General features: G+C 50.3%; 3 protein-coding genes across 4 annotated transcripts in view; 2 read left to right on the top strand and 1 right to left on the bottom strand.

Moving 5' to 3' along the window:
• Mob1a (MOB kinase activator 1A) overlaps positions 1-14,701 on the top strand; it is a 16,253-nt gene extending 1,552 nt beyond the window's left edge. The window contains exons 2-6 of one of the 2 annotated variants that reach the window (XM_051202941.1): positions 2,813-2,979; positions 5,659-5,752; positions 6,618-6,751; positions 10,376-10,539; positions 11,705-14,701. In XM_051202941.1, the coding sequence (XP_051058898.1) occupies positions 2,813-2,979; positions 5,659-5,752; positions 6,618-6,751; positions 10,376-10,539; positions 11,705-11,782 (637 nt within the window). In that variant the 3' untranslated portion in view covers positions 11,783-14,701. The remainder of the gene's footprint in view (positions 1-2,812; positions 2,980-5,658; positions 5,753-6,617; positions 6,752-10,375; positions 10,540-11,704) is intronic. The other variant, XM_051202942.1, reaches the window with a different exon arrangement.
• A 4,489-nt stretch (positions 14,702-19,190) lies between these two features.
• Positions 19,191-26,141, top strand: Bola3 (bolA family member 3). The gene is made up of 4 exons (XM_051202803.1): positions 19,191-19,279; positions 20,517-20,640; positions 21,696-21,784; positions 25,881-26,141. The coding sequence occupies exons 1-4, from the start codon at positions 19,226-19,228 to the stop codon at positions 25,944-25,946; spliced, it is 333 nt and encodes a 110-aa protein (XP_051058760.1). The 5' UTR covers positions 19,191-19,225; the 3' UTR covers positions 25,947-26,141.
• Positions 26,142-35,844: 9,703 nt separating this feature from the next.
• Tet3 (tet methylcytosine dioxygenase 3) lies at positions 35,845-122,823 on the bottom strand. Its single transcript, XM_051202949.1, has 11 exons — positions 122,428-122,823; positions 108,745-108,801; positions 70,143-72,303; positions 53,506-53,596; positions 47,911-48,004; positions 44,594-44,802; positions 43,560-43,710; positions 41,245-41,334; positions 40,696-40,833; positions 38,613-38,949; positions 35,845-38,036 (listed from the first exon to the last, which is right to left on the bottom strand). The coding sequence occupies exons 1-11, from the start codon at positions 122,734-122,736 to the stop codon at positions 36,295-36,297; spliced, it is 5,379 nt and encodes a 1,792-aa protein (XP_051058906.1). The 5' UTR covers positions 122,737-122,823; the 3' UTR covers positions 35,845-36,294.
• Positions 122,824-143,358: the final 20,535 nt, after the last annotated feature.

Here is a 143,358-nt window from a genome sequence, read left to right as displayed (position 1 = left end):
TACATTTGTTTCTGCTGTGGAACATTTGTTTAATGATGCAAAGCTGTGTCCTTTTATGTTGCATTTAACTCTGTGAAGTTGTGTTACTTTGCCAGTCTAAAACACCTGATTGGTTTAATTAAGAGCTGAATGACCAATTGCTAGGCAGGAGAATGGATAGCTGGGGCTGCCAGGCAGAGAGAATAAATAGGAAGAAAAATCTAGGTTCCAGAGAGGAGGGAGGATTGGGGGGGGGGTTCAGCTAGCCACACAACAGATAGGGAGTAAGAAGTAAAGAAAAGATATACAGAAATACAAAAAGGTAAAAACCAGAAGTAGATGGGCTAACTTAAGAAAACTGGCTAGAAATAAGCCAAGCCAAGGCTGAGCATTCATAAGTAAGAATAAGTCTGTGTATTCATTTGGGAGCTGGGTGGTGCCCCTCACCCCTCAAGAGTAAAGAGTAATAAAATCCAACTTCAAGATCCCTTAGAACTTGAGTTATGACCCGGTGTTGGTGGCCCATGCCTTTAGTTCCACCAGCACTTGGGAGGTAGAGGCAGGTGGATCTCTTTGAGTTCAAGGCCAGCCTGGTCTACAGAGGGAGTTCCAGGACAGGTTCCAAAGCTACACAGAGAAACCCTGTTTTGACCCCCCCCCCAAAAAAAACTTGGAGTTGTGGATGGTTGTAAGCCACCATGTGGGTGCTGGGAACTGTACCCCAGTCATCTGCAAAATCAGTAAGTTTTCTTAATCACTGAGCCATCTCTAGCCTTTGAAACACTAATGTGGTTTGTCAAGATGGGTTTCTCTGTGTAACAGCACTGGCTGACCTGGAACTAATTTTGTAGACCAGCCTGACTTTAAACTCTCGGAGGTCTGCCTGCTTCTGCTTCCCTAGTGCTGGGATTAAAGGTGTGGGCCACCACGTCCCAGCACACAAATCTTAATTTATAATAAGATCATATTGAATCTTAAGAAATCACTTATTCTCCATATTTAGTGTCCTGTCATTCAGTTTCCAATCCATGTGTTCCTGGGCTGTCTTTCTGACTTAATACTTCCCTACTGAATCTTGTTCTTTATAAAGTATGATATTTATTTAATTATTTATTTATTTATTTATTTTGTGTGTGTAGTGCTTTCATAATTCTTTCTTCACTACTTAAAATTCACATTTCTCAGGTGAGGTGTAAATCCACTGGTCTGTTCTTAACTCATCTTAGAAGTTATCATAAATTCTGGAATGTATTCTTTTGATGGTTTTTCTATTTTGTTGTTTTAGTGCTTTCTATGGGCAAAATAGGCTCTGCTCTAATTTGGTTCTGTAATGTGTTCAGCTGTGTTTTGAATCTTTGTGTGAACATATGTGCCTGTTCATTCTTTATTACTAGACCGCATCCCACGATATTTTGTGCTGTCCAAATCTAAGAGTCAGGCCTACAGGAAGATGGAGTGTAGGTTTGTTAAAAGATGCTGCCATTACAAGCACTGGAATCTAGAGTGCGCCCCTGGTTAAAATGCTCTGGAAGATGGGGAATAACAAATTGCCCTGTGTAGCAAATTGTGGTGCTGTTCCTTCACTAAGATTCTGAATATTTCACTTGTTTCATGTATGTAGATGTGTGGCTGGAACGTGCGCACACCTATGTGGGTGTGTCCCTGGTGTGCAACGTGTGTGTGTCACTGGTGCGCACACGGGTGTGGGTGTGTCACTGGTGCACGTGTGTGGGTGTGTCCCTGGTGCACACGTGTGGGTGTGTCCCTGGTGCACACGTGTGTGTGTGTGTGTGTGTGTGTGTGTGTGTGTGTCCCTGGTGCACAGAGGCTGGAAGAGGGCACTAGGGGCCCTGTTGTCACTCTTTGCCTCTTTCTTTGAGGCAAGGTCTCTGAACTTGGAACTCTTTCTCCCTGTTCTGGCCAGCAAGCCCCAAATATCCTCCTTATCTTAGTGTTCCGTTGCTGTGAAGAGACATTAAGACCATGGCAGCTGTTGTAAAGGAAAGCATTTAAGTGGGGCTTGCTTAACAGTTTCAGAGGTTTAGTCCACTGTGGTCACAGCAGGGAGCGTGGCAGGCGGCACACAGGCGGGCATGGTGCTAAGGAAGTGACTGGGGTTCCACACCAGGGGTGCAGGCGGGAGGGGGGGCAGGCGGCAGGGAGAGGCGGGCCCCGGAGGCCACCTCATGATACACTTTCTCCAACAAGGCCACACCTAATCCTTTCAAATGGTGCATTTAAATGTGTGAGCCTATGGGCGCCTTTTTTTTTTTTTTTTTTTTTTTTTTGAGATTTATTGTTTATACAGTGTTCTGCCTGCAGGCCAGAAGAGGGCACCAGATCTCATTATAGATAGTTGTGAGCCACTATGTGGTCACTGGAAATTGAACTCAGGACCTCTGGAAGAGAAGCTAGAATTCTTAACCATTGAACCATCCATCTCTCCAGCCCTTGAGGGAACAATTTTTATTATCAATATGTTTATTCCAATATTTATTGTGTGTGTGTGTGTGTGTGTGTGTGTGTGTGTGTGTGTGTGTGTGTGTTGGAGGCGCCCACCTTTAATCTCCCAGCACTCAGGAGGCAGAGGCAGGCGGACCTCTGTGAATTTGAAGCCAGCCTCGTCTGTAGACTATAGAGCTAGTTCCAGGACAGGCTCCAAAGCAATACAGAGAAACCCTGTCTCAAAAAAAAGAAAAAAAAATTAGTAATATATGCTCTTAACTGCTTAGCTATGTTTCCAATCCCCTAATAGAGCCATTTATATGCCAAAAATGCCAGTCTGCTTTCATTCCTAAAAAAAAATCATACATTTTTATTTTTAACCCAACAGCAGCAGCCGCTCTTCGAAAACATTCAAACCAAAGAAGAACATTCCTGAAGGTTCCCATCAGTATGAACTCTTAAAACATGCAGAAGCCACTCTGGGAAGTGGCAATCTGAGGCAAGCTGTCATGTTGCCAGAGGGAGAGGACCTCAATGAATGGATTGCTGTTAACAGTAAGTTCTTAAGAACGTTTAACTTGTTGATTTATAGAGTTTGCTAAGATCTTGTTTAATGAATTTTCTTTTATAGATAAAACGTGTAATATATAACAACTGTCTATAAAAACACGAATACAAATACATTTAGACTCTACTTCTGAAAGTACTTGCTTGTGTGGTTGAGGAGAGAGACTTGAAGAGAAGTACTAAGTGCTCTAGGCTGTTTCCTGGGGAAAATATTGTGAAGACATGAGTAAGGTCAACTAAAAATGTACATGCAAAGTAGGAGGCTTGTATGTTGTTTGAGCAAAGAAAAATACTACTTATTTAGGGAAATTCCTGCTTGTAATTTTATTCAATTTTTGGTTTCAAGACAAGGTTCTCAAGCTTTGGCTGTTTTGGAGTTCACTCTGTAGAACAGCCTGACCTTGAACTCTTAGAGATTATCCTGCCTCTGTGTCCCGAGTGCTGGGATTAAAGGCCCATCACTGGCTTTTAATATTATTCAAGTTATTGAGTTTGGTCTGGAAAAATGTGTCAGTGATTAAGAGTGCTTGCTGTTCTTGTAGAGAATTCAGCAATCTCTTCTGACTTCTGTAGGTGCTTGGATGCAAATGTATATACTCACACACAGATAACCAATGCTCATAACTTAAAATATTTTAAAATTAAACCTCAAATTACGTGATTTTGAAGGCATGTGTTGGCCTCCTGCACTTTCAGATTTTTCTTTGAAACTTAACTGCTGTAAATATATATATTATATATTAAAAATATATATATATTATATATAATATTATAATAATAATATAGACCTTTTGGTCTCTGGCCATAAAGATGTTTTAGCTAGTAAAGATGCTTGTTGCCAAGCCTGAGTTCAGTTCCTGGAATCCACATGTTGGAAAGTGAGGATTGTCTTCTGAGCTTCATGTATATGGACATATCTGCATGCTTAAGTGTATGCACACAATAAATAAAATTTAAAATATAGTTAAAAATGTACACTTTTGTTCCCAGAGTCCCTTCGCTCTCTTAAAAATTCCTGAAGGGCTGGAGAGAGATGGCTCAGTGTTTAAGAGCTAATACCGCTCTTATAGAGGACCAGAGTTTAGTTCCCAGCACCAACATCAGGTGTCTCTAACTCTAACTCTTGGAGGACTCAATGTCTCCGGCTTCACCAGCACCTGAACATTCCCCTAGTAAAAATAGGTCTTAAAAACCATTATTGAGCATGTCAAAGAAGTTTTAATTATGTATAGTCTCTCTAATGTTACTGGAAACTTAAACCGAGAAAAAATATGTATATTTAGATTAATTTAAAATGACCCTCTCCCATGCTAACAAATACTTTTATTTAAAAACAATTTTCTAAAATAAGTTTCAGTGAGAAATATGGGTTTATGTCTTTGGGAATCTTTCTCACTGTTTAGCTTACTCATTAGCTAGGTCCTCAATTTGCTTCTCCATCTGCTCTCATGCATGCTGGAGGCCCTGCAGACCATTGCACCCTCCTGAAGATGCGAGAGAGAGAGAAGCAATTGGAACCTGTCTGGGCCTACACGTACCCATGAAATAGCACCGTCTGCCTTACTCTTCTTTAGTGAGAATACAGAAATTAGGCCTAATATTGCTTCTTTAAAATATAACTAAGATTCACGACATAGTAGCACATGCCTTTAATCCCAGTCCTTGGGAGTCAGAGGCAATAGATTTCTGAGTTTCAGGACAACCAGAGATACACAGAGAAACATTGTCTTGAAAATAATCATAAAAACAACAACAGTAATTAAATATAACTAAGAGGAAAGGTTATAAGTTAGGGAGTTTTTATGAGATGTTTAAGTACTCCTTTACACAGGATCATGGCATTTTTGAGTCTTTACACCCAATCAAGTTTACCTCTCATTCCTTCCTCCTCATCCTCCAAATGTAGTGGAAGCTCCTTTGGAATGTCCTCCCTGACTGCGGTCCTTCCCAGGGTTACCTTTTCTTTGAACTTGTAGCACTTACTGTTGGCATGTGAGTCCCGTCTTCTTCTGCCTTGTATTACTCATCTTTTAAACCCTGTGTTAGCACAGCACAGACCCAGACTAGGTACTTGATTCTAAATCCTTTTTTTTTTTTTTTTTTTTTTTTTTTGGTTTTTCGAGACAGGGTTTCTCTGTGGCTTTGGAGCCTATCCTGGAACTAGCTCTTATAGACCAGGCTGGTCTCGAACTCACAGAGATCGGCTGCCTCTGCCTCCCTAGTGATGGGAATAAAGGTGTGGGCCACCACTGCCAGGCTCTCAGTCCTTTTTGAGTGGTCAGATGCTGAAGCAGACGTTTGAAATGTAGCATGCAGCCTCTAACTTCCCATACATTTGTTCTCTAACACCTTTTCCTCTTTCCTACCAAATAATGGTATGTACTTTAGTAAATTGATAAGTTGTGAATCTTCCAACTCCTTGGAGAGAATAATACAGTACAGTGACTTAAATCAGCTCTTGATTTTTGCTTAGTTGGACATGGTAGTGTATTCCAGTAATCCCAGTTGTTTGGGAAGCTTAGGCAGGAACATTGAATGAGCCCAGGAGTTCCAGACTACATTGAGCAACATAGACCCCATTTCAAAAAAGAAAATACTGTCTATTATTCCTTTGGTTTGTCATGGGTTACATAGATGCTTAACATAGTTATGGCATTGTCTTTGCAGCTGTGGATTTCTTCAATCAGATCAACATGTTATATGGAACCATTACAGAATTCTGCACTGAGGCAAGCTGCCCAGTCATGTCTGCAGGTCCCAGGTATGCATCTAGCCTGATATAGAGGCTTTTGAATTACGTTTTTTTGACTGATAAACTAATAATAAAGATTATTCTCACCTATTTCTTCATGTAGAGATAATTCAGTTTGTAAGTTCTTCACTGCATAGTAGTAGCTCTTATCGTTAACTACTTTGGAATATGAATAAGTACTCAGTGTTTAATATTTATATTGTAATTGTATTGCTTTATTATAGGAGTAAACATACATAAATTTGAGTTAGGGACCAGTGAGATGGCTCAAAAGGGTGAAGGCACTTGCTGCCAAGACTGACTCGTGCAGGTTGTTCTTAGCATGTGCTCTGGGTTCATGCCCACACAAATGTAATTTTAAAAGAAGTGGGACTTAGATCCGTCCAAAAGGTCTTTTTAAAAAAATTTAATGATTAGAGTTTAAATTCTTACAAGAACTTTTAGGTGGTCTTTTAATATTTGCTCATTCTTCTGGTACCTATATAGAATTAATGAAAGTAGCTGCACATCTAGAAGTAAGAATCTGTCTTAAAGGTACTGGGTTAAAATTAGGCTCAGAGTTTCCTATATAATTTGTTAAAGTCTCATAGAATTTTTTTTTTTTTTAAACAAAGACTTATTTATTATGTATACACTGTTTGCCTACATGTATACCCTCACACCAGAAGAGGGCACCAGATCTCATTATAGATGGTTGTGAGCCACCATGTGGCTGCTGGGAATTGAACTCAGGACCTCTGGAAGAGCAGCCAGTGCTCTTAAGCTCTGAGCTATCTCTCCAGCCCCCGTCTCATAGAATTTTTGTGGACAAAATGTGAACCTGTTTTGATTACAGACTTAACAGCTGTCAATAACACATTGTCGCTCTCGGCAGGTATGAGTACCATTGGGCAGATGGCACTAATATTAAAAAGCCAATCAAATGTTCTGCACCAAAATATATCGACTATTTGATGACTTGGGTTCAGGATCAGCTTGATGACGAAACCCTTTTCCCTTCGAAGATCGGTAAGTCACTACAGCACTGCCTTTCTTTCTAAATGATGGCTGTAATCTTGAAATGCTGACTTTATATCATTTTAACAGAGGGAGCCACACTCCAAAAGAGCTTGTACCCATGAATATTCCCCTAGCATGCCCACTTCTTCATCTTTCCCAATTTGATTAAATTGGATGTATCTTAAAATAATTACTGTGAGTATGTGATGAGCGTACCATGGCATGTATGTGCAGGTCAGACAACTTCTTGGATTTGGTCCTTACACCTTTATGTGTTTGTTTTGAAACAGGGTCTCACCCTGTAGTCTTAGCTGGCCTGGCACTCATGGAGATCCGCCTGCCTCTGCCTCCCAAGTGCCGGGATTAAAGATGTGTGCTACTGTGTTCAGCCTTTATGTGGATTTTGAGTATTCAAATCAGGTTGTTAGGCTTTCATGGCAAGCACCAGACCCACTGAGCCATCTCTTTGTGTCCGTTTAATATTGATGAAGGGGCCACCAAGATGGCTCAGAAAGTACCAAGCCTGGTGGCTGGAGCTTGATCCCTGAGACCCAGGTGATGGAAGTTGTCTACTGACTCCACATGAGCCTTAAAGTGTGTGCATGTATACACTTGTGCTCGTGTACACACAAATATTAATGAGATTAAATATATTTTGTTCTGTTTATGTCCTTTGTTACAGATAGTTGGTCTTTGCCATGTAAGCTGTGTTCTTCCCCTAGGGCACCTTCGGTCTTATATATAGGGTATTTTGCTCATAAGAAAATGAACATGAGTGGTTTTTTTTTTTTTTTTTTTTTTTTGTGGTGCTGGGATTGTGTGCTGGGTACGTGTTCTGTCCCTGAGCTGCTCACCACCGTAAATTGCATTTTAACAGTGAGAAAGGTTTTCTTTATTTCTAGATAATGACATTGCTTATGTTTATTTTATTCATTCATTTTAAATCTTCAGGCTGTCAGGGTTTTTATTTTGAGCACTGCTTAAATTTTTTTCTGAAATTAGCCAGTTTGTTCTGGTTTGATGTGAGTCTTTCCTGAGTTAAATCATGTATAGAGCAAGCTGCCATGTTTTAGGGCCTTGTAAACCTTGTGGGAATTGTATAGTTTCAGATCACCTTACAGGGTTAGCTCCCTGTGTTCTTCATAAAAATACAGAAACATTTTCCTCAAAGTAAAACTAAATGCTAGCTGGGCATATTTACACCTTTAATCCCAGCACTCTGGGGACTGTCAAAGGATGATCTCTGAGTTCCAGATTAGCCAAGGCTGTGTAGTGTGAGACCCTGCCTAAAAAAAGTAAAAGGTATAGATTTTTAAAATTTTCTTTAAGAATTATGTGTATGTGCCACAGTACATGAGTGGCGGCTAACTTTGAGGAATTAGTTCTCTCCTTTTGCCTTTATGTGGCGTCTGGGGATGGAATTTGTATCTCCAGGCTTGAACAGTAAGTGCCTTTACTTGTTAAGCCATCTCACCCCACCAGCCTGTTTTTATCAGATATTTTCTCATTGCCTATTTAATTTTTTTTCTTTTTAAAGGTTTATTATTTATACATTGTTCTGCCTGCATGTGTCCCTGCAGGCCAGAAGAGGGCACCAGATCTCATTATAGATGTTTGTGAGCCACCATGTGGTCATTGGGAATTGAACCCAGGGGCCTCTGTGCCATCTTTCCAGCCCTCATCTATTTTGATGACTGTCAATTATTCTTTTGGTGCTGGAGGTCAGGCCCAGGGCCCCCTCACATAGTTGAGCACATGCTAGTGTATCACTGAGTTACACCCCAACTTCTCCATTTCTTTCTAAAATGTTCTTCTAGGAGCACATTTCTAACTTGCTACTATTTTGGTTTTGATACTATACTGGAGAATGAAGTTAGCTTGCTTGCAGTTCCTGGGCTCTGAGAGGCTTCTTACCAGATTTTTTCATTCCTTTTCTTTCGAGACAGGGCTCCGGTGTGTAGCTTTGGAGCCTGTCCTGGAACTCACTCTGTATACTATCCTAGCATTAAACTCAGATCTGTCTGCCTGCCTCCCGAGTGCTGGATTAAAGGTGTGAGCCACCGCCTGGTGATCAGATTCTTCTTGTGCTCTTCTTCATAATCTAAACATTTAGACCAGTTTAAAAAACATTTATTTGCCTATTCTCTCCACCCCAGTGTGTCTGGGTGTGAACAAGGTCAGAACAGCTTGGGGGAGTTGGTTCTCACCGTCCACCACGTGAGTCCCAGAGCATGAACTCCTGTCATCAGGCTTGGCAGCGGGCCCTTTGGGATCATACCTGCAGTCCCAACACTCCAGAGGCTGAGGCAGGAGGATTGCTGGGAGTTCAAGGCTAGCCTGTGCTACAGAGTGAGACGTGTTACTAACAGCCTTCTGTTAACCCTTGCATGCCCTTTCTCACTGCTTTATTCTCCACTTGAACATGTTCTATTAAATTCAGTTTGGGAAGTACTTAGACTAAAAACAGCTTACATGTTAACCCAGTTAAGGTTCATTTCATTTTTGAGGCAAGATCTCATTTAGCTCAGTTTGGCCTTGAATTCACTGTGTAGCTAAGGATAACCTTGAATGCTGGGTCCTGTTGCTACCTCCTACTAGCCGAGGTTATAAAATCTCACCATCATGTCCTCAGAATCCTTTTTCCTCAGTTTCTCTTTCTACTGTAATAATTCTAAGTCTAGTCTTAAGTCCCCATTAAGCTATTATTGTTGTAATTTTTGCTAGTATTTTATCTTGTTGGTTAGAACTGTTCTTTTTTCTCTTATCATATCTCAGTCATTAGCAAGATACGACTTTTAAGAGAAAAGATGTTTGACTTTAAAACCTGTTTTGGAATTTCCTATGAAGATCTGTCCAAAGAAATAGCTCATAAGCTCCAGTGTAATATACGACTCGGTTGGGAATACCACAGAAATGAGCACAATTTATTATTAAACAATCAAGCTTTTAAGGGCTGCCTTAAGAAAAAAGATGCACGGGAGGAATGCTGTAAAACGCCTCTGTTTTCTGAGAGGTTGAAAGTTTAGAGTGGTTCAGAGGAACTGGCTTTCGAAGCAGACTTCCTGTCAATCCATAGCCTCTCACAGGTCCACCCTGAATTAGAGACAAGAGCCACGTGTTCAGCGGGTACATACAGCCCTCAGGCTTCCCCTTTCCTTAAGGACTTTGCTCTGCCAGCCAGACTAGTCAGGAGTGTGGCTAGTTAGCCCATGGTACTGCTTCCAGAGGTCTCCACACCTCCAGTTTTTCTCTCAAGGGGTGTTTTTCTCTGAGAAGGAAGGAGGTCCCCGTCTTCTGTTTCAGGAAGGACCACCCCTTTTCAGGCTCTAGGAAAATGAAGACCTACTTTTAACTTTCCAGAATAATGTGGAAGAAGAATGCTCTCTAGCGACTTGAGGACTATCTTCTATTTTGTTTTCCTGTTACTGCATTCCACCTCAGGGAGAGACTGAACTGGGACCGGCAGTCCATGCACTTCCGGCTTCTGTCGTAGGCAATCAGTGTGCAGGGTGAGGAACATGGACAGTGCTCTGAAGTAGACTTGAGTGCTTGAGCTTATGTGCTGTAGTTGCTTGAATAATATCAAGATTGGCTGCTATACCATTTGACTAATAGGTATGCGTTCAATTACAGGTGTCCCATTTCCCAAAAACTTCATGTCTGTGGCTAAGACTATTCTGAAGCGCCTCTTTAGGGTTTACGCCCATATTTACCACCAGCACTTTGACTCCGTGATGCAGTTGCAAGAGGAGGCCCATCTCAACACCTCCTTTAAGCACTTTATTTTCTTTGTTCAGGTAGGTGAGCCATATTGCCTTTTGACTTGGGCCTCGATAATTACTCAGAACACTGTCTTATTCATAGATGTAGACGTCTAAGTACAATGTTTGTTCTGTCCTTAGTGTTCTCTTTGTACCCTTTCACGGATTCATGAAACAGTATAGAAGGGCTGTGTCTCTGGACTGGAGAGATGGCTCAGCAGTTAAGAACATACACAGTTATTGCAGAGGACCTGGGTTCAGTTCCCAGGACCCATATCAGGAGGCTCACAGCTCCCTGTAAGTGACCCAGCTTCCACACGCGTGTGCACACATGTGCACGTAACTCAAGCCTAAAATAGGTAACTAGAGCTTTCAGAAAGAAAGGGGAGAACACAGCATCCTGTTTGGATGCAGCTGCCTGTACTAACTCAGAATTAGAACTTCAACAGCCCAGACTAATTCCCATTATTTAAAAAAGGTACTAAAGAATTATCACACTGAGACCTTGTTTCAGAAAACCAGAAAAGACAGCTGGCCCAGCTGTAAAGAGCACTTCCTGCTCTTCCAGGGACCCACGTCCATTTTCCAGTACTTGCATGAGGGAGCTCACAACCACCTGTAACTGCAGAAAATGAGGGGCTCAGAGGTTAAGAACACTGGCTGCTCTTCCTAAAAGGTCCTGAGTTCAGTTCCTTGTACCCACATGGTGGCTCACATCCATCTGTAAGGAGATCTTGTGCTCTGTTCTGGCCTGCAGGCATACATTAAAAAACAAACAAAACAACAAAAAACTCCTTTTAGAGCTAGGCAATTAATTCTGTATATAAAATGTCATTTTGCAGTAGAGAAACCTGATAGTTTTGTGGTTCTTATGGATTATGGTTCTGTGTTTGGTGCAAAGGCTATATCACACTCACTGTTTCTGTGCCGTGTGTGTGTGTGTAAGTTCTCTAGAGGTCTAGTTTGTGATGTTTAGGTCACTGTATATAAAGTCATGCATTCCATTTTGATGTTTAACACTCACAGCTACTGTTTCTTTCACTCCCCAGAGTTTGGTTAGGAAGGGAGGGAGCTTGATGCCCAGCACTGTAAAGGCCATGATTTGTCTTGGTCTTCCTGGGGCCTGGTCACACCTGGTGATCTTAAGCTCAGACACTGTTGACATGGAAGAGTTTCAATTTTACTTGTCTTCTCTTTCCAGGAGTTCAATCTGATTGATAGGCGTGAGCTGGCACCACTTCAGGAATTAATTGAGAAGCTTGGATCTAAAGACAGATAAATGTTTCTTCTAGAAAAGTTACCCTCTCGCTCTGTCTACTGCTAGCACTCATTGCTGTCTGGTATGGATTAGTGATACTGACTATAAGAAAACAGGATCAGAAAGACCCATTTTGTTGTCTGCAGAGAAAATTGTCCCAAAGGTAGGTTGGCCTGATGGATGGCTTCTGAACAAGACCTATATAGCACACCCAAGTCAGTTGCTGTGTGGCCACCACTGTCCTGTTAGTGTCCTTTGCTGTAACCTTATGACTAATCTCTAGTTTGTTGCCGATCTTTGGTTTAAGAAAACGATTGAGTTTTTCCATGTAACAGCATAATGGACTTTAAGGATTTTCAGCCGTAACGTGAGTTTTGCTTTATGTTACAAATTGAAATTGTGTTCCACTTCTAACTCCAGCATTTAGAGCTGCCGGTTCACCTTAAATAGTCTTCTAGATTCCTGTCTGTGTGCTGGTGTTTATAGATAAATGTATTTTTTTAGCCAGGCATGATGGTGTATGCCGGATAGCTAGCACTTTGGAGGCTAGCCTGGGCTACATGGTGAACTTGCTGCTGAAAAAGTTTGTTTTGCAAAATCCACAAGGCTGAAATCACAGGCATCTATGGCATGAGATTAACCAAAGTTATTTTAAGTGACTTTTTAAACTTTTTTTGCGATTGTGTCCACATCCTCATCTAGACAGACAAGACACAGACACAGTAGGAGTCTGTCATCAGGAGAGAAACCCTTCACCTAGGTTTTGGCAGACATCATGAACTCCAAAAAACTGACAGACTCAGCCTCCAAGCCCCTGTGTTCATTGATGATCCGTGAGGCCTTGCAGTTCTAGAGGGGACAATAGAAAAAAGTATTTAGAATATTTGATCATTTCCTATGTGATTCCATGTTTTTCCTGCAAATTGAAACCTAATGTTTATGTGTAGAAATGCAGACTTTGTGGCAATAAGGAAAAATGTAGCTCGAGGCTGTGTGCCTGCAGAAGGTCTCCTGCTGCCTGTTGGAGGGAGAGCTGGGGACCCGGCGAGGGGAGTGAGGTAATAGCTACTCTGCTTCATGTGTCACTACACAGAGGCGCGTTGAGCTCTTAGGGTTCTCTCCCACTTTGTCTTTGTATCAAAACTTGAAAGTTTCCTCATCCTATCAGGATAAAAGACTTCTTTATTGAGGAAGGCACCTGCTCTTCATTTGGTCCTCAGATCTTCCTCAGTGTCCTGGACACTTGCCCAATGGCCAGCGCTGTAGTTTATCAGCATTCTGTGTGTCAGAGCTGGGACCACCTGCACAGTGCTCACTGGCCACCTGTGGGGCTTTACAAAGGTTACAGTTGATGAGGTTTTTCTATTTTTTTATTCCACTAAACTGTACAAGAAAGAATTTCTTAGAAACTCCAGTTTAGTAACTCATTTTTAATACGTTCTTAAATATGCTTAGAATTTTGCTGAATCTACACATCACAGAGGAATTCAAGGTGGGATAACGGTTTAGGGAAAAAGCCGAGTTTGGAAGCACTTCCTAATGCAAGTGTGTGCAAAGGTTCAGATGTCAGATGTTTTGCAAGTGTATGAAAGTTACCTGCAGACAGAAAGCGGGCTTCTAGATGCCACTGAGAACACATCACCCCTTCAGCCAGATCCCATTTGATTTGCTTATGTGAGATTCTTTCTCAACTGGGCACAATCATTTTTATGATCACAGTTTCAAGTCAAAGATTTCTTTCCTTTGCATATATTTCACTGACAAATTCCTCTCCATGACTGAGCTCCAGCGGGGTAGATGCTAAGACATGGAGGCAGCTCTAATGGGACATAAAACGACCCTTGTTGCTGTTTTGAAACTTGAGTGTCTCTTCTGTGGCCCCCCCCCCCATTTTTCCTTTTTAAATGAAACAGTGCCAGACTCCCAAATTGACCTGCGCAGTGCACACATTGTGATGTTTGCTCACCTGTGAGGCAGAGCATGGCTAGTGGGCACTACACATAACACCGAAGGCATCAGTCTGTCCTGGGTTTATCTGCCCCACCCCCCGCCTCCCCAGGAGTCAGCTGCCCTGTCTGATGTGTTACAGTGGCTTCCAGTTGCCTGGTGAATTCCACCTTAGCCCTGTGGTGCATTAACTTCCAGGACTTCCTTTATTCAGTCAACACAAACTACATCACAGTGAAGTAACTTACCAGCAACCAGTTCCGAAGGTTCTTATACCCTGGTCTGCAGAGCTCTAGTTCCCACGACTGCTCCCTGGACAGCTGCAGGTCTGTGTTCTTCATGACTTGAAGCAAAGGCTTCTCTCTAAGCCCTAAGATCCTATAAGCAGTAGAGCTTCTCAGACATGACGTCATTACCTCAGAAGCATCAACAAATCAGGCCTGAAGACTGTGGTCATGGTGCCAGGGCCCCTCTGCTCTGTGAGCTCTCCCCTGTCAGTGTGGAGGCCTGAACAGTGCCAGCTTGGACACGAGCTGCTGAGCCTTCTGCAGTCATGGTCTTTCCTCCTGAGGTCAGGGAACATCCTAGCAGAGGAAGAGAGGAGGCTAGTGGTCTTCCTGTTTTATATTCAACTTTGACGCTGGGCTCTGAGGGACTTTGGAGTACATGTGCAATTGGTAATTTTACTAAAGCAGCTGCGTTGAGATTCACAGGGTTTTCTCAGAGTAAAGTATCAAACAAGTAAAGCCAAATAAATGGATGGCCAGTGTTCCACAGGCTGGTTATAGAGCAGCATCAGAAACTGTTTGCATAAGGTAGTCTTGGTTACCATCTAAAATAACTTAAAATTCCTCATGGAATGAAATCTATGTTGTATTTTTAAACCTTTAGGGCCTTAGTCTATTTTTCTAAGTCGTTAACTGTACTTTTTTAAAAAGTATTTTGTATCTACTTTTGTAACTTCATCAGAATAAACTATATTGGAAGCAAAAATAGCTTTGAAGTGTGTTAACATGCTTTTCTTTAAATATAGAAATGGGATCTTTGCAGGTTCTGTGGATTTTGATTACAGTTTAAATTTGGATGGTTGTCTTTGCATACCATTTAGTATCTGCTTTCTTAAAGCTTAGGAAGGAGAAGTTCCTAAATGAAACCAATGTAATACCAGAGCCTTATTCCAAAGAACAAATCCCTCTGACTACTGCAGATCCACCCCAGACAGAAATGAGCAGTCTCCATCCTGGGATGCTCATGGGACTCCAGGCCTTACGTACATTCCTGGGAAACAGGATGGAGGCTGTTGGGTTCACTAGTTTTCTTATCTTGAAGTCAAATATTCCTATATCCTGAAAACCTTCTCCAGTCCAAATAGCCACTCATCCGTTGTGGGAGAATTACCAACAAGCTCATTGTACTAGCCAGGACGGTCCTGTAGAACAGGGGTTTTCAACCTGTGGGTCACAACCTCTTTGGAGGTCCAACGGCCTATTGAGAAACACAGACGTTTACATTACATTTAATAACAGCAAAGTTGCGGTTATGCATTATATTTAATAACAGCAAAGTTGCGGTTATGAAGTAGCAACAAAAATAAACTGTAGTTGAGGGAACTATATTAAAGGGTGGTGAGAACCACTGCTTTAGAGGAACAGAATTGATAGAGTGGATATAAATGAGATGATTAAAATGGCTGACAGGCTGTGGTCCAGCTAGTCCAACAGTGTCTGTCTGCCAGTGGAAGGCGGAAGAACTCAGTGGTTCAGGTCACAAGGCTGGATGTCTCTGCTGGTCTTCAGTGTACACCAGAATCTGCAAGTAGGCTCCAATGCCAGTGAAGGAATGTACCTGCCACCAAGAACAAGCTTCCCTCTTCCACGACCTGGATGTGGACAGTCCACAGAAGGTGTGACCCTCATTAAAGGTGGACCCTCCCCCTCAGATGCTGACGAAAAGTGGGAACTTGCTAAGTGATGAAATGTGTGTAATACTCATCTTGTGTAAGATGCAGACGAGCTGCCAGTCAGCATTACTCATGCATTGGCACGGTCTTGCTTTGCAGCCTCAGTTAGCTCAGACTTACTTAGAGCCTGCGCTGTGGCTTCCCCAGGGCTCTGTGCCCGTCTCGTTTGTTGTTTTGGTTTTGTTTCAATAGGCCTGGAAGTGACCACGGAGTTCATCAAGATGGCCCAGTAGGTCAAGGTGTTTGCTTCCAAGCCCGACAACCTGAGTTTGCTTTCCAGAGCCCCGTAGTAGAGGAAGAGAAGCAACTCCAGAAGTCTGTTCTTTTACCTTCACATGTGCACCATGCCACGTGCATGCCCCCACATAACTGAATAGATTTAATGATGATTTTAAACGTAAAATGACTGATAACCTTAAAGAAATTAAGTGATCACCAAAATGCGTGTCAGGGTATCTAATGGCTGAGTCTTTGTAAGGTGTTTGAAATTTTAGAAGAGTAGAAATAACCCAGACAAGAGTCAGGAAGGCAGGAGTTAGGCTTTGGAACATAGCCAGAAAGTATGAGCCACGCAATCCTTTACCTTGGTCCAGGCTTTCCAGTCAAAGGCAACCTGAATGTCCCTTGGTTGGCAGATCCCAGGTCATAGGACTGTTTTGGCTCTGAAGGGCCTGGAAGGATAGTGCAATGCTTTACTCACAAAGTTTAGTACTTGGTACAGGAGGAGTACTTAGAACTTAGTACTGGGGAGGCCGGAGATGCAAGCCAGGTTTTTCAGTCTTTCCTGAAAATATTCAGACAAGGTCAGGAAGCCGATTCACAGCTACTTGGATTGAATCACCCCCACCCCCACCCCTTGGCCCCCCAAGAAAGGGTTCTCCGTGTAATTGTGGCTGCTCTGGAATTCCCTCTGTAGACTAGGCTGGCCTCGAACTCAGATTCACAGGGCTTAAAGGTGTGCACCACCACACCCGGCTGTAGGATTGAATTTTTAAGAAGTGATGTTCCGGGTGCTAGGAGGTTCTATAAAATGACTTACGAAAGATACCTCAGTGAGGTAAAAACAGGAGATGCATCCCAGGAGACCCTCACTGAGGAGTCCCTGTGGTGACATGGTGTAGGCTTGTAAGCCCAGAACAAGAGGGTCAGAAATCCAAGGTCACCTTCAGCTACATGAGTCCCAGGCCAGCTCGGGCTATAGGAGACCGTGCCTCAACAGTCAACAAAACAGTGATTGGGACCCACAGCAAACAAAGGTGAAAGCAGAAGAAGGAAGAGAGCAGAAAGGATCCGCCATTCCCTGGGCGCAAAGGAGATTCAAAACAAGGGCTGGAAAGAGCACTGGCTGTCCCTCAAGAGGGCCAGGGCTCGGTTCCCAGCACCCACGCTGGGGGTCCACACCCATCTGTAACTCAGTTTCACTTTCTTCTGACCTTGGACACTGTATGCACATGTACAAACATACATGCAGGCAAAACAGACACGTAGAATACAAAACTTTCAAGAGAGCTCAAGTTGTAAGGACACTAATATGGGTTGGTTGGAGGTGAGCCTCAAAAAAAGAGATTGTGTGACCAGATGCCTGGCAGAATGGGTGCAGGACAGCTCTGGTGCCGTGCCCTGCATTTGGGGCTCCAGCTGGACAGGTAGGTAACGGGGAGTCTTATGGAGACCATTTCCTCTGTGTGATAGGGAGCATGAGGATTTCAGACTGGACATTTTTCTCTAAATGGGTAGGTAGCCTCTTGGAAACTGAAGGGGTGCATAGTGGAATGCCAACAGTCCCCACAGTTTGTGGGTGATCTGAGGGGCAGGACTGATAAGCAAAAGCTCCCGTGTAAGTGACGGAGTAAGTCTGACCTTACCTAGGGCATTTAGCTTCAGGTGGCAAACTGGTCTGCACTGAAATCACTGCGGCTTTCCAGCAGGGCTGGCTTACAATAAGTCGGGGGAGAGGGGGAGACAGATGTATGCTTACCTCCTCAGAACCTATGTGCGTCATTGCCAAAGCATCTCTACCTATTTGGTCGCAAACCTGGTTGCCAGTGGTGCCAGGCTTTGTATAAAGCGATACACTGGAAAACTGATTTCTTTAGTTCTAGCCAAACCCTTCAGCCGGTCTTAAACCAGTCAACATCTAGTTAGTCCCTGCTCATCTGAACATGTGCTTTGAATAGCGAAAAGGGGCCACTCTACAGCTGGAAACAGTTTAGACAGTTTTAGTTGTGTTGGCATAAAGGAAGAAACTTGAAAGTTAATAAATTACTCCTAATTACACTAACCATAAGTTTTAAGGAATCAGGCAGAAAGACCTGTGTATTAAGTAATGGGGTGAGGGCTAGAACACAGACATCACTCAACACTGAAAAAAACTTTTTGTTTTGAGAGAGGGTCTCTGTGTAGTCCTAACTGTTCCAGAACTTGCTATGTAGGCGAAGCAGGCCTTGAACTAACAGATCCACCTGCCTCTGCCTCCCTAGTGCTGGGATTAAAGGCGCAGCACCATGCCTGGCCTATAAATGAGCCTACTTTTGGCTGACCATTTAAAGAACAAAGCCTGGTGGGGTCCACAGGGAGGTACTGACCACATAGTCACAAGTGCAGTGATGACGAAATCCCGCAGGCCTCGGGCTGCAATTACCAGCGGAGAAACGGGAGTGTTCAGGCCTCAGCCTCGGGCTGCAATTACCAGCGAAGAAACAGGAGTGTTCAGGCCTCAGCCTCGGGCTGCAATTACCAGCAGAGAGACGGGGTGTTAATGGAGCATCGGTTTTTATTCTCTGGCACTATATCAGTTGTTTTGCAGGTGATTACTTACCCTTGCGGTGTGTGCTTCTAAGCCGACTTTGGTGTTTTGTTTTGAGCCGGAGTTTCACTGTGTAGCCCTGCCTGGCAGGCCTCCGACTCTGTATATAGACCAGCATGACCTTGAACTCAAGAGATCTGCCTGGCGCGAGCCACCACACCCCCATCCCAAACTGGCCTGGAACTCACAACGTAGTAGCCCTGGCTGACTTTGAACACAGAACAGCCCTGGGGTTACAGGTTCCATCCTAGGGTGTGTCTCCTGCCATTTGGGGGAAATCCAAAACGAATTTCGTCTTTCGCCCCTCATCTAACACATCCCACCCCCCTTCGCCACCCCTCATCCCCACTCCTGCCCCAGGTTTACCATCCTCACCAGCTCTGCAGCCGCCTGTCCTCTCCAGCTTCAGCCCCTCCCTCATAGGAGCCAGAGCGCTTTCTAAAAAAGCCAGAGACCCCCGTTGCTGGAGAATTCCACAGGCACGAACTCCTTTCTGGAAAGAAGCCGGCTCCCCAGAGGGAGGACCGTCCGGTGCACCGTCCCGGGGATCTGGCTGCTGAGGTCGGGGCCCCTGCGGTGGGAGCTGCTGACCCGGCCTGCAGGGGCGGCCGGTTCCGGGCGGCTGGTTCCACGGGGCGGGCGCGGCCTCCGGGCGGCAGGGGGCGGGCTCGCCCAGGGCTGCGCTCTGCACCGAGTGCCGGTGTCTCTCCGGCTGCACTGTGACCTCGGGCTGCGGGCTGCGTCGCCGGGCATGGCGGCATGGGGCCCGGCGTCCGCTCTGCCTCTGCTCCGCGGAAGCCACGGGGTGAGCCGGCGGGGCCCGGGCGGAGCTGCGGGGGAGTTCGGGTGGCGCTTGTCCGGCCGGGGCTGTGAGGCAAGGCCGGGGTCCCTCCCTGCTCACCGATTCCCTCCTCCTGACCCGATCTCAGTGGGTGAGCTGATGGGCACGGCTCGGTGGATCGGGTTTAGCGGACCCCGTAGCGGAAAGCAGGGCTGCAGCCGTGTGGTCCCCGCGTCGGTTGCGGGGCCCTGCAACTGTTGAGAGCAGGCCCTGACCTTGACCCTTCAGAGCCTGCACTCTGCAGGGAGCCCAGCATCGAGCGAGGGTCTCACACTGTCGCTCTGGCTAGCCTAGAACTTGCGGCGTTCCTCCTGACTCTGGGAATGAAGTCCTAAGCCACGGTGCCTGCCCCCCCCCCCCCCCGTTCTCCCCCTCACACTCATCTGTAGCTCACCTCTCTATACTCACCCGCCTGCTCGGCTTGAATCTGCCTCCCTGCGGAGGACTTGTGTTGACCCCAGGTCTGTCCAGGGCAGGCCCTCTGGGACTTAGTCTGTAGACAGGATGGTGAGTTAGGCTCCCGAGGATTCTGCAGGGCGAGCCACGGTGCCGCCTCCTACCGACTGTACTTTATGCCTGCCCCGCCGTCCGCTTACTCCTCCTCTGTCCGAGGAGGAGTCCCAGTCCCCAAGCCTGCAGTCACAGTCAGTGAGAGCTGGGGAGAGGGGCTCGGATGGTTTGAGCTCGGTCCCCAGGGCCCATGTGAGATGGGTGAGGGCGTTCACTGCGTTTGCGGAGGATCCAGTTCAGTTTCCAGCCCTCATGTCAGTCAGCTCACAGCTGCCTGTAACCCCAGCTCCAGGGGTCGACACCCTCACCCGGCCTCCGAAAACACCACGCTCATGCACACAGACTCTTAAATACACACAATTAAAAGCACAAAGTTAACAAGAGCCAGGTGTGGGCGCACGCACTTTGTGATCCCTGCTGGGGGGGGAGGGGTACACAGGTGGACGCCTGGGACTTGCCCTGCCCAGCCTAACCCACTCAATGAGCTCCAAGCCAGCGAGCAAGCAACTGTCTGGAAAAGCAAGGCGATGCCCCTAGGAGTGACTGCTGTGCTCGTCCTCCAACCCCTAATAGTGCACATCACACACGGGCTGCCGCACACACAAAACCCACGATGCAACTCTGCAACCTAGATTGGCACCCTGCTCTCTGACCCTAATACATCATGCCACCCTCCTCTTCGATGTCACAGCTCCCTCTGCTGCACTGTGTACACCGGATGTTTGCCTCCCAGACCGAGGGGGAGCTCAAAGTGACCCAGGTTCTCAAAGAAAAGTTCCCTCGAGCCACAGCTATCAAAGTCACAGACATCTCAGGTGAGCGTCCCTCCCGCCTGCCTTCTCCGTGGGGCTTTGCCGGGGGAGAGGCTGAAGTCAAAAAGCCGGGAAGGAGGGGACTTGCCATGTGTTGCTTTGGGCCAGCTGGAGATGGGGACTTAATTCTTCTGATACCCTACAATGGTGGAGCCAGAATGGGCCCTAGATAGGTTTGATCAACTATCAGGCTTTATCCAAGAGTCAAGCCCAAAGCGGCCACAGGAAACAGGAGATCCAGGGGCAGAATCAGGGCCCAGGCAGACTCTCCAAGCCCAGGCTGGCCCTGCTCTCAGGCCCCCGCCACACCTCCGAATGTCTGGCTGTTTGTCAGGACGGGGCAGAGGGAAGATGGGGGGGCTTATCCAGACACACCCAGAAAGGGACACAGGTGCAGGCAGCTAGATAAGAGCCAGCCCTGCGTTGCCATGGCAAGGAAGGCTCCTGATGTCCCCGAGAGCACGATTGCACCGGTGGGAGAACAGTCAGAAATAGCTTTTATTGGGCTGGGGGGAGAAAGACAGAGAGAGAGAAAGAGGAAGATGCTGGCATGGAGCTCTCTTCTCCTTCTGCCCAGGTCTCTGGTTTAGGGCTGAGTTACCCCAGTCCAGAAACTCCCTCACACAGAGATGTCTGCCCTAAGTGACACTAGATGCAGCTGAGTGGGCCGTCACTGTCAACCGTCATCGGCAGTGGATGAAACATCAGGCGACTTTTGCACTTTTTCATGGGTCTGTGGAGGGTGGAATACTGAAATTGACCTTCCTGCCATCGCCCATGGCTAAGAATCTACCTCCCAATGCCTCCCAGGCCTTGGGCTTCCCCTTTCCTGCCCACGCTCGACTGTCGTGGGTAGCAGAGAGGCCTTGGAAACACCAGGAGCGCGTTTGGGTCAAGGCTGGCTGCCAGGAGTGAACGGTCGGGTCGGAACTGATCTTACCTACAGCTGTTAGCGGAACGCCGTCAGGGCGCTCCTTTCCTAGGACTGTCTGTCTGGTACTCGAGGGGCGCGAGTCTGCGATCATCTGTTGTAAATGAAATACCTTTGACTGTTTCAGGAGGCTGTGGGGCGATGTACGAGATTAAAATAGAATCGGAAGAGTTTAAGGAGAAGAGGACCGTCCAGCAGCACCAGATGGTCAATCAGGTCAGTGGCTGCCGATGGTCCCCTCTGGCCTTCAGCGTCTGAGGGCACCGCGGAGGGCGTGGCGGATGTCACTGTCAGTCCCAGCAGAGATTGAGCAAGGCCTCCTTTAGAATACCATCAGGAGGTTAGGGCTCCAGACCCTGGAAATACAAAATCAGAGACTCACTAGGTTGATGTTGAGCAAATGTAAATCCGTGAAAAACTGAAAACCATCCAATAGCTACCTTTCAACTCTTCTTAATACTAACACTGTTTACTGTTTCTTTGGTCTGGGTTTTTGTTATTTTAAAGAGGGTCTCACGAAGCCCAGGCCAGCCCCAAACTCATTGTGCAGGCCAGGGTGGTCTTGCATTTCTGATTCCCCTGCCTGCCTCCACCTCCCAAATGCTGGGGGTGTGTACCAACATGCCTGTCTTAGGAAGTCTGGGTACCAAACTCAGGCACACTCGGTAAGAGCTCTGCCTACTGAGCCTCGTTTGGGTACCTTTTTTTTTTTTTTTTAAAGACTTGGTCCAGGCTGGTCTCAAACTTACTATCAGCTGAGGGTGACTTTGAACTTCTGATCTTCCTGCCTCCAACTCCAAGATGCTGGGTTTCTAGGCGTACACCACCCACACATAGTTTATGAGGTGCCGAGGATGGAACCCAGGGCTTTGAGTGTGCTAGCCAAGTGCTCTGCCAGCAGCCGTAAAAGCCGTAAAGCCTCAGCCCTCATTAGGGATTTTTAGGACAGGCGCCCATCTGATGCTGCCTGGTTTGGACCCATCTCTCTAGCCACCGCCTCCTGAGCAGAGGTACAGACATACCCCACTGTGCCTGGCCCAGGCAGTGTTACCTGCTGTTACACACTGACGTATCTGTAGGCGCAGACAGTGCCAAACGACACGTTTGAGGAGATTTTGGTATGTGTTCCTCAGTTGGAACCTGCACCAGCTTGAACTCTGGGCCTCTGTCTCGGAAGCCACTGCTCTGGGCAACTCTGCTTGGTGTCACTGTCAGAGGCCTGTGTGCTATCAGCTGGCTTAGTTTCTGACAACCAGAGTGGTGGCCATAAACCCCTTTATCTCGAGTTCTCACATCTTTTACAGTTGTCGAGGGACTTCCCTCCCAGCTGGCTGTTGCCTGTTGGTGTTTCTCCATCTGATCCTGGCCCTGAATGAACCTCTGGCTTAGGTTCCCTTCCGCACCCAACTCAAAAGCTGCTTCCCATCCTCCTGGGCCCCAAAGCCCCTCCCCTTTTCCCCTTTTTAAAGATTTATTATATATACAGTGTTCTGCCAGCATGTGTGCCTACATGCCAGGAGAGGGCACCAGATCTCATTACAGATGGCTGTGAGCCACCATGTGGGTGCTGGGAATTGAACTCAGGACCTCTGGATCAGCAGCCAGAGCTCTTCACTCTGAGCCGTCTCTCCAGACCCCTCCCCTCCCCAACTCCCTCTTTTTAAAATTGTGTATTCAAAATTCCTATCAGGGAGGGCACACATGTTGCTGTACATATGTGGGTAGAATAGAACTTGCTTTCCTCCATCTGGGTCCTTGGGATTTGAACTTAGGTAGTCAGACTTGCCCAGCACCTTTACCCACTGGGCCGTCCTACCTGCCCTCCAACTCCTTCCAGCTGCTGGCAACTCAACTTGTGTCCTGGATACACGCACCCGACATTCTCACAGCCCCGTCCTTGGCTGGAGGCAGGCTGTGATGGGGCAGCAGCCAGAGCTCCTCCGGATACCGCTCAGCTCTGTGTGGTCTCCAGGCTCAGAGCCCAGGTCGGACAGGACAGGGGAGACCTGGCTGGGAGCTGTCCCCACAGCCTGTGGGACTTGGGTTTTGTTCTCAAAGACAGACACGGCCTGGTGTGACTGGATTCCTGGATGCTATTAACCCACATGCTTCCCTTGGCCTGCGGCTACAGTTGCTACTTTCTGGGCTGTGACCCTGAGTAAGTTATTATTCAACCTCCCTGTGTCCACACAGCCTGAGGACACATTGTAAGCCCTCCTTAAATGTTCTGTGTGCTCTAGGCTAGCTTCCAGGCAATTCTCCTGTCTTCCCCTTCTGTTAGGAATGCCAAGGCCTACAGATGTGTGCCACATCTGGCCTTTTCACATAGGTTCTGGAGTCAGATTCAGATTGTCAGGCTTGCTTGGCAAGTGCTCTTCGTACCCGGTGAGCCATCATCCTGACCCTCACGGTGACACTGTTGCTGGCCTTGAGTTTTGTTTTTATAGTTCTATTCTTTATCATGGTCCCTTTTCCTTTGGTGTCCCCAATACCTAGCGTTAACACTACGTGCACAGTCGTGCTTAGTCATGCTCACCCCAGCTGTAGCTTTCTGTTCTGTGTAGCTCTGGCTGTCCTGGAACTCACAGGCTGGCCTCCAACTCACAGAGATCTGCCTGCCTCTGCCTCCTGAGTGCTGGGATTAAAGGTGTGTGCCACCACCGCCTGGCTTGTTTTGTTTATTTGAGACAGTGACTCCTAGTCCAAGCTGGCCTATGTGCCTGAGGACAACCTTGACCTTCTTTTATTTGTTGAGCACTGGGGACTGGACACAGTGCATTGCCTGCAGCCCCATGACTGGTCCTCCTGTGTCCACTCCCACACTGAGGGTAGGTTGGTAAGTCCTGACCTCTCCACCAGAGCCTCAGTGATTTTTGTCAGTGACTCCTCCGTGGCTGTAACAGGTAGCATGTGACACTGATGTGTGTTGAGGAGCCCTGGGAGATCAGGGGAGGAGCTGGGAAGAGGAAGTGTGCACACTACAAAGTTGCAGAGCCTCAAAGCTTCGGGGGTCCAAGACAGACCTGTCCCTTTGAAGGTGTGCCTAGGCAGTAGCCCAGATGCAGAGACAGAAATAGCCACTAGGGGGCATCGTGGGCCTGCAGCAAGCAGAGGGAAGGGACCCCACTGTGGTAAGGAGGCTTTTTCAGCAGAGTTGAGGCTTCCATTGACTACAGAGTTGGCCTTGGTAGGGCCAGTTAGGGACATGACTGAAACCAGCTGTTAGCCAGGACCACAGAACATCTGGGCCCATATCCTGACCTATTTACTCCCTTACGGACTCTGGGTCAGAGGTCCTCCACACCCCAGGTAGGGGGGTGTGTGTGCCTGTATGTGTGCTGTAGATATTAGTGTGAGTGTGCGTGTGTGCGTGCATGCGTGCATGTGTATGTGCTGTAGGTTCAGGGTCTTCTGTATTGCTGGGCTGGACGTGTACACCTAAGCCCAAGTTACCACCCTGCCTTACCCCAGGGGTTAGGTTATGGGTACATAGCACCACAGCAAGCATAGGTTTGTTTTCTCCAGGCAGGGCTTTTCTGTGTAGCCTCGATTGCCCTGGAACTAGCTCCGTGCACCAGACTGGCCTTGAACCCACAGAGATCCATCTGCCTCTGCCTCCTGAGTGCTGGGATAAAAGCCATATGCCACCGTCACCTGGCTATAAACCTAACTACTATTGACTGAAAACTATAAAGGGAGCTGGGTGTGGGGGGGGCACCTCTAATCCCAGCACTCCAATCCGAATTGGAGGACTCTGGTTTGCAATAGCAAGTCCCAGGCCAGCCAGGGCTATATAGTGAGTCTCTGCCTCAGGCAAACAAAACATTATAAAGGGGGCTGGGGAGAGGCTTAGAGGGTAAAATGCTGTGTGTAAGTGTGAGTACCTGAGTTTGATGAAACCAGATGCTGGCATTGCAGACCTCCCGGACCACACTCGGCGTCAGTCCTGGGTGATCTGGAAGACAGAACGGGGGGGGGGGGGTGTCCCCTGGAGTATGCTGGCTAGATGACTGGCCAAAACAGTAAGCTCCAGGCTCAGGAGCCACCTGATATATAAAGCAGAGAGTGGCCAAGGAGGAGGATACCCAGTGTCAACCTCAGGCCTCCAAACACACGGACACACACGTACACGTGCACCTACACATGTGCAAACATGCACACATACACACACCACACAGGCAGAGGCAAAAAAATATCGTGAAGGGAAAATTGCTTAGACAAAACGTGTGCAAAGATCCTTGAGACAGAGCCATGTAGGACACTCCGCAGCCAATGTAAAGACCAGGAGAACTGACTGATATCTCTTCCTCAGGCACTGAAAGATGAGATCAAGGGTATGCACGGCCTTCGGATATTCACCTCTGTCCCCAAGTCCTGAGGGCACCCGGGCTACGTGACTTCTGATGCTCAAAACCATGAGGGCACTTCACATCAATCTTCCAGAAAAATCCCTGACACCCCCCCCCAAAAAAAAGTACATATTTTGTTCATAGACACTTATGTATTATAATGTGAGAGCTATGTTATCTACTTAGAGTTAATTAAAGAACACAGATACCCACCGCTCATGACAGGCACGAGTCACGCCTCCGGTCAGAAGCTGCGCCTTCGTTCACGCTGGTCATCCCTGCACAGTTCCCCCGCTGCCGCGCACAGAATCAAGGCCGGGTTCTGGTTGATTTTGTTGTTTTGAGACAGGGTCTCACTGTGTAGCCCTGACTGGCCTGGAGCTGTTTAGACCAGGCTGTCGGGAGCTAGCAGATGTGCCTGCCTCCGCCTCCCTGCGGCTCAGATGAAAAGCGTGTGTCACTACACCCAAACCCAGAGTTTTTGGTTCTGTAACGAAGTCCTAAGAACTTTCCCTCCCCTACTTCTCCAAGGGCGACAGGGAACCCCGGTTTCTCATGCCTAGCCTGGGGTTTGTAGGCCCCCACACTCTGCATTTGGCAGGAGAGTTTGCCAGGGGCTGTGCTTTCTCAACCAGCCTTGCCGGCCATACACGCTCACCCTGGGCTCTGGGAGGGAGTGACTGGGAAGCTGGGACATCCATTCTGGATACCAGGGACAGAGTCTGCTGCTCTGTGGAAGTTCTAGCGTTACTGGGTCAGGGTCACCAGTGTTACCTGTGGATCCACGATGGTGAGCAGACGGTGCAGGGTGACTGGCCTCCCCAGCCCCGGGACCTGCCTTGTCTTGTGTTTCCAGAAGCTGGCTCTCCAGTGTTCTTCAGACTCAGTGAAAAACTCCTTACCTTCACTCTAGATTCTGCCTGGTCCATAAAAGTATGGCTAGTGCCTGGTGCGGGCATCGGGGATCCCCACAGCCCTTTCGGTGTGCCTTCTGCCATCGGGTCCAGTCTCCAGACCCCTACTGGACAGCCCTGGTTGTTCTGGAACTTACCGCATATACTAGGCTAGCCTCGAACCCAGATCCACCTGCCTCTGGGGTGATGGGATCAAAGGCATGTGCCACCACACCTGGCAGTAACTTTCTGTGGGTAGCACAGTCACGTGTGGAGATCAGAGGGAACTTACTCGAGTTGAGTTTTCCCTTCTGCTCCCGAGTCCTGGGGACTGACCACAGGCTTGGTGACACTTTTTTTTTTTAACCTGCTGAGCCATTTTCCCAGCTGAGTCTAGAGGTGATTTAGGCATCTGAACTCGAGTTGTTATATGTGTAGCACGTAAGAACTTACCTTTTCAAACTTAGACCGAAGTGTGAGAAATGGCCTGAGCCCCAGCTTTGGAGGGCTCTGCACACCCCTGCCACTCCACTTTAGTCTTAGTCCACAGCCAGTGTCAGGTTCTAATGTGGTCTGACCATACTGTAACAAGAGCAGCTTGAGGACACTCAGGGGGTGGGGTCTGGATCGGTGTCAGGGTATGCCTGGGAAGTTTGACAATACCAAGTCAACTTTGATGTTGTGGTACTTACAACTTCGGCTTGGCCATATAGCCTCGAGGCACCTTGCAGCAGCCCAGAGTCATCATGGGGACTACGGCAAGACAAGGCTCTGTACAGCCTTGGTACTGGTAGTCACACCCAAGGCCAGGCAGCCTTGGGTCTGAGGGTCTGAGGGTCTGAGGGAAGGCCTGCAGGGTGCAGTGTTTGGACACGGATCTATAAAGTTCACACTTGAGAACCGTGTGACTGAGCCATAAGAAAATCACTAGACCCGGGAGGTAGCTCAGCTGGAACATGTACTAGCTGGCCAGCGAGCCTGATGGTCCAAGACCTGAGCTGGATCCCACAACCCACATGGCGGAAGGAGAGAGCTGACTCATGCATGTAGGCCCCTAACCTTTTACACACTCACCATGGCACACATCTCTCCCAGTCTCCCCTCACCACATCAAAGGAAAAAACAGAAAAACGAAAAGAATTTAAAAAGTCTGTCGTGATTCAAATCCATGACTGTGGGTCACAGAGCAATCCTGGGTGCGTGTGGTCCACGGGCTATGGGTTGCACATGTATGGCTGCATTGTGAACTTGACTCTTGGGGTGCTAAGACTGTAAACTCCTGAACACGGAAGGCTACCAGCTATGGACCCTAGGACCGGAGGGTTTGGGGAAGTGTGGTCCTTCAGAGAAATCAGCGAGGACCAAGTCCCCTGGCCTGCCTGAAGATAGCTAGCTCAGATGAGTACAAGATGAAGCCAGAGTCATCTCTACCTGCAGAAGTGTGACGGCACACGGGACAGACAGCAGAACTGGGCCTACGTGGGCCTGAGAGCTCTGGATGGGAAGTTACAGAGGTGGGGTGGGGTGGGGTGAGCCATCATGTACATCCCTGAGCTACTACTCATGGTACAAACCAGGAGTGACACCCGGAGCGGAGACCAGTGCGTGGAGGGTGGACGTGGGGACTCCCAGGTCCGGAGGTGCTGACTGGCACACCACTGGTTGTGAGGGTTGGGCCCGTCTTCTGAAGGGCTCACCTTTGCACAGTACTTCAGGAGAGGTGACCGACAGCTCTCCGCGCTTAAGCAGCCTCAGGGCCGGCAGTAACACTTTTAAAACAACATTTTATCAGTTTTTTGAGAACTTCATTTCCCTTTCCCCCAAACCCCTCCTATAGTCACCTTCTCCATCCTCACTTCCCTACCCACCCAACTCCATTACCTTCTTCCCGTCAGGTCCAGTTTGTGTTGCCTCTCTCCTACCCTCGGGAGTGCGGCCATGGCATTGAAGGAAATGGACTCTCCCTCTCCCAGCAGCCGTCAAATGCCAAAGCTCCCCAGAGTGGTAGGGATTTTGTGCCAACTTGCCCCTGTCCGTGCAGGGGGTTTTGTCCTGCACGCTGTCACAGCCGCCATTGAGCTCTGTGCCCTCCCGTGTCTGGGAAACACCATTCCCTTGGTTACTCACCGCTTCTGCCTCTTAACCTTTCCATCCTCTCTTCCACAAGGATTCTTGATGCACGTTTGCTATGTACATTCCATTCCGGAACAACCCTCTGCAGTTTCTAATTCTCTGCATGCTGACCAGCTTTTTTTTTTTTTTTTTTCCTTCTTTTAAAGTTGGTCAAGGGGGTCCCATAGGCCCCCAAGCATTACAGGCTACTGTCAAACACTCTTGGTTACCCTGTAGCACTACACAGACGGTAATGCCTTTTAGTGCTTAAGATACCACATAATCACACAACATGGAAAAATGAAACTACTCACCTGGAAGCTTCATCCCAACTGGCTAGCTTTCATAGTGATGCCAGGAATGTTCCTGGGGGAAAGTAATCACCCAGCTGTCAGTTGTGAGCCCACCTGGTAAGAGACACAGTCTCTTACTGGTGCGACAGTCGTAACATTATTGTAAGGATATTATGGGGGAAACCAACCACTATCTGATTGGCTCTGAGAGTCAATCCATTAGATAGAACCCATGCCTGGCACTGTTAATGGGGTCAAGAACCTGTAGCTAGATAGGTCACAGGCCCCAGGGGAGAGAACCTTAATTGTTAGTCTGCTAAGCAGACATAGCACTAATGACTGACACACCCATAGATCAGAACATCTCTAAACCCTCATTAGAGGGGCTGCTTCTTGCAGCAAAATAGGGATGGGGGGAGAGGAGATACCCCCGGAGGCCAGAAGACACTAGATCTTTTGGAGCTGGAATTATACACAGTTGTATGCTGCCTGACGTGAGTGCTAGGAACTGAACTCAGGTTCCCTGAATGAATAGCAAGTGTTCTTTAAAGTGCTGAGTCATCTCTCCAGTCCTACCAGCAGGAGAGGAGAACCGTTACTAAGGTCGTTGGTGTGGCTAGATAGGGGTGACGGCAAAAATGAAGATCAGAATCAAGCACAAGGACTAAATGAGACACTTAGCCAAACTGAGATGCAGAGAAACAAAAAAACCCCAAAAAGGTGTGTGGCACTGGAGAGATGATCAGTGGTTCAAAAGCACTGGCTGCTCTTCCGGAGGACCTGGGTTCAATTCCCAGCACCCACACGGCAGCTCACAACTGTAACTCTAGTCCTAGGAGATCCAATACCTTCTTCTGCCCTCTGGGGGCACCACACACATAGACATCCATATACAGGACCTTGGACATTGGGTCAAGGCAGTTCTAGAGGATTCCTCTGCAAAAAAAAAAAAAAAAATCACTGGGCCTCTGACTTGCTGGGTGACTCATTCCTGCTGCTAGATCTGCTTGGTGGGACGTTTCAGGCAGAGGGGATGGGAGAGTAGAGCAGCTTTCTGTCCATTGATCTTTCTCAGCTCAATTCCCCCTAAACCCAGCCACCGCCAGGACTGCAACCTGGACTAAAGACATGCCCCCTGGTCCCAGGGACAGCAGAGCCATCAGAACCCACAGGATGTGGCACTTGTTAGCAGCTGTAAGGTAGGAGTATGGACAGCTGAATTCCAAACCGACTGAGAAGGGGAACAGAGCCGAGGAGAGATGACAAAGGCCACCCAGAGCTCCGAGCTGCACCGGCCAGCCAGCGTGTGAACTCCATCCGCTTAGATGACGGGCAGGGTAAAAGCAGGTCCCTGAGCTGCTCTGAGGCAGGCTTCCGGGTACCTTTACTTTACAATTTAGTTCTGGTTCAAGGTTGAGAGGACGAAAAAAAGAGCCCACACGGAATTTGAGTGCAAAAAATAAATATAAAATTTATTAAAACACCCACAATATTTTAAAGATGCCAGGAGTAATACAGTTCACAAACCCAGTTGTTTGTGTAAATTATAATAAAATACAAATCAAAAAAAAGGATACATACTTGCAATTTCTAGGCACCCTAAATTAAATTTACTGAAACACTGGGGGAGAGAGAAGGAAAGGGAAAGGAAGGCGGTAGCTCAGGAGACAAACCAATAAAGTGGAAGGAAAATATTAACAAAAAGGTAAAAATTATACAAAATAAAATTATCAGCATAAAATTACTGTACTAAGATATCTACAGTTTAATAATACACATCCTATTGCCTTGAGACATTGCAAAAACCTACCATTCATCCATCAACCCCAGATAAACTTCATTTCAAGTAGCCACAGTTTACAAAGTCAAGACGGAATATTCAAGTATGGTTGTTAAGTTCACCTCCATTGGAAGCCAGGTAACCAAACAGGAATTCAAAGAGATAAGAAATAAAACACATCCAAAAGCTACAAGGGTTCTAGATCAAATCTAAAGCGTTAGTATGCTGAGACAGCCAGTCCTTGCTTCTTTAAACACAAGGAAATAAATGACTTCACTCCTGTCTGTCTCCCCGCCCCCAAAAGAAAAACAAACCAGCCATTATTGGACTCAGGAAAATTTGGGATATCCAGACGAGCCAATCAGTATCTGAAGTCCCCATATGAAGAGTGAGGGTTTCCTCTGAATGATGGGTAGTCAGAGCAAGGAGAATATGAATGACAGCCTACAGAAGACATCCCTGATTTCAGAACAGAGCGAATGGGGGGGGGGGGGCAGGGCAAGCAGCTCGCTGACGTGTAGGCACACAGCTCAGAGCCCGGAGTCTGTGGGAAGCCTATGGCTTTGCCCTCTCAGGCAATGCTGCGGGAAGGCCGCACTCCTGGAAGCAACTACGCAAAGATGGCAGGCGGAGTGGAGCTTCCAGCCTGGGTCGGGGAACGCACCTCCAAATGTGTTATTTTGGTCCAGGGTATGTGGTGAAGTAGGGACAGCAGATAAAACCAGGTGTGGGAGTTTTCAAATGACAGCAACCATGACAGAAAGCTTGACGAGATGGGCAAAGGAGATTCACATTTTATTCAAAAGCAAAACTTAGAATAAAATAAAAAAAATAAAAATCCAACCACACTCCTTCCCTTAGGAGCTCTGCCATTAACTGCTGAATGAGCTGAGAGAACGACCCCCAGCTGAGTCAAGGTCAAGGAAGTCATCCAATGGACAACCTTCAGGAATCATACCCTCATGGAATCTTAAGTTGTCACAATGTCCTGTTTTTGAGGTATTTTTTTAAAAGAAAAATTGTGACAGCGAATGATGTGAAAATGGAGCTTCCTGTCGAGTTCTCAAAGACTTACATCAGCTTACATGGACAAGGAGAAGTTTAGCACCAACCAAAAGCGGCCTTGGTGGCATCGAGGGATAATGAAAGCACCTGCCTTTAGTCTCAGCACCAGGAGCTTACCAGTGATCGGCAAGAACCAAAGGCTTGCCCATGCCGTGCCTGCCGGGGCCAGGTGAAGGCCCTCGCACCCTGGACCTCGGCCTGTCCACTCTGGGGTTAGCACCCTGGGCCACATGGGAATACCTGCCATACTGCAAGAGCCAGGGACCCCGACTCTCGTTCCTAAAAGCCACCGCCCCCTTTCTAATATGGCCTGAGAAGATATAGCACAAACCTACAGCACTCACCCAGCCAGGCAAGCCACTGCCGTCTGTCCTTATAAGGAGCAAGCTGCCGTCTCCAAGTGCCTAGCTTTGGCCACCAAGGGGGACAACAATAAAAAAAAAAAAAAAAAAACAAAAAACAAAAAACCAAAACAAAGCGAGAACACACTGCTCGGAGCAGACGCAGCACAGCAAACAGAGGTCTACAAAGACAGCACCAAAGTCAAGGAAAGGGAAGGAAAGGGAAGCTGAGAGACGGAGCCCACCTTGTTTTTGGTTGGTTGTGGTTTCTACCGTAGATAGCACCTCAGGGAAACAAGATCAGGGTCAGTCACATTGAAACACCGTAGCACCGTTTTATTAGACCATTTCAATTCATAAGAATGCTCCCGAGTCCAGAAAACACACTCCAGTAACAAAAGGATGGAGACTGGTTGAGGCAGTCGGGGACAGAGCTATCCGTCTTCCGCCAGCTTGGCCTCGCTGTGACAACTTGAGGCCGCCTCTCCTCGCTCTGACACTGACCCCCTCACTCACACGCTGCCCAACAGCACCCAGGAGGGCTGGGGGGGGGTGGGCACTTAGGCCCTGCTGAAACCCAGACCCCCCCAAACTGAACCCTCCAATCCATGTGACACCCTCAGGGGAGGCGGTTCCTCCAGCTAGCACCAGTTACTTTGTGGGAACCCGCTGCAAAATGATGCTTACCCTAAAGGGAAATCTCTTGGGCTAGAACTTCGGGAGTCCTCGTGCAGACAGCAGGAAGGGGGAGCAAAAAGCAATGTGTGTGTGCGCGTGCGTGCTTGTGTGCGTGCGTGTGTGTGTGGGGGGGGGGGGAGGGGGCACCAAACGCTTGCACCTGCATGTAGACTGTGGCCATGGATGGGCACACTGGGAGCAGACTCCAGTGGCATCATCTCCCTCGCTATAACTCTTAAGACTCGCTCATGCTGTCAGGTTCTTGAGTTGCAATGGCTTTAGTTTTTTTTTTTTTTTTTTTTTTTTTCTTCTCATGATAAAAATGTCTTGTCAATCATCTTCAGGACTTAAAAAATGATAGTGCCAGTAAAAAATAAAAATTTTGATTTTTCTCTTTAAGAAGCCTTCAGCAGCAAGGGGTGGGGGATATAGAACTGTGCATAGTTTCGTCTTACATACACATCTAAAGCATGCTCGTTTCAACGACAGATTTGAGGTAGGTTATACAAGTAGTGTGTGAAAATCAGCTTGGGCTCAAGCACAGCCACAGCACTTGAGCCCTGAAACAGTGCTCGCTAGGCCCTGGAAGGCCAACACGGGACACTTCATGCCTCACCTCACGGCAGCCTGTTTCCTGGCCTCGGGCTGATGAGCCAAGGCTGTGCAGGCCTGGGGGATGGACGTCACATGCTTTTTAGCTTGTACTGGTTTCTCCATCTAATGGCTTTACTACCAAAGGGTGAGGAGGGTTGGAGCATACTGAATACACGTCAGAGATCCACACACTGCCAACATCAGAATCACCTGGACCACGCTAGGGACACCTTGCAAGCCAACAGCCAACCTGGGGCTTCCATGGGCCGTGTACACGGTCACATTCTCCAAATGCTTTGTAAAATATCATTATTTAAGATTATTTAAAATGAAGTTTTTCAAGGCACCCCCGCATCTACCTAAGCACGGAGTCAGATGAGACCTGCGTAAAAGTACTGATGCGATTAAGCAAAATAGCATTTAAAGGACCCAACTTTCCCTCAAAACTAGAAAATTAGCATGCGCCTTCAAAGACTCTGACTCCTTTAGCTTGTCAAACAGGTCAGAGGCTTTCCTTCCTATAAATCTGAATTCTGAATAATTCTAAATCCTGATAAGCTCTTGGGTATTTATTTCAAAAGCAATAATATTTCATTTTTCTGTCCTGTAAAATAATTGCAACTTTACAGAATATGGTAAAGGTGGATTGACAAAGCACATTAAATATTCAGCTACTATTTACAGTATCTCCCACAATTACATGTTAAAATGTACTTTTTATTCTTTTCAAGTTGCTGTTTAAATCTAGGCAAAAGTGCTTAAAAAAATCTCACTATTTACATTTAAAACCAGACCACAAAAATGCTCAGGACACCTTTTAGCCACTCTCTGCCAGCGCTTCCGAAGGGCTTCAGTCAACGCCCAGCCGCTCGGCTCTCAGCTCTGGCACAAGGCACCGCAAAGCTTGGGGACTCGGGACTTGCCTTCAGCATTGTCACGGGATTGCTACGTTCAGTTTATGAAGACCACACCTGGCCAGAACTACTTGGTAACTGCTGTCTCAGGCATTGGCTGCTACTCTGTGTGTGTCCTGACGAAGCCCTCCCCACCCCACACTCACCACACACGTCTGTCCACACGAGCAGCAGAGGAACATCGGGAAAACAAACACTCCATGAATCGTTGCAGACCAGCTCCGCTTCCAGCCATTAAGGGCCCAACCTCTCTCGACAATGTCACAGAAATTAAAGCACCAACACTCAAATTCCAAAGACCTACATGAATGCACCAGGATTTTAGAACGGGTGTGATACATCATGGGAGGTGGAGGAGGAGGGGAGAGAAATATCCAATGGAGAACTGGCCTCCTCGGAGGAGGAAAGCATTAGCAACCTGTTGAAAAAAACGCCTGACGCTTGCACTTTCAATGAAGTGTAGGCCACGCCCTGCGAGGGCCAGGAGGACTGCACCATTGTCCCATGTGAAGATCCAGGCATAAGGACGATGAGTGACCTGCCATCACACTGGCTTGCTGAGCTCTGGCAGGATGCCACCTGCCCTGAGAGTCAGGAACCTCCCAACACAATACTACAGCACCAGGGCTCCAGCACCACACGGCACCACCACACGGCACAGCACCAGGCTCCAGCACCGCACCGCACAGCACGCTGGCTCTTCACAGCTTGGGTTCAACTTCTTGTTTCCAAAGATACAGTAGCCCTTTCTCAGTATCAACAAACTTTGGGGCGATTTAAAAAAAAAAAAAAAATTGCCACTAAGCTTCCTTCAGCCCGGTTACTCACTGGCTTCATCAATGAGATGGGAAGGGCTCCTAGGAGCCTCTCGACTCCTGCTCCAGCGTGAGGTGCTGCCTAGCGAACCAGGACATCGTATGACTTGATAAATAACGGACAGAGGATTCAGTGTGGAGACTAGCAAGCTTGAAGCTGTCTACTTCCAACCTGGTTTCTGGGGACACCTAACACCAGCATCTCCAGGGGGCCCCCAGATGTCTACAGCTTCTCCCATTCCACACAGGGGAACGGGGTGGTCCCAGAGGCTCCCCGGCCTGTGGGAAGGAAGGATAGACCAGGGCTACGTGCTAACCTTGGTTTGTGGTGGGGATGCAGATGGCTGGGACCTGCAGCTCCCAGGAGGCTGGGCTCGCCCGGCAGAAAGCACTGACGGTCTTTCCCGCCCATCTGTAACCATTACTATTGTCGCTTAAAAAAAAAAAAACCCAATAAATATACATTTTAAATGGAATTTAAAACTACGCTCCTTTGTGAAAGGACACTATAAACTCTTTCCATTATTGTGATATACAAGGATAAAGTTTTAAAAACAAAGAGAAAACAAAAGCCCCTCAAAGCAAGGGGAAAAAAAAATAAAGACAATGTGGAGATATAAATATTAAGATCACGAAGGGGAAAAAAAAAAAAAAAAAAAAAAAAAAAATCACCCGACAGCCGTAGTTTCTTCTTCAAAGTGCTGGGGAAGTTGAGAGGGAGGGCGGATCAGTTCTGAGGTTTGGACCATAAATACATATATATGATAGGCATATCCATATATGTAGATATAGAGAGACTTCTGCACCCCCAACCCGCCCCCGGGCACAGGGGCAAAAGCACCAGAGGCAGCTCGGGCCGGGCCCGACGCTGAGGTACGCTGGCTCCTGGCACCTAGATCCAGCGGCTGTAGGGGCCAGTGACCTTTGTGTAGGCGTAAGAGGACACGGTGACGGCGGAGTCTGTGGGCATGGCCAGCGCCTGCCGGGTGGGGACAGCCCCCTTTTCTTTGTGCTGGGGCTCAGCCACCATGGCGCCCCCCCACTTGCGCTTTCTCCCGTAGAGCTTGGCCTCCTGCTGGCCCAGGCCGAGGCGCGCAGCTTCCTCCTGCCGCTGCCGGGCCCGCTCTGCCAGCTGCTTCATCTTGGCCTCCCAGAGCGCCAGCCCGTGGTTGGGCTGGTTGAGGTTCTTATGCTGGTAGAAGACCAGCGAGATGCGGGTGGGGTGGCAGCGGTTGGGTTTCTTGAGTGGCGTGGTGGCGTGCAGCTCTCGCCGGGCACACTCGATGAGGATGGAGCAGTGGGCGGGGGCCACAGCCACCCCACCGATGTTCTCATCCAGGAAGTTGTGCTCACTGTCTGACCACAGCTCTTCCTCATCCTCCTCCACTCCTGGGGCGCCCTTCTCTTCCTTCACCGCCTTGCTGGAGGCCTCCTCAGCCGCCCCCTCCTCCAGGCTGAAGGGATCCCACAGCTTCTCCTCTGACTTCAAGGCTCCGAACAGCTTCTCACCGGAGCCCAGGGGCATGCCGAAGGTCTGCCAGGTCTTGTCCAGCTGGCTGGGCCCTGGCGTGGGAGCCCTCCCCTCCTCCACTTTCACAGGGTTCCACAACTTGTCTTGGAACCCAGGGCCACCCCCCCATGGCTTCTCAGTCAGGCTGGAACCAGTCAAGGCTGAGGTGCTGTTCCCAAACTTGCAGGGGCTCCATGGCTTGCCACGAAGCCGTCCCCCAGGGTGGGGGGCCGACTGCTGGCCTTCACCAGTGAACAGTCCCCACTGGCTATCTGGGAAGTGTGAAGGGGTCAGACAGCTGGCCCCAAAAGAATTGAGCTTGTCTGGAACAATGGTGGTGCTCTCTCCGGAAGGGAACACTCCCCAGTTGCCACCTACACTGTTAGTCCTCTTGGGGGACATGCTCCGCCCTGAGTACTGTCCCCACAGGTGACTGGGTCCTCCATTCTGAGATGCCTCGGGCAAGGGAGCTCTGCCCATCTTACCGGAGTCTCTGGGCGCAGACTCAGCCTGGGTCAGAGGGTCTACCGGCTCTTGCTTGATGGATCTGTTGTAGCAATTGGCGCTCTGAGCAAAGGGAGATGGGTCCCTGGATGCCGGGTGGAGCTGGGGGACCTTGGGTAGCAGATATTCCTTGGGGCCTGGGTAAGCAGGCTGCTGGTGGTGAGGGGCAGGGTGGTGGGTGTCTGTGGAAACAGCCTGGCCTGGCAGCTCGGCAAACTCAGCACCGCCGTAGGCCGGGGTCAGGCTGTTATGTAGAGCATGGATGTCTGGGTTCTTCTCAAAACTGCTTCCGCCGCCCCCATGTCCCCAGGCACCGGGACCCAGGAACTGGGAGGGGAAGACAGGGTTGCTAGATGGAAAGCCGTAGTAGCTGAAGGAGGAAAGTGTGTACTTGGAGTGGAAGCCGTTGACGGAGGCCAGGCCGGGCTGTGCATAGCGAGAGTGATAGGAATATGCGCTGCTCATGCTGTAGGGGTCGGAGGGCCGGCAGCTGCCTAGCACCGAGTAGCTCTCCACCACCGCGTTACCGCTGTACTTGAAGGAGCTGAAGTGGTTCTGTGGCTCCACCTTGAGGGACGGCTTCAGGCTTTGCTGTGACAATCCGCCCTTCAGAGACAGGCCTGGGGAAGGGCAGAAGGCAAGGTAGAAAAGGAGGCAGACACCACAGCCTGGCAATGTCTAGCTGCAGGGGAGATGCGAACCTCCTTCCTTGCCCGAGAGTTGTTCTCTCTGCAGATCAGGAAGGGACGAGGTGCTGAGGTAAGTTCAAGCCCAGCCTGGGCTTGCTCCCTGGGCACCCCACAAGGACCCCAAGGTGAGACGATAGCTCGTGGAGAGGCATGTCCTCGGCCATCACCGTACTGCCCGACCCAGAAAATGCCTTAGTTTTGACTGAAGCTCGTTATCCCAAGCGTGGGCTTAGGAACACAGCAAGGGGAGAATGGGCACTCAAGACACTCAGAGCCCACTTCCTACCTATGGTGGCCCCGAAATAACGGTCTCCCCCCACCCCCCAGACTCAGTGAGAGCACACTGGAGAAGCCAAACGCCGGTCCTCCAAAGAGCATCTTCCTGAGGGACAGAGTGAACCGCCCGCCTCGGGACCTGCCCTCTTCAGTGGCCTGTGTGATGTGAGGTGGGGTGATACCCCTTGAGGACAGGGCCCACACGCCTGTCCTCGTCACCCCCTTGCTTACCCGGGTCAGTGGTGACGCCCGCCAACTCCAGAGCCTCCTGCTTGATCTTCTCTGGTGTGCTTAGTTTCTCCTTCTGTAGCTTCTTCTTCTCGGCTGCTGCCTTCCTGGCTTCTAGCTGCCGTTGGCGGCAAGACTTGGCAGGCTCAGGCAGGCGCCGGACCTCTCTCGGGAAAGCAGTGAGCACCTGGATGGCCCCACTGCTCACCTTGGCGTTCTGGTTCTCCTCGCTGCCAAACTCATCCGTGTTGGCCATCTTGTACAGGGGCAGAACGTGCAGCTGCTCGTCTTCAGGGATCTGGCCCACACAGCGATTGTCTTCCTTGGTCAGGGTACAGACCTGCCCCACACAGGTAGAGAAGGCACTGCATTGGAGCCCGGGCTTGGGGAGAGGGGGCCCGAGCCTCCAAATGTGTGGCAGCCACATGAGTCCTATCACCAGCCATCCACCTGTCCCATCACACTCTCCTGACCACTCAGGTTCTAAAAACTAACACCACAGCAGCCGGGAGGCACTGTCAGAGGCTCCGGTTCTCCATCTCCTATGCCCAGTGGCAGATGCTTTTGCCTTTAGTCCATTGCTGCTGCATGGGGCCACAGCCACCGGCTAATAACGCCTCCCCCCTCCCAAGTCCTGAACACTCATCTCCTTTGCTTCCAAGGTAATGTTTCTTTTTATTAAAAGTGACCTCAGCCAAAATAAGAAAAAAAAAAAAAAAAAAAAAAGTAGCTGGGCAGTAGTTGCACACGCTTTAATCCCAGTACTCAGGAGGTAGAGGTAGGTGATCTCTCGAGTTGGAGGCCAGCTTGCTTTACAGAGCGAGTTCTAGGACAGCCAGGACTGCTACATAGAGAAACCCTGTCTCAAAAATTAAAAATTGTAAACATTACATGCATACGCACGTATATAATACTTTTGGATAACGAAGCAGGACATTATACATAGTTTTTTAAACAACGTATTTGAATATAGTACAAACATTTCTTGCACATAAATCTTCTAATAAAATTTACCCTTTTTTTGGGACAGGGACTTATATAGCCCTGGAACTTGTTATATACACTAGGTTGACCTTGAACTCGCCTCTGCCTCCCAAGCACTGGGACTAAAGGTATACAGCATCATGTCTGCCCTCTGGTTTTTCAGGTAAGACTTCACGCTGTGGCCTCAGGTGGCCATAATCACCCTGCTCCTGCTCCTGCGTGCTGGGATTACAGGCATGTGTGACTATGGAATCCATGCTCTGAGACACCCTACCAGCCACTGCCAGGCGCCCTCCAACTGTCTTCACACTGTGGTTCTGTCTTCCAGATCTACCACATTCATCCCTTTAAGAACACTTCAGTAGTTAAAACTATTCAGTTTTTATAATTCATATAAAGTCATCTTTATATTCAGGCTTCAGTTGGAGCATTATGCACCACTAGCCACTACATGCAATCCAAGGACCACCCAGATGCCTGACTTATGGCATGTATGCCCAACTGCACATGGTTTTACACACACACACACACACACGGACGGACACAGAGACACAGACACACAGACAGAGACACACACACACAGAGACACACACACACAGAGACACACACACACAGAGACACACACACACAGAGACACACACAGACAGAGACACACACAGACAGAGACACACACAGACAGAGACACACACAGACAGAGACACACACAGACAGAGACACAGAGACACACACAGACAGAGACAGAGACACACACAGACAGAGACACAGAGACACACACAGACAGAGACACAGAGACACACACAGACAGAGACACAGAGACACAGAGACACAGAGACACACAAGACACACAGACACACAGACACACAGACACACAGACACACAGACACACAGACACACAGACACACAGACACACAGACACACAGACACACAGACACACAGACACACAGACACACCCCACTGCTGTTCTGGGACCAGCTTTGTTTAGTCAAAGGTAACTCGACTTATCCATCTTGCTCTGCTCTCTGTTTTCATTGTGTCGCTTTGTGTACCGAACAGAAGCTTTACACTACTCAGGCTGTGACTCCACACACGCAGGCTTCCTTACCACAGTGCACCCATTGTAGAGGTTGTGTTGGTCCTTGTGGGCATGGGCACAGAAGTCCATGCACGCCGTGACTCCTGAGAAGGGCCGCCCTTCCTTCAGGCCGAGGCGGCAGTCGATAGCCACTTCCTCGTTGGTCACCTGTGAAGGCCAAGGGCAGCTGTTTGGGAGGCCTGAGTGACTAGCCCTGACGCTGCACCTGCGTCTCCGCCTCAGGGAAGAGCAGGTTAACGGTCACAGCTGTCCTGTGAACCCGGGCCACGAGAGGGAAGGTCTTCCAGGTGAGAAGACCTGAGCTGTAGGACTCGCTCTTCCTAGGTCAGCTCGAGTGTCTGCCTAGGAGGACAGGAACTCAGACCTCTGTGGAGGAAGTCAGGCCAGAGGACAACCAGGGAGAGGGGATGGGTTAGGCTGTGTAAACAAAGCATCTCACACATCTCACAGGAGACGTCTAGGCGGAATCTCCTTCAAAACACAAGGGAGGCCAGGCCGCACGTTCTAACATCAGGGAACCGGAGTAAAAAATGGCGCATGACAGGCAAAGGTACCTACCTGGTTCTGATAGGCCTGTGGGGCAAGCCGCTTGTACAGGGGTGCAACTTCAGTGGCCAGGTCCTGGAAGCTGTTCCGGAGTACTTCTTCCTGCAGAGAACGGTTAGGCACATCAGAGTTGCCCTGCCTGGGAAACTTACCGCCAGAAACGAGCCCCACCGGAACCACTGCTGGGTACCACCGGGAAGGAGGAAGTGTTCCTCTGTTGCGTCCATTTTAAAGCTGGGGAAACTGAGGCTCACCAGGAAAAGTCACCCTGGCTGCTGAGCTGCTATGTCCATCCCGCGCAGCCCTGTTTAGCTGCAGCAGGCCTGCCGCTCTCAGAGCTGAATACCGTGGGTCACAGGTGTGGGTGCCTGTGCCCACGTTAGAGAAAAAGCAAACCGACAGGACCGTACTGGAGACGCACAGCCGGCCCAGAGCCTGTTGCCAGCCCGTATCAGAGAGACAAACCCAATGCTCTGGCTGCTGCAGCCTTCTGAAATGCAAGGTAGGGATGAATTGCAAGGTAGGGCTCCACGTGGCTCCTGTACAAGACAGCAAAAATGTCTCCAGCACAAAGGAAGGCCCGCCCGCAGGGCGGCTGCGTACCTACCCCAGCAGCGGCTCTCACAAGCAGCGCCAGCCTTTCTGTTCCCTCTCGGGCCTTACACTATAGTCATCACAGGGGGCTTGCGGGGGTTCGAGGCCATGATCATGAACACAGAGCCGCTCTCGCGGAGGGAGCAGCCGCTCACACAGAGCATAGCGAGAAGCTGAGGTCACAGCTCAGGCAGGCGACACCACCCATGCGACGCTGTGTCAGGGCCTGGTGACTGCACTGGCTGCTGCTGTCCGGACGCTGCCACCAGCACAGTGGGCGCAAAGCAACACAGCTCCAAGGTGAGGCTCACGAGCCAGGGGAGCACAGGCCTGGGAGGAGCCCCACCTCCTTCCCTGTGAGCCACACTCAGGTCTGAATGACAATGTCTGGGGGTATGGGTGGTCCTGAAGTATGTGCGAACCCAGCAACAGCCAGTGCCCGGGACACGGTGAGTGACAGCACCAGAGATGGCGGCTCTCGGAGAAGCCAAGCCGTACTGTTTCATATCCTGACAAGTCTTAGGCCCTTGGGCTCTTCAACCCACTGATGAAGCAGGCACGTTTGCCCCTTTAGGAGAAGGGGGGTCCTGTCTTACAAATTAGAGTATTTTAAGCTTACAAAATAGTCTAAGTTTTTTGGGGGGAAAGTTCTGAATTTGGAAAAAAGATTTATGTGTGTGTAGTTATGGCGTGTATGTGTGCATGCATGTGTGTTTATGGCACATGTGTGTGCATGCGTGCGCACGTGTGCATGTGCCTGTGGCATGTGTGTGCAGGTGCCCGCAGTTCCCCAGGAGCTGAAGTTACAGATGGGCTGTAAGCCACAATGTGGGTCCTAGGGTATGAACTCAGTCACCTCGAAGACTAGCTGGTACTCTTGACCATTACTCTAATCCGTAAAGACGGTTCATTTTACTTATGAAGAACAAAGCCAGGGAGGTGTTTATATGGGGCACGGAGGTGCCGCCCAGTGGATGTTCCCTGTCCTCAACAGAGAGGGAAGCCCTCCAGGTATGCAGGAGGATGAGGTGGAAAGAGCCTGCTCATCCTGAGACCACCCTGCCGTGGTCATTGCAGCACGGGGCACAGGAAATAGTAAGGCCGTGGAGAAATGGCCTCAGCTGACACGCACAGACCCTCCACCCCGGGGGAAGCTGCAGTAAGACCCAGGCCCCGGAAGGGAGAACGGGATGAGGAGCCATGGAGAGGCCTCACTATAAACCTGTTCCTGTATGTGTGGGCCTCCAGCCAGTGCGCCACGACAGGCCTCCAGCGTGCAGGCAAGGGCCTAGGCATCTGTATGAATGCCTGGGGGGGGGGATGGGATACCTCCCCCAAGCCCAGCAATGACTTAGAGGTCGTCCACAGAGAAGGTCCTTCCTCCCAGGATGACCCTGAAAGATGTCCCACACAGAAATGACCGGGTCACTTTCACACAGGAGAACTGCATTGGCGTCGGAAGTGTTCAGAGGGATTTTTTAAAGCTGCCACGTAAGGACCTGCAGCGAGCAGTCCTCAGTTTTCACGTCACCTGCTAACAAACTTTCTCAGCAGCGTAAGGCTGCTGAAGAATCCCAAGTCAGGCAGCATACATTTCCTACCCATCAGTGTGGTGGCTACCAGCTGTGCAGGTGGGCAAGGGTGAGGAGGGAGGGGCAGGAGGGAGGAGCAGGAGCGGAGGGGTAGGAGGGAGGGAGGGGCGGGGCGGGCCTGGCGCTGCTCCCCTCGCTCACCTCCTTGGGATTGTCCCCCGTGAGCCGGAACTTGCGTGGCGTCTTGCTGCGGGCATACTTGCAGCCGTTGAAGTACATGCTCCAGGAGCAACCGAAGGAGAAGGAGGCACCGCAGGTGTTGGGGTCTTTGCCTTGGCAGGCGCAGGTCCGGCTGCAGCGCACAAGACAAGCCAGGCACACACATGTGACCTCTGCTGACACACACATGTGACCTCTGCTGACACACACATGTGACCTCTGCTGACACGGCCCCGCCCCTGCAGAGCGCCGGGTCCCACCAGCCCGTGCTGACAAGGGCTCCTCCCTCCACCCCACAGCTCTTGCAAGTTCCCTAACACAGGTTATCCTGGGTGGTCACACTCGCTCGGTGAAACACATCTGGTCACGGGGCTACCGGTGACATTCTTGCAGAGGCAAACGCAGGGACAGGAGAGGCACGTGGCTGAGGGCTGAGGGGAGGTCTGCAGGTGGAGGGCACAGGGGAGCTGTGTGCTTGCACTTGCACACATACACGCATGTGTATGTGCAGGCATTGCGGGCACTGACGGACAACCCGCAGGAGCCATTCTCTCCTGGGCTCGGTGGCGATTTCCTTCACCCACTGAGCCACCTCATGGACCCCGATTCTCGGTCTTGACTGGGCTAATTACTATAGATATTTATTAAAATCCTCCAAACCTGCTGGGGGTGGTGGAGCACAATTTTAACCCCAGTACCCTGGAGGTGGAGGCAGGCAGATCTCCCGCAGTTCAAGGCTAGCCTAGTCTACTTAGCTAGTTCTAGGCCAACCAAGGCTATGATAGCAAGACCTTGTCTCGTCAAAAAAAAAAAAAAAAAAAAAACCCTCCAAAATATACACCTAAAGGATAACTTTAATGAAACTAAACACATCCCAATGAAAAGATAGGAAAAATCCAACAGAGATAGGTTAATGTTGGCCTGGGGCTAGAACCCAGGGCCGCCCAGCATTCCAGTGCCTGCTCCCCAGGGTCCTGTAGTCTCACCCACCCCCGCCCCCTCCTTCCGACACATACTCATCATTGAGGCCACATCTCCGGCTGGTAGGGTTCCCGTACTTCCGGAGGGTATCAGTGAGCTCCTGGTAGAGGGTGTCTCCAAGGCTTCGAGGGATGCCCTCCCAGGCCAGGATCAAGATGATAATCACGGCATTCTGACAATGGTGGCCGGCCCGATGCCGCACCAGGCACAGCAGCTTCTCCTCCAGTGTGCCTCTCCGGATCACCTGCAGAGACGTAGGACTGAGCTATTAGCCTGCAGAAGCCACAGAGCTCCGCATGGCATATGCCCCTCACACTACTCCACAGACCTGGGGTTGTGGGTCTTTGGGACACAGTATCAGAGGAAGAACAAGGTTTTTAAACAGCAAAATAAAAACTAATTATGATAAAGTCTAAGACACTCGTGACCACCAAGTGTGCTGGTGCACGCCTTTAATCACAGCACTGCAGAGGCAGGTGGATTTCTGAGTTCAAGACCAGCTTGGTCTTCAGCAAGTTCCAGAACAGCCAGGGCTACACCCAGGGACCCCGTCTTGAAGGCAAAACAAAACAAAAAAGACATTTGTGAACAAGCAAGCAAGCTTAAGAGTAAAAATAAGTAAAATTGTGAGCCAGGGACACAGGGAAGTGTGTCCCCAGAGCATCTGCAGAGAACGTGGTGCATCTGTGTGTGTTTGCACTTGGAGTGGAACACTATCAGAACAGTCTGAGGCGCTACGTGCAGAATCAACACATAACCCACAGTTCTGTGGACGTGAAGTTCAGGGACGAACCCGGGCTGCAGACAGCTGCCACTGACCCCGTGCAGGTTACACGGAAATGAGAGGCTGGGTAGGCCAACAAGGATACGGGCCCCGATGCAGCCAGGGGTTAGTGGGGGCATGTTTCGTCAGCTTTCCCAGCTTGTGAGAAAAAGCAGAAATGATGAGCTTTACAGCCCCATGCTGCCCCTTCTGAGACAGGATACTATGTAACCCTGAACTTAAGATGCAGACTAGGTTGGCCTTGAAAACACAGATCTGCTTGCCTCTGCCTCTCAGATGCTGGGATTAAAGGTGTTCATCGTTGTACTTTGCCAAAAACTTTAAAGAGTTTTCTTCATTTGAATAGTTACATGTATGTATGTGTGTGCACATATTCATGAGTTATACATGAACACAGAGCCACCAGAGGCCAGAAACGGCACTGGATTCTCCTGTATGAGTGGTAAAACTCCTAACCTTTGAGCCATTTCAGCCCTCAGATTCCTATTTTAAAGACGTAAGTACCACACTCTGTTACTTGGTAAATACACACAGTGTTTAGTGTACATTTAGTGACCTTAAGCTCACCCACCATGTTGCACGGCTACCATTTCCTCTAGAACTCCAAATATAAAGATCAAAGTTTGATCATAAAACAGCAATGCTCCAACTCTTCCCTTCTGGTGCTCCCCGACCTGAGATCACCCTCTTACTGAGTTTATTTAGTGTGTCTGTGCACGCCCATGCAGGCCAAAGGATAACCTTTAGGATCCAGTCCTCTCCCATCACCTAGTAAGCCCTAGGGATGGAATTCACGTCACAAGGCCCATGCGAAGAGCCTTTACCCACTGAGCTATCTTGCTGACCTCACAATTTGTCTTTTTTTTTTTTTTTTTTTTTTTTTTTTTTTTTTGGTTGAGGTGCATTCTAGGCAAGCACTTTTATTACTAAGCTATATTCCAAGTCATTCAGCATTGCAGTTCCTGCCTCTTAATCTGACTTTGAAGCTCCTACCTCATGTACGTGAAATCATGTGCGGTCTCAAGGTGTTCTGTTTGTTGTAGCATGTGTCATGACTTCCTGAGAACCTTATAGAGTATTTTGTGTTTTGTATGCTACTACACATGCTGCCCTGATCATGAGGTCTTTGTCTAAGGTGTGCTCTAAGGCCATTCCCCATTTCCCTGCCCACAATCAACTATCCTTTTTTAAACTGTATTGCTAAGGCTAAATACTGCGTCAGGGCTCCTGGTATGTTGCTGGAATCCCGGTGGGCTGTGGGAGGCCAACTGTCAGCACTGACAAGTACCCGCAGGATGCTGGTGCGACAGAGGTCCCCGCAACAGGGTTCTCCAGGCTTCGTGTGTGGTGATGCCTTGCTTGTTCAAATAAAGCCAGCCTGTCTGAAGGTCAGAGAACGGAGCTTGCTGCCAACTAATCATAGAGGTCCAGAGGTCTATACAGACAGACAGGAACTGAAATGGCTGGGTGGAAACAGGATTCCCTCTCTTGTCTGTGTGTTTACTTGGGACTGACTGGCTGCAGGACCTGGCGGGACAGAAACTCCTGTCTACACTTACGGTCGGATCTCCTGACTATCTCTCTATGGCTAACATCGTTTTCAAGCTTGAGTTCTCTGAAGAGGTAGTTACCACCCTAGCACATTAGACCTCCAACTGCAAGAGTCCCCGCCCACGGGGCGGAGGCAACTTGCTTCCTCACACTTTAAGAAGCACCAGGTGAGAAGTCCTACAGCAATGCCCTGGGAGTGCTGCAAACAAGCAGCGTGTGGTAATTTAAGTTCAGTTATTTTCATTAAACTCAGATGCAGAGGCAAGGAGCGATCCCAGGGAAACGTGCAGAGTGTGCAGCTGACATCCACGGCAGCCACACGAACGGGATGCAGCCTTTCTGCCTTTGCACGAGGACCCTCCCTCCCGGAAATGTTTCTACTCACTCCTTGGGCCCCAGTCACGTCCCTGTTCCAGGCTCACCTAGTCTCCGTCCCTCAACTCCTACAACAGTAGCGACCCTGTTAAGCCTAGTGTTCCCAGGTCTGTGACCTTGCCTCCAGGGTGCCTAAGACGCTGAACATGGACACCGTTTTCCACATGGACCAGATACCCAGAGCCCAGGGCAAGGCTGAGCGAGCTGGGGGTCTGAGTCAGTGATGTTCTCCCTGACTAGATGTCCTGGAGCCCTGCTCAGGGGCCTCAGCTTGCCTCACTGAGCTCAGCTTTCAGTGTCTTCCTTGGTAGAGGACACAATTACTGGCCACTCACACAGAAAAGAGGAGTCAAAATCCTTGGGGCGGGGGCGGGGTCCAACGGGCTAGGCCAGCAGCATCTCTAGCTCCTGTCTTCCTATACCCACGGCCCTTACCCAGGTCTCACACAGTGAGAGTAAAGATGAACAGCTCCTGACAGCACAGGATGCCTGGTCCTGGCATGTAAGTGGGACAAAGACAATCAGGGGCCATGAGGGTCGTAGGTTCAGGGCCCCATGATGGTAAATATGTCCATTTCCTCTCACCAGCTCAGGGGACAATAACACCCAGGCACAGCCTGGCTGTTGAGACCCAACACTCACCCACTTGGCAATAGGGCAGCCTCGAGAGCTCTTCCCCTCCTTCCCTGTGTAGATGACCTTCTCGATCCGGATAGCTTTCCCTTTTTCTCCATACCTAGAAAGGAGACAAGCCACAGCAGCACAGTGAATACACGGGCAGTATGCTACGTAACTGTAGCCAGGTCCCCGAGTTTGCAGCCATAGTCTTCACATATGTAAACTGGACATTAAGGCAGCTCTTCCTCCCAGGCTTGACAATGCACATCAAGGATCTTAGTGTGAGGGAAGAAGTCAGTAAATCTCTTAACATAAAAGCCATTTTCTTTTTAATAGGCCTTCAGTATCTTCCGTAGACAAGGGCCACTGGCCGTCCTGACCTGCACACTCTTCCAGTCTGTGACGACAGAGCTCCTGCCATGCTTTGCTCATTGTGGACCTCACCGAGGGTCTTTCCAGACATCCCTCTGCATGAAGTTGGCCGGAGCTGAGGCAAAGGCATCTCTCCTCTGAAGGGAATGCTGAAGGTGTCCCTTGAGGAGCTAAGACTTGTAGCTGGGCATCAATTAACTTAGCAAATGCACTTTTAACACTTAGAGGACTAAAGCATTTTTTTTTTAATCAACATGGGTTTCTAAGAAAGACTGACTTATCCTGTGTGTGTGTGTGTTGTGTGTGTGTGTGTGTGTGTGTGTGTGTGAGTGTGTAATCTGAGAAAACATGGAAGAGGGTGGGGGGGCGTATCAGATCCCTTGGAACTGGAATTATAGGCATTTGCAGGATGGCTGGCTTGCTCTGTAGGTGCTGACAACCAAACTCTGGACCTTGAGACTGCAGTGTAAGCACTCTCTACGTCATCCCTCAGGGGCCAACATGGAGAGGCTTTTAAAGTAAAAATGCACTTGTAGTCCGTAGTGAATTCATTTGATTACAACATTTAAGTATGCCATTTCAGAAGGCATAATGCTGCCCCAATGTGTACAGTTTAAGATACCCCATATTCTTTATCTCCTGGGCTCCATCACTATGCCCTAGGACCAAGTGGACCAGGACACAGGTCTTGGATGCAGCTTGGTGGTGCAAAGGTTGGCGTGATTAGTTCCCCTTGGTCTATGGTCTATGACTTCTCTATGTACTTATGCACATCATGCCTTTAACAAAGTGTCTGGAAAAAAAAAAAAATCAGGGGCCAAGGTGCTTTCTCTACTCTGCACTGATTTTTTTTTTTTTTTTTTTCTTTTTCCTTTTCTGAGATAGAGTCTCACTGTGTAGCCCAGGCTGGTCTAGGAACTCAGTCCTCATGACCTTCCATTCCTAAGGGCTGGGGTTGCAGGCATGTACCATGCCCAGCCAATACTTAAGCTGTCGTTTCCCTCACTGAAAAGGGAGCAGAGTTTCTTTTCAAACACTGAACTAAGCTGTCATCTCACTCAGATCTTAGGGGAGGGGAAAAGCGCTCCTGCCCACGTTAACAGGCAAGGGCTGCACAGCTTTACAGGAGGTGCTTGCAGACCCCACTGAGCATCTGTGCAGCAGGACCCCGCGGTGCTGCTCTTGTTTGCTGCCCGGATGGGTCAGGACAGCCCCCACAGGCAGGCCTGGGACCCAGGTTTGTCTAGGGAGCCCTGTCAGGAACTATCATTTTCTCCACAGGGGGGTGAGCGGAGGTCACAGGCTCTGGTTTTCTAGCCAGCTCCTCCTCCACTGTCCTGTCCTTGTGAGATTGTGCCTCTAAGTTTTCATTGGAGACGACACCACCACCACCCCAAAAAAATTAAAGCCAAGGGGTAGTGGCTCACATCTTTAGTCTTCAAGTCCCTGACTAGTTTGTTCTACAAAGTGAGTTCCAGGACAGCCAGAAGTATTACACACACACACACACACACACACACACACACACACACGAGAGAGAGAGAGAGAGAGAGAGAGAGAGAGAGAGAGAGAGCGCACATACAATACAAACGTGGCACGTGAACTAGCTTGTTGGAGCCCACTCCCCATGGTGGGAGGCCATGCTCAGTCTTAATGCATGGGAGAGGGGCCTGTCCCTGTCCCAACCTATTGTGCAACCTATTGTGCAGACTATGTTGACTCCTCATGGGAGCCCTTACCCCTGAGAAGCGGAATGGGGGGTGGAGAGGGGAGCGGAAGGATGGGTGGGAGGGAGAACTGTGGGTGGAATGTAAAGTGAAATGTGAAAGAATAAACAATTTTTAAAAAGGTCATAAGTGGCTGGAGAGACGGCTCAGCGATTAAGAGCACTGGTTGTTCTAGAGAACCCAGGTTCAATTTCCAGCACCCACATGGTAGCTCACAACTGTCTAACTCCAGTTCCAGGGTCAACAGACACCCTCATACAGGTACACACGCAGGCAAAACATCAATGCATATAAATTAAATTCTCATTTAAACACATTTGGGGGGAGAGGGCATGCCTTGGCGTATGTGTGGGGGTCAGAGGACAATTTCGTGGGAGGAAGCCTGTTTCTCTTTTCCTCCCGAGGGTTTCAAGATGACAGCCCAGGCTTGACACCAAGTGCCTTTACCCACGGAGCCGCTTGCTGGCCCCCCCCGTTCCTCCCTGAACAGAACTTGATAGCCAACTTCGGCTTTGGTTGTTTCTCTTTAAATGTCTCGCTCCCTGGCTTATCATGTCAATTACCAGGCTTAGTCCAAGCGAATCTGCAAGGACCAGCTTAAGCATCACTGAGGATGACGAACATCTTGGCCTATGGTTCTTGAAGGGGCCCCAGGGTCACCAGCAGAGGTCTCCCTGCCTGTGCTTTGCGAGCCCTCAGCAGCTTTGGACTCCTGCTCAAGGGTGAAGGACTTTCCCCAGGGTTTGCTGTCCAGCACTAACGAGATCGGTGTTCGTTAAGCTCTGAGGACTGTGAGCAGTGCATGCTGGCTGCAGAGGACCTTTCCTTGATGGAACTCCAGGCTCTGGGTAGTGGGACCCATCTACAGACCGGAGCTGACAACTGACTCCAGTTATCTACCGACAACAGGACCTGCGTATCCAGTAGCTGTGATACACTGGGCTCCCTCCTTCAGGTCTGTGCCTTACAAAAGCTAAAAGCACCAGCGTCTCCCTGACTTTGGCCTCTCTGACAATACAGTCATCCTACAAAGAAAAAGTGAAGAGAGAGCTAAAGTCAGCCGGGACAAGTCACAAACTCGACACCCTCGTGAGAAATTCTTCACTCACTGGCTTCCCTCCTTGCTCCAGAAATGAAAGCATCTGCAAGATAAGCTCAATGGGAAGAGGGAAAGGCGGGCTGCTGTACAAAATGTGACCACAGGTTTTGTGTTGTTAGGAACCGAGCCTGGAAGAATTCATCCTATGCAGACTCCCAAAGGGGAGCCCTCCCGTCACTCCCAGGGTCCTGGCTCTCAACTCGCTGGGGATGCAAGCACTGCCTGCTCCATGACTCATGGGGTCCTTATGTGGAAACACGCCATTTGCTGAGGCAAACATAAGCACTGCCAGCTCCGAGGGTCCCTCCCTTGGATCACTGCCTGAAGAAATCTATAGCTGGCTGTTATTTTTAAAGCAGGGAGGGAAAAGTACAACCTCAACACTATCGCTCCCTCCAGATTCTTTCTTCAGAACGCACTCTGCTGTAATTAAGGTTACTGAGACTTAGAAAGCTGTCTGGAAATCTTGGAAGACATTAACATCCACCACCACCCCCCACTCCACAGGAGTACTACCAAATCCAACTGAACCACCACTGTACTCTCCCCCTGCAATCCCTTACGGAAGCCCGCGGCCAAGCTCGGTGTGGGGGACCAGACCCCAGCACTTGATAGGGGGCGGCAGGACTAGGACATCAAGGCCGGTGTCAGCCACACAGATACACAGAACGTTTACGGTCTGCCTGGGCTGTCTAAAACTCTGTTTCAACCAACAAAAACCACAACAAAATAATCAACAAAATTAAGTCATTATCCAAACGTGTAGTCTGCAAGATGCGGCGGGCGCTTGAGGAGGCCCATACAAACACACATGGATCTAAGTTTCTTGTTCTGGGCGCAGGCGGGGCTCTTCCAATCAGGACTGCGTTTAGAATGGGTCTCTAAAAACCGGGCTTTTCTGACGGCTATGTTGAGATGCTCCCAGGTGGCACAGGAAACGATGGCTGCAGATCAGTGACCTCCACCCAGCTCAGTTTACAGCAGATCCATCCGCTATCCTATTCCCCGCTGCACTGACTGGCTTAGCCCAGCTCCCACCAACCTATGGAGACTTGGCTCCATGTTTGCAGAAACTAAGACACTAAGCCTTCCATAAAACGGCGTGCGTAAGCAAATGTCGGTCGCCTTTGCTTTTGTTTTATTTAGAATTCTATGATTGATTTTGAGAACGTCAGCGCACGCACGCACGCACACACACACACAGAGCCCACCCTTTTCTGACCACTTGAGACCCACCCTTGAGGTTTTATGTCCATAGCATTCTTACAGGATGTCCTTGTGACATCTGTTTTGTACAAAGGAAACTGAGTCACCCAACTGCTCCAAGTGGACTCGGTTGCAAGTACAGGACCAGAGCTACACCACCACGCACAGACGGCGACACAGTACTATTATCTGCTGTGGCCTGTGCAGCTCTGAAAGCCTCTGTGAGCCAGGCATGGTGGTGCACACCTTTAATCCCAGCACTCAGAGAGCAGAAGCAGATGGATCTCTGAGTTCTAGGACAGCCTGGGCTACACAGAGATCCGGTCTTAAACAAAACAAAGCAACAGACAAAACCCTCAAATAAGTAAATAGTCTTTATGTGAAGGAATAAAGAAAGGAGCCCAGATTCAACACTTTCTCCTAACTCTGGATGTAATGTCCGAAACCTCACAATAAGCCAGTCACAATGCCTCCCTATCATAATAGACTGGACCCCAAATTGTAAACTAGAATAAACCTTTCATCCCTTAAAATAAAAAGAAAAAAGGGGGGTTGCTGTTAAATAACCCCATAGCCTTGGAACATAAACTCACCATGTCTTCAACTACTAAAAGATCAAAAATAAAAATCCATAGACATAGCCCAACTCAAGTCTTTTCCAATAAACTGACCTAAAAACAACAAACCACTTTTGTAGCAATATGCACCCTGCCCCCGAGCACCCCAGAGTCTTTCAAGACCTCCTGGAGAAATGTGCAACATGAAGCCAGAACATCTCATAGGAGAAAAATCAGGACAGACTCCACTTACGAAGTAACTTTGGTGGGGGTAGGAAATCAAAGCAAGAAAAAGCCACCTGACTGGAACTAGAGCCCCAAGTATCCCTTTGCAGGATGTCAAGAACACAGGGAGCGAGGCAATCAACACTGCAGAAGAACTACCCAAGCACACCAGGCTGCAGGAAACTCCACATGGGTAGCATCACACAGCTGTGTTTCGTCAGTGCCCCACCCCCAGGAACAAGAGAAGGGTAGAGGCGCTGGAGGGCGTATGGAGGGCAGCATCTACAGACGAATCAAAGCCAGAACAGGTAGAGAGTCCCACACTGACCCTGCCACCATCCAGTGCCGCCTAGCACAACCCCACGGCCTGAGGCGCTCGGCACCCATACTCCACCCGATAAGCCCCAGTCTCCCGGATGTCAGCGTCACTCACCGCTCCTCCATGAGTTCCCGGATAGAAGCTACTGTGGGGCCAGATCCCAGGTGAGTGTAGTACGGGCCTTCGTCTCTCTCCACTATTTGTTCTGCAGAGATACCAAGAGCAAGCGTTATTTGCAGACACTAATTCAGAAAAGGGTAAGCCAGTAGCAGGAAGGTCATCAGTGTGTTACAAAGCTTCTAAACATGTAAGAAAACTGTCCATCCATCCCTATCAGGAAATACCCAACGAGATTAATCTCACAACACACACACACACACCAGGAAAACTTAGACGCCTGATAGAGTCAAGCCTTGTCAAGACTTATCATTCGCAATTCAGCTCACCCTCAGCCAATAAAGCTGGAGTCGTGTGCTACAGGACAGAGCAGCCCTGCTTCTGCACACACGTTTTAGACCAGGAGTCAGCGAGCTAAAATGCATCGCACACCAGGGTTCACAACAGCAGCATGCCCATACAGGCGTCCATGGACAGACGGAAATAAGTCAAATGTGGTGCATCCACATCCATTCCAAACAGCGTTGCCCCAAGAACAAGTAAGTTCTTTGTTGCAGCACCAGGGGTTGGATGCAGGGTCCTAAGCATACTGTCTGAAAAAGCCCCCCCCCCCCCCCCCGGCCCATAGGGAGTGGCACCATTAGGAGGCTTGGCCTTGTTGAGGTGGGTGTGCCTTTGCTGGAAGAGGTGTGTCACCAGGAGGTGGGCTTTGAGGTCTCACACGCTCAAGCCTGGTCTAGTGTGGCTCTCACTTCCTGCTGCCTTTCCAGCATCTTGTCTGCCTGCACTCAGCCATGCTCCCCGCCATAATGCAAGCCAGTGCCAGCTAGAGATTTCCCTTTGTACGAGCTGCCATGGTCATGGTGCTGTCTCTTCACAGCGCCAAAACAACCTCATGACACATACTATACGAAAACTCTCCCACCGAGGTATTATTCCTGGTCTCCCGCAAAGGAAATTTTAAGGCAGTGTATTGCAAAGTCAACCTGGCTAGGTTTGCAATTGAAAACCCTCTATGTTTCAAGCCCCTAAGTAGGCAGGATTACGGGCCTGAGCACGAGGCCCAGCAGGGATGACATTCTGATACAGCTATCAGAGACAACCTTAGGGAAATACATGAGACACAGCAGGTATGGTGATTCATGCCCATAATCCCAGTATCTGAGAGGATCGGGGATTCAAGGCCAGCCTTGGCTACATAGAAAATTCATGGTCCAGAAGCCTTTTCAGGCAGTTTAGAACTAGCCTGTAACGTCAGCTACAAGGTATCCAATGTCCTCTCTGGACTACTGGCGCCTTCATCCTCATGTGAACACACACACACACTCAGACATACACATACACACACACACACACCCTATAAACTTAAACTACACACATGCTGAAAAAAAAAAAAAACAAGCAAGCAGAAGATTATCCAAATTATCAGTATAGAGAAGGACTCAAAACATGACAGAATCCCACCCTGCTAAAGTTTACTAAAGGGGACCTTAATCACAACCAGAAGCCAAGCAGAAGCCAAGCATCCAGCTGGGGAGGAATACCAACAATTTCCTCAACAATGCAGCGCTGCCACAGCTCAGTGAGGGCAGTCAGGTAAGAGGTAAGAAGGGAGGGAATGACTCGTTTTTCAATGGGTCACTGCTGCGCAGTGTACTGGCGAGGACACAGGCAACAACCATGCGCCAAAAACAAACGCACAATTGGTCTGACCCAACAGTTTTTTACGTTCCAAAGGATTAGCACTTGGGAATTTGGTTGCATCTGCCTGTGTGCACAAGCCAGGTGTGACTGCACGAATCTGCTATCCAAGCACTCAGCAGGCCGAGAAAGTGGTCTGAGTGAGGCTAGCTTGGGCTACACTGGGACAGGAGTCGGGGAAGTGGAGAGATGGGACACAAGAGCTCGTGGTTCATAATGGTAAATCTTCAGAGGTAACCTACAGTCCCGCCACAAAGGGCTGGACATTAGAGCGCGGAATCTTAAGCAGCTGGGATTAGAAATTGCTTCCAGGTATTTTTATCGAGTGGCATATTTCCAGTGTTATGCGTAACATACACACCTGTACACACATACGCATAAAGGCACACATGGACCATTACCATCACTGGTAACACAGTTATAGCAATCATAAGCCAAGTTCAGTCTTACCCTCTGTTCTTGTTTAAAGAAAGAACGATCAGCTATGCTCGAGTGCAGCCTAACAGTTGCCCACTGATGGCTCTCTAGTCTAGGACAACGGTCATCTGTGCTCAAAGCATCTTTCCCCCACCCTAAGGCATCTTTCCACATCAGTTACAGCCCCCAAACGCAAGTGTACTCATGGCTCTTCCTGCCGAGGACTCTAGACAGAAGACATCATCCCAACACGCCGTCCACAGCACCCTGCACTCAACTTTGTAGCACTTACCACCCCCATCACAGCCTCCTACTACACAACTGCACAGGCCCCCAAGTCCTCACACGTGTTCCCATGCACAACAACGCTGCTACCTTCCTTCATTTATCTTTGGTATGTAGTGCGTACATACATGGAACACGTGTGGAAGCCATTTTCCACCATGTATGTGCATGCTCACACACGTGCAGACCCGTGTGTTGTGTGTGCAAGGGCCTGGGGTGGACACCAAGCATCTTCCTTCATCTATCAATCCAGCTAGTCTAGCTAACCAGCTTGCTCCAGGGTCCCTGGTCGCCCTTCAAAGCGTTAGAATTACACATAGGCCATCACACCCACATGGCATTTGCGTGTGTCCTGGGGATCCAAACTGCAGTCCCGGTGCATGGCAAACACTTTACTCACCGAGCCACCCAGCCCCCACCGTCCACATTTTTTTTTTTTTTTTTTTAAAAAAAGACAAGCTCTCTTACTGAACCTGGAGCTTACCATTTTGACTAAACTGACTTAGCCAATGGCCCCCCTAAGACTACCTGTCTCCTTCATCTCAGCACTGGGGCCACAGATTTTCATGTGGGCCCTGGAGACCTAAAGGCTGGCCCTCAAAAGTGCTTACACAGCAAGTACTTTACCCACTGAGCCATTGCCTCAGCTCAAAAGCTCATCTTCAAGGCCTAGTTCAGAGGCAGTTTGTCTCCTGCGGCCCTACCGGGCATCCCCAGGTATCCAGGAGAGGAATTGCCCTGTTACGCAACTGTTAATGGTACAGAGAAGATCAGATATGGATCTTGTGGACAGAAACCTGGGCAACCATGATGGTTATGCTCTGAACCTCTTCCAATCCCTATGCCTGTGTGTGCAAAATAAAAAAAAAAAAAAAGGCTTGGCCTGGGTTTGGTGCATACCATGAACTCAACAGGCTGCTGTTGTTCAGGCTCTGTCAACAACTGTGTTGCTGTGAACAAGTTACACAACCTTCATAAGCCTCAAAGCAATTAGATGGTAGTTACACATTACAGAACAGCTGGGGATTAGACGAGCTGTCAGAGGCCAGGGCCTCAACACTTCACGAACGGCTTACTCCAAACATGCCCTGTTTTGAACCACACGGACAGAAAACGACACAGGTGCGTGGCGGAGGCTGGGAGAGCGCGCGGGGTCGAGAATGTGCCGGCCGGAGTTAGTGGTCTGAACACCGTTTATAGGTGCTGGCAGACGCTATATACCATGGCATACAGAAAACAGGATGTAGAATATGCCAGAACTTCTGGGCTTTGCCCCAGCTTCTGCCATGTAGTGAAAATTCAAAGTAAAGGGCCAACTACAGGGTCTCGCAAGGCAACTGAACACCAGGGAAGCTTTGGTGGCTGGTCTGCGGCAGGGAGAGGAGACATTCAAGGTGAAGCCGCAAACCGAAGCTTGGCAGTTCCATCCCAAACCGAGTCAGTCTGGAAACTGGCTGGTCAGGTTTCTCTGGGAGGAAGGCCGGAAACACAGGGATGACACCCCAAAAGCCAAGAAAAACCCAATCTACCTGTAGCCGCTGACAACACAATGCAGGTTTCTTTCTTTTAAGAGTCTTCCTTTCCTCAGTATGTTTCCTAATGGGGGTGATTCTATGAGAAGAAATCTGACCCAACACATATGCCTAATTATGAAACTTGCGTGCACACACAAACCCTGGCACTGCCTATTTCTTGGTATGTAAATATCCCATTTTATAGTGCCGGCGATTGTTTAATGTGCCCCTCAATCTTCACACCCGAGATTCCAATGACAAAAGCAACTCTGCAACCTGTTGGGCTGCCTGAGGCTGTGCAGTGTGCTGTGGGTTTCCCAGATTCTGTGAGCCGCCACCCATGCTCAGGTGGCGCTTGGATGCAGCTGTCTGAGTCATTTCTTTCCCTGTAGGTGACATCTCAACCCATACTCCTGTAAGTAATCCAAAACAATTCATTGGTGGACTTCGGTGGCATCCAGACTTAGTTTCCATGAGGCCCTTATCTGGGTTGAGTAGATGTGCGTGTTGCGCTTTCCCAGACAAGTTGTCACACAAGCGCATACACAGTGACCTAACTTCCTTCCCATTAGGGCCCACCTCCTAGCGATTCATTTTCTCCCAATAGCGCCACAGGCTAGGAACCCAACCTCCAGGGGCATTGAAGAGTAAAACTACAGCGATCACTATGAATTTAGCATCTACTCACTATCAGTAAAAGCCCTAACCTAGGAGCTGTGATCATTTACAGCTCTTTATTCTGACTTTTATCATCACCCACCAGAGAACCAGGAGGGCTCCGAGAAATGGTCAACCCAAGGGTGCAGTGTACACTCCAAACATCTTGTTTGAAAGCAGAGAATACAGACAGAATGCGTAGGTGGTGGGCAGAGGGCGGGGTGTTCCAGAGAGCGAGCACAGAAGCTGGCCCGAAGGAGCTTCCAGCCAGTCAAATCTGGGAGCAGCTGAGCAAAAAAGTGTAGCAAACACACTGAACACAAACATTGGGAAGGTGCATAACTGGAGAAATGGACACACGCGGATGAAGGGAAACCTTCCCTGACCACCACTGAAAAGCCCTTTCGCTTGCTGGTCTCCGTCCAATGTTTACATGCGCCATGAAAAGGGAAGACTGCTTCGTAAGCCACGGGGGACACCTTTCCATCATTTGAAACTGAGCTTGCTGAAAACGCTTGTAGACTTGTTTAACAGACCCATCTTCCGGGATATGCGTTAGGAACAATACAAGATGAACAACCGCATCATCATTTCTCAAGGTCGTGTACGCCAGGGCCACTTGTGTGTTGTTAAAAATCGTTTCTTTACAGACATTTCATGCTGACGAGTGTATGTGAGACAGGCAGGCAGGCAGGCAAAGAGACAGAGTGAGACAGAGAGGATGGATAGACAGACAGAATAGACAGAATAGATAGATAATGAAAGTTAGGGCGGGGATGCTAGGAGACCAGAAAAGGGCATCGGATCCCCTGGAGCTAGAGTTACAGGCAGTTGGGAGCCAACCAGCAAGAGTGCTGGGGTACAAATTTAGGTCCCCTGAAAGAATAGCAAGTGCTCTTTGTTGCATAAATAACTTCTTGTTTCAATACTGAGCCACAGCACATTTGAGGGCATTTTAATTAAACAGCACTGAAATCCAGCACATGTGAGTGCTTTGCTTGTATATGTGTGTGTGTGTGTGTGCGCGTGCGTGCGTGCGTGTATATACATACACACATACACACATACATACATACTATGCAGGTCTGGTTCTCACATGTAGAAGCCAGAAGAGGGCATCAGATACTTTGGAACTGGGGTTAAACACGGTTGTGAACTACACAGGGATGCTGGGAACTGAACCCGGGCCTTCTGGAAGATCAACAGGTCTCTTAAAAGACTGAGCCATCTCCACAGTCCCAACAGCATTCTCAAAAACAGTGTGAGGGTAGCAGGAAATGTTAAAAATGACAGAAGAGGTGGTGGTGGTGGGGGGAACATAAGGAAACTGACCGGTACGTAAAATAAATGAAAACTTTAAAACAGAAAAAAGCGCAAGTATGGACAGATAACGTAACAGGCTGACACATGATGAAAGCATCACAGATAAAGCTCCACCCTAACTCAGAGACAGTCTTCCGTTGACGAAACATGAATTAAGCCACTGCTTACATTCTGAAAATTTGTCAGAGGAAATTCCAGGTTCTCTTGGCTTTCTGGTAGAAGTAACTAAAGAACTAAGTGCACTTTGGTGGGCTATGTAACACTTCACACAGGATCTACTCTCTTAAGGCTTATTTGCAGTAACAGAATTAGCCACAGGTCCTGTGCTGTACAGTAGCTTCCTAGGATTTAATTATGTTTGAAACTTTATGCCCATCAGACACAACTTCCCACTTTCCACATCCCTGACAACTGTCATCTTGTCTTCCAATCTTGTAAGTTATACTATGTTAGATATGTCTATCACCTAAGTGGAATCATGCAGCATACCTCGTCATGTGATTGGACTATTTCACCCAGAGAATGTTTTATCAATCTACTAACTTTCAAAACAATGCCAGGAACTAAATACAAGGCAGACAGAATGACAAAATCATTTCTCTGTCATTACCAATTAAAAATTAATCCACTCAAGGATCACGGGGACCTAAAAACTGTTGAGGATGCTTCTTGGATGCAAACGGGAAGAAGTAACTTTCCAATAGCAAGGCAGTGGTGGCGCACACCTTTAATGCCAGTGCTGGGGAGGCGGAGGCAGAGGCAGGTAGATCTCCATGAGTTTGAGTTCAGCCTGGTCTACAGTGTTAGTTCCAAGACGGCCAGGGCTATTACACAGAGAAACCCTGTCTCGAAAAACCAAAACCAGACAAACAAAAACCCAACACCTTTACAATAGCATTATCTGCTCCTCACCACCTTAACCTGGCAGTTAACACGGCATCGCTAACAGAGGGAACATTAGAAACCTGTGACCGGGCAGTTTCCCCATTAGCTAAGCAAGTCTTTAGATCCAACTTTCAGTCCACAGGAAATGCAGGCATCCAGAAGGACTCAGTGTGGATTCGGCAACCAAGGGCGGGCTCGTCCTGATCTCTTGACACTTAGATTTGCCTGTCCTGCGGAACTGCACAACATTGCAGCCAGGATTACAGTACCTTGCAAAGAGCTGCTGTCGGTCTTCAGGCACCTGCACTGGGCTGCCCTTGGGGCTCTGACAGGATCCGCCCTCAGCTGCAGCCACTAAGAGCACCACCTGTGCACACTCTCTATGTCCCCTTTTAAAGGGGCCCTGCCCACCTCCCATCTCTCTCCCTCCGTCTCTGTCTCCCCCCCCATCTCTGCCTCTCTCTTCTGCGGCTCCTCTCTCCAGAGGCTGGTCTCCCTCCTCCCCTCCCCCACCCCCTTTTCCCTAATACACCCCTGCACAGGAAGTCTGTCTTTCTCCCAACACTGCTTTTTTTAATGAACTACAACATTGGTTCCCTGACCTGGAATCCAATGCAGGCGTCAGGTACAGTGTTGGCCAGAGCTCCAGAAAAAGGGGGGAGCGTCAGCATGCAGGCACACCCTAGCCTCGCCCCTTGGGGGCCTGGCACAGTGCACCTCGCACAGGAAAGCAGTACCCTGGCTCTACACAGGGGTAGGGGGGGTCCCTTTAGGAGACCGGCTTTGCCTACTGCTCTCTCCCCACTTCTGAGGAGGCAGACAGGTCTCTGTCTCTCTCCTCTCCCTTCCCTGCCCCCAGTAAAGCTTCCTTCCCACGTGGGTTCTGCCTGCACAGCCCATCAGTCACCCGCCATGGTCCCCCTCGCTCCGCATTTCATAGTATCTGCAGCTGGAGCTCTCTCTGCAGGTGGCCAAGCACCACTGGGCAGAAAACGCTCTGCAAAGCTGAGGGCATGTGCTATGACGTGTACTCTGAGCCAGCAAGCAATGCACGGTGCTTCCCCACGCTAAGTAAGGTTTAACAGCCTTCTTGCTGCGAACACCATGGACTTGCAGGTCGCTGGGGAACTGTTTGGTCTTCTGACATGGTTTCCCATGCTTTCTAGTTTTCACTATTTCCTATTTGTTTATTCCCCCACCACACCAGTTCTAACTTGGATAATCTCTATCATGTTTTCTGATAACACTAATAGGACTTTCAGAGAGGAAGGCGTTAGTGCCTATAGAATTTATTCCATCTGCTTTACTATTTCCTTTACCATCTACACGCATGTATACAGTGTTCTGCCTGCAGGCCACATGAGGGCACCAGATCTCATTACAGATGGCTGGGAGCCACAATGTGGTTGCTGGGAATTGAACTCGGGACCTCTGGAAGAGCAGCCAGTGCTGGTAAGCTCTGAGCCATCTCTCCAGCCCCTTTGCTAGTGTTCTTGTGAATAGGCTTCCCTCTCTGGATTATAAGATGTTTAACTTAAGCGGTGAGTGGCCCATGCCTTTGATCCTAGCATTCAGGAGGCAGAGATAGGGGTGGGTAGGGAAAAGTCTGAATTCCAGGCTAGCCAGGGATATGTTAGACCCTGCCCGGAAGGGCGGAAGGGAGGATGGGAGGGAGGGAGGAAAAATGGGAAGGGGAAGAAAAGGACAGGGAGAGAAGGGAAGATGCTAATATGATAAATTCATTTCAAATACGAGTACCTTTTGTATTTTACTTTGATGTTTTGGATTCTGAGGCAGGGTTTCATTTCATATAGACTAAGTTGGCTTCAATCTCAACCTATAATCAACCTAAATGAACCTCAATTTCTGCCTTCATCTCCCTAATGCTGGGATTACAGGCACATGCCAGCATGCTTGGTGAAGCTTCTGTTTATAATGGTTGTGAACCTTCCTAATGCTGCAACCCTTCAACAACAGCTCCTCATGTTGTGGTAACCCCAACCATAATTATTTCCATCGCTACTTCATAACTGTAATTGTGCTGCTGTTATGAATCGTAATAAAAGTATCTATGTCTGCAGGTGGTCTTAGGCAACCCCTGTGAAGGGGCCATTTGATCCCCCAAAGTGGTCACGACCCATGGGTTAGCAGAACTATCATTCTGTACATCTGAACATATTTAGCGTTTGCTGGTAGCCTCTCCCCTCAGCACAGCTTCCCTATCTACCATCCTGTGCGGCCCCTCCAAGTCTGCCTTCGCGAATGTTGGCCATGTCTTAATGAGTCTTTACATGCATGAATGGGGATCTCAGGGCACTGATCTCAAGTTACTCCAGAGCACTTCAATACTCAGAGAACTTCAACCAACAGAAAAACCTTTACTAATCAGTAAGGGGAAAAGGTCAACTAACTTACACGGGCATTCGTAAAGGCACGTAACTCCACTACGCCACTAAGGAACCGTGCATAAAGGCACAATGAGATTCTACCATGCCAACAGTGACAAAGACTGGTACTACTCGCTGGTGGGGACCCAGAGCTGAGCTGGCATGAGTTAAGTCACTACAATCACTCTGCCTAGCACCTACAGCAGAGCAGGGCCTCAGCCCTAGGGATAAACCCAGAGATCCGGCAATACGCCCATCATTCTTAGAGTCAACTCCTACTTCTGAAAATGCCTCTGAAGCCCCACACCACAGGTGGCCTTTCCCATCACCCCCCAATTTGGGGTTGTCCCCACACACCCATTTTGGTGCTTTTCCCGAGACAGGGTCTTTTGCTGAATTGTAGACTGGCCTGGACCTCACTAATCCAGGCAGACCTTGAACTTCCGTACTTCCTACCTCAGGCAACGGTACTCAGGATTATAGGCCCGTTACCACTGGTCTCAACATTAATCTTCTGATAGGGGAGTTTATGTCCAAGGCGCCTCACTTTCAGCTTCTCATACTGTTTTGCAACGGATATTGTGGAGTGGAGTGAATAATTCTCTCTGGATGTCAGCAGTATTACATCTGCTCTGACAACCCAAAGTGTCTTCAATGAAGACACGGACAAAGTAGCCTTCCTCATTAAGTGGCTCTAGACTCATTTCCCGAAATAGAATATTACCCTTGTTTACTTAGCCACACTCAAATTCTTCCCTTAGAAATGAAGCCAGCAAAGACAGCTCGGAGGGCTGGAAGGGACGGAGGCTGGGCAGGCTCTGTTGGGATAGTTCCAACTGAGGCGTCTCAGCTCCAGGGGTATGTCTGATAGAGCGAATGCCTCTAAATCTCTACATTTGTGCTCTGAGGGCTGCACCAGAAGCTCTGTCCTGGTGGGCACAGACCCTGGGTACTCTGGGTCATCTCATCCGGTTTTTAAAAACCTCGCACTGACTAGGACTTTTGTCTGGAATTCCAGTGAACACCAGTCTGTGCACAATGACCTCCGACGCGGCTGGGTCTCACCTGGCTTCCCTTGCTGACAGCCAAGCAGAGCAGAGAGCCTACCCACCCCAGCAGCTGCGGGAGGAGGAACCCTTCGAGTGAGTTCCCACTCGCCCCTTTCCTACAAGTGGTCTCTAGCTGCTACATTATGGGTTCCTGGGGCCCCAGGATTGTTTCCCCCAACACCCAGGGGTGTGCACCCTTACTGCTGTCCTTTGAACGTGTGTCGATGCTGGAAGACAATCTCTGATGGCTTAAGATTGGGGCTAGCACCAGTTTTCAGGTGAGGAAACTTTCTCATTGTATTCCCTTGGGCGCCTTTCATGGAGGCTCTGAAAAGGAAGAGTTTGCCGTCTGGATATTAGTCCATCACTTCCCCCTCTTCAGTCCCATGTGATAGTTCTTCCTTTTTCATTAGAGAAATGACTTAACTCTTAAAAGTTTGCTTTCTCTCCTCACGTTGGACAGTGAGACAAGAACGGAACTGAAGTTTCTCTTTATGAAATATGTAAGAGCTTCTGGGGACGAGCTTAGGGGAGTGACGCCCTACTCTTTGGAGAATGCCTTCCTACATGGTTTGAGCTATCTTCCCAAACCCTAAGCACTCAAATCTTTACTCATGAAGACAGAAAGTGTTGTTCTACTACCAGGCTTGGGGGAAAATGAAGTGTACTTTTCTATCGTTATCAAGGAGGCAAATGAAAGTATCCATAACAAAGAGGGACCCCCATTTCTGAATGACCTTCCATCTTCCCCCTCCCTCTCTACACACATTGTGGGGAGCAGGAAAAGCACCTGCCAAAGCCTGACAACCCCGAGTTAGATCCCCAAGACCCACATGGTGGAGAGAATGGACCACCAATTCGTCCTTTGACTTCCACAAGCACACTGTGGCCTGTGAGTACTCAGTGTGGGGAAAGCTAAAAGCAGGATGCGCCCAGGACACAGAGTATTGCTTTCATGATACTGGTGCAGAGGCCGTGTACGGCCAGGCCCAGATCACGTTGTGTTTTATTTGTACCTTTCCTAGTAATCCTCTAAGGCCTCAGCTTTTTAATGCAATATTATGAGCAGCTTGAGCCAAGAAGACCCATTTCCAAGAGTGTCTGCCAGCACCACACATCCCGAGAGCTGTATACACAGGAGGCAGGCAGATGGTCAGGACCTGCCCTTTGATAAGGGTTACTAGGTGGTATTTTTTGTTTTTGTTTTTCGAGACAAAGTTTTCTGTGTAGCCCCAGCTTACCTGCAACTCAGACCAGGCTGCCCTGGGAGAACTCAAGAGATCCACCTGCCTCTGCCTCTGGGGTGCTGGGATTAAAGACATATGCACCACCACTGCCCAGCTCTGGATGGAATTCTTAAACACAATTAGGTTACTTGCTGCAGTCTACATTACTGACAATACATCCAAGTACCTTTATATACAACGGGCCCATGAGCTGACCGCAAAGATAAAAAATGAAGCGTTTATACCTACTCTGGCCACACATCTGTCAAGATAAAAAACAGGGGGGGTGCAGGAAGGTTGGCCAGTTCACCCAAAAATATGCAGAGTACCTGCTAGCCTCCACGCTTCAGAACTGCAGGAGACAATCCTGTTATCCAGAAACACAGGCTTTAACTGCAAAGATGAGCACAGAGAACAGTCAGGTGAACCCCGACTGACTTAGTGCTGATGCTCGCCATCCTCCAGGGCTTTGCCCTGCCTTCTTTTTCCTCCTCCATTTCTTCACACATGACCTTCGCCTCCAGGGTGAGCCCTCTCCCCTAAAACATTGGGCTTCTCTACTCTCAGGCTTCTTTCTCGTCTACACAGTCAGCCTGGAAATGACCTCAACTGAACTTTCAACTTTCAACCATCATCAGCTGCAGCCGGGTCTCTAGTTCATGGATCCAGTCTTGGGTGCCCTCCACACCACCCTCCCACATCTACAAGGCTGGAGTTTTCCTCTACCACACCTGGAATCTCGGGGGTCACAACTGTTCCTCCGTCTCCCCTCTCTGCCCATCTTTCCCTTCCTTCCTACTCAGCAGTCATTTCGTTTTTGGAGAATTTCTTTTTTCTATAGAGCCTTGGCTGTCCAGGAACTCACTCTGTAGACCAGGCTGGTCTTGAACTCAGATTCACCTGCCTCTGCCTCCCGAGTACCAGGCTTAAAGGAGCTCGTAAGCTAGGCACCATAATTTCTTGCTTGAGTTTGTCAACTGGTTCCTCCGCTTTTAGCATCATTCCTCCTTCCCCTGAAACTGCTCCCCTCCCACTCCCGGGTAAGATGCCGGCCACAGCAGAACCTGTCTTTCTTGTCTTCATGCCTCCCCCCATACCCACAGCTCAAACATCACCTCTCCCAGGAAGTTCTCTGATACCCTCTAACTCAGGACCACATTCTCCACTTTTATCCAAGTCCTCTATTGTTTTAAAATATTTTAACACTATCGCATTAAACTGAATGCAAGGGGGAGGGGACAAATGAGCGGTACAAGAAACAGACTCTCCATGGCCACAAACCAAGATTAACTTACTGGTCTCCATTCTGTCCCTACCCATGTCACCTGGTAGACTCGGCTGAGGCCACATCTGATGAACAATGTCATCCCCTCCCGGCAGCTTTCACCAGGCTCCAGGCGATGGAGAGGTTTTTGTTACAGCCAATTCTCTAGGCAGACAACAGGCTCCAATGCAGCAGTCCTGTGAAATCCACCCCATCTTCCCCCGACCCCCACATCTAACCTGGGCTCTGGGCTAGCCAGTCACCACAGCTTCCTGTTGGCTGCTCCTGGGATACATCAGACAGTGATTAAAAGCTAACACAGATGCTTCCTCGTCTGAAATGAGTAGATCTCAGAGGACCTGTTCCCACTAAAATGTCGTCTGTATTCATCCTCTGCCCTAATCCAGTTCCTCCTCTGGGCATTACTCCATTCTTGAGCATGGACACAAATAATCACTGCAGTCCAGGGCCCTGTTCACCTCTGCCAAGTGTCACAGGATGGTCAAGGTCAAATGATGTCTCTCCGATGCAAACTTCAAAGTGTTAGGGATATTTCAACACCACCCCAAGTAGTTAAAGATTACAGCATCTCTGAGAGCCAACGTCTTCCACATTGCCTAGGTCTATTTTGACATCTCGTTGCTGCCTTTAATTTTAGTATCCTAGATTCAGAGAGCGAAACTTAGATGTATCCCATCTAAACACCCAAGAAATACATAACAATTTTTATTTTATTAAGACATTCTACATGGCACCAACTAGCCTATAACGTATGTAGCCCAGGTTGGTCTCAAACTCCTGATTCTGATTTTCAGTGTCCCGAGTGCTGGAACTGTCTGTGTGTGCCATCTCATCTGCTCTGTGAGTCTCACAAAGGGGTAATGCCCTTTATCTTTTGGTTATGGTTACCGAGTGGTGCTTCAAGGGGCCTGGACAGCACATCTGTCCAGAGTTAGAGGAAGCACAAATGATAAGTTTCTTGTATCATGTTACAGGCGATGTCTTTTTGGTTTTTAAAAAAAGAAATGCTGTGTATGGCTGGGCGTTGGTGGCACACACCTTTAATCCCAGCACTCATGAGGCAGAGGCAGGTGGATCTCTGAGTTCGAGACCAGCCTGGTCTACAGAGTGAGTTAGTTCCAGGACAGACTCCAAAGCTACAGAGAAACCCTGTCTCAAAAAACAAGGACAAAAAATGCTGTGTATGTGTATTGGTCTTTATGTGCACTGTGTGTGTCCGGTACCCACAGAGGCCAGAAGAGGGAGGCAGAGCCCCTGGAATGGAGTCACAGCTGGGTTTGAACCTGTCTTGTGGGTGTAGGTAACCAAACCCAAGTCCTCTGCAACAGCAGCAAGTGCTCTTAAGTATATATTATGAATTCTTAATGAACTCTCCAGGTCTCACCTTACATCCCTACAAACATATGGACCTGCAAATCCTACCTACCAAACATGAAGGGATACGTTTTTTCTGCAACATGGGATGGTCCCATCTGTCATGAGCCTCAGGGTGAGCATGTTTGCTGGAAAGACCTTCTCTGCAGCCCGAATTCACAGTTTACCCAGAGCAGCTGAAAAGGGCTATTCTGGACACAGGGCTCTAGATGCTTCTAAAATAACACTGGATGTCTTTTCCCACAGGAGCCTCAGGCCCTCCAGAAATTGAATGCAAACCCCTTCAACAAACCCATTTTGTCATTAGGGCTTGTTTTCCAATTAACTAGTTTCAGTCACAATGCGGCATGGTGGGGTGTCTGCAGGCGTAGCTCAGTGGTAAAGGGCAGCACAGGTCTGATGGCCTGAATTTGATCCCTGACACCGGCTTCCGAGGAGCAAAGTGGCTGCACGGAATTGTCCCGACTTCCCCTGTGTCACACAAATGCAACAGCAGCAAGTTAAAAGAAAAATAAATAAGTGTGACATGGTAATCAAGGGCCAAGTGCTTAAGTTCAAATCTCAATCTATGACCTTGGAAACAAATTTAATCTGATTTCTGCTTCCTCATAGTTATCCACAATCCTCACATCATGTGACTACTACTGTGGGTCATATGGCATAGTGACTGTGGCATGCTTGGTCTGGGGCCTGGAGCTGAGCAGCATTTCGTGAATACTATCGGTGCCCTGCAGCTCCCTGCTCCAGAGAGTCAGCCTGCACCTGAAGGTTAGAGAACCCAGACACTCACTCCCAGCCAGTGACCGATGGAGCTGGAATTCACATTCTAAGACGGCCTTGACCAACCCTCACAGCCATAAACTAGGACTTAACAAGTAACACGTTTATTAAGTCCTGAGCAATAGGTAAGGACATTGAACCACTTCATTTGGGTAAGTTGAGACAGACATACAAACACGTAAAGGCAAGAGGCGGAATTCTCACGACCTGAACATGCTTCTCCCCAAACACTGGGGGTCAGGGGGCCTTCACGGACATACCTTATTACAACAAACAGTGCAGCTGATGTGCTTGTTCACCCCCAAAGAAACCCAGGGTCCACCTCTGTCCCACGTGAATCCTATCATGGTCCCCGGTCTTGTACCCTGGAGTCTGGAGTTGAGTGGATGAAAGGTGCAGACCCTCCTCGCTAACCGGGAGAAACACTTTACAAATCCTATGGTTTATTTGTTGTCTGCACATTTTAACAAGTCAGAGAGAACCCTTTGTATAGCATGGTCACAAGAATTCGATGTGCCTCTCAGAGCACTACTGCGTCTGTTATGTCAATATCTGAAAAGCACGTGTCCTCCGTGGACCTTTCCTAAGCAACAGGTCACAGAAGCTAGAGCACACCCCAGGCTGCCACCTCACCAAGGACCTCCTCCGGAGACTGTCACATCCATGGGAGCCTTTCTAAGGCTTCCAAGGGCAAGACCTACAAACTGATAGGCTCTTTAGCCCCTGATCCGGGGCACAGGGACACTAACCACATTAGACTCCTGCTGCACAACCACTCCAGACTCAGGCCTACACAACTGGAGTCCACACTCCCCTCCAAACCGGATCTGGGTGAAGAACACTGCCATGGCCAAGACCCAAGACCTGTTCCTCTTCTTCCTCCAGAGCCATCCATCCATCCATCCATCCATCCATCCATCCATCCATCCGCTCCCTCCCCCTCCCCCAGGCACACATTTCCTTACATAGCTCCTGGCATTTTCTTTCTAGTTCCTGGAGAGTTTCTCCTTCCACCATAAGCCAAATGCTTAAGATAACAGACATCACCTGCTTTCAAGCCCCCAGGAACTTACCACCACCCTGGGATAAAACACAGCTCCTGAGGTTGGCTCCCCTAGACCCTGATCCCACCCACCACTTCAAAGCCACCTACTTTCAAGCCCAAGGCACACTCCTAACATCTAGAGCTGCTCCATTCTAGCTGGGGGCCTGCAGGGCTCTGCAAAGGCGCAACCTACAGGAAGTGACATCATCACCAGGAGATAGGCCTCCAGGCAGGCTTATGGGGGGCGGTAACTGGGGTAGAAGGGCCAGCCCACTGTGGGTGGCGCAGTTCCCTGGCTGACATTCTGACCGTGCAAGCATTCGTCCTTCTCTGCCTCCTGATCCTGGTCACCATGCGGCCGGCCAGCTGCTTCAGACTCCGACCTATCCCTTTGACTTCCCCGCCATGACAGAGTGCATCTTTAAACTGAGCCAGGATAAACGTGTTTTCCGTTACATTGCTTTTAGCTAAGTTTTATCTCTTTGCAGCTACAGGAAAGGAACGAAGACAGCCTCCACGATGGCAGCCTCAGTTAGACTGGCACTGGCCTTCAGGGTTTTGCCCGCTTGCCCATCAGCTCGTTTGCTTCGGACGCAGCACGCTGGTGGGCATTCAGTAAACCGGTTATCTGCCCAATGAAAGAGCCTAGAGACCCACGCCCAGCAGGCTGCTTCGGAGCCCTTCCCCAACACGCAGATGGACTTACCGACACAATCGCAGGTGGGAAATTCAGCCTGAGCCCTCTTGGCAGGTGTATCCAGAAGACTCTTGGTGGGCGTGTCCAGGTACTTAAGAGGCGATTCCAAGAAGCCACTGAGGGTGGGCGTGAGCGGGTGCTCAGCCTTGGTGGGCGTGGCTTCCTGGCCCGCCTCCTCCGGATGGAAGCACGTGGTTGACAGCACAGTCACGGCCCCTGAAGACTCGATCTTGATCTTCTTGGGGGATCGGGTGGCAAAAGGGCTCTCCGGAGCCGGGAGACATGTGGATTGGTTCTCAGGGTCTTGACTGGGCACCGAGGGAGGGCCGGGAAGCCCAAAGCTATCCCCGAATTCAGCTTCGAATTGCCGGATGAGCTCTTCCAGCTTGTCGTCAGCAGGGGGAAGGGGGCCGCCGCTGGAGCCTGGCTGCAGGACTGCCATAGGGCTGGGGGACCTCATTTCCTGAGTGGGGGGCAGCAGGCTGTCCCCAGAGGGACTAGGTGCAAACAGCGCAAGAGAAGGTTCTGGGGGGGGAGGGGCACCAGAACTCTGGGAGGCAGCACCCTGGGAGGCGGGAGGGGGCGCGGAGAGCGGGGCAGGTGGAGGTGCCGGTACCTCCTCTGAGGCTTGGGGCTTCAGCCCTTCCAGAACAATCTGCCGAAGAGGCAGGAAGAGAGGCTGCATGTCCCGGGACCTGGACTTCTTGATCTGAACGGGCTTTCGGACGCTGGGCTTGGTCCCTGGGGTGGTTTTCTCAGCTCCCACAGGACCTCCAGCCGGGGTAGGGGGCTTCTTCTTCTTCTCCTTGGATGGTTTGTCAGGAGGCCGTGGGGCAGGTGAGCCTGGTGGGGCCCACCAGCCAGGAGCCTGAGGCTCTGTGTGGGCAGGGAAGGAGGCGTCATGGGCCTGTTCCAAGAATAGGCTGCGCTTGTGGTGAAGGTGTTGCTGTAGCGCCGTCTGGGCCTTCTGATGGGTGTCGGGCTCCGAGGATGGCAGGAGAGCCTCCCTCTGAGAAAGAGGGGATGGTGCTGGGGTGGGGGAGGGAGAGGGGGCCTCAACCTTGACCTTGGGCTTGGTGGGCAGGGCCTCAGGCCGCTTGAATACTGATTGGATGTAATCGCTGGCACTGCCCAACAGCTGCTCCAGTTCAGCCATGGGGTCTGGGCTAGGGCGGGGTGCAGGCCAGGAGTTCCGGGGTGTCGCTGGAGGGGTGTCGGTACCCCACGCTTCAGGAAACTCAGTTCTTGGAGTTGCTGGAGGGAAGGCTGGGCTGTCGGGAGCAAAGGATGGATGCTCCTCTGGGGGAACCACAGGCCATGAGGGCGCCCGGAGGTAGGACTGGGGAGGCCTGAAAGGGGCAGAAGGAGACAAGGCCTCAGGGAGTGGACAGGAAGGCTGGGGAGTGGAATGAGAAGGCTGAGGGAGGGCCGAGGAGAGCTGCGTGAGAGCCTCGATGGCGATGGCTGTCTGCAGGCTGATGTTCTTTTCCTTGGCAATGCTCAAGGCGCTCTGAGACAGAGGCAGGCCCTCCAGGGGAGGCACCTGGGGCACCTCAGAGCTGAGGAGTGGTCTGATGCTTGGGGCCGGGAGGCCAGCCTCACCAGGAGGCAGAGTGCCTGGGAGCCTGGCCCGCTCCTGGCCTGCGCCCTCCATGGCCGCAGACTTGATCTTCCCCTCCAGCCACTCGAGGTAGTCGGGGCACTCTGGGCCATCACAGTTGCAGTTGGGTGGTTTCATGCCATGCCTTGCGAGGGCCAGGGCGGTCTGTAGAGTGTCAAGGTCTTCACTGCCCTCAGAGCAGCTCTCAGGTCGGGCGCCCCTGCCGTTGCTCCCAGCCTCACGACTCATCTCACGGTTGAAGGTTTCATAGAGCCGGGTGCTAAGGGCCCCGTAAGAGGACACAGCTTCGGCCACAGCCGAAAAGGCCACCAGATCGTGGGCATCTTCCAGGCGAGCAGCGTGGGCAGAGCCTGAGGCAGCCTCCCAGTCGGGCTTCTGGTCTACCCGCCAAGGACCTGTTGCTCCCAGCGGGTTGGGTCCAGCGGGCTCTCTAGCACCATTGACCGGCGCCCCTGAGGTGCTTAGCTGCCTTGACTCTCCATGGTACACGGGCCCTGAGTCCATCTGACCTGGAACAGGTCCATCAACTGGGCTGAGCTCTGAGCCTGTCTGGAGAGAGAACAGAGGGGGAGGGGGAAGGAAAACCATAAACCACACTATTTGTAAAGTGTCACCCTGCTTCATATATCCAGGTATACTTCCAAACCCCGCTCTGACAAATTCTCTTCCTGGTACTTGTTGAGCCTCAGCCTGTGTTCACGACTCTCCAACTTAGCTGGGCTTTACCGGCCGCAGCAGAAACGCCTTTATAAAGGTCAGAAAGTCAGCTTGGGAGGTAGTCTCCTTGCAAGCTAAGGACCCGGCTTTAATCTCCAAAACCATTCAGAAGAAAGCAAAGGAGAAAAGGCCAGGAATAGCAGCACATTCTTGTCATCTCAAGGGCTGGGGAAGCAGAGGCAGGCCAATCCTTAGGGTCTGCTGACTAGCCAACCTGGCTGACTCAGCAAGCTCTGCGCCAGTGAGACCTTGTGTGTGGGGGGGGGGGGGTGGGCTCGGGGTGGGCCTGGGTGGCTCCTGAGCTATGGGGACATCCAAGGCTGTCCCAGTAGACACACACGTGTGCACATGCAGACACCAGGAGATCTTATGTGGCGTTCTCAGTGTCGCTGAGCCCTGTAAAAGCTCAGATCAATTACAAAAAAAAAAAAAAAAAAGAAGAAGAAACAAAAAAAAGCCCTTAAGCTTCCAATAACCAAAGTCATTCCATGGGGCCCGGAGTCGGGTGAGGGGAGAGGGGATAACAAACCCAACATGGAATGTGTTGTAAATAGGAAGCTAGAAATCGAACAATTCAGGGAAGCAGATTTCCCACTTAGTCTGGGCAGGATCGGCCATAACTTCCCACTGGGGAGGAAACCCACCCACAGTCCCGTTCGCCCCGTTAGATCATCTTAGAGCTAGCTCACATCCCCCCATGCAGCCTTAGGCCTGAAGGAAATACTGGAATGACCCTTCGGAGCCCCAAACTGAGATTAGTCCCACCACGTACTGTTACTGTCCCCGTCCCACACGAAGATTGGCCCGCCCCACACCGAGATTGGCTCAACTCCAAAAGCCAATGACGCTGATGACATCTGAATTCTTGCTTGGAAAGATTCAGGCCTCTCACTGAGAACAACCATTATAGACTCATGCCCACAAAAGCACGGGAAAGGGAAGGTGAGCAGGACCAGGAGGACTTGGTTAGTCCGGACTGGACACTAAGTTTACAAGATCCTAAGTCCCTTGGAAAGTCCTTCTTTCCCATCAAAGACCAGAAAAACCCTAGAAGGAGCGAGAGTCACAGGCAGCAGGTGGAAGCCCATCGACATATAGGATTGACAGCTACGGGCAAACCCAAGGGTCACAGAAGCTGCCGCACGGTTCAGGGGCCTAGCTCTGCGGCACCCGCAAGGGCACGGGGCTTTAAAGCTTGGTCCGCAGCGGCTAGCAGTACTGGGAAGCTGGAAACTGGGGCGCCAGGGTCAAAGGGTTAAGGGGACCCCTAGTCCCTCCTTACTTCCTGGTTTCACCAGCAACGGAAAGCTGATAAAAGTGCCAGCGTTAGTAAAGACACCACCTTAACCTACGATCAACATTAGACATAGCAATGTGTTTTCAACATTGTGACCAAGTAACTCACAAGAAGCAACTTAAGGCTCACAGTCTGAGAGTACAACCTATTCCTGTAGGTACAGTTTGGTGGCAGGAGCTCACAGCTGTGACAGTAAGGGTGTGAAGTCAGCAGGCCACACACTGCGAGGGAGATGCTGGCGCTTAACTGGCCTTTTCCTTTTTACTCAGTACAGGATCACAGTTTGGAGGGTGCCTTATATTCAGGGTGGCTCTTACCCCTTCAGGTAATCCTCTTTCGAGAAGCCCTTTGAAGGACCCAAGGGTGTACTACTTTAGTGCCCAAGGTACTTCTTCATTCAATCAAAACCACCCATTACAGCTATCATTACGGTAAGTCAACATCGATACAGCAGCCTGGACAGGACAGAAGACTCAACTCAGAACCCCTGCCAAATGTAGAACCCGAACCTATTCATGAGGAAATCAGACAAATCTACAGCGTTCTACACAGTACCCGGAGTATTCTCTCAAAACCTATCAAGAACCTCTTCCCATCGATATAGACAAAATACACATTTACAGGTTAAGACTCAAACCAGGGGAAAGCAGCTATCAACCCTGCTGGCGCAATCTGATGTCAACATGGACCAGATACTGGTTTGTCCTCCCTAATCTCGACTTGGAGCATTATAATTGGATCAGGAAATGCTTCTGGGGGGATGTAGCTCGGTACTGGACCACATGCCTAGCATACGTGAGACCCTAGGTCCAATCCTCTGTGTTGCCCCTCCAAATGGTAGTAATTACAAGTAATGACTCTAATTTGGGAACTGAAAATATGGTTCAGCAGTTAAGAGCTGCTGAAGGCTAGAGTTCAAATCCCAGCACACACTTGTTGGCTCATAAATTCTTCTAACTCCAGCTCCAAAGGACCTGAGAAGCCCCTTCTAGCTTCCATGGGCACACTCATGTTTACACACAAAATCTTATTAAAAACAGTGAATGCCCTTATTATTAGGGCAAACATATACGAAGTATTTAGCAGTAAAGGGAGACAATATTTCTGACTTAATCTCAGGTAGTCAAAATGTGTGTCTAAGTATAAACAAACATATACAGAGAGAGAAAACTGAAGCCAGTGAGACCAAATGCAAACATTCTGGGACCACAGTAGCTCTGGGTGAAGTCTTACAACTTGGTGTAAGTTTAAGAATCTGTCAAAATAGAAAGCTAAAAAATAAATTAGTACCTTAGGTAACACACAAAAGGCTCTAAGATGGCTAAGATAATGCCAGCCCCAAGAATGTCACACACAGCTGCCACAGCTCCAGAGCCCCTCCCCAACACTGTCACACACAGCTGTCAGCTCCAGAGTCCCTCACCAATACCATCACACACAGCTGTCACAGCTCCAGAGTCCCTCACCAACACCACCACACACAGCTGTCACAGCTCCAGAGCCCCTCCCCAACACCGTCACACACAGCTGTCAGCTCCAGAGTCCCTCACCAATACCATCACACACAGCTGTCACAGCTCCTGAGTCAGTCCCCAACACCATCACACACAAATGTCACAGCTCCAGAGTCCCTCCCCAACTCCGTCACACTCAGCTCTCACAGCTCCAGAGTCAGTCCCCAACACCGTTACACACAAATGTCACAGCTCCAGAGCCCCCAACACTGTCACACACAGCTGTCAGCTCCAGAGTCAGTCCCCAACACCGTCACACTCAGCTGTCACAGCTCCAGAGTCAGTCCCCAACACTGTCACACACAAATGTCACAGCTCCAGAGCCCCCAACACTGTCACACACAGCTGTCAGCTCCAGAGTCAGTCCCCAACACCGTCACACTCAGCTGTCACAGCTCCAGAGTCAGTCCCCAACACTGTCACACACAAATGTCACAGCTCCAGAGCCCCCAACACTGTCACACACAGCTGTCACAGCTCCAGAGTCAGTCCCCAACACTGTCACACACAGCTCTCACAGCTCCAGAGCCCCCAACACCGTCACACACAGCCCCCACTGCTCCCGAGTGGCGGTGGCCACTGGGAATTAGTCCTGTGGCAATGAGGCCTCAGCCTGCAGATCCCACCTCATCACTGCTCTCGTTATGACCACTAAGCACCCCTGCTTCTGTAATGTCTGAGCTCAGAGCCTGTGGTCCTCGGTTTCCGGCCTCTCCACTGGTGACGGTGGTTTAGTGTTAAAGCCCCAATTCTACTCCCTTGCAGAGTTAGCTGTGCGCCTTTCTCCAGGACTCAAGGTACCTTGCATCCTGTGGACTCTTCCCCATTTCTCACTCACACACCGCCAGCACTACGTCTAAGCAGCTGCCTCCCGCAGCGGGTGGTGGCTCATGCAAGGCACGGTCTGAGGTCTGAATCCTAACGTTCCTTCCTGTGCCTTCCCCACCAATAGCTGGTGCAACAGAACACTTCCAGGACCAGGAAAGTTGCCCATCCCCCACGGGCCGTATAATAGCTGCTGGAGAACTACCTTCTGGACATCCAGGAACGTGGACACTTCAGGAACTTACACAAGTGTGGCTTACAGACCTGAAGCTATCAAGTTTTACATGCTTATGTGTAAGGGAACAGGAGGAGGATGCATAACCAAGAAAAACATCAGAGCAGCAGGAGTCACAAAAACAATTGTCAGGAAGACTAATGCTACATGAGTCGAGGCTTCCCCAAAATGGTCAAGACAGAGAAAAGGGATTTTAAAAGTTATTTTTGGTGTGTGAATAAGAACGAACTGAGGCTGGCAGCGTGCCACTCAGTCCCCTGAGAAGGAAAAATGCTTTTCAGACCAGAAAGAGTAAAGGGAAATGGAGACAGAGAGGGGAAGGAGGGAAGGAAGAAGGAAGGAGGGAGGGAGGGAGGCCGGCTGTTTGTGGGAAAGACGAGAAACCCCCAAACCCCAGTTCCCTCACTGAGGAACCCACTGATGATTTCTCAGAACCTGCTGGTGAGCCCGGAGCAAACTTGCCAGCAGAAGTTGCCAATGAGCACCTAGAGCAAGCATGTTCAGCACTGAGTGTGAAAGCTGGTAGATTCTTGAATGGGTAGCAGGACCAAAAGTAGTCAGGTTCGAGGGGAGACTGCCAACTCAACCACTTGTTAACAGCCTGCCTTGCCGTTTTTGTGTCCTGTGGCTAACGGAGGAGAAAGTTAACTGATACCGTGAAGCCCAGGTCAGAGCTTCAAGTGCTACCAGATCCAGCTTAGCGGGCTTGTCCAGAGTTAGAGAGAGAGAGAGAGAGAGAGAGAGAGAGAGAGAGAGAGAGAGAGAGAGAGAGAGAGAGTGTGCGCGTGCTTGCGCGCGCATTCACTTTTGACAAATTTCAAAGATCAACTGTACCACGAAGCCTAGATTTTCTTGAAGGTCTACATTTCTACCTGGCAAATTTGTCTACGGCAGAGAGGAGCTACTACTTATACAGAACGGAACTGTCTCAAGCACACTTCCCATCTCAGCACCAGCACAGACTCCTGAAACCGAGGCCAGGGTTCAGCGATTGATTAACTCACTAGTACCTCAGTCAATTATAACTTCACTAACCCTCGCTACCTTTGAGGTCCCTGTGAGCTTTTGATTCACAGCTGCTTCTGAATGAAGATGCTCAGGTCCCACAGTGTTTGCCACAATTCTTGTGAGGCCAGCTATGTAGAGTGTGGGCTTGCGAGGGTTGCCACCACCGAGCCATACTCAGATGCAAGTCGGCAAGTCAACTGACAAGGGTTAATCTAGCAGTGTGCCACAGTGAGCCAGACAAGCATGGGGAATAGCTCAGCAACCTGGACTCCACTTGGCTTGGGCTATGCATGCTCCCTTCTAAAAATGCACTTGGCAACCTGACACCTTCCTCGCTTACCCACACATACTATAGTATACCCACCCCACTCTGAACCTAGGAACCAATCACGAACGACAGATCCTTGTATACGCACAACTGCACGCACACCTCTCTGAACAGACCGCGTTTCTCCTTGCCTTACTGACCATCAGTCTTAGATCCTATCCAATCATACTTGAGCTGTTTCTGGGTGCAGAAAAGACCATTCTGGACTGAACTGGTCTGAAGTATGTGTGCAGAAAGACGAACTTTTTAAAGAGAACACCCTATTTGCCATCTTATGCTTAACTGGATATGTATGTGATTAAAGTACGTATCTTGGGGAAGGACATGCAAAATAGAGGAAATGGTCAAACTAGAGGAAAGCTCTCTTCCAGCACATGGGAGAGAGAGGCAGGTGGATCTCTGAGTTTGAGGCTAGCCTGGTCTACAGAGTGAATTCCAGGACAGCCAAGGATACACAGAGAGAAAAAAAAAAAAAAAAAAAAAAACACCAACCAACCAAACTAAAAACGAGACTACCCAAAGCCTCTAGTGCCCAAAGCCCTCCTTCTCTTAAAGGAAGTCCCAACAATCAGGGCCCTTCGGAATCACGCTCACGTGGCCCTGCTGCCACTCTTGGCCTGCTCTGTCACTTTCCTTTGAATAAAGCGCCCTTGCTCCCTCTGAAACCCGAGTGCGCCTCTGGTTCAAACTCCTTTAGTAAGAGATCAAGAAATCTGGACACACCCAGGCCAGACCCTGACCAAGAGGACAGATGTTGAAGACAGGAGGGTCTAATGTCCCTATGTGGACATTCTGCCACCTGCCAGAAGAACAAACAGGCTGAATCAGGTGCCAAAAGGTCAAGAGAGAAAACCAGACTGAGCAAACACAGCCCTGCGCCGACACCACGTCCATGCAAGTCACACGAGGGAGGCGCAGCAGCGCGTGCTCAGAGGCAAACACGTAACGAGCCACACTTCCCCGTAACGTAGTGTGGCAGCTTCCAAGGGCCCAGCAGCCCCACGGCTTCTCTCAGACTCTGAGAGCGTGACCCATAGTAAGACAGACTTAGGGCAGTTGTCAGAGCAGCACGTGTGAGCGCAACTACTATGCCGTGGCCCGTTCCCTTCCTTTCCGCTTAAATCTAAGCTAGTATGCTTTTACCTGTGGGTCTCGAAAGTTTGACACATGGCCACAACACAGCCTAAATAGGTCACAAACAGTCCCTTCCTGAACGTAGGCTTCCTTCCCTCTGAGGCTGCAAACAAAAGCTGCCGCAACAGACTGTATCTGATGCAGATGCAAGGTGACAAAGCAGGTCTGGGGACACCCTGAATGCACATGGCGTTGTGTACTCAGGTGCATTTAGGCTGGTAGGGAAGGTGCGATGCCAGTTCTCTCCAGGCAGGTATGCACGGGGTGGGGGTGGGGCAGAAAGGCTCCTCTGAGTGGCCTCTGAGCTTAGGCAGGAAAAGAGGCAGGTACTTAGGAAGAGGGCAAGAGAAAAAAAAATTACAGATGAAAGGACCAAGCAGGTGTGTGGTGAGGCCTGGCAGGCTTTAGGCACGGTGAACTATTGAGTTCGGTTGGTAGAACATTCGCAGCCTTGCAAGTGCAAGGCCCTGGGTTTGAGCCCCAGCCATGCACCAGATACATTCCACGAGAGAAACTTCAGTCTTTGAGACCTGTTGGGACCCAGAGGCTGGGACCCAGAGGCTGGGACCCAGAGGCTGGGACCCAGAGGCTGGGACCCAGAGGCTGGGACCCAGAGGCTGGGACCCAGAGGCTGGGACCCAGAGGCTGGGACCCAGAGGCTGGGACCCAGAGGCTGGGACCCAGAGGCTGGGACCCAGAGGCTGGGACCCAGAGGCTGGGACCCAGAGGCTGGGACCCAGAGGCTGGGACCCAGAGGCTGGGACCCAGGAGGCTGGGACCCAGAGGCTGGGACCCAGAGGCTGGGACCCAGAGGCTGGGACCCAGAGGCTGGGACCCAGAGGCTGGGACCCAGAGGCTGGGACCCAGAGGCTGGGACCCAGAGGCTGGGACCCAGAGGCTGGGACCCAGAGGCTGGGACCCAGAGGCTGGGACCCAGAGGCTGGGACCCAGAGGCTGGGACCCAGAGGCTGGGACCCAGAGGCTGGGACCCAGAGGCTGGGACCCAGAGGCTGGGACCCAGAGGCTAGGCAGATACTCCCATCACTATCCAGATCTGTGACATGAGGCCTGAACTACGTAGCAGAAGGATGGCAAGGACCATGTCACAGGGGTAAAATACTAACGCCAAGAGAAAAGGAACAAACTACTTCTACTGGGTGACGTTTTCCTTGACCAATCCTGCTTACTCCAGATTACTCCACAGTCTGTGCCAGAGTTGAATCACCATGCCCAGCCTTGTTCTGTTGGGATGCATCGCCAACTGTGCCATGAGCTGCTAAGGGACAAGGCTCCAGGCGCACCTCTAGAACCTCTCTGCCTCCTGCAGAGCTGAATGGCATCTGTCTGTCTTATCCTCCAAGCTTTGGAAGGCCCTCTGAGGACCCAGGCATAGTTAATGATCTCTTCCCTTTCTGGCTACAAACCCCACCCACTGTCCTGGGGTCCCCCCAGGTCTCTTCCTTGATCCTAGTTGACACTGAGCTCCCTGTCAGGTCTTACCAGGTTAGGGTGTGATCCCCTCATCTGCAGCAGCGGTGACTGACCCCTGGAAGACCAGAGGGAGTAAAACATCAGTGGGGCATAGCAAGTCCTAAGCTGTGTCTCCTTCTGAGGAGCTATGTGCACCTGCTGCCAGAGCTCATCTTCAACACCACGCCCATCTCCATGCAGGAGCCTCTGCTGGAATGTCATCCTGCACGCTGCCGGGTCAAGACTCTAGGTTCCTCCTGCTGCCTCATTCCGTACAGCGTACAGCAAACTCTTTTGGGGCTCCCTAATCTTTACGGCTTCAGGGATTCAACAGCAGCAGCCTGACCTCCCTACCCGAGGGATTCTAGAATTCCTGACAGTGGTCAAGGCTGTGGGAAAGGGTCAAGGCTGTGGGAAAGGGTAGGATTCTCTAACTCTCCAGATAATCCAGTCATTCAACACCTCTAGAGAGGGCTACAGACCCAACCCCTGCCTCCAGAGTTTTTCCCGACTCCAGTAAGAAGTGCTCACAGGCTCTGCACTACTCTGAATGGAAGCAAAGGGAGGTGCTTAGAAGAGCTGTACCAGGAGAGCAAAGAGCGGATGCTCATCCTTTCTCAGCTTTGAGAGGACAGTTAGAAAGAGTGACAAGCCACAGAGCTGGCCTGATGCCTGTAAGCTACACACCACCCAAGGTGTTTGCAGCCAGAACGAGCAAACTCCCAACAACCTCTGCAAATGACCATTTCTCTAGGGTGAATTCTCCCAGGATTTGAGGCTAGAGAGGCTGCCTCCCCACCTCAAGCCCAGCCCAGCCCAGCGGCTCCACTCAGCCAGGCTAATAGCTGTTGGATGGCTTGAACTTCGCAGCTCCACCCTCTCCCTCAGCTGAGTTCCCAAATGGAAACTGTCAGTGTAGGGATCCTGTTTGTGGAATATTCTATCTAGAGATGATCAATTATTCATCTCTTCAGAGGGTCCTTCCCTCCTGAGGTTTGCTCACAAAGCTGACGTGTAATGGAGAGATTTTAGGGGCCTCTAGCGGAGAATGCACACAGCTGCCAACTTTGGCAGGAGAGTGTATGTGCACACGTGCATTATACTCACTGGCGAGACCCAGGAGTGTGCCACCTTTGCAAACCGCAAACCTGAGAAGGCTATCGTACACCTTTTTGAACCATCACACAACAGCAGCGCCAATTCTTGCGGGGGAGGGGTTTGATGCGATCCTCATGTTACCAATACAGCATCTGAAAACCTCTTGGTTTCCAACTATCACAAAATGGGCTGATAGAGATCTTTCGGTGACTGGGTGATGCTCAAGAAAAAGCTGAAAGTCTGTCTGCCTTGTCTGTGACAGACAGCCTCTGCTACATTTGCCGAGGACTCTGGGAGTCCCTGCCCTCTGACCCGATAGCAAGTCATGTGGCTGCCAAGAGGCAAGGACAGAGGTTGAAGAGAAAGCAACCCTGTACAATGTCTGCTGGCACCCTCAGAGCAAGCTGAGCGCCACGCTGAGCGCTCCACACTCACTCCTGTCTCGCTCGGTCTTCTCAAGCTCTGTAGGCACAGAACATTAAGGACACCGAGCATAGAGAAGCTAAGTTAACATTTCCTGATCTATACAGTGCGGCTGCCATTTTTAATCACCAAGTACTCTGAATCTCACTTCAACAAGTAAGTGAATAATCCAGTAAGGCAAGAGAAATTCAATGCTACCAATGCCAAGATTGCTTCCATAGCGTTCATAGAGAAGAGCTACTAACAACCTGGGGGCTCCAGAAATATAAGTGGTTTTAGAAATGTTCTATTTGTCTTCATGGAAAGAAAATGTGAAAGTAACATATGTAAAATACTCTGCTACTGAAACACACACACATACACACACACACACACACACACACACACACACACACACACACACGAGAGAGAGAGAGAGAGAGAGAGAGAGAGAGAGAGAGAGAGAGAGAAAGAGAGAGGAGGCAGGCAGATGGAGAGAGGGCTCAGGTCAAGAGCATTGGCTGCTCTTGCAGAAGATCCAGGTTCTATTCCCAGCACCCACATGGCAGCCCAGAACTCTAACTACAGTTCCAGGGGATCTTACCCTCTTTTGTGCACATGGTACACATGTGTTTTCCCTGCACATAAGAGTTAGAAGTTATAGGTGCAAGCCTGTACTCCAGCGCTCAGGAGGCTGAGACAGGAAGGTCTGAAGTTTGAGGCCAATCCGAGATACACACATAGCAAGGCTGTCTCAAACAAAACAGAACCCAACAGTGAGACTCTTGCCACCACCTTACTAGGCATGTAGCTTTCAGCAATCCCTGTCCTCCCATTTCCTCAATCTGCACATCGAGGGGAGGGCAAGAATGCCATCTGTCCTCACAAAGTCATGGAGGATGGAACAAGCACATCACACGTTTACAGCAGCACAGGAACACATGTGGCGGGTTCCACAAAAGGGTGCCGGCAGTAGCCGGCAAAGAGGCCAGAGGACGATCATTTTGAAAGCATTTGTGGACTATGTTTAATGTCAAATACACGCCCTGTGGCCCTGTAGTTGGAGACCATGTGCACACATGAAATAGCATGTCCACAATTCACAGAAGCAATAACCATCAGCAGCAATATTTTAGACTGTCACCATATTGACAGAAAAAGATAGGGCCTCGTGTAGACCAAACTGGCTCCACTTTCTGTGTGTGTGTGTGTGGGGGGGGTGACCTTGAACTTCTGGCCCTCCTGTCTCCACCTGGTGAATGCTTCAATTGAGTATGTGTCACCACACCCCAACACCCCATTTTATGCTGGAGACTGAGCCCAAAGCTTCCTGGATGTACTGAGCTACACACCACCATCTTCAGGGAAAGTTCTGATGGGGATGGGGATACTTTATTAAAAAATATAAATAAAATTCAACTCAAAATGCTGCCTGACTTAATTCTATCCCTTTAACAGTGCATAGCCAAACAGAGTTGACCCTGCAGGTACACACACATGTGCACGCACACTCACACGTGCACGCACACACACACACACACCCTGCACACAAGGGCTTGGGTCCCGGTGACAGTGTGCATATTAAGCTTCATGCATGATGTGTATACATGTGTGTTAGAGCAAGCATGTAGGAGGTATTCTTACACTGGGTTCTCTTTTAAAGAGAAAGGACACAGCCCCAACAGCAAAACACACATGCAAGCCTATGACTGAGAGAGAAGCTCTGAGACAGGACCTGTGGGCTCTGTGTGCAGTTTCTGTTGCTACAAACTGGTCTCTCGTGCACAGGTCCAGTAAGAAAGCCAGGGGAATGTCTGAGATGAGGAGTGTCCCAAAGGAATCTGAAGCCTTCACCCATAAGCCACAGATGCCGTGGCTGCCAGCTTCAAACCCCAACCTGCAGCCCTGGCAGAGCAGCTGTCCAGCGCAGAGCAGCTAGCTGCCCATCGGGGCCCCACCAGCCCACAGCCTCCAGCCAGTATGGAGGAAATACAGCCAACCACATCAAAGGACTAGCAAAAGGTAAAGTCTCCAGCACACCATGAGCAGGCCAGACTGTCAGAGTGGTTCCTAGGCACAACAGGACTCCCCATGCAGCCCTGCTATGCAGAAATACAGCCCCAGAGGCATACACCACAGGGCCATTGGGCCAGCCCCACAGTGCATGTCCTTGGACTGGAGCACAGAGGGCTCAGTGAGGCCCTGCCTAGTGTTGCTCACAACCAGCCTCTCCACCATCTCCTGCCCCAAACAGCATTCTTAAAAGGCTCAGGAAACCAGTGAGCAAACATTGTTACCACCACAGTTCCCTGACAGACAGCCTCGGTGAATGGCCCCATGACAGTTTCCTGAAGGAGCCCCCCAAACCCCTGAAAACCCAGGGGGCTCAGGGATGTCAGAGGAACTAGAGTTGGGGGCGGGGGAGCAAGCAGCCAACAGTCTTGAGAGAAAAAGTACAAACTGCATCAAACGAGCAATTCCGGCTTAAATGCAACCTCCCAATGCTTCCCGCTCCACATCAACTTTGGCAGACAAGCCAAATAAGGCACAAACTAACCAAGCTCAGAGTTGGCGGATAGCATTGAAGTCGACTCCAACATCAACAGCGGCAATTTCGGATGCCCACAGCCTCCGTGTGCTACCTACCCCTCCCTGCTACCCAGTTATAACTCTTTGGGAGAATAAAGCGCCCCAGTAGCAGAGGGTTCTCAAAGTTATTAACAGGTTTCACCTCTCTCAGATTCGCAAAGTGCTCACTCGCTCTCCTGTGCACACACGGCACCTCGGATCCCTACGATCCACATTAAAAAGCTGGGTGTGGGGTGTTGGGGAAGTGCAGATAGGTGGCTTGGCTCCCTGGTCAGCCATTCTAACCTTCACAGCCATCTCCAGGTCAGCGAGATCCTGTCTCAATACAAAATCGATTCGATACTTAAGGATGTCCACTGCCCTAAACACAGACACACAAATCGCAAAGCAACTACACAAAAGCTTTGCCCAGCATCTCCGCCCAACCTAACACTGTAAGTCTTTCAGTCCACTGATCCCAGGCCAGCGTGCCCTTTTACAACTGGAATCTTTACTTGCATTTCAGATAGTAAAAGACGGACAACAGTATGTAAATAAATGAGAAGCTAGGACGAGAAAGACCTCCCCTTCCCATAATAATGCTGAGCCTAGGAACTAAGGTTTAAAGAGCTGCATTTAAAAAAAAAAAAAAAAAAGAAAGCCTTCCCTACGCCTTAGTGAAAACTGGTTCATTGTGAACATGAAGAACATTGGGGTAAATTATGAGACAATTCAATGGAATAGTAAGATACTCTTAAATACCAAAAACCCTTAAGTACCCAAGACCAAGAAACAGATGGATGAAACTAGCACAACACCCTACCTTATGAGAGTTACTACAACAAACCATGCATACAAGTAATTGTTCTTTAAAAGCTTAAAAAATAGCTGCAGCGGCCCCGAGCGAGGGACGATGAAACTCCCACCTACGAATGCACCAGCCTGTTGATCAATCACCTTCCATCTAGCCATACAGAGTTACATACAAACCATTGTCTCTCCGATAGAGTCAGCATCACTGTTAGGCACCAGGCTACTGTGGCAACAGCAGAGTCCTTGTCTCTTGGACTGGCATTTGTTAGAGGCGTCACTGTCCTACATTCACCGTCACTAAAATGTGCAGGAGTGCAGACACCTGCGTCCATGTACCCTGTCTCTGAATATCCAACGAAAGAGCCGCTGACCCCAGACTTGTCTTAGAGCGAGTCTGCTTTGTGTGTGGTGACTGGCCGACTATCAAAGGCACACGCTAGACTCATTACAGAGCCAGGGAAACTCTGGTGCACATCTCCAGGGAATGAAGCGAGATCATAAGAGAAAGATAAGGAAGAGAAAAGCCAGCTCAGTGAAGCTGCTGGCGAGTTGTGGAGCGGGAGGCTTCCTTTACTGTCAGGCGCAATGAGGAGGTGAACGCGGTGAGCTGGTTTGTATGTGGTGCCCTTTTCATTTCTTCTGGAGTGAGCGAACCTGTGGTTCAGTCTCCAGACCTGCCAGTGTGCCACATTCTTCAGGCAGGCAGGACTGTCCAGGAAGGTTGTTGGGAAGTCTGGCCGTCTAACCCACCCCCTCCCCACTGACCGCAGACTGCAGAAAGCAGCCGGGTAACAGGTGGGGCTTCATTCGGCTTAGCACATGGCTCATCATATCTGCACAACAAACATGGCTCATCTTATCTGGGTGACAGTTTCAACACCGCAAGCCTCGGACGAAATTGCCCTTCAAGACTGCAGGGGGAGCGGCGGCACCAGACCTGCGGTTCCCGCCCCAGCTGGCCCTGCACTGCTTGAGAAACAGGCCTGAGAATGCCCAGCAGGGGGTAAACAGACAGCATGGCCAGCGTGGCCATGGCCTCATGCTCTGAGTAGGTCGGGACCAGCATTGCTCTGGATCTCTGTCCATCCACGGTGAGATGAGTATCGAGGACAGGAGCACTCACGTCAGAAAACTGCATCAGAATTTGACACTGTCACGCAGGATAAGCTTGTTTCTTCTAGTTATCTGTTTTTAATTTTACAAAATGGGTTAGGGAAGTATGGCTAGTGGATCCAGCAGTGCAGGCAGTTAACAATTAACTGTACACTTCCAAACAGGTAGAGGAGGGGCCCTAGAGAAGGCTCAGTGTTTGAGAGCCCTGGCTGCTCTTCCAGAAAATCTGAGTTCCAGTCCCAGCACCTGCACTGTGGCTCCTTGGAATCCAAAACCCTCTTCTGGCCCCTGGGTGCTGCATGCACATGGTACAAAGATACACATGCAGGCAAACACTCAAAAAAATTTAAAAGCACTCAGGAGGCAGGTAGAGGTCTCTGAGTTCCAGGACAGCCTGGTCTACAGAGCGAGTTCCAGGACAGGCTTCAAAGCAATGCAGAGAAACCCTGCCTCAAACAAAAAAAAAAACAAAAACCAAGAAGACTTATAGCATAGACTACATGCCACAGAACTTGAACAGGTTCCTCAAACCAGGCTCAAAAATTCCACTCACAATGACTCAAACATATAAACCTAAAACTCTTAAAAGACAGGCACACACCATCACGCCAGATGAGAGAGTATAACACGAAAACAGTGAGTAACAAGAAAACAGACTTCACCAGTGAGATGGCTCAGCAGGTACAGGCAGCCCTTGCTGGTGCAAGCCTGGTGTTCAGTCCCCAGAACCCACAGGGTGGAAGGGACAGAATTAATTCCCATGGGCTGCTCTCTGTAACAACAAATGTTTCTGCTTCAAAGAAATCCATTCGCTACAATGTGTCAGCAGGGAGTCAGTCACCAGGGAAAAGGAGATGGGACAAACCAGAATAGACTGGCAAAGCAAGCATCTGATAAGGAACTATTTGCATTACAAACTCATACAACTTAGGGAAAAAAAAAAATAACAGCCCAATTTACAGATGAGCGTGGTAGCCACAGTGCCCCCCCCCCATCTGTATTCTGGCACTTCCAAGGCTGAGGCAGGAGAATCCGCCATCTGCCTGGCTTATACAATGTTACCCTGTATCAAAAACCCCACAAGGAAATGTCACATTTACACACAAACACTGTACATTGATTTATACCAACAGTATTCCTAACAGTTAAAAGGTAGAAACTACTCAAACTTGCACCCAGTGCTGAATGGGCAAACAAAATGTGGGCTAGTCGTCCAACCAGATATTCTGATACGAACTTTTACACACAGGCAGACCTTGGGAATGTGGAGAATAAAAATGAAGAACACAAAAGGTCATACGTTGCATGACTCCATTTATGTGAAAATGTCTAGATTAGGCAATCCGCGGGCAACGCAAGGAACGCATCCATTAGTGGTGGGTGGCCAGGAGCTGAGAGGACCGAGGCAGGCCAGGGAGCTGAGTGCTGTTTGCACAGAGCTTCTTTGAGTGATAAGACAAGAAAGACAGACATGAAAGAAAGCGGTACGAAGGGCGCACTCTAAATACACTAAACCCCACTCGCTGAACTGTGTGGTTTAAGTGGGTCAGTTTCATGTTGCATGAATTACATCTCAATAAAAGCTTAATTTTAAAAAATGTGCTGGGTGTTGGTGGCACACAACTTTAATCACAGCACTCGGGAGGCAGAGGCAGGCAGACCTGAGTTTGAGGCCAGCCTGGTCTACAGAGCAAGTTCCAGGACAGTCTCCAACGCAATAGCAATACAGAGAAACCCTGTCTTGAAACCCCCCCCCCAAAAAAAAAGACTTCAGGACAGAGAGATGACTCCGTGGGTAACTTATCCTCTGACTTCTGTGTGTGCGTGCGCGTCCAATTCCATTAGAGGCTGTTAGGCAAAGCAGAGGTTGAACACTGGTTCAAGGACGGGGTGGGGATGTGGGGGGAGGGGAGAGACTGGGGGAGGGACCTGGTTGTAAAGGGGATCGTGAGCTCACAAGTGCAGGAGCAGCAGTGAAGACCGCAAAGTGGTTTCAACCCCAAGGCATTTATTTCCCATTAAGTTAGAGCAACAGGCGGCCCCAGCCCCAGGGGCCTAGAGGGAGGTTCCTTTCCCACCGAAGATAAACCCCCTCACACCTCACCTCAGGGCTTTGAAGGGAGGAAGCCCTCTCAGCAGGGGTGTGGACAAGAAAGTGAAGGCTAATCATTCACTAAAAGATCTACAAATTACTTCTTTTTTTTAACACCACCTAAGTGAGAGCTGCACGGAGACGGCCTGGGGTCATCGCCGCCGCCCCTACACCTTTTGTTATGTAAAGATCTCGCCAGCCGCTCTGCGCCTCTTCTCCCAGGCCACAGAGTTAGCACACTTTTCTCAGGTGAGGGATGGACAAGCCCCTAACCAGAGGCCCCAAGTGGGGAGCTGGGGAGGAGTGTGGCTCAAAGTCCAACCTCTAACCGTGGGTGTCCCTCCCGGGAAAGGGGCACTAGAGTTTTAAAGTCCTCCCCTCCCAAGCTTCAGCCTTGATCCCAAGCCAACACCAAACCAGCCAGCAAGGGGTGGGGCTCGGGCTCGGGCAGAGCAGAGGGGATGGGCACCAGGCAAGGACCAGGAAGGCGGTTCCGGGGAACTGGCCCGGCCACACCCCCTGCCGTGCACTCTAGCGCGGGCCCCAGGACTGGGAGCCAGCTTTGTAGATTAACTGACCCCCTCTGCCCTGCAGCCGCCAGGTCCCAGAGAAGCCATTTTACTGAGCAGGGCCCCTATTCTTTACCATAAAAGCAAAAGCAAAAGCAAAACGACCCGAACAAACCCATCTACTCCCATCCAAGTACTAACCAGGACCCCCCCCCCAAAAAAAAAAAACCCTGAAAATAAAAGCCAGTGGCGGCGGCACACGCCTTTGATCCCAGCTCTTGGGAGGCAGAGGCAGATAGAGCTCTGAGATCGAGGCCAGCCTGGTACTATAAAAGTGAGTTCCAGGACAGCCTGAGCTACACAGTGAGGCCCTGTCTCAAAAGAACACAACAAATGAAATCCCAAAACCTGAAAATAAAACCCAGGCCTGATGATTCTGATTTATATCTGTACCCAGCTACTCGGGAAGCCTGAGGCAAGAAAAAAGATCACAAATTCAAGTCTGAGGATAACCTAGGCAACTTAGTTTTAAAAATACTTAAATAAGCAATAAAAACGGAGCTGGGAACACAGTGTACAATGGTACAGACACCAGCCACATTTGCTCAGGTCTGCAGACTCACAGGCGACTGCAGCCTTTCATCTTACATGTATGAATGCTTCGTCTGCATCACACACATGCAGGTGCCCGGGAGTATTAAGAGTCTGGGACTGGAGCTACAGGTGGTGGTGGTGGGTGCTGCAAATCCAGCCCAGATAACCACAGAGCCACCTCACGGCCTCCACAACTCTGCCTACTGCTGTGATCTCAGAAGTGAAGGACACAGGGTTTCTAAATTTTAAGTGACTCAAAAATTACAGGGAGAGGGTCTAGGCATGTGGCTCGGGACCACTGCACACAGTTCACACTGCTAAGAAGCTGCTGGCTCAATTCCTGGTATGGGGAGAGATGAGGAGAGGAAGGAGGAGGCAGTGTTAACACAGGCACTAACCTGAGGAAGTGGATGAAAGAATTCTTTATATTCTTCCTCTAGCTTTTTTGAAACTATGAAATTATGGCAAAGCTGTACAATTTTAAAAACGGGGAAAGCTAATGGGTGATCCCTAAAGGCTTCCAGTCTCCTAGATGAGGTTATATTTTCTCCATTCTGAGTCTCAGGATCTTTACTCAGGGTCCCCTTGACCTGGCCTGGGATCTTCGTCACACCAAGATAGCAGGGGTGGCATTGTGCAGACTCAGGGCTGCCAGAAACCATTGCCAGAGAGTCCCCTCCCGCGGTGAGACCCCTTCCTTCCTTCCTTCCTTACACAACAGGGCAGCAACACTCTTCTGCATTCTAGAGTGTGTGCTAGATGCCGCATCCACAAAGACTCTCACCACAACACCCAGGCTCACATGAAGCAGCTCACGGCTTAGAACTCTGAGCAGTAGCCCAGGAGCACAGCCCTCAAAGCCCTCTCTATCCCAGGAAACATCTGGAAAGCTGTATTAGCAAGCTGCCTAAATAGCTCTAGGGTCAGAAGGGGGAAAATCAAAACCACAACAACTGCAGACTCAAAGGTAAATTAGTATCAATGATAACAGTATCTAGTACTAGGGGAAAAAAAAAAAAAAAAAAAAAAAAAAAAACCTGATCTCAAAAGTACTTTTGCAAAATAAGGAGGAAAAGTTAATTTCCATCCAAGGAGGTATGGCGAAAGTGAATACAAGTCGGAAAAAATGAATCACTAGAAATAAAGACTGAAGCAGCCGCTTACGAAACAAAATAGCGACTTTTGTACATGAACCTAAGTGGTGGCTCTCCAAAGTCCAACTAAATACATCTCTGATGAGATTGATTGCTTTAAAAAGATGCTTTAAAAAAAGGTGTCACATTGTCTAGACTATCCTAATAGGGGGGAAAAGCTGGAACCCAGAGGGGGGGAAAAGCTGGAACCCAGAGGGGGGAAAAGCTGGAACCCGGAGGGGGGAAAAGCTGGAACCCGGAGGGAGGGGAAAAGCTGGAACCCGGAGGGAGGGGAAAAGCTGGAACCCGGAGGGGGGGGAAAGCTGGAACCCGGAGGGGGGGGGAAAGCTGGAACCCGGAGGGGGGGAAAAGCTGGAACCCAGAGGGGGGGAAAAGCTGGAACCCAGAGGGGGGGAAAAGCTGGAACCCGGAGGGGGGAAAAGCTGGAACCCGGAGGGGGGGAAAAGCTGGAACCCGGAGGGGGGAAAAGCTGGAACCCGGAGGGGGGGGAAAAGCTGGAACCCGGAGGGGGGAAAAGCTGGAACCCGGAGGGGGGGGAAAAGCTGGAACCCGGAGGGGGGGGAAAAGCTGGAACCCGGAGGGGGGGGAAAAGCTGGAACCCGGAGGGGGAAAAGCTGGAACCCGGAGGGGGGGAAAAGCTGGAACCCGGAGGGGGGGAAAAGCTGGAACCCGGAGGGGGGAAAAGCTGGAACCCGGAGGGGGGAAAAGCTGGAACCCGGAGGGGGGGGAAAGCTGGAACCCGGAGGGGGGAAAAGCTGGAACCCGGAGGGGGGGGAAAGCTGGAACCCGGAGGGGGGGAAAGCTGGAACCCGGAGGGGGGGAAAGCTGGAACCCGGAGGGGGGGGAAAGCTGGAACCCGGAGGGGGGGAAAGCTGGAACCCGGACGGGGGGAAAAGCTGGAACCCGGAGGGGGGGGAAAAGCTGGAACCCGGAGGGGGGGGAAAAGCTGGAACCCGGAGGGGGAAAAGCTGGAACCCGGAGGGGGAAAAGCTGGAACCCGGAGGGGGAAAAGCTGGAACCCGGAGGGGGAAAAGCTGGAACCCGGAGGGGGAAAAGCTGGAACCCGGAGGGGGAAAAGCTGGAACCCGGAGGGGGAAAAGCTGGAACCCGGAGGGGGAAAAGCTGGAACCCAGGGGAAAAGCTGAACCAATAGGATCAACCAGGAGTTCCATGCCTGCCTGGGCTACGAGTGAATCTGAGGGTACTTTGAGCTACACAGCAATAATCTGTCTCAATGGAGTTCAAAGAAATATAATCACCAACAGTGAATGTAAAACACCTGACCAAAATTTTGAAAATATGATTTTCTAGGAAATTTTTAGATACAAATATTAAAGTACCAGAGAAAACATCTACCAAAGAATTATGCCCATTTGGTTAACTCATTCTCTTATTAAGTTTCCCGAGACCCAGATATCTGAGATATCTTACTCCTCTACTTATTTTCTCCACATCTGTAGACAAGGAATCTAGGGGCTCAAAACAGGCCTAGCTGTTAGTCAAGTCACCTAGCCAGACAGGAGACTTGTCCCACAGCCTGGTGTCCCCAGGAAAACAGCTTGGAAGTGTTAAAATATGCCCCTGATGGGATAGAGGAGGGGGTCAGTGGGGGGTATGAGAGGGTGGGAGGGAGAGGGAACTGACCATAGCCAGATGTGGGCATTTCTGTCCTCCCCCCAATTACCTATGCAAAAGAAGCTTCAAAAGCCAGCAGCATCTCACCTGAAAGCATGTGACCATGTGCAGAGAGCCCCAGGCCCAAGCCCAGACCTGAACTAGAAAATGAACCAAGGGTCCCACATTATCTGGATTAGCAGTAAAATATCAGAAGCCTGTGAAACCCCCACTTGCCCAACTGAGCTTCAATTCCTACGTAGTACCCACTTTCTGTTCTGACTGTCACAGCTTGGGGTAGGGGGAGCAGCTGACAGGGCTCGATTTGATCACACAACCATAGTTTAAAAGCTTAGAGTAGGGGCTGGCAAGATGGTTTGCTGAGTAAAACATGCTTGCTGCTAAACCAGAGGAATTGAGTTTGATCCCTGGGACCAACATGGTGGAGGGAAAAAGACTTCCAAAAAGCTGTTCTGACTTCCCTATATGTGCCCATACACAGAGATATTTAAAAAGTTTGGCAGGATAAAGGCAAACTCTTACCTCAGGAAATACTAGAAAGATCTTTTAAGTAAGTGTTGATACCAATATATGAAGGTCTCTTAATAAAATTAGCAAGAAATAAAATAAAACCACATTCACAAATGAAAACTATCTCAACTAAATGTAGTTTAAAAAAAAAATCAGACATTTTACATCATTTTATCTCAATTAGACAACGGTATATACAGTAAACATGTATGATTTAGACATTAAAATGGAAAAGACTGTTCTATAAAGACCAAAATATTGATGAGTAATAAATGGGGGGGGGGGGTCAAAGTACCTTTCTACTCACTGGACTTTCCTTTTCTGCGATGAATTTACATACTTTGTGACCAACAGCAAAAACTTTTAACCATTTCCAGAGTTTGGCCAGATCTGAGGTCTAATAGCTTTTACACTTACTCTCCTGCATATACACACACAAGTGTTTCACATATATACACACACTCCTGCATATGCACACACAAGTGTTTCACAAGCTACGCAGCAGACTTTCAGTCCTAACAAGCAGAATCCCTAACTCAGCTCCCAGAGGCACAGGAGTCACCAGCTTTCTAGTGGACTAAGTGGCAGCCGCAGGTCTGACGAGGAGGGGGACTAACTCAACTTGAACTACCCACTGAGAAACCCCCTTCTATGGCCCAACAGTGAGGGGGAGGCCCCACATGGCTGAGGAGCTCAATGAACAGGGCTGTCACGGGTTGGCAGAGGACAAGGGGTCTACCTGTCACTCATGTGCACAGACAGGCTTGACCCGTCAGAGGGTAACGTGCACACAGGGAGGCCAGAGTAAAAGCAAGCTTCATCCTCCAGGTCACCCAGCACCACAGTGCCTCTGTAGGAATGTTTTCTGTCCTGGAGGGAAACAATGGATCTAACTCCATCTGTCAGTCCCCGAGCTGCGCCCTGAGGAGTCAGTTCCTCCAGGCCTGGCAGGGACACTGCAAGGGCTGCCATAGGGCCCTCCGTCAATCCTGGGGCCACCTGCACACAGCACCTCGCCCAGTGAGGTGGGCGTGGAGATGGATCAAGCTGCTCGCAGACAGGACAGGGTGGGAGCTCACGACAGTACTCCCAACTCCTCCCCCAAACCCCAACATTCCTGGGTGTACCCTGCTTTCAGCTGTGCCCAAGGATTTAAAACAGACGAGCTGCCCTGCTAAAGAGATGACAAGGAAGGGCCTCCCAGACACAGGGGGCACCACAGCCCATGGGAGAGAGAGAGGACCCGTTCACTCCCACCTTCACCTTAAGCACATCGAGGCAGACAGCCTGGCCCCTGCAGACAGCAGAGGAAGACCCCGCATAGCTAAGCCTGCGGGCTCCATGAAGCCCTCTGCTCACGTGCCACAGGAAATCTAGCATGGCTAGGTGAGGACGCCAGCTCCATCAGAACCTTAGCTCTTGGGGCAGCAGAGACCAGGACTTGAGCATCGGACACGGAGCCTTCCCACGCTAGCAAGATCAGTTATGTAAGATAGCACTTGCTGCCGAGCCTGACGATCTGAGTTCAATCCCCAGGACCCATGGCATAGAGCGAGAGAACCAACCTGTCCAGCTGATCTCTGACCTCCACATGCGCACACACAGCAAATGGAAACAAAACCAAATGCCTCTCGTTTCCAGATTCCCAATAGAAGCTCAAGGTACAGTAGCCATGGGAAAGACTAGCACCCGGGCAGGCAGAAATCTGGCGGGATGGACTCTGAGCAAGGTGCCTGGGCACAGAGCTGTGTGCACACCGCACCAGCAGCCTCCCAAGCTGCGCTCCCTCCCCTGGGAACGGATAGGCCAAGTCTCCCCATGATTAGTACTGATCAGGGTGAATGACAGGATGGGTACTGGCCATTACGGGTAATTATGAGGTGTAGACTCCTCCCTGACGTCTCCTGTGGGAAAATGGCCCAGGACCCTCTTTTTCCTGCAGAGACAAGAGGGAAGGACGCCCCATCTGTTACCCATATCCCAGCCTCCAGGCTTGGGGCCAGAGCTGCCTCAGGCTCCACCACTCCTGGCCTTGGCCCAGGCAACATACTTTGAAGACGTGAAGCTCACTGTCTCTCTCACCAATTTGATCCCACAAGCATTTATTAAAAGCATTTACTGCATGCCAGGCTTTGTGCCAGGTGCCTGGGATGAGAAACTGATGAGTACCCTACCACAAGGAACCTAGACCCAAGCACCGCAGCATTGCCAGACAGACAGACAGACAGGGGCAGCACCACAGGCAGGCATTTCCAAGGTGCCTTCAGCAAGGAGCTAAGGACAACAGCTGGGACTGAGGAGACAGCTTAGCAGGGAAGCCTTTGCTATGCAAGCGTAGGGCCTGTGTTTAACTCCCAGCACCCACACAGAACGGCTAAGTGGCCATGCATGCCTCTGGCCCTAGTGCTAAGGGGGGTGTAGACAGGAAGACTGTTGGGGCCCGCTGGCTACCAGCCCGCCCTGTGTGAAGGAGGTAAGAGCAATAGAACAGGACGGCTGTTGTCCTCTGGCCTCTACAGGCACACACATGTGAGACACAGACACACAGACACACACACACACACACACACACAGGATGGCTGTTGTCCTCTGGCCTCTACAGCCACACACATGAGACACACACACACACACACACACACACACACACACACACACACACAGGACGGCTGTTGTCCTCTGGCCTCTACAGCCACACACATGAGACACACACACACACACACACACACAGGATGGCTGTTGTCCTCTGGCCTCTACAGGCACACACATGTGAGACACACACACACACACACACACACACACACACACACACACACACACACGGGTGCAGTTCAGTTGCAGTTCAGTTGTATGGAGCCCACCTGGCACCAGTGAGTCACCAGCCTAGCCACTACCACTACTACAGTGGGAAGCCATGAGGCTTAAACACCACCACCACCACATTCCCAACAGCAATGACGACGAAGAATGTAACAGACGCGGGCAAACCGTAAAGCTCTAGTAGGAACCCAGATGGCTAAGGTAGAAAGATGGACTTCCCCCAGCCGAGCATCTTTAATCCCAGCACTTGGGAAGCAGAGGCTGGTGGATCCGAGTGTGAGGTCAGCCTGGTCAACAAAGTGAGACCCTGCCTCAAAAGCAGGGGATGGGGTGAGGTGGGGAGGGGACAGGGATGGAGATACACTTCCCTCTGCCCTCAAATCTCTAAGTCCTCTAGGATTCTAACTGAAGACACCCAGCATTTCTCAGAGATCGACAAGTCTTTCACAAGCCTTATTTTGACAATGAAAAAAAAAAAGGTAATAAAGGACAAATATAAATAAACTTAATTTATGTGTGTCTGTCTGTGAACATATGCAGTGTTATGTGGATGCCCACAGAGGCCAGAAGATGTCAGATCCCTGGAACTGGAATTAAACAGTCGTGAGCCATCCGTGTGGGTGTTGGGAACTGAACTAGGAACCTCTGGAAGAGCAGCGAGTATTCTTAACTATTCTGAGCCATCTCTCTAGTCTCATAAGGGTTCTTTTTAAAAACCAAATTATTCCATTAAGACAATGGAATAAACAGAATCAGAAAAATAAGAACTACAGAGGCCCTAGAATACCAAGAGCACACAAAACACTTCATGGAAATAGGAACTGCTGAACAGACTGAAAACTTAATACTAGGCAGCCAGGTGTTAATGGTGCACGCCTTTAATCCCAGCTCTCAGGAGGCAGAGGCAGGCAAATCTGAGTTTGAAACCAGCCTAGTCTACAGATCGAGTTCCAGGACAGTCTCCAAAACTACAAAGAAACCCTGTCTCAAAAAACTAAAACAAACAAACAAAAAAAAACCCCAAAAACCTTACACTAGGGATAATGGTGTCTATCAATTAAATCCTTGCTTTATACCATATATAAAAATAAATTTCACCTTAAAAATGTGGAAATCTGGTGGTGGTGGCCCATGACTTTAATCCCAGCACTCGGGAGGCAGAGGCAGGAGGATCTGAATTCGAGGCCACTCCAGTCTACAGAGAGAATTCCAGGACAGTCAGGGTAACACAAGAGAAACCCTGTCTCAAAACAAAAAGAAAAAAAAAAAAGAATCTGGTAAAAGTTCAAAAGAAATCATACTTAACTGTACAAGTTACATCTTACCTGAGACACAGAGAACAGCAATTCAGACACGTCATTTAAAAACAAAACTGAAAAACCCAGAAACTTGCTGGAGGGATGCTGGCTGATGCTACAAGCTCAAGCTCAGGACATGCAGGGTTCTAGGTTCAATCCCAGTCACTGAAAGCACAAACTATGTGTTTGTAAAAGTGTGTGCCAGGTTTAATACCAGCAACATTAGTTTTGTGGAACAATAGAAATTAAGAGCACATACTGTATGCAACATGTAATACTAAGGAAAATGCAGGATGGTTAGTATTTTAAGGCAATCAGTTTCCCTTCTAAAAACTTTTAAACCATCAGGTTGACAAAATTTAGTTTTAAAAAGGTCATTGAGTCTCCTTTACCTCTTTTTTAGTGTGTGTGTGTGTGTGTGTGTGTGATGTGTTCACTGGGGGCGTGCGCACACGGAAAACAGAACAACAACTTTCAGGAGTTTCTATTTCCACCACAAGTTCCAGGGATCAAAACTCAGGCCACCATCAGGCTTCAGCAGCAAGAGCCTTTGCCCACTGAGCCATTTTGTTGGCCCTCAGGACAACTTTTGTGGGAACAACTTGGTAATACCCACTTAAATGTCATTTTAGGCCAGGTGTGGTGGTGCACACTTTAACCCCAGCATTTGAGAGGCAGGGGGATTTCTGTGAGTTTGAGGCCAGCCTGGGCTAACAGTGAGTTCTAGGACAGCCGGGGCTACAGAGAAAAATCCTGACTCAAAAAGAATTGTGAGCATCTACCAATGGGAAACAAGTTAAATTAAAAAAACCTGTTGTATTAAAAACTCAGCGGCTGTTTTTGTTGCTTTTGGAGAACATCTTCCTGTATAGCCCAGATTGGCCTTGAACTCTTCCTCTCCCTTGCCTTTAGCCTCCTAAATGCTAGCATTACAGAGATGGGTCACCAGGCCTACTTTCTGCAGAAAAGGCTAAGATAGACACACTGACATAGGAAAGTGTCCTCAGGATATTTAGTAAATACAAGGGTATGGCTGAGTGGAAATTAAACTGGAGAAGTGTTTGGTTATTACAAAAAAAAAAAAAAAGGGACAGACCCGAGTTTCCAGTTACATGGTTTTATATTATTTGATGCCTTTAAATGCAAAGGGACTACTTTAAAAATTCAGAAATGGCCAGGCAAAGTAGTGCACACCTTTAATCCCAGGACCCGAGAGGTACAGGCGATTTGAGTTCAAGGCCAGTCTGGTCTACAGAGAGTTCCAAGACGTTCAGAACTACATAGAGAGATCTTGTCCACCCTTCCCCACTGGTTAAGAACAAGTTTCAGAAATGGGGCTGGAGAGACAGTTCCGCAGTTTAGAGCACTTTTTGCTCTTGCAGCATCTGGACCCAGTTCCCAGCAGTGCCTCCAAACCATCCAGAAATCTAGCTCCAAGCTTCAATGCCCTCCTCTGACCTTGGAGAGTACCAGGTACACATGTGGACCATATCCATACATGTAAGCAAAATACACACACAAAATAAATATAAACAAACGGAAAACATGCAGAGCACGAAAAAAATATAGTATGAAGAAATGAAATGCAGTTAGCTACATGTACATTACGTGAACAATTTAAAAGTGCATCGCTGACTGAAAACACCTGGTAAGTGTTCTAAACCAACAGGCACAGGACAAAGAAAAGCCAGGAAGCGAACACCCATCTCCCAAGACGCCAGGGAGACCTCGTGGCCAGGGAGAAGTGCGTGTGACTGAGTCCAAGAAAAGATACCAAGCCATATGGTGTCTTATCTTTTCACATCCTAGGAGAATGCAATTATTTCAGCTCCAATGTATAAGGAAAACTTCCCAATGCACTGCATGAAGTTACTGTCATTCTATTACCAACACCTAACAATGCAAACACAAAAGCTACAAGTTAATCTCATAATGTAGGCAAGTCAGATAGTGTTAACATAAGTCATCGTGTTGTTTTATAAAAAGGACAAGGGAAGAATATTATGTGATCTTTAAGCCATGGGAAAAAATTAACAAAGTGGAATGAGACCCTTTCTTTCATATGGCATACAACAAAATCACATAGCCCCAAGACCTAAATAATCCACAACACCATGCTTAAAAGCAAAACTCATTCGCTTTAAAGTAAGAAGGGAGCCAACTGTCATTAAAGAGAAAGATGCTCTCAAGCTAATTAAGTACCTAGCAAAATCATAACAGAACACACGTTCCCAGCTCCGTCCATCAGGAAACATCAGCTCCTGGGTCAAGCCCCTGGCCTGATTTATCCTGGCTACCTGACTCAGACTTACCACCAGAACTAATGGACAGAGCCATCTATGAACTTACCCATGTGCTCGCCCTGCACGCACAGTGTGCTCGTAAGTGACACGGTGGCAGACCATGGATCACCCAGGGTGAACACCTCAGCTCCATTCACCCACACCACACTGGGACATGGGTCAGAATGACGTCTGTGCAGGTATTCATTCCAGTTAACTGACTGACCACACCATGATTGCCAGCAAATTCCCTCAATTGTTTCCAAACAGTGATTGTTATTGGTACAATTTTTTAAAAATAGAATGAAGGGGCTAGAAAAGGACACAGGCTTTTATTTTTAACTCAATATTAGAGATCGGCATCAGCTTAAACACCCCGGGGGAAAATGAAGCAATGTTGCTCAGTCACACTGGGTAGGGGCTTGCAAGGCCCCCTGCCCTGTGCCCTCTGTGCCACCTACCTGTGCCAGAGCAAGCACACAGGTCTGTGGAAGTGTCTGAAGGTGTCCCTTTAAACAGGCAGAGGACAAGTTAAAAACACCCCAGGCCCAAAGCCAGCATCTATTGCCACACTACGGCACACCCTGACTTTGCCCAAGTGCCACGGAAACTCTCAAACACTGAACAGGGCAAGTCTTTCCAGAAGCACATGTTGGTTATGTAAGGTGTGTCTCTGAGAATTTGCCACACTGTACATAGCATGCTTTTTCTTCCTAGGGATGCACTAAACTTCAGTTAAGAGCTTAAAAATTAAAATGTGCCTGCTTGTAACCCAGGCACTCTGGAGGCAGAAAACAGGGAATCCATGGAGCGAGCTGGCTGCTGAAAGGCCGAACCAGCAAGCTCTAGGTCCCAGGGAGGAGCTCTGATTCAATATGTAGATAGAGGTAGTCGGGTGGTGGTGGTGGTGGTGGTGGCGCCGGCACACGCCTTTAATCCCAGCACTCAGGAGGTAGGGGTGGGAAGATCTCAGCGAGTTGGAGGCCAGCCTGGTCTACAAAGAGTTCCTGGACAGCCAGGGCTACAGAGAGAAACCCTGTCTTGAAAAACTACAAACAAAAAAAATGTAGAGGCAGAGCGAGGACGACAATCAAAGTAAACCTTCGGCCCCTGTATACACGCACACTCGTGCACACGCACCTGCAAAGATGAGAATACACACACACACACACACACACACACACACACACGAATAGACAATACTTTAAAAATTGAAGGCTGAGATGAGAAAATTCCATCCCTATGACTCGCCCCAGAGCCTCCTTCTGAACATCACACTTTAATAATCGCTGAGCTCACAGATCGGTCCCAGGGGACAGGACGTTCAATCCTGTACTAAGTCTGATGATCTGATCTTAACTTCCCAGACTCTCATCATCTGGATGCAACCCACAGGTATCGGAGACACAGAGCCAAACTAATGAGGCAACTGGTCAGGAGAACTCAAGGTGGTCTGGGTCTGCTGCCCTCCATCATGGACATCAGAGCCCCTGGAGCTCAGACACTAACTAATGTCCCTCTTTTTAAAAGCTCCTCTACATAATTCTAACATACAGCAGGGGCCAAGAGCTGCTAAACGAGTTGAACCAGAGGGACTGGCTGCTGTACACTCTCAAGACAAGCTGAAGCAAGGCCCTGCCTGTTGTGGTGGGAGTGTCTAGGGGTGGCTTGTTCTGGCACCCACCCAGCTCCGCCTCCATGTCCCACTTCCCCAGACCTCAGTCGGAGACCTAGTGGGAGCAAAGGTATCATTCCAATTCTGTGTGTGTGTCTGTGTGTGTGCGCGTGCACGCCTGGGCACACAAGCCCTTCTAAGCAACTTAGGTCTCATGAAGCTGGACAGGGAACCCTGGGTTCTGGCTGCTAGCCAAAGAGTTCAGACTGGTCTCCTTGCCAGGACAGCCCCAAGACACACGCCACTGCAACCGCACAACCCCAGAGCTAAGCCCTAACTACTACCCAGGGGCCAAATGATGCCTCTGGGAGCCCACAGCTGGAAAACAGGAAACCAGTGAAAAATAAAAGGCCAGGCCATAGGGCAGAGGTAAGCAGAGAGCTCAACTACAGGGTAAGATTCATAGACACTCAATGAAGCCATTAAAAAGGGAAAACCCACATGCCAGCACTATTATCTGGGACCCCCATGCCACCTGCTTCCATCTCAGTCTGGGATTGGAACCCATACCCGTAACTTTGAACCAACATATGCTTATCTTGGCCAGGCAGCCCCACGGTACTCTTCCTGGATGTTCTGCCCCAAGGCAAAGCACATTCGGATTAGAAGAGCTATGCTTAAAGCATTACTGGTGGGACCAGGAGTGACTGAGCCCCAAAGAATATCCTAGTCTGAATAAAGTCGGATAGGGAGATGCTTAGAAAAACCAGCTCTTGGGCATCTTAAGTGAAGGAGGAAACCATACGTGCACCCCCCTCTATCGGCTGGCTGATTACACTTCAAAGATGCTTAGTTTGGAAATGTTGCGGGTCCGAGCTAAGTTATCTTGAGCCATCGTAGCCCCTAAATAACCATTTTGCTTATTGACCATCTCTGTGACTGAACATCCAGTGACTACTAGGTACATTCTTTTGGAATATGAGCTCAACAGCTTCCAAACTCAAGAATGTAATCAGATAGCATCCAAGTCTTACAGCAGAGATTTCCTCGCCTCCTGTATCCTGCCTGCCGATTCCACCGACGCATCTACAGTGTTTTGATTTAAGGCTCTGTTTGGTTTCTAAAGAGAACTTTAGAAAACAGTTACCACATTGGGCCACAGAATTTGGGGTTACCTACACCTGTGTTCCTGGACCATGAACATTCACGTTTGCCTCCAGGATAAACTATGGCTTAGACCCTTTAAAGTGAGAGCTGTGTTTTTTGTTTCAATTGTTGTTTTTGTTTTTTTTTTTTAATGTGGACAGGAACAATAACATCTCCAGCTCCAAAACTCCATCCGCCTAGAACGTGGGGGACAGGGCGCCAATGACTCATATTTTGAAGACCTAGTCTCCCTTCTCCAGGACCAGGAGGGTCAGAAAGAAACTCACTGCACCCAGGCTGACCCTGGTCAGCCAGCAGAGACACGACTTGATTTAAAAAATACTCCTGAGGTTTGCAGACCAGATTCTGTGCCCACAACCCTTCTCAGGGCCTCTGACAGCCTCTGACACGGTGTCTGGCCTCCGTACTTGTCCCCTTCTACAGAGCAACCAGCAGAGTCCAAGATGGAACCTCCCTGAGGAATAGGAAGGTAGTTGACAGGCCAGGCAACGGTCCCTCTAGTAAACTGTCTGCTTAGCAGGGCTGGGAACAAAGCCTGCAGGCCAGGGAAAAAAAAAAGAATGTCCCCTTGGGATAAGTGTTTAAGACAGTGGATGCCCCAAGGCGGGAGAGCAGAAGTCAGGGAACAGGGCAGAGCCAGTGAGCTCACTGATAGGGACAAGCTGCAAACGCTCTCAATGCCTTTGTTTCCAAGCAGAGCCCATGAGGTCAGGATTACTCATGAGGATGCTTGGGGGTGGAGCTCAGAAATCCAATTACTTAAGCATCAAGTGCACAAGAGTTCCTGGCCAGACACAACCAGGATTTGCTTAGACCCTAATCCTCCTACTCTTGGCATGTTGGCCCCTAAGTAATATTCCTACAGCAAAAATAGTTTGGGCCCTTTCCTCTAGGCAGCTAAGACAAAAATTCACATTTTTACTGGAATGTTTGACAATGCAAACAAAAAGCTGAAGAGCCTCAGCTGGAGGAAGCAGGACCAAGACGCTTCAACTCAAGCCAGCAGGATGACTGAGTGTCCTTCCTTACAGCACCCACAGTACAAGACTGGCCCCGAGAGGAAAGGGCTACACCTCTAGGTTAGCAAGGATCATCACGGAGGCCTAAAGATACGTTAGTGGCGGAACTCTGGAACAGCAAGGCTTAGATTCAATCCTCAGCATCGCCACAAAAAAGTAGTTTAAGCATCTGTTTAAAATCATAAATGAACTTGTATCTGATAAACAGGGCTGCAATCCTGGCTACTCAGGAGACTAAGAAAGATTCAAGTTCAAGGCCTGCTGGGATGCAGAATCAATCTAAAGCCTGGCAAAAGGGGAGCTGAGGATATTACAGTAGTAGATGGTTTCTCTGGCATGTGACAGTTCAGTCTCCAGTAACACACACGCACAGACGCGCGCACAGACACACGCGCGCGCAGACACACACACACACAGACACACACACACACAGACACACACACACACAGACACACACACACACAGACACACACACACACAGACACACACACACACAGACACACACACACACAGACACACACACACACAGACACACACACACACAGACACACACACACACAGACACACACACACACAGACACACACACACACAGACACACACACACACAGACACACACACACACAGACACACACACACACAGACACACACACACACAGACACACACACACACAGACACACACACACACAGACACACACACACACAGACACACACACACACAGACACACACACACACAGACACACACACACAGACACACACACACACAGACACACACACACACAGACACACACACACACAGACACACACACACAGACACACACACACAGACACACACACACAGACACACACACACAGACACACACACACAGACACACACACAGACACACACACAGACACTCCCGCGCGCGCGCGCCTTCAGTTCCATGACTTCCAGGAGCAAGTGGAGACTACCCTGGGGACAGCTCAGGGTGCTCTGGATGGTACTGAGCACCCAAGGCAAGTGGCACCAGCTGTCAGCTACTGTACAAAACGAGACCTAGTCAGAGATGTAAGATGTTTAAAAAAAAAAAAAAAAAAGACAATCTGGTCTGTTTCTAGATTTAGTTTAAGAAAAACTTTGGAAGGGAAGGCAATCCCTCTGCCATACAGAGGAAACGACGGCCAGGGACTCTTAATGCGACTTTCCCACAGTTAATGGCAAAGCCCAGAATAAAGACACTCCACACTTGCTCTCTCAGTTAAGCCATAATGTCTACAACGACCCAAACTGTTTTTTTTTTTTTTTTTTTTTTTTTTAAGGTAGGGCCTGGTGTAGTCCAAGCTAGCCTCAAACTAGCTACACAGTCAAAGATAACCTTGAACTCCTTAGTCTGCTTCTCAAATGTGAGACTCCAGGCACACTCCACTACATGTAGGTAAATGTTTACAAGGTGACTTCTGTTCCTGGTCAATTTAGTCTATGGAAAATGCTTTGACTAAGCCACATTCCCAGCTCCAGAACCCAAACTTTCAGGATAGGGTCTTACTATGTAGCCCTGGGCTTCCTGGAATTACGATGCAGACTAGGCTGGCCTTCGCTAGAGCGATCTACCCGTCTGTGCCTCCCAAACGCTAGGGTTTAAAGGTGGGCACCTCCATATCCAGGAGACACACACTCCTAACGAACTGGAAATGGTTTCAGGTTCACATAACAGCCTGGGCTCAGTATTTTATCTCAAACTCAACCACTTTCTTTCTCAAAACCCAGCTTCCTTTACCCACCTTAGCCATTTCAGAGCACAAGACCCTAACCCATCACGCCAGATCCCAGAAGCACTAACCTTAACAAGCAAGGCTCGCATGTTGACTCCTCATTCCAAGTCCCCTGAGGTTCAAGAAGCCAAGAGAAAGCCTTAGTGCTCATGAAATGCACATGGGGAGAGGCTGTCTGGTGTGTAGGAAGTTCATATGCCCCCAAGCTGGATGGAGATCAGAAGCATTAACTGCAGGAAAACACACTGGCAGAGCTGGTTGTCCCCACCTACAACTGAAGTCAATTAGTCCACATCTCTGATGTGTAATGGTTTTGTGAGGTTCAACGCTGTAACTTCTATCTCACTGTTACTTAGGACTGGGACATGGGCGTGCTCAGCAGTGTTGAGACAAAGAATGGGGGACGAAAGCGGGTAGAGATGAGGGCAGAGTCCCGGTTAGCACGCCAAGCTTCACGCAAGCCGTGCCTGTCCTGCTGGCCCAGGCTTCCTAGATTAGCCCAAGAGAAGGCCACCTCCTCCTTAGAACCCACTCAGATGCTGGGGGCAGGGGGTCCTGCTGACTGCCAGATGTCTGGACGTGGGAGGAAGTGAGGGCGAAAGCCCAAGAAGTCAGGGATGGAAAAGAGGTCTTTCTGAAGAGGACTGGGAGACTCAAAAGCTGAGCCAAAACAAAGCCTCTGCCATAGTTCCAGCGCCGACCCCCACCCCCCCCCCCAGCCAGCCAAACCACTTGCCACAGCCTCCAGGGTACAGGAGGGAACTCGGCAAAACCACAGAGCCCACGTCTAGCAGAAACGTCCGTCAGCAGCTAGATGCGGATGAACACCCAAGTCCCTCCCCCAGCACAAGCCCAGCCAGAGGGCAACGGAGCCATGGCAGCGGTCTGCGTGCAGCCCCAGGATCCATGCACTGCGACACACAGAAGCCTCCCTCCATCCCAGCTTACAGACCCTTTCCTCTGACATCCATTCAGAGATGACCGGGGTCACCAGAGGTAGAGCTGAGCTCTGTGATTAACTCCAGCTCCTAGCAAGCATGGGGAAGCCCCCTCTCTCCATTCTCCAAGTTTAACCTCTTGGCTCGTTCCTTTCCTGTTCCAGCATGACAGGCCCACCTGTTTCCAACCTTACTACTTCTTGTAAATTATCTCAGGAGGGGACTCCTCCACCTTCCCCAGGGCAGGCAGAAGAGAACAGACAGGGATGACCAGGGGTGTGCATAGAATAGAGTCAAGGAGCAGATCCTCAATAGGGCTTTTTTTTTAAAGGCGGTCAGAAAGAGACAGAAGGCAGAGGTCCTGGGCCCAGTACCAAAATAGTTTCCAGACATCCTTAGCCAGTGGAGTGCTCCCATGAGGCAGAGCGTGGGAGCCCAAAAGCAGGACAGCCTGGTGCTCTCAGGCCTGGCCGCTCTATCCAGGCAGCTGAGGGAAGGAGGTAGCACAGGGTAGTGGGCTATGGCATATTCCCCGGAATATCGTGGGTAAATGACATGAAGCGTAATATACAGTAAACCAACAACTTGAGCTCATCAAGCTCAGCTCTATGACTGTGCCAGGCACTGTGTGCACCCACACACCAGGGTATCCCTGGCAGCACTCAGCACACAAGGAGACATAAGCATTATTTCCTCTGGCTGCTGGACACCATTCACCCTTGGGGCTTACCCCGCCTGCTCCTGTCCTGTGGGAACTTGTACACACACACACACACACACACACACACACACACACACACACACACATTCCCTTTACCCTGACCATAGGAGGAGCTCTTCTACCATGACCCGACAGAAGGTTGGGCAAAACTCTCTCATCCCCCCAACAGGACACCTGAAAAAAATCCTATTTGCAGAAGAGACAAAAGCCAAAAACAGCTCAGACCTGAGCACTAGTGGCTCCAAGGCTGAGAGGAAGCCAGGGTTCTCAGGCAGACAGCTCAACAGAAGCAAGCACAGACACATGCTCAGAACAGTGGGGATACCACACACTCCTGTCAACAGGGAAAGGGAAGAGCTGTGGGTTTTCCCAGCGCTGGAGCTGGGGTACCAGGCTGGATGCCTCCAGAAGATCTTCAGAACAGATCCCAGGGCAGCACAGTGGGTGACACAGGTTCAAAGTATACTAGCAGAGTCCAAGGAAGCAGGTCTACCAAGGAGAGCCATCACCCGGAGGCAGGCGTGGGGGGGGGGGCGCTTAAGAGAGTGAGCAGACAAGGGAGCTTCGTCTCTCCCTGAGCCCATCTGTCCCCATCCTTTGTCCTGCTTTTGTCGGAGTCCGCCTCACAATCGTAACATCTCCAGTGCCCACACTTTTGAAACAGTGTCCCCAGTGACTACAGCTCCCCCAGCCCGCAGCCGGCGGCCAAAGGAAGCGGAGGTGGGAAACTGTGGGTTCTGGCTCCCGAAAGGACAGCGAGAGCAAGAGCCAGCCAACGTGAGCTCACTGCTCTCAGCAGCGCACGCGCGCGAACAGTATCAGTATCAGGCACCTGTACTTGCCTGAGGGTCTCCCAGTCCCTCCCAGGTGACTACCAACAACTCCCAGCCTCACCAAGCATGCCAGCTCCCTCAGAGAGCTGAGGTCACCTGGCTCTTCCTGCCTAAGAAACTGTTTCTAAAGCAAAACCCATGTCCTTCCCCAAACACTTCCTTGGGAAGAGGCCAGGGACTAACCCTAGCCTTCAGATGCACGTGTCAGCCTGCCCAGGAACCCCCAACCCACACAGGAAGAGCCCCACCCTGTCAACGTCAACACCCACGGAGAGGAGATGGCAGGGTGCCATTTCCAGCACCTTCTCCCAGCTTCCCCCAGCTTTCCCAGGAAGCAGGAAAGACTAAGAGCATGCTGGGACATTCACAGCTCGCCCACCTGCTACCTAAGCAACCAGGCTCCGGGTTTCCTCTAAGTTAGGGAGAGCCCCACCGGGCCCAGCCTGCCCACCTTTCCCCATCACTTCAAGCCTCTGCTCTTGAGAGACATCCACACCGCTTTTCCTGCCCCAGTCACCCCCACCTCCCAAGTCAGAGGAGACTGCTGAGTAATTCCAGACTTAAGGTGGGCCCCCAGCCCTGTCAACTGGAGCAGACTAGAAGGAAATCTACTGATCTTGTCCTTGCCAACCTGGAAGGATTAGTCATGAGTCCTTAGTGAACAGATTCTCCATTCCCCCTACCGAATGCACCACCCCACCCTCTGAAAACCCACCTGGAGAGGCTAAGAGCCTCTTCTGCTCCCCCCACACCTGGGAACACTGCCTTCCCAGTCTCCCAGACACCAAGTGGCACAGAATACAGCAGACACCGGCTGGCTTCCCGGCCATGATGTTGCATCAGCCCCCACCCTACCCAAAATATCCTCACCCCCACCACCTCCTCTCCTCTCCAGCCATCTCCATGGTGACAGCAGCGTGACTAATGACACCCTATCAGCTTCAGACACAGGAGAGCAATCCCCCTCCTCCTTACTGTCTTTCACCCCCCCCTCCCCGCGACGCACCCCGGGGATTTCTGCAGATTGGATGCAAACCAACAGTGCCAGGGCCATTCTCCAGAGATTTCCAGAGGCAGAGGTGGGGAGTAGGTTGCACGTCTTACACACACACACACACACACACACACACACACACACAGTTCAACAAACCAAACCCCAACTGCACCCAAACCATCCAGCTGAGAAAGCAAAAAGAATCCAAACAAAACCCACACAGGCCTGAGAATTCATTGGCCGCCCACACTCCTGCCGCCCCTCCCCCTCGGCTGCTGCTACACACACACACACACACACACACACACACACACACACACACACACAGAGAGAGAGAGAGAGAGAGAGAGAGAGAGAGAGAGAGAGAGAGATTAAGGGATCGCCAGAGGACACCCTTTATTTATATCCAAACACTTCACCCCCATCGCGCGCCTTCGTACACAAGCAGGCGCGCGCGCACACACACACACACACACACACACACACACACACACGGGCGCGCGCGCGTGCACGCACAAACGCAAAGCACGCAGGGTACCTTGACAGTCGCCCCTTGTGCCCAAGGCCCCGTTCCTTCACCAGCCTTTATTTCCACCTGCAAAACAAGCCAAAGACACCGGTGAAGCAGACTGGAAGGAGGCAGGCCGCAAAGCGGTCCTGCACAGGCCCCAGCGCCCTGGAGAGGAAGGGGCCTGGGAAGAAAGGCTGGACGGGGCCGGCTTCCTGCTCCCGAGCGCCGAGCGCCGCTGGGCCCCTGCGCCTCCCAGTGTTTTGTTTTGCTGCTCGGGTCTCGGGCCTCTCAAGATCCCGGGGCCCCGCTCCCCGCCTGCAGCGCGCGGCCTCCCCTCCCCTCCCCTCCGGGCCCTGAGCTCTACCTCGGCCGGCCTCCTCTACTGCATCGGCCGCCGCCAGGCCTCCCATTATCCCCGCCGAGGGAGCGCACCGAGGGAGGCACTGCAGAGGCGGCGGCCAGCTGCCGGCTGCTCCCGCCCCGCCAGGCTGGTGTGTGCGAGGGGGCGGCGCGCGCGCCAGCCAATCCCGCGCCCGGCCCTCCCCGCTCGGGACCTGCCCAGCAGCCAGGCGGGGGCCTTGGTCGTGGAAGCCATAGCCACAAGGACTGCTACCCAGGCAGGACGGGAATCCCGGGGTACCCCCCCAACCAGGCAACCAACGCGTACAAGGCGCCCCCTGCACCACCCACGGGTGCACCTAGAGTACAGCGGAACGCAAGGGCACCCCACAGCGGCCACCCTCCAGCTTCAGTCCTCCAAGGACTCCAGGACAGGAGGAGCTTCACATTCACACACACACACACACACACACACACACACACACACACACACACGGATGCACACACACACGGACGCACACCGACACACACCCGCTCTGCAGACTGCAGATGAGTGGAGTAACTCACGGAAGGTGATGGCTAGAACACAGTGGAGCTCCAACTCCCAGCCAGGTCTGTCCCCATTCTGCAGCTCTACTGCCCTGACCTCTAGCACCCGACTCGGGAAAATGGGCTGAAGCCAGTACTTCCTGTACTCTCCTCCCTGGCACCCACCTTACCACCCTAAGATCACTCTCGATTGGTGCTGAATCACATACCTCAACCTCCCAAACCCCACTCCCCCGCCCCCGCTCCCAGACCTCAAGAGTCCCAGTCTAGTTCCCTAACTACAAGCATACCAAGGTGCAACGGCTGGCCAGAAGCCCGAAAGGGTAAAGGGGAAATAGCGAAGTCCTAGCCGCTCACATCCCTGTATTTAATTCCCAGGCACCTCTCCCGTCTATCCAACCCAGGGGAAGGTCCAGGCTTCCACCTCACGTACTTTTAGTGCCCACACATCCTGCCCCTAACCGGTGGTAACTCACCTCTCTCAGCCTCTCTTTGTTCATCTGTAGAATGGAGCCAGCAGCCATTTCATACAGCTGTGAGGCCCCCGAGAGGGCGCAGAGCCAGCTGCCTGACACAAGGTAGCCAGCTGCCTGACACAAGGTAGCCGCTGCTGCCTTGAAGTGCTCTGCATTCCTGCCAGACCTCAGGGTGCTTTCTCATTCTCACAGATGAATAAGCCGAGAGAGAGCAGTGACTCAGTGCCGAGCACGCCTCTGCTCCAGTGACTGGCTCAGTTACCCACTCCACCACGTGCATAATTGTGCCCCACCCCAGGGCCCCCAGCGAGTACCCACAACCAGAAAAGTTGCCTTAGGAGAAGGGTGACCTGCCTCTGGTGAGACAGCTTCACTTGCCTCCCCTTTGGGACAAAGGGCAGTATTACTATGTCCCTCCCAGAACAGGAAGGCAGGCAGAGGACAGGACAGGGTAAGGAGCAATGTCCTAAGTCAGGACTTCTAGGTGACTAACAGTGTTCCGGTTTTTGGTTGGTTTGGGTTTTCTGGGTATTTTGGAGGGGGGAGGGGGGACAAGAGTTTCTCTGTGTTAACAGCCTGGCTGTCCTGGAACTTGCTTTGTAGACCAGGCTGGCCTCAAACTACCGGATTGGAATCCACCTGCCTCTGTCTCCCAAGTGCTGGAATTATAGGCTTGCACCACCACCCAGCTAGCGGGTGGTGCCTTTGAACTCACATTACTGACCAGCCTAAATGAATCCTCTTGGTTCCCTAAAGCCCTGTGTTATAGACTCATGCACCCCACAGAGACAAACACAGCTTGGAAAGTATCAATTAATACTGTCACTACTATGGCTCCCACAGTGCATCAGGGAGCCCGCTACACACCAGGCCCTGTGCCAATCACCCTGTAGTAGCCTCTCATTTTTACCTACTCTACACACAGCCTTTTTTCAGAAGGAAGAGTCTTTAGGGGCGCTGAACAATTTGTCCTTCAAAACTGGTGGGCTGGAATTCAATCCCAGACCCTTCCCATCCTCTGTGACCCCCTTTCTCTGCAAGCCCAGGGAGGTAAAAAGACAGCTGGGTCACTGAACGTGACCACTTGTATCAAACAGATCTGAGAATACTACGGTTTTCACTGTCCCCAATGCTGTTTGACCCCTCCCCCGCATGCTAATGTACTGCGTGGCTGAATCCAAACAGTGCCTCCCCGCTGCCAGGTCCCCGGTCACCAAGCCTTCCCAAGCTTAGCCAGGCTCCTCCCTGCCCTCAAGAACACACAGCCTGCCTCTTCTGGAGCTCCAGTCACAGCCTAGCAGTTATTTTGTTTCCCACGTGGGTGGGGCCCTGTCTTCCTGACTTTTCTAGGCTCTACACAGAGCTGGAATGTGCTGAGTGGCCTGTGCTCTACCTCAGGTGTGTGTGTGTGTGTGTGTGTGTGTGTGTGTGTGTGTGTGTGTGTGTGTGTGTGTAAAGGGGGGTGAGCATTGAAATGGTGAGGCCCCTCTCCTGGTCAGATGAGGTCTCTAAAGCCTCCTGGAAAGGCAGGCCTACCACTGTGAACTATGGACCAGCATGTCTCTTCAGTTTACGAACTCTGGAGCGGAGTCCACGCTATCTTCCCATACTAACTGTGTCCCCCAACTTCAGGCACCCACCCTGCCCTCCAGCAGCCCCCAAGGCAGCCTACTTCCACTCTCAACCCACTCTGACATCTCACCTCTCGAGAGGCACGTGATGCCTGTCAGGTACGTCCACGCCAGGACCACTGAGCCAGGACAGCTCCTTTCCCACCTCTGAATGCCTGTCCTCCTACATGTGGGACTCCCGGCGGCCAACTCCGAGGTACTTGGGAGCCCTCTGCACGAGAGCAAAGACCCTTCCCCAATCCCCCACCTGGGCCTCCTACTCTCACTGTACTGGCTGCAGAAGTGAAGTGAGGCCACCGTGGAAGAATCACACTGATCATCTCCTATCCTCGCCTTGAGGGGCCCCGCAAAAGGGAACACAACCCGGAGCATCTTATTTATGTCTCAAAGCGAACCAACAACACGCCAGGAGTTTCCATACCCATTCCACAGACACAATAGAGTCCTGCACACCTTGCCCAGGGGCACACAGCTAGACGACACCCAGTAGGACTCTTCCGACTCTGAGCATACACAGTGCACACTCAGTCCACTGTGATAGCCCCGCAATGCTCAAATCCATCCACCTCTTCCAAAGGCGAGAAAACCAGAGACAGGCCTCTTCCCTGCCTTGTCCTGAACAAGGAACTTCTGCACAGGGTTCTTCCTTGCTCAGCTGAACCCCACTCCCTCCAGGAAGTGTCCTCTGGTCCTAAGCACTTGCCTCTGTAGATAGATGTGTCCTGCCTCCCCAACCAGAATGGCTGGCCGGAGCCCCGCCTCTCCAAAGGGGCCGGAGCCCCTCACTGACTGTGAGGGGAAACCTGTGACCTCCTTCCTCTCCATCACACAAAGGACGCTGCCAAAGAAACCTAACACCCCCCTACCCTTGGAGCCCACGTTCCCCCGTGTCCACGCATCAGTTTCCACCCAAGTAATTGCAACCCATCACACACGCATCATCCTCTATATTTGAAACCCTTTGAGGTTGTCATGGGAACTGCCTTCGCCTTCATTCACTGATCAGACCTCCCAATTAGCTTTGGCAGCGGAAGCCTGTGTCAGTCACTGGCAATCACCAGGAAGGAGTAAGCAGAAGAGCAAAGGGGGAAAGATGCTCCTCCCGGGGGCGGGGGGGGGGGGGGTATGGCGAACCGGACCGAGATGCACTGCTGTCCTGACGACAAAGAGGCAGCCCCCTCCCCCGCCCCCTCACCTCCACCGACAGACAAGGTGCACACACTGAGCCCGACAGGGGGTGCTGCTCTGCCCTAACTCCACAAGTGCTTCTCACCCTGGAACACAGAGCTTCGTGTTGTGGTGGCTGACCCTCCCCTCGTAAAACTACTGTTGCTACCTCGTAACTCACTCCGCTACTGTTAAGAATCATAATGTAAAAATCTGACATGCGACCCCAAGGGGGTTACGACCCACAGGCCGAGAGCCACCGTCCTAGATGCTTAGAAGGTGTCGTGTCTGCCGCTTCATTACTGTCTTTTGGACCGCCAAATGTCCCAGGACCCACTCAAATAACCGGAGACTAGAAGACACTACAGAACAAGGTGCAGAGTAACTCAAGCCCAGGGTGGACTGCCAGGAGTCACTAACACACGCAACCTCCCTGAAGGGTCTGTGAACACCCCTGGGTGTGCCCAGCAGCCGGCCTAAGTCTTCCCACACCTCCGCATCCCATGTCAAGCACTCCAGGCGCAGCAGACGGTACAGTCAGAGCCTCCTCTCCTCAGTCCGTCACAAGCAAACTCTCCAGACCTTCCCTTCCCAGCTGTTCTGCAAGAGGCCCAAGAGTGACCAAGGCTAGACTCTGTCCTCAAGGCACCCCTCCCTTCCAGCTTTATAACAGCATTCTGGTTCAAAAGAAAGTTTCCTTGGTCTCATGAAGGACAAAGTTAGCACTGTTACCCCTCCACTCCTGATGGGTTCCGTGCCTGGCCTGGCCCATGCCAATCCTGGCAGAGGTTTGCTGCATAAGGCTAGCTAAGGTTAAAGCATACCTGACCTTGATTCTGATAAGTGATACAGCACCAGAAAGGAGCTGTACTTCTCCAGGGAATAGGGCCATTGTAGCCCTGGGACCCAGGAAAACATTCTAGAAGGTACCACCTGTCTCCCCTGTTCTTTTCATCCGGTCTGCTGGCCCCCGCCGCCATCTCTCCTCACCCCACCCGGTCCAGGCCTCAAGCCAGAGCCTGCCATCCCTCTCTCCCAGAGTGCCAGAATCGTTCCTGGAATCTTTGGGGGAAACGGTTACCTCTATTAGGGGCCCATCAACAGAAGCATAAAGACGGGCACGAACAGCCCAATGTCTCCCCCACACGAATGACTCAGGGAACACTATAATCCAGTACATCTGGCCACTTGTTTTTGACCCAGCTTCTTCATACCCCCCTCCTAAGGCTGCCCCTGGCAATCAAAAGGGGCAGTAGGGTTTAAGGACACCCATAGTCTCACCAATGCACTTAAAGACGCCAGTGACATTCCCATTCTATTCCGAGAGCCTGCAGTCGCCGCGCTAACGGCAGTGGGAGGCATGAAATCCGTCCACTAACTGCAGGGGCAAAGCAATGCTCTAACTCCCACAAGACAGCTCAGCACTTTGGAACAGAACAGAACCATCTGAGGACCCAGCCCACCTCTTGCATGACTTGAAGCAAATCAAGCAACCCCCAGACCTGAGTTCACCTGAAAGGCAACCAACCGATGATCCCACACAGAGCTGCTTTTCATCCCCCACCCCAGGTCCCACACCCCTGCCTCAGAAAAAAACTCAGGCTGTCGACTTCCTATGCAAATTGTACAGGGCCACCAAGTATACACAGTCCAGGAGCGGCAGCAGGGCTTGGCCCCACACTGATCACAAGGCAGAGACTTGTAGCAACACAACCCTAACACTCTACCAGAATAGCTGGACCAGAAGTGCACAGAGAAGGGGTCCTGTCCTCCAACATCCTCTTCCTGAGCGCTTGTCTTCTTCCACAGGCAAAGAGATGGAGTCTAGAAACATCAGCCCAACTACTGCCACACCACCTTCTCCAGGAGACAGCCTAAGGCAGAGGGCTGGCTCTGGGCTGGGCTCGTGAACAAGTACATGTAGGACAAGAAGTTAACATGGAGAAGGGTCACAGAGGCTTTGATCAGGAGTGTGGGAGGGAAGGTCCCTGTGGGGAACGCATCTTCTCCACCGGGTACCAAAGGACACATGGTCATGCCTTCAAGAGTGAGTTCTGTAATAGGTTAGAATCTACGGGAGCGTTCTCTTCCGTACCGTGGCTATGAGCCATGATCCCCAAACCTGAAGGCTATTTCCCCCAACCTGAAAGAGGCCATGGTAAGGCTGGATCTGGGACCACACAGGGACACCCATGTGCAGCTCATAGCTCTGCCCAATAGACCTTCTATGGCAGTTAACTTTTAGAGACGGGGTATTAGAATTCAGCTGAGGCTAGCCTGGAACACATCGCTTAAGAAGCTGGACTACATAAAGAGTTAAACCAGACTCCCACTCATAAATGCTTCCTGCCTCTATCTTCCTAAGTGCTGGGATTACAGGCATGAGCCACCGATTCCAGCAAAGAACATTCTTTATCTGCACAGTTCAACAAGCGCCATCAGCCACGCGCAGCTAACTAGAAGGTGGCGACTGTGACCATTACTGTATTTAATTTTCATTTAAACTGCTGCGCACGGCTTATGGACCTCACATCGGATGACTCAGGTAAGTCATGCTTTTAAAATCTGGGGTGGCCATGCATAGTCTTGAGAACGTGCTAAAAGCCATATATTATTGTCTCCTCAGAGAATATACATTGTCACATTTTCATTGAGACATTCAGATGAAACTTTCAGGAATCTCACAAACCTGACCTCAACCCAGACCTGACACTAACCCCAGCTATAGAATGATGTCAAGGGCTGGGGTGTAGCTCGGTCATAAAGCACTTACTTGCCCAACATATTTGAGGTCTAATCCCCAGCACAACAAAAACAGAAGGGGGGTGCGTTCCGTATAGTTAAGTGCTCGCAGCACAAGCATCAGGGCCTGAGTTTTGATCGCCAGCACCCATGTAAAAGTTCAGCATAGTCTGTGCTGTGACTCCAGCCCTGAGGAGGCCGGGACAGAAGGACCCCGGAGGCTTGCTGGACAACCAGTGTAAGCTGTGTATGTAAACTCAGTGGAAGACTGTCTCAAAATAGCCAAGGTGGTTAGGCTGGAAAGATGGCTCTGTGGCTAAGAGCAATGGCTGTCCTTGCAAAGAACACAAGTTCAATTCCCAGCATCCACGTGGTGCCTAACAACTGTCTGTAACTCTAGTTCCAGGGAACCTGACACCCTCTTCTGGTCTTCATGCATGAACACATGCATGCAAAACACCCATCCACACAAAACAAAGATCTGCGTGCGCGTGCGCGTTGTATGTGTGTGTGTATGTGTGTGTACTTTTTTAATGATATGGACAGGTCATGGTGGCAAGAGACAAATGGGTCTCTGTGGTCAGGGTCAGCCTGTTCTCCATAGTGAATTCTAGACCAACCAGGACTATATAGTGTTGAGTCGCCGCCTCTAAAATAGAAAACACTATTGATCATTGGTCTCCACACACATGCACGCAAACAGATACTCATACATATAAGTACAAAATATTTCTGCAAGAAAGCTATCTAAGGAATATAAAATGACACCTGATGTTACACTTCCACAAACCCAGAAAGGATCTCACTCCAGAGGATGCCTTTGTCACACATCACCGGTCCAGACCCAGCCTCTATCCAGACCCACACAGGCACAGGAACCAGAGCACCCCTCAGACTAGCTCAACAGTGTAGGAAAAAGTGTAAACAGCGTGTTCTTTCTAACATGGCTTTAGTCATCCTGCTTAGAACTTACTGACAGAGAGGGTCTCTGCAGACTCCTCCGCAGGAAGCGATGGACGTTTGTCCCTCTCTCGTTTGTAAGCTGACTGGCCCGGCTTCCTTCGATTGTCCTATACGAGATCACTCGGACAAGTATCAAGATAGCCAGGCGGTGGTGGCACACACCTTTACTCTCAGCACTTGGAGGCAGAGGCAGGCGGATCTGAGTTCGAGACCAGCCTGGTCTACATGAGATTGTTCTAGGATAGCCTCCAAAAGCCACAGAGAAACCCTGTCTCAAACAACAACAACAAAAAACCAAAAAACAAAAAGATAAGCTAAGAAAATTCTTTACAGCTCTTTTAAAACAAGTCCCGGGAGGGCTGAGAAATAGCTCTGCTCTGCAGTTAACGTTTGTTCTTGCAGAGGACCTAGGTTCAATCCCTTGTACTCATGTGGTTTTCAAACCATCCATGACTCCAGTTCTACAGAGATCCAACACCCTCTTCTGACCCCTGAGGGCACCAGGCATGAGCATGCTGTACAAGCAGAATAGGATAAAACAAACCTACAAGAACATAAAACAAAGCTAGGCTTTTCCCCTCTGAATGTGGGCGAGGCTCGCTGCTTGGGCTGCCTACTCCCCTCAGCCCCCTTCCCATCTTTCAACATTGCCACGTCCTCGCCTGCAATACCCAGTCGTCTGTGTACAAGCAGAGGCCCCAACCAGACCCAAGATTCCACAGATGTGCCCTCCCCTCTACTAACCGCCACTCGTGTGTGACCTGTGGGCCTACAACCTCCCACATCAGGTTTCCGAGCAGCAAACGCTGCCCGAGAGCTTTCCTGCCCATCTTCAGAACACGCCCAAGTCCTTAAACAGTACTACTCAACACTCACTAGCCTGAGGGACTCCAGAGGAATGGAGTCAATCCAGGATTGGGCTCTCCTTTCCTGGTTGCTAACTGGAATTCGGGGCCTGGTCGTCTGCGTGAGGTATTCTGACCACTTCCCACTGGCCCATGCCTTCTCCTGGTCACACAAGTATTGAGGTTCACTCTTCAAACTCTCAGGATTATATGAACCACCTGGGTCATCTCCATCTAGCTGAACTACAGATTTGGGCTGAAAAGGTCTGGGATAAGGCCAGAGGCTCCGCATTCCTGACAAGCTCTAGAAGACACTGCTGGTCTGTCGTAGCAAGGTGGAATGGAGTGTAAGCCACTTCGTGCCCTGCAACTCAGGTGGGAGGCACACCTCTCTTGTCTGCAGCAGAGGATCTCCATCACTTCAAGAGCCTCCATCTAGTCAAGTCTGCTCTCTGCCAATGAAGTCAAAAGTTCCTGGCTAGGGGGACCCAGGCATTAGAGTTTTACATTTTCCCCAGGTGATCCCCGTGTAGAACCCCTGACCTACATACACTGTTGGACAGACAGGGCAGTGAAGCTCGGATCTGTCCTCGAGGCTTCTGGGGAGTCCGCCATTTCTGAAATCCAGATCTTGGCTTGTGCAGGCTGCTCCCGAAGGAGCCACAGCACTCGCGCAGTCCACGGCTAGCCTCGCTGCAATCTCGGTGCCTTTCAACAGTCTGTTCTATCAAAAACTTAGCTAATATGCTTAAGATTTCCGAAATCTCAAAAACTGGACTTCTTGCCAGCCCTAACCTTCTGCACTTTGTTTATCATGGTAATTCTGTAGAGTGGTTCCTTGCAACACTCAGGAAGATAGTCAGCCGGGCCGGGCGTAAATGCCCCGTGTGTCTGGCTCTTTCCCCAGCGTAACCCCTTGTACACAGGGACCCAGGGGTGTGTTTGTTCCTGTTCCTAGTTGTGCTCCCTAAGTTGGAGACCTACTTCCTCCTCCTTGCTGGAGTACACAGAATCTTCTGTCACAAGCATTTCCTAGACACAGAATGTCCCAGCCACTGGGCTTCCCTATACGCCTGGGCAAGGCTCAAACCACTGAGCCATCCGTGTCATATAAACCCCAAAGGGCACAACCCTGACCATTCTGTACACTTGACAGTGTGGCACCACACCAACGGCTCCAGTTAGGATTGTCCCGTTTCAATAACCCTCGCCATCGTTTCCTTTCAAAGAACAAAGCAAGCAAAAAAAGAAAAAACAAACAAACAAAACAAAACAAGAAAACCACCTTTTGGGCTAGAGAGATGGCCCAGAGTTTAAGAGCACTGGCTGCTCTTCCAGAGGGGCCGAGTTCAATTCCCAGCACCCACGTGGTGGCTCACAGCCACCTGTAATGAGATCTGGTACCCTCTTCTAGCCTGTGGGGATACATGCAGGTAGAGCACTGTATAGGTAATAAATAATTAGAAAAGAAATCCTAAGAAAGACAAACACAATCCTTCCCCCCACACCCCCAGCTGACTGTCCTTATGGAGTCTGGGGTGTAAAAACAGCATCCCAAAGATGCTTATCTGCTCACCTTGCCCAGCCTCTTCTCAGGCCTCTCACCAGGTAGGCTTCCTTTTAAAGAAATTTCATCCCCCTACTTCCCCCTTTGCTTCAGGAGCTTAGCAAGAAAACCCATGGGGCTTCTACACTGCAGAGAGGCCTCCTAGCTTCAGGAGCCCAAGGACAGCTGGGCCGATGACTAGCAAGTACTCTCCAACCACACCCCACTTCTCTGTTCATCCACGCCCTTCTACCTCCCTTGCTCAGGATCACAGCTCCGCCGCCTTGCACCTGGTGCACAGACACCCCCCCCCCCTTCCTGGCTCCAGAGTCCTGCTCCACAGTTCTTCTCCCAGAAAGCAAGGGGATGTCATGCGATAAATAAACGTGTAATCTGTACTTACGGGCTTACAACTCAGACTAATGCACAGTTGTTTACACGTGAAGTTTAGTTGTGTCAGCTCGCGCTGGCCACCTACTGTGTGTGCCACACACGATGCGTATTTACACCCCGAAAAGGCTCACCTCCATCCCACAACAGAGAAAACCAACCAATACCAGAGAGACTCACTACGTCACCCTGGTGTGCTTCACACTCAAGCTCTAAGAAGTCTGCCTTTATTTAAGTGAAAAGAATGTAAATCAAACGAACTCTTACACCAGCCTAAGCTGGGAACTGGGAATTAAGACCACAGTAGAGGTACAAACGTCAGATGCGCTATGCCTACTGCCAACCCAGAAGCAACCACCTGCCCGGGGAAGTCATCTTTACTCTTCGAATCGGAACTACCGAGTCCAGTGGTTCTGGCACACTCTTCCCAAAGCTCACAGGGCGGAGGAAAAGAAAGCCAAGTAGGTAAGCAAAAGGAAAAGCAAGAGATATAAAGTCCCCCCTCTCGTGTCCACCGCCCGTCTAGGATGGTACCAGGCAGCTGTCAGCAGACAGTACAGTAGCAAAGAAACCCCGAAGGCAGCTGGGAGAGCGCAGTCGGATAGAGTTAAGGAGGGATCGGAGTTCCGGGCACAGATGAAAGCAGACAGTGAGACTTCTGAGCTCCGGAGACTGGGCATCCCCCACACCTGAGGGGCCAGCTCCCCCTCCCCCAAAGTCCTCCCCGTCCTGGGACACTCTCCTACCGCTAAGCACTTTGAAGATCTAATGACTGAGGTCACTGCAGTCCCCTGGGGCGGTTAAACACTTGCTCAAGCAGAGTCTCTCATGCGCATCCCAGCCCGTGAACGTGCCAGCTACAAGCCCATTAGGCGGAGTGTTGTCTGGACAGCAGTCTTTGGGCTTCCAAGCCTTTAGGACCAGGTTGTTTTTTGTAAGGAGACACTAGTTACTTTTTTTTTAGCCAAACAGACAAAAATAACAACAAGCCTCTTCCTTCAAAGTTTAAATATCAAAGAGAGGGTATTCACCTTTGGAGCACTGCCCTCTGAAAAGGAAAGTTAGGATCAGCTGCAAAGCATCAGGACCCAGTTTTGTCTTCAGGACCCACATAGAAGAGAACGGACTATCAAGTTGTCTTGACTTCCACATGTGCACCACAGTGCAGAAAGACACGCAAACATGATGAAATGGCTAGCTTTAAGAAAAAGCTCATCCCACTGGAGAGATGGCTTAGAGGTTAAGAGCCCTTACCACTCTTCCAGGGGTCAGGAGTTCAGTTCCCAACACCCACGTCAAGCAGCTCACAATCATCTATAACTGCAGCCCCAGGGGATCCGGTGTCTAACTTCCCACATACACACATAAATAAAAACAGAAGAAAAAGCTCATCCACTGTCTCTATAGTGGTCCAGCCCTGGCCCACAGACCTACGTGTGGACCTTCTGTCCTAGCGTATCAGAGGCATTCTATCCAACTACATTTTTTTACCTGGCCCTAGGGGCCTAGGGTAGCCACCAACCATAGCAAGTTCTGCCCGGTGCACACATCTGTGAGCCGCTGCCACGCCAGGTCCACGGGATCACCTAGCAGCCTGGCCAGCAGGGGGATGACAGGCCCTGACCTCATTCCTGGCTCTTTTCATTCAAGCCGCCCACAAGGGCCACCCAATCTTTACCCTTGTCTGTCAGAGGCGTGTAGAGGATGGAGGGATGGAAAAAGGAAGTGCCCCATCATAGGGAGGAAATGAAGGGATCTAGCTACGCAGCGTTCAGTACTCACAAGCAAACACCAGCTTACGCCTATCGCAGCCCCTGGGAAATGACCTGGGGTCACAGGATAAGCAGCATAACTGTACCTAACACCAGCAGCGTAAGTGACTGCAAACTATTGCCCCAAGGCTGGGGCTGAGGGGCAGATACAGCAGACTATTGCCCCAAGGCTAAGGGGGGGCTGCAAACTATTGCCCCAAGGCTGGGGCTGGGGGCAGCAGATCTGATCCAGGTCTTTTTAGCTGGTCAAGGTAAATAGGGAACAGACTGGCGTCCCTACATCATGACTTATGGCGTGTAGCAAGTGGACGGAGAGTTAAGGGACAGAACCACCCTGGCCCCTAGCACTTGGTTCTTTCTTGCTAGTCAGAGCACTACCAGCTTGAGGTTATCACTCTACATCCAGCAGTCAGGGAAATCCCAAGGGAGGGAACATACCTAGCCCGGCCACAGGTGACCTTACGCTCAGAGCACAGCAGCTCCTGGCCCAGCTGAAGGGACTTTGACCACTACCAAGGACAACTCCATTTCACTGAGGAGACAGGCCCAGAGCGGCAGAGTAGTCTGGACTCCTGAACAAACTAGTGTTGAGGCTGGGAACCCTGCACACAGCGGAGGCCTCTGTCTCTGTCCAGCGCCAGCTCCGCTGCCTGGAGCGGCTTCAGCGGCTACGCGCTCCGCCTAAGATCTGTTCCGTTGGCTGTCCATTCGCCAACTCTCTGCCATCAAAGCTGCCACCAACCTCGTACCATAGTAGAAAGGAAAGTAGCCCAATAACAGGGTCACCGCCCCTCCACCCCACCGTGGCTGCTCATCCTGCATCTTCCTCATCTCCTACTCTGAACACAGGGAGTCCTTGACAGTATCTCAAAAAGCACATTCATAAGTTGGTATCCAGCGCCTACTACCCCAACAAAATACTACTGTGCCAGAAACTCTGACCCCCCCCCACGAAGTATCCTGTGACACCAAGAACCCCCCAGAACCCAAGTCAAGGTGTAGGGGAGAAAATACCGCAATCCACCAGGGACAGCACAAAAGCCAACCTGTAACCAACCCAGAGCTTCCCCTCTGAATCCATCTCTCCTGCCATCAATCAAACATCCAGGGCGGGGATGTTGGCTCCACGTGCTCTGCGAGGGACTGAGTTACTCCGACACAAACCATCGGCCTGGGGAAGGAACCCACTGGGCTCCAAAGGACGGACGGCTGCGACTGGGTGAGTCTCGATAAGCAGACCCTCATGATGGCTGAGGCCCGCGAGCAAGGGTGTAGCGGAGGCTCGCTTACCTCCTTAAGCAGTCCGGCTTTTCTCTTCAGCACCTCGCACTTTCGAAGTTTGCAGATCTGGTGCGTGCGGCGATTGGTGCAGCTGGTGCAAGACCCACAGTTCTCCAGCCGCCGGCAGGGCTCACAGGTCCCGCACCTTTTTCTTTTCTTTCGCCCGTCTCCACCCCCTCGCAGCTGCTGGGCCTCGCTACCAGCCATAGCAAGCCCAGGCCCTTGGAAGCCCCCTACCATCACCTGGCCCTGTGGGGGGTAATCGTAAAGGCCTGGCAGGTCCTGCTGGACCGCCAAGGGCATCTGAAACTGGCTCATGATGCTGCCGTTGCCAAGGAAAGGAGCACAGACGCCAGGTTAGACTACTGTCCAGTCTCCTGCTGCCTGCGAACGCCACCCGCAGGTCCTTCTCGCCTAAACCAGTCTACAAGGGTGAAGGCAAGGAGCTTCCGCCTCTGGGATGGGTGCCTCTTCTCAAACCCTCTTCACCTCCTCTGCAGCCGGCGGCCAGGACTCCTTCCAGGACCGGTCTCCCACCTGCAGGGGGGCCCCAGGGTCAGGGGCAACACAGTGGCGGCGGCAGCCCCCGGGAAAGGGTTCATCTTGGCTGGGTGGGTTCTTCACCCTCACCCACCCGGGGCTCAGGCATGAGGTGAGCCAATTGGGTGTGCGGTGGGGCAGATTAGGGTGACACTTCTCCCTCCCTGGGTCAGGATGGTGGAGAAGGCTACGCTGCCTGGGGAGGGGAAAGACAGAAAGGGGAAGCGCATCATTCGGGGCTCAGGGACAACTTTCACGTGTTATCTCTTCCTGCTTCTGGGAAGAGAAAATGGGGGAAGCCAGGGTCTGAGTCAAACTAAGTCCTTAGAGCCTCAGACGGAGGTTCGGGGGCCTAGAAGTGGGGAGGCATTCAAGGGAATGAGGCATGCTCGCTCAAGGTGGGATTCCTGACAAAGTTGCTTTGTGCACCCCACCCTGCTCCCCACCCCGCACGCATCTTCCACGGGCTTGTGAGTCTCATTAAAAATCCAAGCGAACCCCTAACGGGGGCGTGGGGGGGCACAGGACCTAACCCCCGAGGTAACAGCTTGCAAAATAAAGTTTGCAGAGGCTCGCTCGTTGGAGTGGATGACACCCCAAGCACCGAGGCGGCCTGGGGGTGGGGGACGCGCCCATGGGGAGTCCCGAGTCGGCCCCCTCGCCGCGCGCCCCAGGAGCCGGAGCCCCGAGGGCCACAGAGGAGAGCGCCCCGCGCCACCGAGGGGCGCGGGGAGGGGGCGCGCAGGGGCGCAGGCCAGGCTGCGCGCGCCGCCGCCGCCGCTCCGGCTCCTTTGTTCTGGGGCCTCGGCCGCTCCGCTCCCGCCGCCCCGCAGCCCCCGCCCCGCCGCCCCCGCCCGGCAGCGCCGCGCGGCCACCCGGAGCTCCCTGCCGGGCCCCTGGCTACCCTGCTGCGCCCACCCCGGCCCGGCCCGGCCACGGTCCCCGCGCCGCGCCACCCCTCCCCCGCCACGCGCCGCCCCTCCCCCACCGCGGAGCCGGAAAGCCACCGGCTGCACCGACCTGCCCGCCGCCTCCGGGGCGGAGCGCACAAAGGGGCAAAGTTTCCCAGCCCGCCGCCGCCGCCGCCGCCGCCGCGGCCACAGGGGTGGGTGCGCCCCCCCGGGAACGGAGGAGCGCCTCGCCCGGCCAAGCTGCCTGCGCGCGCGCGCGGTGCGCCCCCGGCCCGGCCCCGGCCCCGGCCGATCGGGGGCCGCGCAGGAGGAAGGAAGAGGCGGCGGCGGCGGCCGCGGCGGCGGCAGCAGCAGCAGCAGCAGCAATGAAGGCGGCCGCGGGACTCCCCCCCCCCGCGCGCCGCGGCACGTGCTCGCCCGGGGACTCCCCCGCCCGGGAGGGCGCGCACGTGCGGTCCCGCCGAGCCCGGCCGCCGGGCCCGGGGCCGCGCAGGAGCGGAGATCCCGGGCAGGGGCGACGCGCGCGCCGGCCGGCCGGCCGGGCTCTGCACCTGCAGCGCCGCCGCGGGCCTCGCGGAGGAGCCCTCCAGAGGCGCGGCCGTCCCCGCGCTGGCCCGTCCCTGCCCTCCGGCGCGGCCCGGAGCCCCGAGCTGGCGGGGCGGGGCGGGGCGGGGCGCGGACCTCCCCGGCTAGGCCCTTGGCCCGGCTGCCTGGGTGTCCCCACTTCCTGCCACTCCCTGCGTGCTCGGGACTGCCCCGCCATCTCCGGCCGCCCCGAGGCCGACCGATCGCCCCCGCCCGCCACCCTTTCCCCCTCGGCTGCCGCTCGCTCAGGCCGAGGCAGGACAATAGGGGACACCGCGCGTTTGCATACCGAGTCAGCCTGACCCGCAAGAACGGGGCGTCCGAAGGCAGAGACCGAGTGCCCACTGCGTGGCGTCCGCGGGAGGGTCACAGCCCCGCGCCCTGCCCGGGACCGCCCCAGGGCCCTCCGTCACCAGCCTCTCCGGCTCGGTGCTGCCCGGGCTCTTTCTTGAGCGTCTAAAACAAAGACTAATTCGAGGCCCCCGCCCGCCCTGCTTCCCAGGGCAGAGGGATGGGGCGCCTAGCGGACAGGGACCCAGACAGACTCCGGATGGGCCCAAGTCGCCACCGAGGCCTAAACCTCGCAGACACTTTGAAAAAAGTCACCCTGGGCTGTGTTCCAGCAGGGGTAAGGGACAAGACACAAGAGAATTTCCAACTTGCCAAACTGCCCAATTCTCAAGCTGCCTTCCCTACCACCCCTCACCTGTTGTAACTGGCCAAGTTGAAATTCCAGGTTAGATTAATTCGGCTCCACCCATCTGGTCTGGCTGCCAGGCTAGAGTGCCCACAGCTGCCTGCCACCTACCCGTGTTGCTGTGGAGAAGGGTAGGTCTGTACCCTCCCTACGCAAGGGCAAGCCCTGGCAGAAACAGCCACGGACTGACTAGCCTGACCAGTTTGGGCGGTGCTCACCCAGCCAGGTAACCTGGCAGGCAGGCGTCCTCATTTGGCTGAATCTAACAACTCAGCCAGAACTGGGGGGGGGGGGGGGGGGGGGAGAGCATTCGGCGGACTATTTGTGTGTTGTATGTGTTAAGGGGGGCGGGGGTGAACTGATCTCACACAGCGCCCCGCTGTCCACAAAGCCCCAGGCAGTTAGTTGGAACAGCCAGAGTTGTCAGGGACTTCCTCTGGCACTCCTGATGTTCAACAACCTGTCCCACAGGCCAGCTTGTCAGCTGGGTGGGTGGTGAACATGGCTGCAGCACCTACTTCCTACTGTGGCCTTTGGAAGAACCCAAGTGTTTGTGCTTCAGGAAGTTGAGAGTAGAAACGAAAATATGGAGAAGTTGTAGACTTGGCATATATACTCGCACACGCGCGCGCACACACACCACACACATCACACACACACCACACACATCACACACAGGCATGTACACAAAAAAGATTAAAAATTTTTAAACATTCATCCAAGTGGTTACACTCATGCTGATTATGCGATTTGCCCTCCTCCTTTTCACTTGCGTGTTTGATAAATGGGCTGGGTGCGAGGCTGAAAAACTAGCTTAGGTTCAGAGATTGTGGCTTCCAGGTCTGACTCCACCATTGACCAATGATGCAGCTTTGAACTAACTAGGTACACACCATCTTCAAAGATCCAAATAAAGTACCTATTATTGGGTTCACTGAGTGACAAATTATTCTCTTGGGGTTTTTGTTTTGTTTTTGCAAGACAAGAGTTTCCCTATGTAGTCCTAGCTGTCCTGGAGCTTACTTTGTAGATCAGGCTGTCCTCAAATTCACAGACACCTGCCTGCCTCTGCCACTCCAGCACTGGGTTTAAAAGCATATGCCACCACACTTGACTCCACAAATAGTTTTTGAGGCAGGGTTTCTCTGTGTTGCTCTGGAGCCTGTCCTGGAACTCACTCTGTAGACCAGGCTGGCCTTGAATTCAAGAGTGTTGTGATTAAAAGTCGGAGCCACTACAAATGATTCTTATTGTTAATAACAGAGCAACCTCATGAGTTAAGTATTATCGTCAAGGCATTTAGCTACCATGGATTCTGAAGCAGACCCCAGCAACTTCTGATTTGCCTCAGTAATTGGCAGGAGTAATTACCCAGTCTCTTCTGCACCTTTCACAGCACTATCTGGCTTAGATAATCTGATGGCGTGCCGGTGTGTGTGCATCAGGATGGAATACAGGGATGTAGCCAGCTGTGAGTAACCGAGAGCCTGACTGTCCAGTTAGTAAACAGGCTTCAGGTGTGGAGGAGCTCAGGGGTGGGGACATGGAGAGTGAACGAGGCATCTGAATGAACCTTGGGGCACAATCAGATCAAGAGCATCCAAGCTGGGTGACTAAGATTGAGCTACCGGAAAGGACAGCTCCCTGGCACCCTGTCCCAATCACTCCTCCTCCCCGAACTTTACATCTCAGTTCTGTGGTTTCACCCCTGCTACCCGGTTTCAAGAATTCCTTCCCTGGGGAGAAACAAAAGTTTACCCCTTCCTCGTAAGGACCCAGCAACAAACCAAAGTACCGTTACACCAAGGCTTACAGTGGGAACCCTGCGTGTATTGAACTTACAGAATGCGGTTGAGGGGTTCCTGGCAGAAACATGAGTGACCCCAGAGCCGCAGCTGCCAACAGGAATGACTTCTGAAACAGTGGAGTAGATGGAGACCCTGTTAACTTTACCACACAGTCGAGTAAGCAGTCAAGTAGACGAAGATCCTCTGTTAACTCTCCCAGGTAGTCCAGTAGACAGAGACCCTCTGTTACCTCTACCAAACAGTCGAATCGAGTAGACAAAGAGCCTCCGTTAACTAACAATTTATATACCCTAGCACCTCCCACTTGCAATTAGAGGAGAATTAGTCCAATCAGCTGGGAGGAAGGGCTAGAAGCTCAGGTGAGGGGCTAATGACCCCCACCCCCCAACTTCTATGAGGAAATAACAGCAGGCTTGGTCTTGATGGGCTCTTGCAAGCATGCACACCTCATCTGATGCAAAAGGTCACTTTTCACTCAGAGGACTGAGGTCAACGACACACCCCCCTCCACCTTCTAGATTCTAGAAAACCCTTCAGGTCTGGGCATAAATGCCAGTTCTTCCAAGAAGGTCCCAGTAGCTCAGATGCCAGGGTTCTGCCCACGCTCCCTCCAGAGAACAGCTATCAGTGTTACAACTGTTTGTATATTTCCTTTCTCATCACCAGGCCAGCTCTGAAGGGCTAGGACCACACTGTCCCTTTTTCCTTCGTCAACTCAGACTTCACACCACATCAGCAGGTGTGTTGAAGGAAGAAGAAACCGGTCAGCTGTGCCAGGGAGGACCCATAGCCTTCCCTGACTAGTGTCTAGCCTGCCCAAGCCCTTCAGGGGTGCCTCAAATGAAGTTCCAGCGCTCAGGTCTCTCTCTGCCTTGGGGTTTCTAGCCTCCTGTGCTGTGGCTTTATTCTCACGTTGCTCAGGCCAGGCAAGCAGCTGAGGAAGGATGAGCAGGAACCCAGGCTGGGTGCAGGACTTCTTGGTAACTGCAGTCCCAGAGCGTGGCAGCATCACTGTCTCCTGGGAACTATGCTCCAGTTCACCCTAACCTGCTCCATCAGGAACCTTCCCAGTCCGGCCCAAAAGTCTTAAAAAAAAAAAAAAAAAAAAAAACTTTCACCTTCCAGTTTTTTAAAAATATGTATTTAATTTCATATGCGTGGGCACACACGTGCCTCAAGTGTTTGTGTGGAGCTTAGAGGATGACTTGAGAGTCTGTTCTCAGCTTCTACCTTGTAAGTCTTAGACAGTAAACTCAGGTCATCAGGCTGGGTGGCAAGCACCTTCACCTGGGCCATATTTCCAGCCTCACTGATGTCAAGTTTAAGAAGTCCTGGGCTAGAGGAAGCAGCTGGGAAGCACGTGCAGCAGCACCTGGCAGAGGTCAGGGTATGGCGCTCAGGTGCTCTGGAGAGAGTATCAGTTCTGCTGTTTGGGGGCAGAGTTTCCTGTAGGAATGTATGCTCCATGCTCCGGGGAGGAGAGGTCAGAACCCTGTTGCAGCCGCCTTGCAGGCTGGACCTGGACAGGGCCACCCCTTGTCAGGCAAAGAAGCCTTGAGGACTGGGAGGATGGCAGGGTGATTTCTGGGTTTGGGCTAAACAGTCGGCTCCGTTGATGAATTGGTGCTGGCTTACAAGTGCAGTGCCGCAGAAGGATGTGTGTGCTTGCGCGGCTCCATCAAGAAGGGGGCGGGGCACATGGCTCAGTGGGAAAGGCGGGTGATGTCTAAGTCTGGTGGTCCCGCTTTGATGCCCAGAACAGCCATGAAGGTGAAAGGAACTGACCCCACAAAGTGCACCACAGCATGGGTGCCCCCGGGAAGGTAAAGCTCTAGAAACTAAAAACAAATGCGTGGGAAGTGATCAGGACCCAGGGCCGTTGGGGCTGCTGAGCCTGTAGATACTTAATTTACCAGCCTCAGAAGAGACTCCCACACCTTGTCTTCAGCTAAGTTTTGTGCCTGGCTGGTGAATAGGGTTTTTGATACGGGCCCTAGGCTTGCTTGGTTTCACCTGCTACTTATTATTGTTTTAAAGTTGATTGTGAGAATTGAACTCAGTACCCCAGGCTTGCATATCAAGTACCTTTTTACCCATATCTCACAGGCCCAGCTTGCATGGTCTTCAAGACTGCAGATGTTGGGAAATTAGTTCATTTTGGATGTTACTTCTTTAGCCATATGTTTGGTTTGGGGAGCATTTTTTTTATTTTGTTTTTTGTTTTTTGAAAGATTTGTTTGTTTTTATGAGTATTTTGCCATCGTGTAAGTATCTGCACTGTGTTTGTGTGCCTGGTGCCCAAGGAGACTGGAAGGAAGATCCCCTAGAGCATTGTGAGCCATCACGTAGGTGCTGGGAATCAAATCCTGGACGTCTGGAAGAGCAGCAAGTGTCTTAACCGCAGAGTCATCTCTCCAGCCCCTAGTCATGTGTTTGTTAAAAACAGACGCAAGAAAACTATAATCAGCTGGCATTTGCATGGAGCTTTTCTCCATCTCAAGTCACTTCCTACACTGTGTGTAGAGTGGGGGGGGGCCCTTCCCCAGACCTAGTCAGGTCCGCCCCTGTCCCCACCCCCAATGGGCGTGGTCAGTGCCACAGGTGAGGACAAAGTTCAAGGCTGCTCACAACTATTTGTTTGGTTTTCTTGAGGCAGGATTTCTCTGTGTAGCCCTGGTTGTCCTAGAACTCACTCCATAGACCAGGCTGACCTCAAACTCAGGTGCAGTTGCCTCTGACTCCTGAGTGGCTGGGATTGAACACACGTACCATCATCACCTCCTACTTGTAACTCCAGCTGCACAGGTCCAATGTCCTCTTCTGACCTCCAAAGGCACCTATCCACACACCAGCCTCCCCTGTATACACATAATTTTTTTTTAAATTACTATTATTTTTAATAAATTTTTATTTAAATTAGAAACTGTCTTATTTTTACGTATCCCAGGCCCCTCTCCCTCCCATCCTTCCATGCCCCCCAACGATCCCCCATTCCATCCCCCCATCCACTCCCCAGAGAGGGTTAGGTCTTCCATGACGGATCATCAAAGTCTGTCACATCATTTGGGGCAGGGCCTAGGCCCTCCCCTGTGCAGTGTTTCTAGGCTGAGAGAGTATCCCTCCATGGGGAATGGTCTCCCAAAGTCCATTCCTGCACTAGGGATACATCCTGGTTCCACTGCCAGAGGCCCCGTAGACTGCCCAGTCCCCCTAATTAACACCACATTCAGGGGGCCTGGGTCAGTCCTATGCTGGTTCCTCAGCTGTCAGACTGGGGTCCATGAGCTCCCCCTTGCTCAGGTCAGCTGTTTCAAAAATTAGTAAGGTTGAGAGTGATAGAAGACATCTGATGCCAACTTCTGGCCTCCACATAAACACCTACAACACACACACAAGCACACACACAGAATAAATGTAGACGTGTTGGTTTTCAGTCACAGAACATGTACACTGCATGTCAGTGTGATCTCTGCTTCCATCGCCACCAGCAACCCAGGCCGCCGCAAGCCGCCACTGGCCTCGCTTTAACCTGGAGCGCAGGTGTTGGGCAAACGAGGCACTAGCCCTTAAGCCTTCACCTCAAAGTGCGCCACAACTTGTGCTTCCACCTCACTGAGCCGTGTAGACACAGGCAGGTAAGTACAATAGGCACACCCTTGCTGTACGCCTGAAGGAGGGAATTTATTCGGTTAGTGCATTTGGTAACTGATGCGCAGGGAAGGTGTGTGTGGTGGATGTGTGTGGAATGCGTTAGTGCAATTCATCACGCTCCTTTCCAGGACACTGCTCCCTCCTGGGGATGCATAACTGAGATTTCCATTCGATTCTAACGGACTGTCGTTCTTAACACCAGGACAGGCCCAGAGATTCCGACTTGAGGGAAATAAATTTGGGTTAAGGGAAGTGGGGTGGAAGAGGCCAGTGGCCTACAGGGCAAGCTCAACAGTAGTCAACTTGTGGACAGAGAAACCAGCATAAAATAAAAAAATAAAAAAAAGAGGGCTCAGGGTGTATGAGCCACCTGGGCCTTGCCTGCTGAAACTTCTGAAACAATGTGGCATTTCCTGCCTCTGCCTTTACCTCCCTCCCACTCACTCTTTCTGGTTAAGCTCTGGTGACACTTCAGGAAGCCTTTGACAAGTCCCGAGACCAGGTCTAACACACCAGTCACATCACAGACATACCTGCCTGTCTTACCCACTGGGCTGTGCACAGGACCACACCATAGCCAGTTGCTGGCTACTGGATGGAGGCTGCCTGAGGGTGGGCCGTCAGGATGGAAGCAGAGTGGTTAGCTCAAAGGCTGTAGCAGAAATCTAGGTGAGGAAAAAATGGAGTTGCGGAGGAGAGGGTAGAAAGGTTTAGAGAATAGAGAAAATTCATAGCATAGAGGATGACTAGCCAAGAGGCAGACAGAGGTAGACTCGGGGGGCAGGAGAAAGGTGATGAGCAAGGCTGGGTCAGATGTGTCCGAGCTGAGGAACTTGGGGGACATGCCCACAGACAGTCAGGAAGTAACAGACACAGACAGATCTCACCAATGCAGGGAGGGACAAACTGCCTGGGCCAGGGGTTAGGAGCCACTTCTGGGTAAACGTCAATGTTGCACCCTCTAACAAGGCATCAGCGTTCCTGTTTGTTTTGTTGTTGTTTTTGATACAAGGTCTCTTGTTCTTCAGGTTGGCCTTGAACTTGCTATGTAACTGGAGACGAATCTGAACTTTTTTGTTCTACCCACCTCCACTTCCTGCATTTGGAAAGAAACTTATAAAAAGAGGTGTGTGACAGGGAATGGCCCAGAAGATATGCAACACATTAAAATGCTTTAACTGTTTGTAATCATGACAGCCAGCATTCACATATCAATAATCAACGAAACATTGTGCATTACTTACAGTGGTGGTACATACTACTTGTGTAGTCGGGTGCTGGGTAAAAGGTTTCTTGAGACAGGGTTTTTCTGTGTTATCCTGGTTGTCATGGAACTCTGTAGACCAGTCTGGCCTTGAACTCCCTACCTCTGGCTCCCGAGTGCCGGGGATAAAGTGTGTTGTTGCCGCCACCTTCCCTTCTTTTTATGGTCAAGCAAAACTAGGTTGTGCCAGCCCCTCTCCAAGCTGCCCTGGATTTGCCACCCCTCGGGCTCTCTGTTCTCTCCATCCCAGCCTGTCGTTGTTTCTTTCTCTCTGTGGTTCCCTACCTCACAGACATGCACTGAAGTGTCCTTGATCTCACTACCTTAGGGTGTCGGCGGGGCAGTTCCCCGGAGGCAGTGCAGTCAGGCAGGAGTTAGTTCCCACTTCTTGCTTCTCAAAGTACAGGCCTCGGATTTGAATCAGGGATCTCACTGAGAGCTTCCAGCAGGGCAGTATCTCAGCATCCCCAGAGGTGCTGGTCAGAAGCTGGACTAGATATAAGCAGACCTAAGCAGACCTTGGGGGTGGCTTAGTGCCCACCCCACCCTGATGAAGATGGAGATGCTAGCTGGCATCAGAAGAACACAGACCTTGCTGGATGAACTGGGAGGGGATATCCGGTTGTAGGAGCCACTCCAGCACTGTTCCTGGGGAAGACACTGTATCCGTCAATACTGTACCTTTCACATTCTGAGCCAGGGATGGAAGTCATCGTCCTATGTTGCCATGTCTACTCATGTCTTCTATAAGACTGTATTAATGATCCACTGCCGTTCCAGACTACAATACAATGTCACCTTGTGGGAAAGCATCGGGAAGCAGGGTGTCAAAGACACGAAGATGCCACAGGACAAGTAAGAGATCGGCTACCCATGCAGCATCACACAGTCAGTGGGTCCGGGTGTCACTGACAGGCAGTTAGCAGGCGGGTCCTGCCCAGATCCACAGACCCACAAGGGATCTCATGGCTGCTAGAAGAAGAAGGTGAAGAAGGTCTGAAACCAGCTTGCGGCTGCCTGGTGGAGAGGTTATTACTCACATCTATAGCAAGTAATGCCAGGGGAGCTGGGAAAGACTTCTGCGCCAAGAGTCTTCTCTGGAAGCAAGCAGGTGAACTGCTTCCTGTAGGGTACCAGAAGATGGCTTCCTGTGGGTTCGTTCATCTTGGAGATGAGCACCAATGTCAACACAACATGGCAAGAACTTCAGGATTAGGGTTGCCATACTTAGCAAATAAGATATAAGATATCCAATTGAATCTGTAACACAAATAATTTCTTTATGTGGACTGTGTGTGTGTGTGTGTGTGTGGTCAATCTGCTCAGGACAGAGTCTCTTGCTAAAACTGGACATCACTGATTGGCTAGAGCAGCTAGCCAGACAAATCCCGGAGATCCTCCGGTGCCTGTCTTAGCACTGGGATTGCAGAAGCACACCCTCTCCATCTTTTTTTACCCTCTCGATCTTTTACATGGGTGATGTGGATTCCAACTCAGGGTTCCAAGCTTGCACAGCAAGCAATTTACCCACCGAGCTGTTTCTCCAGCCCCCACCTTATTTTTAAATTTAGAACAGAAACAGAGTTGCATTATGTTAGTTAGTGTAGAGGTGGGGCCGTCTTTGGTGGCATACTGTTGGCTTTGCCAAATGTTTTGTTCTACAAGGGTGGGGACAACCAATGTGGCTTTCCATTATTCTGTGTGTGACAATTAAGGAATGTATATTGTTACTGTAATGCTGTCTTGACCATTCCGAGCTGGATTTCTGAAGGAGGCAAACTTTCTTTGTCCAGAGCAATACAATCCTGCTTAACCAGACAAACTGTTTCCATGTAAGCAGCTACTGACTCTGAGAGCCACAGAATAAAACCAGCTGGCTGTTTACCTTAGTAGGTGATAGTTCTAAGTGTGCAATCAAATCCTACTTTACATCAACGGCCTGAATTAAAAGATAAAAGATTTGCCAAACAAATTGAACAGGAAACATCTTACATACCTAACAGGCAAGAAGGAAGAGAACCCCAGAGAGGAAACACCAAGGATCAACGAAGAGTAATTAATAAAATATAATAGCTGTCCAATGCATTCATATTCCATCATTCTTTTTACATTGTTCTTTAATACTGAACATTTATGTTTTAGGAGTTTTGGGTTATAAATAGATCTTCCATGAGGAATCGTGTATCTAGATTTTTATGTACCACTTTCTTAGAAGTGTAGGCACTTAGAGGTTATAAAATATTGTTAAGGTTCTGTTAAGCATTCAGAGCTCACTTCCCAGAAGTATGTCCAAGTTTATGGTCTATCTGGGGAATGAAAATGTTAGTGGGCTGTAGAGATAGAGGCGGCTCAGCAGTTTGACCCAGACTGCTCTTCCAGAGGACTTGAGTTCGGTTCCCAGCTCCCACATTGGAAAGCTCACAATTATCTATAACTCCAGCTCCGGGGGTTCTGGTGCCCTTCTGTTATTTACATAGACACCTGCACTCAAGTGCAAGCACACACACCTAAAATATCCTTTTAAAAAGGAAAATAGTATTGAAAAACTTTGTTTTTGTGAATTGTCACTTTTTAACATACACATAAAAGGGGGCCAGTGAGATGGTTCAGTGTGTGAAGGGGCTTGCTGCCCAGGCCTGGCGACCTGAGTTCCATCCCCGGAGCCCAGGTGAAGGCAGAGCAAGAGAACCAACTCTCCAGAGTTTTCCTGTGGCCTCCACGTGTACTCCCACCCTCCACATCGTATACACACACACACACACACACACACACAACTAAATAAACAAATTAAAAAAATAAGGTGGAAGGCATGGCTTTGATCCCAGACTTGGGGGAGGGGGTCGCGGGGCAGAGGCAGGTAGGTCTCTGTGAGTCGAAGCTAGCCTGGTCTGTTCAGGCCAGCCAGAGCTATATAGTAAGACCACGGTCCCAATTAAATAAATAAATAAACAAATAAATAAACAAACAAAATGGACAGTGATTGAGGAAGACATCCAACATTGACCTCTGGCCTCTATACACATGTTCACCACATGTGTACACATGCGCGTACACAAGCACGTGAGCACACAAACATGTGCATACACCAAACGCATACGCACACATATAATGACAAGTGGGACATCAATGCCTTTAAATAGTTCCTTAAAAAAGGAAGCAAGTTCTGATTGGTCTAATAGAGCGACTGAGATTTCATACGCGGAAACTTACCAGAGCCCTGTCCCCAGATTTTGGGGACTAGGATGTTCCACCCCATGATGCTTAGGGGACAGTCTCTCAGATCAGCCAGGCTGGAAAGCAAGGCCTCCAGGAGCCGGCTGGGGTAGGCCTCTGAGGTCTGCACTTCCAGCTCCACTAGATACAGTGGTCTGCAGCTACACGTTTCCGATGACCTGCCTAACTGATCCTCAGTTGGTATGTCTGTCTACAAAATGGGATGGCTTGACGTCTGCCACCAAAGCTGTAACTGAAGGAGAGCAAAAATCGAAAGTATTAATGTCCAGAAAGCATACAGAATATTCTTGCTAGAGTCTGGGATTCCAGTAGCAGTGACTCTCTGGTCAATGGAATGACCTCGGCAACATGGGAACTCATGTGATCGCGGGTTTCTTACTAAGCTCTGTCAATCTTGAACCCGCGATGAATTTGGAGATCCTTGGACAGGTTCTGTCTCACATGTGGGTGCCTGGGGCAGGCCTAGCCAGAGGACCCATGGCAATGGACAAGAGCCAACAGATGTGGGTTGGGTCAGGCCGTTTGGTCATTCCTGCTTTGAAAGGTGGCTGGCTTCCAGGAGCCAAAACTGGTTCTCATGAAAATGTGCTTTTGCATTTTAAACACGCCCTCAAGTAAACATTCTTATCTAAGTCGTGTCCTTGGGAGAGTCTTACCGTCGTTTAAGATCTGTCAAGAATTCCTCTTCTGAGATTGCTTCTGTCTAGGCGACATTTTTCTAAATATTCCCAATCAAGTAATTTTATTCTCCATCTATTGAAGGAGACCTTAATTTTAGAAGGCAGTCAAAAGTAATTTTGAGAGACACACAAGAGAAGGTATAGTCTAGCGTATGTATGACATTTATTTTTCAAGTAAAGATGTCACTTGTGACATTCATGTGTCCTGTTACCCATCAGACTCCAAAGCCTGGAAACATCTGCTTGACACATCTTTGTTGAATGGTGAACACAGGCCAGTTCTACAGGGACCCACAGAATGACTCCACAGGAACCCTGAAAAGATTTCTGGGCAACAACAGCCTCTTTGGAACTAATAAATTCTACTTAATATAGTAGTTAGAAATTTGCTGCACGTATGATCAAGGAGAAAACCATAGCAATTCTTTACCCATTAGTGAGGCAAAGACTGGACTGTCTCCAAAGGCACACATCGACACTGGACAAAAGCAGACATTCTGGGATGGATTATTCATGCTGACAGCCCAGTCATGGAACATAGGGACAATGCTTAAGTAGCCTCCTCCAACCTTTTCCTTTTTTGGTTTGTCAAGACAGGGTTTCTCTGTGTAGCTGGCACTCACTCTGTAGACTAGGCTGACCTTGAACCCACAGAGATCTGCCTGCTTCTTCCTCCGGAGTGCTAGTATTAAAGGCGTGTGCTACCACTGCCCAGCTAAGTAACCCCTTTTCATAGGACAATTGTGAGGCACTAGCATTAACCCAGATTTGCGGAAGAGCCGAGGCACATGCATCCAAGCCTTCATGCACCTCAGTGTTTGGAGTTAGGCAGCTCACAGGACAGAGTGCACTGGATGGCCATCAGACCCCTGGGTGATTCTGGTTTTAAAACTCTTTCCTCAGCTGGGTAGTCGCACATGCCTTCAATTCCAGCACTTGAGAGATAGAGGCAGGAGGATCTTTGAGAGTTTGAGGTCAGCCAAGCCCACAAAGTAGTTCCAGTACAGCCAGGGCTGTTACAAAGAGACACTCTGTCTCAAAAAAAAAAAAAAAAAAAAACTCCTTTTTTTAAAAAAATTTTTTTTAAAAAAAACGTGTTTATGTGTTGCACATACATGCCTAGTACCCTCAGGTCAAAAGAGGTGCACTAGATCCCTTGGAACTGGGGTTTGCACCATCAGGAGCCACCATGTGTGTTCTGGGAACCAAACTCAGGCCCACTGCAAGGGCAGGAAGTGCTTCTAGCTGCTGAGCAGTGTCTGCAACCCTGTCCAGGGAAAGTCCTCACCAGCCATGTGTGCACTTACCTGGCACCCTTAAAGTCCTGCACTCTGGTCTGACAAGAGCAAGGGGCAGATTCCCTGCTGGCAAACACTAGGGAAAGCAAGGTCTACAGACAGATACAAAGCCTTCCGGAGCAGCAGCAGCAGGATCCCAGCTTACAAAAAAAAAAAAAAAAAAAAAAAAGAAAGAAAGAAAGAAAGAGAAGAAACAGCTTAAACCCAACTGCTCCTGGCAATGGAACCAGTCCCAGTACACAGGTCATCTAAGGGCACACCCAGGGCAGCCGGCCAGCCACTAGGCGGGAAGGAAGCTGCAGCCAATGCCGGCCTCCTCGCCCAGCCCTTCACCTTCTGAGCGAGTCCAACACCCACCCACCCCTCTGCGAGGTAGACCAAGGGGCCTCACAGGCTCCTTCTAGACCAAGTGGCCAGCCCTGGTCTCTCCTTTCTGAAGCCCTACCAGAAACCTCAGAAGTGCCCTGTTTTCCAGCTCCATGATCTCCTGCTGCAGGACATCTGGGCTTTTGCTTAGAGCCCTGCCCTTTCCATGTTTCATGTTGCAAACCTGTGGCCCAACTCTTCTTTTATTTTTATTTGTTTTGAGATTTTTTTTTTAAGTGTATGTGTTTTATTTTTTTTTGTTTTGTTTTTGCCTACATGCATGTCTGTGAATGATGTGTGTGCAGTACAGAGGCTAGAAATGAGCACTGGATCCATTAGAACTATAGTTACAGGTGGTTTTGAGCCACCATGTAGATGCTGGGAACTGAACGTGGGTCCTTTACAAGAGCAGCCAGTGCTCATAGCCACTGAGCATCTCTCCAGCCCCCCACCTCTTTAGTAAAAATAATAATAAGTTTATTTACCCTATGTGTGTGCCCTCTCTCACGAAAGTGGGGGTGGGGTGCACGAGTGAAGATCGGAAGACACATTTGCAGAGACTGCTTCTCTCCTTCCACTATAGGGGTCCTGGGAATCGAACTCAGTTCTTCAGGTTTGGTGGCAAGCACCTTTTCCCAGTGAACCATCACACTGGCCCGTAACTTTTGCACTGAAAATCCTGCTACCCTGTTCAAATGGCTCCTGGCACAAGGAGCAGCTCCTATTTGGGTCTTGTATGCTTCTCTTTTAGGGATGGGCTGTCTGCCCCAGCAAGACCACGGTGTCCCTCCTGCTCTGTCCATGCCTCTCACTCCCTTAGCCTGAGAGATGGCCTTCCCATGGCCCATCCACCCGTTCGTCACCTTACTCTGTGAGGCTTGCAAGGAGAGAGACTCTCTAAGAACTGTCCAACTCTCTCTGACCCTGTCCACCCGCACCTACCAACACCATTTCTTATCTGGGTTTTGTAACCCTTGATGCCTCCTTGCAAAGTTACTTTGCTTGCAGCTTTAAAGAAAACAGAAGCTCAAACTAGAAAACCAGCCAGGATTTGCACTCAGGTTTTGTTGCTTAAACCCAAGTCCTCCATCTACTCCACGGTACTTCCTCATTTGTAGAACCAATATTTGAGCATGGGATGGCACAGACGCTGAATATAGATAGTCTCAGTTTATAGAGCACGGAACTTAAAACAGAGAGGTCCAAGGACTTGCCTAAGGGTCCCCCTTTGCCTGGCCCTCACTATGGGGTAACACTTGGTGGAAATCCTCGGTTGTAGGCAGCCTGATACCCACATACACTGCAAGCAAGGTTCCAAGTCACACAGTCCCCAAGGTGTACCAGCTTAGGCGTACAGGACAGCCTAATTCTGGACAACAATGGCTCACACGTTTTTTGCCTTTCTCGAATAAAAGAATTTCAGGCTGGGTTGCACTGGGCTGATGTTGCATTTCTCTGGGATCAGGGTCCAGGCTCTTTTTCTCTTCTGCGGTCCCCTAACATTCTAAAGGTGCTCCTCAGGGTCATCTGGGGAGTCAAATCCAAAGGCTCACTGCCTTTCTTCTTTGAGGCAGGATCTCGTGTAGTCCAGGCTATGAGCCCGAGGACGACACTGAACTGATCCTCCTGCCTCTGCCTTCTGAGTGCTGGGACCACAGATATGCCCACACCCACCGGACAGTATTCCCCACAGGGACCAGACCTAGGACCTCGTGCATGCCAGGCAAGCACTCTATCAACTCAGTTTCCTCTCAAGAGCCTGGAGTGTTCGCTTCTGTCTGTCTCCTATTTCTGCCACGTGCTTTAAGATCTCAGTCACAGGGTCTAACCTAGAGTCTGCTCGCAGCCTTGGGGCAGCAGGCCCACAGCACGGTGCTGGCCGCAGGAAGAGGTAAAAGCTGGAGGACATTGCATTGTTTGCAACAAGGGGCCCTTTTCATGCTCTGCCTACTTCTCCATCCTTCCTTCCCTTTGCCCGGTGCTTCCTGAACTAGTCACGCCTGTGGGCTACAAACAGGAGCTGCATGTGGTGGCTCACACCTAATCCATGCAGAGGCTCAAGCTTGGCAGAAGGCAGTTCTTTATGAGTTCAAGGACAGTCGGGGCTATAGAAAACAAAAGGAGATGTTTCAGTAGTTAGGAACACACGCTGCTCTCCAAGAGGATGGAGGTTCCATCCCTGGCACCCTACATGCCAGCTCATATCTGTCTGTCACACCAGCGCTGTGTGTGCGTGTGTGTGTGTGTGTGTGTGGGGGTGTCTGACCCTCTTCTGGCTTCCCAGGGCCCTGGCTACGTGTGCGTGGTACAAAGACGCGCACACAGGCAGAACACCGGCACACATAGCATAAACTAAGATACAAGTGTCGGTGACGTATTTCGTGTGCTAATGAAGCTGCGAGGAAAGAGATCACAATGGAATCATAAGATAAATGTATCCGACAGGAACGCAAAGCAGAGCACCCGGGCCCAGCGTCCGAAGACGCTGCTGCTGTGACCGGGAGGGCTTGGAGGTGGGAGGGTATCCCGGGGAGTGAGTGACATCAGCAACGGCAACCCGAGTGGGGGGGCACTACGTGTGGAGAGCCAGAAGCCCCAGCAAAGGGTGAAGGTCCTAGCAGAAAGTGAGCCAGAGAAGGGTGAGGTAGTCCTTACCTCACAAGCAAGTTACTTCCTGCCTGTTTGCCCAGGAACTGTGGCGTTTTCACAGGACCGCCCCCCCACAAGCTCCTCCCTCTTCCCTTCCAAAGTCTGAGAATTTTCACAACCCTGGTCCACATTAGAAACAGTTGCAGAGCGGCGTGCTGCGCTACAATCTGTGTGGAAATGCCACTAATTTACGTGCTAATCTGTGACTTGACTCTAAGAGCTGGCCCAAACCCTGGGCGAGAAGAGCTACCAGGCTACCGCAGTGCCGGGCAGGGACCACTTTAGACAAACGCCTTAAGAGATGCTCAGCGTCACTGTAACTCCCACCGCACTATTATTGCTTTTCCTTTCCGACTGAGGCAAGGTCTCACCTACGTGCACTCCAGGCTGGCCTCAAGTTCACTATAAGCAGAGGATGGCCTCAACTCTCGGTCCCCCTGCCTCCATCTAAGAGCTGGGATTACTTCCTAACCCGTCTCTGCGGCAGTAATGAAGGCTCATAATGACTAATCCTCATTCAAAGAGTCTAGTTCCACAGCTCAGCTACCAATTTGGAAAAATGTCTAATTATTTTACGTAGGTTAGACTGTTTGCCGGTGGCTCTCTAATTTATATATGTATGCAATACATATGCGATTTTAATGATTTGTGTATGTATATATATTAATATATATGATTTTATTTTAGAACGTGTTTTATGAAGACCAGACAGTTTTGATTTTTCAGAGTCCACCGCTCTGTGCTGGGACTACAGATAGGTGCCGCCACACTCTGCTTGATATTTACATATTCTAAGAGGTCAGAAACGCGAACTATTATTACACCAAGACTTAAGGCTGAAAAAGTCAGAGAGGACTGTTTTATTGGTTTCTGCTTTTGAGATGAGGTCTCACTGTGTACTCCTATCTAGCCTGGATCCTACCATGTGCACCAAACGACCCTCTCGGCCTCCCAAGTGCTGGGATTCAAGATTGTGTACCATGACTCCTGGCTAAGGATTGATTTTTATATCTAAAAAAAAAACTACTTTATGTATGAATGTTTTGCATGTGTGTCTATCTGTGCACCACATGCCTGGTGACACAGGGGCCGTAGAGGCATCAGATCCCTTACAGCTAGTTACACGCAGTTATGAGCTGCCTGATGTGGGAGGGAGGTAGCACTGAACGGAACTCAAGTCTTCTGGAAGAGCAGGAAGAACTTTAAGTTCTTCCTTAAAGTTCTTCCCCAGGAGGGCTGCTGGGTTTTCTTCTCCCCCCCCCCTCCCCAAGATAGGGTCTTGCTGTGTAGCCCAGGCTGGCTTTGAACTCACAGACCCACCTGCTACTGTCTCCAAAGTGTTGAGATTAAAGTGTATTGAGCATTACTAGCTCAGGAGTGCATTCTTATTTATTTATTTACTTTTCTTATTTTACATATTGATCCCAGTTCCGTCTCCCTCTCTCCCTCCCATGCTCCCCAACCTCCCTCCCATCCCACCCCCCCTCTTCCACAGGGAAGGGAGGGTAGTGCCTTCCAGGAGGGGATCAACAAATCTGTCAAATCACATAGAGCAGGGAATAGTTGTTTTGATTTGCATTTTCCTCGATAGCTAAGGATGTTGAGCACTTTCTTAAGTGTCTTTCAGCCTTTTTGATTTCCTCTATTGAGAATTCTCTCTTCAGTTCTATACCTCATTTTTAAATAGCGTTATTTGGTATTTTGGTGACTAGTTTCTTGAGTTCTTTGTATATTTTGGAGATCAGCCCTCTGTCTGATGTGGGGTTGGTGAAGATCTTTTCCCAGTCTGTGGGCTGCCTTTGGTCTTGTCAACTGTGTCCTTTGCGTTCAGGAAGCGGTCTCCTGTACGAATTTGTTCAAGGGTACCTCCCACTTTCTCTTCTAAGCGGTTCAGTGTGGCTGGATTGATGTTGAGGTCTTTGATCCATTTGGACTTGAGTTTTGTGCATGGCGACAGACATGGGTCTATCTGCAGTCTTCTACACACCCTCATCCAATTGTGCCAGCCCCATTTGTTGAAGATGCTTTTCAGGTGTGCATTCTTAAACTATCAATTTACTTTCTGCATCTGGCCTTAAGCCTCTTTGAGTGAGAGGCATGGCACCTAGACAGCCACGCCATTTCTCAGAGAGGCTGTCCAGGTTACTCTGGTTCTTCACAGGCCCTCACAGCACAGATGCGCCTCTTCAGAAGCGCTCACTGCATGGGCGCCCATCAGATGACACCTGCCTCTGTCCTCTCCTGGGCACCTTACATATGGCTGACACTTGGAGATGTCTGATGACAGACAAGGAGCCAGTGTTCCTACTCTAGTCCACGGCTCATTTCTCCTACAGTGGCTCCTGGAAATAGAAGTGCAGGTTCAGTCGCTGGGCCCTTCAAAGTTGGATGAATGAAAATGCTGAGTTCCCTTTCCAAAGCCTGAAGCAGCAACCCAAACCAGGATCAAGCAGCAGTGTCTCAACAAGGCTGCCAAGGCACGTCAAACGGACAGGGATGCTGCTGGGGCAACCACGAGTCATGTACAAAAAAACAAAACAAAAAATTAGATGGGCCCTATCCTTAGATGCAAAAACTCACTCAGCATGGACCGCAGCTCAGTCGGTACCATGACATGAGTTATGGGTTCATGTCCCACATTGGGCGCTATTTGTAGATGGAATTTTCACCTGGTCCCACAGACATTTAGCCCCACATAAACACACAGAGGTTTATATTAATTATAACCTGTTTGGCCAATGGCTCAGGCTTCTTACTGGCTAGCTGTCTCTTAATTACTAACCCACAACTATTAATCTATGTATTTCTATATGGCCTTATCTTACCAGAGAATGCCTGGCATCCTAGCTTCCTGGTAGCTACGTGGCAACTCTCTTGCAGCCCCTCTCTGCATCCTCTTTCCAGAATTCTTGTCTAGTAGCCCTGGCTATATTTCCTTCCTGGCTACTGACCAATCAGTGTTTTATTCATCCACCAATTAGAGAAACATATTAACAGCATACAGAAGGGCATCCCCCATCAAGACACAGGACTCAACATCTGTGAACCTAGGGTATCTGCCTTTAGATAGAACCACAAAAGCGCAAACAACAAAAATAAACAAGTGGGTTTTGTCCAAACGGAGACTTGTTTGCTCCAATAGACACTACCAAAACCCAAATGTCAGGGCTCAGGAGGCTTAAGGCAAAGGGTTCCTCTGCTACACAGACTTCAGGGTCATCCTGAGCCCCATGAGAACCTGTTCCGAAAAGTGGGGG

This window comes from Phodopus roborovskii, unplaced genomic scaffold (assembly GCF_943737965.1).
Source record: "Phodopus roborovskii unplaced genomic scaffold, PHOROB, whole genome shotgun sequence".
Taxonomy (NCBI): Eukaryota; Metazoa; Chordata; class Mammalia; order Rodentia; family Cricetidae; genus Phodopus; species Phodopus roborovskii.
The sequence above is the reverse complement of the archived record's forward strand: the minus strand, read 5'-3'. Positions and strand labels throughout refer to the sequence as shown.

Coding starts and splice junctions, on each gene's coding strand:
- Tet3 (XM_051202949.1), bottom strand. CDS start 122,736: ATGAGCCAGTTTCAGATGCCCTTGGCGGTCCAGCAGGACCTGCCAGGC. Junction 72,304..108,744: donor CACAAGGGGCGACTGTCAAG/GTACCCTGCGTG, acceptor TTCTCTCTCCAG/ACAGGCTCAGAGCTCAGCCC. Junction 40,834..41,244: donor CACAGGCCTATCAGAACCAG/GTAGGTACCTTT, acceptor TGGCCTTCACAG/GTGACCAACGAGGAAGTGGC.
- Bola3 (XM_051202803.1), top strand. CDS start 19,226: ATGGCGGCATGGGGCCCGGCGTCCGCTCTGCCTCTGCTCCGCGGAAGC. Junction 19,280..20,516: donor TGCTCCGCGGAAGCCACGGG/GTGAGCCGGCGG, acceptor TCGATGTCACAG/CTCCCTCTGCTGCACTGTGT. Junction 21,785..25,880: donor AGCACCAGATGGTCAATCAG/GTCAGTGGCTGC, acceptor TCTCTTCCTCAG/GCACTGAAAGATGAGATCAA.